This window comes from Nuphar pumila, chromosome 6, assembly GCF_984573655.1.
Source record: "Nuphar pumila chromosome 6, dmNupPumi1.hap1.1, whole genome shotgun sequence".
Classification (NCBI taxonomy): domain Eukaryota; kingdom Viridiplantae; phylum Streptophyta; class Magnoliopsida; order Nymphaeales; family Nymphaeaceae; genus Nuphar; species Nuphar pumila.
In genome coordinates this window covers 121,965,619-122,081,644 of record NC_143254.1, presented here as the reverse complement: position 1 = coordinate 122,081,644, position 116,026 = coordinate 121,965,619, and the positions used below count along the sequence as shown (strand labels likewise).

General features: G+C 37.0%; 4 protein-coding genes across 4 annotated transcripts; 2 read left to right on the top strand and 2 right to left on the bottom strand.

Moving 5' to 3' along the window:
- The first annotated feature begins 22,426 nt into the window (after positions 1-22,426).
- Positions 22,427-23,353, top strand: LOC149835990 (fasciclin-like arabinogalactan protein 7). The gene has a single exon (XM_090010743.1). The coding sequence runs from the start codon at positions 22,438-22,440 to the stop codon at positions 23,212-23,214; it is 777 nt and encodes a 258-aa protein (XP_089866869.1). The 5' UTR covers positions 22,427-22,437; the 3' UTR covers positions 23,215-23,353.
- Positions 23,354-42,050: 18,697 nt separating this feature from the next.
- On the top strand, positions 42,051-44,023 carry LOC149835989 (uncharacterized). Its single transcript, XM_090010742.1, has 3 exons — positions 42,051-42,896; positions 42,972-43,174; positions 43,520-44,023. The coding sequence occupies exons 1-3, from the start codon at positions 42,859-42,861 to the stop codon at positions 43,648-43,650; spliced, it is 372 nt and encodes a 123-aa protein (XP_089866868.1). The 5' UTR covers positions 42,051-42,858; the 3' UTR covers positions 43,651-44,023.
- Positions 44,024-48,714: 4,691 nt separating this feature from the next.
- Positions 48,715-68,812, bottom strand: LOC149835988 (protein SHI RELATED SEQUENCE 3-like). Its single transcript, XM_090009686.1, has 3 exons — positions 68,560-68,812; positions 67,783-68,049; positions 48,715-48,902 (listed from the first exon to the last, which is right to left on the bottom strand). Exons 1-3 carry the CDS (start codon positions 68,810-68,812, stop codon positions 48,715-48,717), a joined length of 708 nt encoding a protein of 235 aa, XP_089865812.1.
- A 16,726-nt stretch (positions 68,813-85,538) lies between these two features.
- Positions 85,539-109,309, bottom strand: LOC149835987 (WD repeat-containing protein DWA2-like). The gene is made up of 13 exons (XM_090010744.1): positions 109,159-109,309; positions 109,003-109,086; positions 108,705-108,837; positions 108,147-108,258; positions 107,331-107,430; positions 103,932-104,059; positions 90,010-90,079; positions 88,117-88,205; positions 87,823-87,868; positions 87,668-87,741; positions 87,364-87,437; positions 87,242-87,300; positions 85,539-86,353 (listed from the first exon to the last, which is right to left on the bottom strand). The coding sequence occupies exons 1-13, from the start codon at positions 109,201-109,203 to the stop codon at positions 86,312-86,314; spliced, it is 1,056 nt and encodes a 351-aa protein (XP_089866870.1). The 5' UTR covers positions 109,204-109,309; the 3' UTR covers positions 85,539-86,311.
- Between the last annotated feature and the right edge of the window lie 6,717 nt (positions 109,310-116,026).

The window sequence follows — 116,026 nt, the reverse complement described above, 5'->3', positions numbered from 1 at the left end:
ATTCGGTGGACACCTTCCTCGTGGGTTTTTGAAAAATGCATGAAAGCGAGGTTTTTCACTTGAAATTATGTTTTAAACTAAATTCAAATTTTGAGAGGGTGTGAGGACTGTTCTTCAAGGTAAATAGTTTTTCCTCCACTGAAGAGCAGGGATCAACCGAACCAGGAATCCTCAATCTTCGTTTTGGGGCAGCGACATTGGAAAGTTTTGTACCTTCATAGTTATGACCTAAAAGAAAATCGAGTTCAAAGGTGAGAGCCACCAAAACTTAGGAAAAATCACAAAAGATAGCAAATATAACAATGTTAGACAAATCTAAACTTTAAAAATACATAAAGAAAGTAAAAAAAAAATGAAAAGCAAGTCTCACCTCGGGATTAGGTACCCCTTTCTACGATGTTGACAAGTGTGGGAAAGCACAGACAACACCTCGACTAGGTGCGGACTTCAAAGGTAACGAGACTATGTTGATCTGGACCTTAAGCTAGGTCGGCTAGGCTTAAGAGGACTAGGTCGGCTAGGCTAGGCTTCGTAGAGGGTTCAATAGAGTATGGACGTGAATTCTTAAATTTTTAACTAAATAGGGGAGAATGCGTCCTTATTTATAGGTTTTGAGGCAAATTCAAAATTGCTTTTTGCATATCCAGGATTCATCTAGATGGACGGTTGAGATTAGGATATGTTTGAATGAACGATTGAGATTATAATAAGGTTTTGTTTTCTTTGAAGGATTTTTGGTTTAAGGCAAAAAAATTCAAAATGGATGGCTTTCCATTCTGGTTTTTAGAAGGCTTATCCATCACAAGGGCACGCAAAATGCCGGCTCACGATAAGTTGGCATTGGGGTATGTTAATGACAAGTTGCAGTGACAATAATTAGTGTTAACAACAACTTAAGCACTAACGACAAGTTACTCTAACAATAATTCATGGTAAAACAAAAAGCTAATGATACCTTACATAGATCTAACGACAACCAAAGTTGTTGTCAGTGCTCTTGGGAAAAAATGCTAACAACAACCTGACTCGTCGTCAGTGGAATCGGGTAAAATAGGCTCGAGAGGCTAACTTGTTTCAGCCATAACTTCTTATCCAGATGTCTGTTTGAAGTGATTTTTATTGCGTTTGAAAGATAACATCTTCAAATTTAATTTATCTTTTGAGTAAAAAACCAAATTTGATTGTTTTGATCATAAAAATGTGCTAAAATAGGCCCTACCTGAGAAACAATTTTTTTACAAATCACGTCACCTTATTTTGGTTATAACTTTTTATTATGATGTTCAATTGATCTGATTTTTGATTCATTGAAAAGTTGAGATCCTATAGCTTAATTTATCTTTTGAATAAAAACTTTGAGAATGCTATTTTGGAGGCCAAAAATGAAGTTTAATTCAAAAGAGCTTTAAAATAGGCCGAAAACATTGGATTTTGGTACAGGACTCGTGACATAAAATGACTCGATCAATATTTGTATGTCTACAATGTTCGAAAAAATTTAGAATCCAACAATTGGCCCTTGTCACATCCCGTAGCACCGCGCCATCGCATCCAGCATGCCTATTCATTGCTTGTGTTAATAATATATGGGGTCAGACTCCATGAGAGTGTCCAATATGATAATACTAACTATGAATCAATATTATACTAAGAATACATGAAACATGCATTTAACACAGTAATCATGCTGCAATTTAAGCATATGATTCACATAAACACATTTATGTACAAGATACCAATTTAAACATGCTCATGCTTAGCATTTAATTATTCAGGGTATGTTTACAATCCACATATAAGTACATATGAAGTCAGGTATACGCAACCAATTATGCATAAGCAGTTATTTAGTGCATGAATAATTCATCAATGCATGACCATAGCCAAACACCAAGCCATCTCTATATGCATGGGTAGCTTCTTACCTTTAATTAAGTTCTCTTTCTTTAAGTGATGCATAAAATATTTTAACTTACATGCACAACACATGTTTTGTTCCTCTTCCTGAATAGTTTGTGGGTACACACAAATGCTGGTATACTAGCAAGAGGCCCATGGTGTATATTCTACAACTTGTACTATATTAACCTGGCATTGCACATTGTTCGACCGCAGGAATGGTCAATCTGATGTTGAGAGAGAATTCTAAAACATAATACCTGATATATCAATACTCATTCAGTTGAAGTCAGTTTACGAACACTCTGCAGTACTAAGTGAGTCATTTATCCTTAACTCTAGAGTTGGGGAGAGCCACCTTCCAGGCTTAAAGTAACCCCTGGAGCACATTATACCACTTACACTTTCCTTGTAAATCCAAGAGAATTAATTCACATTCAATTATTAATTCTCTTGTTTATTTATACCTTTTTGACACATATAACCACTCACACATGAGGTTAAGAGTTTCCATGTGAGGCTCAGGCATCGCCTTCTTTTGGAGCAAAACATTGGTTATTGACAAACCACATGCTACTTTTTTAGCTTTCCAATGTGCATGAATTTTTTCAAGACTTACAACACAAATATAACATTTAAGCATTTCATGAATGCATACCACATAACATGTTGCACATAGTCATATCATGCAATACATTAACACATCATACACAAGTAATATTTATGATATGTAAATAAACTACAAACCATAGATGCATAAAAGCATACAAATCATGTACAAAAGCCAAAGTACAATTCAACGTCATACTAGGTCCATATATAGTGCATAAACAAGTCAATTTCAAACAAGGTTTACCTCCGAAACCATTACATGTACATGGGATCCACTTTTAGAACCCGAACAACCAAACAAACACAAGTTCCATATTTAGAACTATATGGACAAAATTTTACCCAACTTGTAAAATCTGCCAACAATTCATACATGCATATTTGGCTCTCAAATTATTTCAGTGTACTCTCATACTCTTACCTAAATATAGACAAAACCTATCCTTAAAAGCATTACAGATGAATTTATAAAAATTCCGCAACTAAGGTCTATTTTTTGTTGACAGAACAAACTTGCCCGTCCATGCGAGCTCAATTAAGGCCTCATAAACAATAAAATAAATTTTAGCAAATACTTTATGCAAAGCTTGACATGTGCAAAATGATTTCATGAAAAATTAGAGCCAAATATATTACAAACTTTTAGTAAAAATTCAATATAGTCTGTAATTTTTGTCCCTAGACAAAATATAATACAAACAAACACAGAAACTGGGCCATCTTACACAATTTTTTATTTTAAAAAATACAGTGAAATAGAACACAAGGTTTTTATTACAGGTTCACATATGTATCAAGAATCAACCATAAAAAGATTGGATCAAAACAATACATAATCAAAGGGTTATGATTTTTCTAATAAAAATCTATCAAAATAGGTTTATTATCCCAGACAAATTTTTTGTTTCACCTTGCAAAAGTCATAATTCTCTTATCCAGGATCAAATGAATGCAAGGTTTAGGCCAAAATCTTTGTCTACATGAGTAAAATGCTTTCATAAAATGATAAAAAAAATTATAGTTATATTTGAAGAAATCAATTTTATAATTACATTGCTTAGAACAAAAATCATAGATAACAACATGCTATTCAAGAATCCAAGATACATCAAAATCCACCCTAGAAATCCTTCAAAAATGATTTTCATCCATTAGAATATCATCTAATCATGCTTAAATACATCTAAACATGTTACACATACAAATTTATAAATCGAATCATGCTTTCATATACACAACACATCAAGAAATTATAAGGAACATGGGTTTTCCAAAACCAATCTCCTGAAAGCCTATTTTAGGTTTTAAAAATATGAAAACACTTATCATATCAAATCTCATCTCTTCCTTAGATCTAGACTATTATTCAGTTGTAGAATTCATAGGAAACTCGTCCCCATGTAACACCCCAAAATTTTAATCATAAAATTCGAGAAACTTTTTTTAAAACTTCTTTTATTGTAAGAAACAAATACATCAAAAACTTTATTTGATTAACAATATTAGGCGATTACATGTAAACAACTAAAACTAATCCATATCATGCATTTAATAAATTAAAACCATCATCCATAAGGTTATAAATCAGAGTTTATATAGATTAAACAACTTAATAAAAATGAAATGTTTAAACAAGTCCAAATAGATTTAAATGAATCCAAGACCCAAACAGTTGGTCCCCTTAGCTCTTTCTACAACATCCGGTCATCCCTCCAACTAGTCTACTCATCATTTGCATAATATTAATATAGAGTCAAACTCCAATTAAGTATCGAGTAGATAACCACTAATAATGAATGTCATATGTAACTAAACATACTTGAAAATATGCAAGTAAAGTAGTAATCATGCTATAGTTTAATCAAACACATAACATAAATACGACATCAATCTAAAAATGTCCACACTTAACATTCAACTATTCGAAGTATGGTATAAGCAATTAAACAATTACATGAACTCAATGCATGACTCTACCCAAATAACCAAAACACCCTTGTATGCATGGAAAACTTCTTATTCTATTTTATCCTTATCTAAATGATGAATGCCATGATTTACAATACATGCATAATACAATTTTTCTTTTTCTTTTTACAATAAATTTGTGGGTACAACATAGATATATGGATTCTGTGGCAATTGGCCCATGGTGTATATTCAAATAAATTGGTGGCTTTATTAATCTGGCCTTGTTGCACATCACCGACTTTGGATTAGGGGTGATCCAATGTCGAGATAGAAAGACTCAAATATTCTAGATCCCTTGTATATCAGATTAAGTTTAGCTCACGTGCATACCTACCACCCCTCGGCTGCCGTGGTAGTCAATATCTCCTATCAATACAGAGTTGGAAAAAGCCACCTTTCAGGCTGTAAAGAAGTCCCCCATAACTAATATTAGTATCACTTACCCTCTTCATATAAGCCTAATATCAATATTTAAGATCTTTATTCATTTATTGCCCTTTCCACATTTATAACCACCCACAGGGTTAAGAGCCTGCCATAGGGTCTAGGGCATTGTCTCAATTAAGTCAAAACTTTAGTCATAATAGACTTTAGGCTACTTTTTGAGCCTTCTATTGTGCATGCCTTTTTCAAATCTTACAGCACAAGCATAGCATTTTAGTATTTCATGACACATACCATATAATATGTTGCATATAATCATATCATGCAATACATTAAAACATCATGCACAAGTAATTTCCATGCTATGCAATTTAGCCACAAACCATACATGTATAATAAGTATATGAACCATGCATCAAAGCCACTATACAGTTCCACACTATGCTAGGTTCATTTATAGTGCATAAACAATTAAATTTCAGACAAGTTTCACCTTTAGAATCGTGCCTTACTGTGAAACTCACTTTTGGTACCAAACCAACAAGTATATATGAGTTTGAAAATTCGGACTGCATAGGCATCATCTTTTCTGAAATAAATAATTTGCCAAAATCTAGAACTAATGAAAGACCCACATAAATATTCTGCAGATATGCACGTGTCTTAGCTAAACACATGCATAAACCTGAGGTCAAAATCATTAGAAATGAATTTTTAAGAATTTAGATGCTAAAACCTATTTTTCTGTCCAAAATAGGTCTATCCATACCAGTCTATCTCTTGGACAGTCAACCAGAACAACTTAAATAGTGCAATAATTTTTTATAATTTTTCATAACAAATATTGACATGTCTACAAATAGTATACCAAAATTTTATTAAATATTCTATACCATAGACAATTTTTGTTCCTGGGCAGAACAAAATTTAGGATAGAACTATTTTTAGGCCAAATTGCTTGATTTTTAATTCATAAAAATATAAGAAATCAGATTATAAAATTTTTATCTTAGATTTTTTATCATGCTAACTAACAATCATAAAATTTTTAGATCTAAACATCACAACATTTTAGGGTTATGATTTTTCTAACACAGGTCTATCGAGACAAGTTCACTATCCCAAACATAATTCCTATTTCACTTTGAGGAAGTCATAACTCCCTCATTGGATGAATGCAAGGTTTAGACAAAAATCTTCATCTACGCAGTAGAAGGTCCACGCAAGATTTTAAATTTTTGTAACGGTTGGATTTGTAGAAATCAAATTTTCATTAACACGGGTCAAAATAAAATTTATAGCAAATAACATGCTATATATGAACCATATTACGAATCACAACATACTTTAAGATCTACCACAAAAATCTTCTAAAAATGAACTTGAACCATTAAAATATTATGTAAACATGCTCAAATACATCTACTCATGCTACACATGCAGATTTACAAATCTAATCATGTTTTCATATACGAAACACATCCAGAATCCATAAATAACAAAGGTTTTCCAAAACGGATCTTTCAAAAACATGTTTTGATTTTAAAAATATAAGAATATATTTAATCACAATCGAACTCAGATCTTACTCAGATCAGAACCATTCTTCCGTCATAGGATGTATAGAAAACTTATTTCAAGCATGGATCATGTACTTTAGCTGGTACACAAATCAAAATGCTAAAAAGAAAACCATGAAACGTAGGATGTTGTAAACTCCACCAACATGTCCACACTTCTCATCGAGCCATTCCATCAATGGTTGTACTACAACCCACTCGACTCACCTAGCCTAGATCATAAAAGAGAGAGAAGGAGATAAAGAGAGATAGAGAAAATTGACCAAGAGGAGAGAGTGTGGGTTTTGGAAAATATGTTGGGGTTCTCAAACTCCCCTTTTATAGAAATCCTAGACCCTAACCTCCCTCCTAACTCAATCTCCACTGTCTATCTTTGAAAGACACCCTAATCTACTACCACATAATAATTAAACCTTTATCTAATTAATTAAATTTATTTAAATTAAGAAGGTGTGCCACATGGCACCCTCACACTCGACCCTACACTAATGTGGGTCCTACATCAAAATTGTATAGAGGGGTTAGGCTCTGTCCCAACCTCCTCTAAAAAAGAATATTCCTTGGAATAAACTGGTTAATTATCTAAATTAAGTTATATAAAATATTAAATTTATGGATTTATGCCACTTGGCATTCCCATAAGCAACCAATGAGAGAGAGATGACTCCAAATTCGTGTAGGGGTTTTGGAGTCTATCTCTATCCCTCTTAAGATATAATATTCCCTAGATCCCATTAATATAGTAATTAGTTTATATAATATATACATTGTATTACCTAAACTAGGCCATTTGATATTATTATTATTTTTATAAATATGAACCTCTTTCCCAAAATCGTGTAGAGGGAAGAGAGTCCCTCCAAAAACTCTAACTACCCACTTAATTAGGTATTAGTTTATTTTTTGAACTTAGGTAATTTTATCTTCTTGACTTGGTTAATAATTAGTTTTAATTTTAGATAGTTACATAGGAATTCGTGCCACCTAGTCTATACACACACCCAAGGTAGAACCCACTTCAAAATCATGTGTGAGTGGATTAATTCCCCAACAACTCCTTATTTTTTTCTTTTTACTTTCGTAGTTAATTTAACCACACAATAATTAGTTTAAAATTCAAATTGTAACTTCACTTGAGAAATTTGTTAGGTTTTTACTTTTTACTTTACCTAAGTTTCACCTAAGAGAGAGTGAAAAATGTCCCATATTGATCTTGTTTGAATTCAAACATAAAAGTTCCAGTGCTACTTGGCAATTGGATCCAGGTGGGGTCCAGTAAAGGGGTGACTCACCCTATGGATCCATATCCAAATTGAATCTATTTAAAATATCCAATTTAGATCCAACTCCAAATTGAATATTAAATTAATAACATTGTTGGATTAAATTTCACATTAATTTAAGGTAAATTAAGAACCAAATTTGAGCCATAAATATGCATAAAAATTTGTATTTATTTTATTTAAAAATTATCAGAAAATTCATGGGTATTAAACCCCATGCATGGATCGAGTACCTTAGCCCATACACACATCCAAGGTTAGTGAAACCCTACCTCAATCAAGTTGGGTCTATGTATCCTTTATCTTCAAAGGGTATGAATCATCCTCGCTACGTCACGAATGAAATTACAACTCAAAATACGAACAAACAATGGATGATCTCCACCTAGGGCGTGTGAGGGAGAAGAGAATAGATAGAGAGAGGGCCGGCCAAGAGGAGAGTCAGTGTTCACATGAAAAAATGTGGAAGGGAGTCATTCACCTCCCTTTTATAGGTTTTTCTAAACTTAATCTCGCCTCTAAACCAATCTCAACCCTTGACTTCACTCTAAACTTTCTAATCTAATGCCACATCATAATAGCAAGTTTAAATAATTAATAAAATAATCAATTTAGGAGGGAGTGTCACTTGGCACCACCTCAACAAAAGCCATACCCAATGAGGTCTCTTCCTCAAAATCGTGTAGAGGGGTTGGGCGCTATCCTAATCTCCTCATAAGGTGGAATATATCCCAAATAAACTTTAATTTATTTAAATATATAATTAATATGTTATATTATCTAAGGATCTATGCCACTTAGCATCCCCACAAACAACCAAACTATGAGGACACCTCTCTGAAAATCGTGTAGTGGGGGAGAGAGTCCTATCTCAACCCAACACAATCCCTTAATTAGGTATTAATTTATATTAGGTTACTTATTGATTAGGTATTTTAATTTAGGAAACTACCTAGGAGGCGTGCCACCTAGGGGTCTAGATTCAATGTATTTGCCACATAGGTGTGGCAATGTCTAACCATCTCGACCAAATCTTTGGCAAACCAACCCTTAGTTACCTTGGTAACTAAGCTAGGTAATTAGGATAATATCCACCTAATTTACAAATTAAAGATTTTTTTACTATTACTTACATTATGAGAAAGAGTGGGGGACATCCCACCCTAGTTGGATTAATATGATTAATTAAATTTTAATTAATCTCATTGTCACATAAGCATTTGGATCCAACTGGGCCCCACATAGAGGGGCATCCCACATTATGGGTCAAAAACTCTAAATTCAAACTTGAATCTAATTAAATTAAAAATCCAAATCCAAATCCAAATTGAATTCAAATTAAATCTCATATCCAAATCATATTAAATTACATTAAATAAAATTCTCAATGCAAATTTAAATACAATTGAGATATAAAATTCATCTTTATTGATTTAATAATTCATCCAAAATTTGTGGGTTCTATATCCTAACCCCTTAAAAAACTTGTCTGTGAAATTCAGTATAATTATTACTCAAACAAGAAGAGGTATTTTCCTCTCATGCTCGCCTTTGGCTCCAACGTACATTCTTCTAACACATGATGTTACCACCGAACCTTGAAAAGAGGAATAATCTTCAATCTCAACATCTGTTCTGTTCGATCCAAAATCTTCACTGGCTTCTCTTCCATAATTAAGTCTTCACGAATATATACATCCTCATACTGGATCACATGCGAAGGGTCATAAATATACTTTTTCAACATGAATACATGAAAAATATTGTGAATCTGTGCGTACAAAGGAGGTAACATTACACGGTACGCTACTTTTTCAATCTTTTTGAGAATCTTTAAAGGTTTTATATATCTAGTGTTAAGTTTTTCCTTTTGACCAAAATGAAACACACTCTTCGTCAGTGAGACTTTGACAAACACACGATCTCCTACAGCAAAGTCAAGCTCCCATTGTCTCTGGTCAACATAACTCTTCTGTCGACTCTAAGTTGTCAATAATCTCTCATGAATCATATATACTTGATATGTGTAATGTTGAAGTATGATAGGTGATTCCACAACTCTCTCACCTACCATATTCCAATAAACTAGGGATATGTAAGGTCATCCATACAACACTTCGTATGATGTCATTTCAAACCTCACATGGTAATTGCTATTGTACGTAAATTCTGCTAGTTTCAAATGCTTACTTCAGTCACCTATCTAATCCAAAGTACATGGATGCAACATGTCCTAAAGCATCTAAATGATCCTTTGTAACTGTCCATTTGTCTGACGGTGAAAGGTTGTATTGAACTTGAACTTTATACCTAAAGCTTTCTAAAGCTGCCCCCAAACTTTAAAGTAAACCTCGGGTCTCTATCAAAAATAATATATAAAAGAACACTATGCAATCTCACAATCTCATCCAATACAAGTTTTCAAGACTTTTCAAATACTGGTTTGCCCTGAAGGCAGACGTGACTCACCCTCTCCCTTGCCAAGTGTAAACAAGAGAGAGAGGGAGAGTGGCACACTCTTCCTAAAATTTTGACACCTAGAGCCCATCGTTTCGAAAAACCATGTTCTCCCATGGGTTTAAGAACATGGTTTTCAGAAAACCATGTTCTATCATTTAAAATAATAATAAATTATTAAATTATATTTTAATACCTAAATTTTATATCTAAATTGCCCTTATTCAAATCCCATATAACCAAATTACCTGTTGGGTAAGAAAAATTATTATTTTACCCTTCAGTGGTTTAGAAATTTACCTAAACATGCTACTAGGGTGACAAATTATCATTTTATCCTTGATATATTAATTAATTTCCTAAAAATACCCTTGACATGAAAATTACCTTTTGATTGCTTTATGGATGAAGAATTTACCTGAATATGCCACTAGAGTAGCAAATTATCATTTTACCCTTGACAATTTAATTATTTATAAGTATATCCCTAAATTATGGACTTTGAAAAAAACTCTCTGTTTGGATCCGTCAAAAGTTTAGATATGAGTTCAGATCAATGTTTGGATCTAATAATTATTTAAATCAAGATTTTTAGACTTCGAATCATATCCAAACTGATTTAGAATTCATAAAGACTTGATTTTCATAATTTATTAAACATTAGAAAATTTTGAATGTTAAAGAAGGAGAGGAGATGTAATACCCCAATTTTTATAACCTAAAAAATGGTAAATTTTGTTTTGAAATACTTTAACAAATACAGTGGAAAAACTCATCGAGTCTAAAATTTGACATGCTACTTTACATAATCATTTGCAATCATATAATTATGAAATTTAAAGTTTAACGAATAATTTACCATGCATGAAATAAATCAAAGACCATAATATTCATAATTAATTATAATTGTCCTTGAATTAAATTTAAATAATAATAATCAGAGTCCAAAATTCCATGAAGGCGAAGGAAAGGCAGCCTCAGTCCCTGTCGCAACCTCCCACCTTTGCATACAAGCACCTACTCACTATCTGAAAAATATTGAAACACATAAGGTCAGACATAACATGTCTCAGTACGGTGAAATATACTTAACTCATAAAAAAAATATATAAAGCAGAAATTTCATCAGACTTTTCATAATTTAAACTGAAAATTAACTAAAATACTTGCACAACTGATATGTGGGTACCATTTGCAAAATTAAACAAGTATGCATCAATTGTCTTATCTAAAATAAATATAATGCATGAACTTACCAAATACATAAGTCATTGTATGCATGCACAAATTTTTATTTTTAATTACATGTTCTTTCTCAAATGATAAATGCAATCATAGGTATCACTTCTTACATGTTCTTTAATTACACATACATCTTAAGTTATCACTTCTAAGCCCCGTAGGTACAACACAGGCAGAAATCTGGTTCAGGGTTGTGGCTTAGGCAGTGTTTTATATACAGATGTGACTTTGGCCTGGTCGAGCACCTTTTACCAGTACCGGGTGCTACCGGGTGCGGGACGACAAGAGTGAGAGAGACTCCCAACACCATCAACCCGATACATTAGACTTCCACTCATGAGTTTCTTATCCTCTACACTGCAGTCTATTGTAGAGGTTTTCCCTATCTTCGTGGGTGGGGATGAGCAATCTTCTGTGCTCAAATAGAGTTCCATAAAGGTAGATGTACCGCTTGCCCTCTCTTTGCAAGCCCTTACTTTAATGTCGTATGTTTTGCTTAATTGCTTCAATGACTTAAATGCAACATTATGATTGAATTAGTTATATGGATTCGACCACTTCTTAGGCAATGGATGCATTTATAAAGCATTGGTATTGAACATTTATTCCTTCGTACCTTTACACATAAACATGTCATATGCATAAATGCAAATCTCATGCATTACTTGGCATCCATCCATGCATACATAACAATATCATCATCATCGTCATTATTATATTGATTTTTATAAAATTTCAGCAGAGATTCCATTAACATTCACAAACACATTATGCAATTTGGACTCTTCGGTCCATTGCTTGCGCATAGCCCCCTTTTGAGCAAACATACTTTTTATTGAACATACATGCATGCCCTATCATAGGCACATTATACCTTACATAAAATCAGACATTCTCAAGTATATACACTCTGTACATTGACTGAAATAAGCGAATTTATGAAACACATAAGTAATTACACAAGTTTATTGATTTTGAGAAGGCTTACGATAGAGTACTTAGGGACGTTCTCTGGTGGACAATGATGAAGAAATGTGTTTCTCTCAAGTACATTAGTATAATTAAAAATATGTATAAAGGAGTAGTAACCAATGTCCGCACTTGTGGAGGGGTGACAACCGATTTTCCTATAACGGTTGAGTTACATCAAGGATCTGCTTTAAGCCCTTTCCTATTTTCTATAGTGATGGATGAGCTTACAAGATCAATTCAAAAAAAATGTGTCGTGGTGTATGTTGTTTGCTGATGATATTGTTTTGATTGATGAGTCTAGAGTTAGGGTTAATGCTAAGTTAGAATTATGGAGACATACATTGGAAGCAAGAGGTTTTAAGTTGAATAAGAGTAAAACAAAATATATGGAATGTCAGTTTAGTAAGCAACGAAGTAGTGATGGGAGTGTAGTGAAGCTTGGTGAGCAAGAAGTAGCGGTGGATGATTGTTTCAAATATTTGGGATCTACTATTCAAAAGTATGGAGAAATTGATGGAGATGTAAATCATAGGATAAAGGTTGGGTGGATGAAATGGAAAAGTGCAACTGAAGTGTTGTGCGATCGTAGAATGTCATTGCGGTTGAAGGGAAAGTTTTATAGGACGACTATTAGGCCCGCTTTACTATATGGTACAGAATGTTGGGCTGCCAAGAGATATCATATTCAAAAAATAGTGTAGCTGAGATGTGTATGCTTAGATGGATGTGTGGAAATATAATAAAAGATAAGATTCTGAATGAGGAGATACGTAAGAAGGTAGGCGTTACACTCATTGAAAATAAGATGAGAGAGAATCGTTTACAGTGGTTTGGACATATTCGGCGAAGGCCTAATGATGCTCCAGTTAGAAGGTTGGAGAAATGGGAAAATATATTAGTTAAAAGAGGTCGGGATAGGCCTAGGAAGACTTGGATGGAGATGATAGGAAAGGATATGAATGCTTTGAACCTCACCGAGGACATGACATTGGATAGAAATGATTGGAGGTGAAGGGTTCATATGGAAGACCTAGAATGATTTTCTTTGTTGGTTCATATTGCCGACCCCAATTGTTTTGGGATAAAGGCGTAGTAGTTGTTGTTGTTTGTATAAGTAATTACACAAGTACTGGGGTTCAGTCCTTAGATCGGTTTCGATTTGTGAAGCTCTTCAATATGTCCGACAGTTATAGAATTAACAGAAAAATTTTCAGACAACAAATAAAACTAAGATTTTTACAAATTGTAAAAAAAATGTTATATTTTTATAGCCACAAACCGTTCATAAAAATTCCTTCGTATCACAAACATAACCTTTTTTATTTCGACTGTCATAGGGTCGTGCTCAATCCATCAATAGAGCCCAAAATTTCACAGTAGGTATAAAATTTTATTAGCTTTCCAACGCAATAAACCACTCAACAAAAATTCTCCAAAAAAGGGATTTATGAGTATTTTACTGGTCAGATGTCTGCCCAAAAAACTATAATACCGGGTCGATGCATTGAGGTGGGGCCAAACTGAGTCACCCGAATTTGTACACCCATAAATTTTGACATAAATTAATTTAAAAACTTAAATAAAATCACACATCTAAGGCTAACATATTCTAAGTTAGATAAATCATGTTTTTTCTTAGTCGTTCGGCCAGAAAATAGACCCGTCTTGATCGTGACTTACTTCCTCAGAATTTATTTTGGTAAAATACCCAATTAAACAAATAAATCATGGAATTTGCATAAAATTAAAAATCTAAAAAAATCTACAAAAATCACAGAATATACACATGAAAATAATCTACCAACTACAAATAAATATTGCATGGATTTAACTATAAAATTCATGATTTTCCTAAATTTACCGATTTCTTTTTTGAAAAACCCGATATGACTAAAATTGCAATATCTCAAAATTTTGACCATAAAAATCTACCAAATTTTTACAGAATGTCTACAACATCATATATTATTGACTAAAATAAAAAATTATAAAAAATATTGTCCTAATTTATATATTTTAAAATTTAATGGTTTTATTTTCTAAGAAACTGGTTTTTGGGAAAAAACGTGTTTTCAAGATGGTTTTCCTTCAAAAAACTATTTGTTTTCCATCTTTTGATAGCCCTAAGCCAAACCCATGTATATGAGGGTTGGTTTAGGGTCTATGCTTATAAAAAAAATAGCAGAATTCATGTTACAAGTTTTATTTCGCAAGTAGAGTATAGATCCTCCTACCTTTTGGCGAAAAACTCGTTCCTATGCATGTAGCTTGATCCTTTCACACATATGAACTGGTCCACACGTACCATGACCTCGAATAAACCCTTCTACCACCACCTTAAACCACGTGGAGATCCCTCTTGAAGCTCTAAGGGTGAAAACATCAAAGACTTGGTGTAGGAAAATGAAAGAAAAATGGAGGGATTTGAGAGAAGAGGAAAAGGCTTAGAAAAATTCTTACGGAGCAAATAGGGTAGGCATGAGCCCCTTCCTTGCTTAAATAGGGAGTAGGAGAGGTCAAGGGCTGAAGTAAATCCTAGCCCTTGATGTAGATTAAGGTTCGTTTCCTTTTCTCAAATGTCTTCTACCTTCCTTTTCTTCTTTTTCTTATTTACTTTCTCTTTTTTTTTGTATTTTATTTTAGCTAGCTTAGGTTATTTATTTTTATTTCATATATATGATATAGTACCTTCCTTTTTATTTCATATATATGATATAAATAGAGTTATACACATGCGCGGGTCAACCCATATGGTCCAAGCCCCTTTTTAAGTTGAAAATGTCAACTTGCTTGCTTGGCAAGTCAATTGACTAGTCAATGTTTATTATATTTTTTTTCTCTTTTTTTCCTTTTTTTCCTCTTCATTTCCTTGGTCCAGCCCTTGCTGGACCCTTCTAGAGTCCTCTAGGGTTGGTTCCCTCCTTATGGGTTCTTCTCTTTGAAAATGGTAAGTTTTGACTTTTTCTTTTGGTTTTTAGTTTTTAATAACTTTCAATTTAACCACATTTTAAAGTTTATTTTTATTTATTATATTTTAGACTTTAAATTATGATGTCAAATAGGTTGGGATGGCCTACCTATAGACTCCTACTATTTTATAAACTTTAGTTAATTTTTGAAATTCATTCCATAAAATTTAAGTTAAATTTATTTTAAACTAAATTAAAATGTTTCATAAATTAATTCATAATTCACATGAAATGTTAATACATGAAATTTAATTAAATTCATGCCTAATTAAATTTCATAAATAACTTTTCAAAGTCTTAAACTTTTAAATTATTTATTTTAATTTATTTTCTTCAGGCTAAATTTAAAATTTCCAAAAAGTAATTAGAAAAATATATTTCAAACTTTTAGAAAACCGTAGGCATGTAGGGGTCATATTTTTTTCTACATTTAAAATTTTCAAGTAAACCCTACAAACCCTTTAGTGCATTGTCTATCAAATTTAATATTTTGATTTATCATTAAGTAAAAAAAATACAAAAATTCAAGAAAAAGCTTCAACAAATTACAGGTATTACCTTAAAGTTCAATTTAAGATTTCAAATTCAATTTCAACAAAAATCCAAATTATTATTCATTTCAAACTTGAATTGACACTAAATCAAGTCTTGGTTTAGGGTTGAATCAAACTCTAATCTAATGATAATATTTGAGACATATTTATTAAATCTGAATTCAAATTCAAATCTGATCCAAATTCGAATTTCTAAATCAAAATTTGGATTGATAAAATTTTAGAAATTGACATCGAAATTCAATAAGGCCTCAAATTAAAATATACACTTAGTTCAAATTCTCACTAATATTAAAACTCAAATTAAGATCCAGTTAAGTTTAGCTTAAACTCAAATTATATTGGATAAAAATCAAAACCCTAATTCAGAATAAATTCTCAACGCAAACTTTATTTTGAATCCCAATTAATACTTGAATTATAATTAAATCTATAACTTAATTTTTAATAATAATTTAGCGTTAATTCACTATTATTTCTTATAAAGTATCGATAAATTACAAGTTTTATATGAGACGATGATGGAAACAAGAAGGAGAGGGAGAATGAGTGGGAGAGGAGACAGACACACAAGCGGTTGACTTTTGTTTTTGTTTTTGTTTTTTAAATGCATTTCATGCTGGCCATTGGATATTATTACATCCAACGGTTAACTTAATAGCTGCTAAGGATTGAGCAACTACCAAATTATATATATAAAAAAATGGGTATGTGCTAAATGAAATGTTCTAATGGGTTTTTTTGCTCTTTCTGTATTATTTTTGTAGTTTCGAACCAATAAATGTATTGGGCATGGTCGATTTATGAACAATCCACACTTGAATCATGTGAAAAATGATATTTGGAGCCTAAAGATTTTATAAAGATATTAGACTGTTGATTTTTCGAGCATTATAAAAACCCACCCATGTGTCAAAATCAAACCCTTCAAGAGTTGATCCCTATAAAATCAAGTACATAGATCACATATGTACGGTCATAATTTAAAATTAAATTGAAAAACCTGAAAAACTCATTTAGCACATTTCATTTAGCACAGACCCCTAAGTCTCTCTCTCTCTATAGTAACCTGTATCTTTAACTACATAAAGTGTTTGAAGATACATTGGACAAAGCATTGCTATTGATTGTGTGTGATCAAACAATGATGATTCATTATTTTTTTTATTTTTGCCCTCAAGAGATTTAGTGATAGTCTTGACCGTTGCTAAATCTTTGGGCAAAAAAATGACAATTATCGGTGGTTTAAAACCGCCACTAAATGTCATTTTTCAAAAAAAAAAAAACATGCGGCATAATGTCACGTGTTCAAAGAAAAACCCATTCGAAGGATACAGATTTTTATATATATAGAGAGAGTAATGGATTGGTGTGAAATGATATGTGCTAAATGAGTTTTTAGGGTTTTTTCTTTTTATTTTTAAAATTTGACCGTACATATGTGATCTATGTACTTGATTTTATAGGGATTGAAGTGTTCAATTACAACACATGGGTGGGTTTTTATAAGGTTAGAATAATCAACGGTCCAATTTTTTGTAAATTTTTTGTACTCCAAATATCATTTTTTTCATCGAAAACACAACACATGATCCAGGTATGGATTCCTCGTAAATCGACTATGCCCAACACATTTATGAGGTCGAAACTGCAAAAAAAAACCAGAAGGCCAGAAAAACCCATTTAGCAAGTATCAATTTTGCACCTACTATATATATATATATATATATATATATCTAGAGAGAGAGAGAGAGAGAGAGAGAGAGAGAGAGAGAGAGAGAGAGAGAGAGAGATGGGTAGGTGCTAAATCAAATATGCTAAATGATATGTGTTAAATGAGTTTTTTTGCTCTTTCGATGTTTTTTTTTGCAGTTTCGACCCCATAAATGTGTTGGGCATGGTCGATTTACGAGGCACCTGAATCATGTGTTTTAGATGAAAAAAATGATATTTGAAGCCTAAAAATTTTACAAAGATTTTGAACAGTTATTTTTTTGAGCCTTATAAAAACCCACCCACGTGTGAGAACCGAACACTTCAAGAGCTGATCCCTATAAAATCAAGTACATAGATCACATTTGTATGGTTAGAATTTAAAAATAAAATAAAATAAACCTGAAAAACTCATATAGCAAGTATCCTTTAACAAATTTCATTTAGCACCTACCCATTATATATATATATATATATATATATATATGAAATTGATAGTTGTGAAATGCTTAGGTAGTAAATTGGTAGTCAATCACGCTGGCCGTCCATCACGCGTGATGGATGGTCATGCACAAAAAAAGAATAGCATCAAAATAACAAGTTTTTCTGCCAAAGGGCGGTGACAAAATTGTTGCCGCTAATGATCAAACCACCATAAAAAATGCGATTTTTTGTTTTGTTTTGCTCTTGGGACGGTCAGCGCATTTGACCATGAATTTAGTACCTATGGATTTCACAGCTACCAATCTCTCTCTCTCTCTCTCGCGCTATATATATATATATATATATATATATATATATATATATATATATATATATATATATATATATATATATGTGTGTGTGTGTGACCCGACGCAAGATTTTGTTGCATCCGATTTAAGCCCTGTTTCAGCTCTTCTGAAAACTAAGCCAAAGACCTGACCTATTCCTGCGGGGCTATGGGCCGCCCGACCAGTTGTCCAGCCCTAGCTGAGACTATACCTCAGTATAAAACCCAAAAGCAAGGTTCTTTCGTCACATGTTGCCTTATATAAATTCATCGACGTTCCTAGATTTATTTATTTTTTGGAAAAGAGAGCGGACATTTTTGGGAAGAAAGAGCTTCACTTCCTTTGTGGCAGAAAAGAAAGTTTTAGCTTTGCTTGTAGAAGGAAACTTGAAGCCAATTATTGATCTATCAAGGTACGGTTTTGTTAAATAATATCGTTGGGGTCAAGCATACAAGAACAGTATAAGCTTCTGCTGAAAAAGGTAAAAATGAGGATGTGAAAAAACGAATAAAAACAGGAACCATCTCAAGGTAAAAGGTAAATATGAAACCTGCTGGTGAAAATCTCCAGCCGTTGATTTCGGAAATCAATGTTATCTATAGTTTTGAATGCTTCAGCAAGAGGGCAGTTCAGATCTAATGTGGTTACACCTTATCGGGAGTGTAACATTATTCCTTGAAAAGACAAAAGGTTTTGTAGTGTAGCATAGAATCGAATATTCTAGATTGACAGGATCAGACCCACCGATTCGGGTTCATTTGGACCTATTCACTTTCTACAGTTACGACCATCGTTCCCTAAGTGGGTGCAAGCGGATCCTTGGATGCAGTCACTTATCCAAAAACGAGGGATAAGTTGAGATATTGCTGTGTGGTGTACGTACCAACTGATCCAGCTTTGCAAATAATAAGTTGGTGTATTCAAACACATCTAAGTGGGTGGTGCTCACATGCACTCACTAATTCACAAGAAAGGTGGGATAAGTTGAGAATTGACATATTTGGTTGGATCACATGTAGGGATGGCAGTGGACCGGGGGAAAGCGCCCCCCCGCCTCGCCCCATTTGGACCAGGGATGAAGGGTATGAAACGGGGATGGAGGCGGGGATGAAGGTTAAAATCCATCCCCGTCCGGGGATGGACGTGCACTTTTCCATTATGCACTTTTTTTAGAGAGGTGGACTTAGTAGGAAATACCATTATTCCGGGTCATAATGCATTTTTTCAGATAGGTGGATGCTTACAAACGCCCCCCTTTTGTATGTGGATACATTTCCCAACCTGGCATATAGAAAGTGCAAAGCTATAGCAGTGGGTGTTTCTATAGTTTATACAACATGAAACTATCTTCTCATGAAATTCCATTTCCCTACATCAGGCCCCAAAACCGTCTATTTTGCTTTATATTATGTATCTTAGATCCTCACTTTGAAAGATTTGGATGTAGGCATGAGAACCATACCACATCAGCAACTGCCCATGCCATGTCAGACCTTCAGATCCGTGATTTAAGGCTCCCAAATGCATCCTAAAAGCTTATTTGAATCTTTAGGATCTTCGCTGAGGAGGAGAGACCCTCAGATCTATTGTCCAACCACCATCTAATGAGTGATCTAAGCATATCTCCCCCCTTTCCCTTTGTTTCAAGGATCTGTTTGAACTTTGAACTACCTCATACTTTGGCATGGGACCTGCAGTGTAGTGTGCCCACGCCAATTGAGATCTTTGGATCTTGGATTCCAATGATGCAAATGTATTGTGAAGGTGCTGAGATGAAGACACCGGATCAAACCTCACTGGCGCACGGGTGTGTCCGTAGCTTTCAGAGATGGGCCACATTTTCTTGCAAGTCCTCAAATTTCTGATATAGTTAAATATGGAGTAAATTAGCTCACCAAGCAAAGGAGTGCACACCATCATTGATATATTGAAAATGGAAACTTTTTTTTTTTTAAATCAAGCTTAACATCTCATGCTTCCAATAATTCCATATCTTTCTAGCTGGCATGAGCATGCATGGAGGTGGCGTTTATTTAACCAACCAAGAGACAGAAGGGTTGGTAAAAAAAAGGAGTAAGTTGAGGTGGGAGAGACCATTGTCATTTCTTTAATGCAGTTGGTTGGGAGGAAAGGCCAAGCTTGTTATTCCTTTGTCATTCCAAGATAACATGGGTAGAGTAGAGTGGAAGTATGGGTAACCATTAACCAAGGGGTTAAAGGAATTAGCACATTGTCGATAGGGATGGCAGTGAACCGGGAGACAACCGCCCCGCCTCGTCCTGTTTGAACCGGGGATGAAGGGCATGAAACAGGGATAGAGGCGGGGATGAAGGTTAAAATCTATCTTCATGCAGGGATGGAATTACGCTTTTCCCTGACCCGCCCTGTCCTTGTCCCAATCCCCACTTTGCCCCACCCCGTCCCGTCCCCAATCCTTCAAGGGATGACTATAGACCGAGGAGACCCCCCCCCCCCCCCTTTGGACTGGGGATGGAGGACTTGAAACAAGGATGGAGGCGGGGTAGAGGTTAAAATCCATCCCCGTGCAAGAATGAAGGTTCGGATTTTGAGACGGGGCAGAGTGTGAAGACCTTGTCCCCGGCCCCTGCCCTGGTCCACTGCCATCCCTAATTGTCCATTTTGAAAGCTTGCCTGATTTAACACCCTACCTGACTGTCCTCTATTTGTTACCAAATATGGAACACAATCACACCAATGTTTCAAGGTCTCATTAATATGAACCGAGTCGGTCTAGACTAACCGAGTCAAGTATCCATGACTCAGGCCACAAAAAATCAAGGTTTTGAGGGTACACCTAGGCTCTTAGTCATGCTCACTAGTACTATTAGAGTCGTTTAACTGACTAGGATGGACTGAGTATGGCAGTACTACTGAAGATTTCCAAACCGGCTTTGTGACTAGGAAGAATAAAGTGCATGTTTGAAGGCTCACCTAGCCTTGGTGACTAGCATTGACCAAGAGTCAAACATGATGCAGACTTTAAGCTGAACTGAGTTTGGGTAAACCAACAAACCCACCATGAGGGTAAACTTTACATATCTTTCACAATGCTTACACAAGTCTTGGCCTTGTTCCGTGTTGACTCTGTGGACTCATAGGTAAGTCATGTGAGAAGGATCGAGCAGGGCTACTCGGTTGAGTATAACCATGACTAGGTCCTATCCCGAATCCGGTTCGGTTCGGGTGTTTCAGGATTCAGACTTTGCTTTGCACAAACTCATTGAAGCAAAACTCACCCTCACACCAACCTTCACCTGCTAGGCTGATAGTGCCCCACTTTGTTTTTTTTGAACGCATACTCCCTGTCACTTATCTGTACATGCACTCACTCATTAAAACCCTCCTATGCTACCTTGACCCAACCAACCGACTGCAAAGCGCTCTCTCTCTCTCTCTCTCTCTCAGGTGGGTTTCCGTCTCTGCAGCTAGTTTTGCAACTTTTTTTTGTTTTGGATCTCTCTGATGAGTTTTTTGGGTTTACGGTTAATGCATTTATGCTGGAATGAAGTGTTTAGGGTATAATGCTATGGTTGAATATGATTTCTGAATCTTTCTTTCTTCTTTTTCCTTTGTTTTTGTTGATGTCTTTTTTATATATCACAATGGGACAAGTTTCTGATCTTGAATGTTCAAACCAAGTTTCTGATCTTGTCCCCTAACGTTTTTTTGGAGTGGGTTCACAGATCTGGCTCCGAAAATTGTTGGCCTTTTTCTTGGGGTACCTTGGTTTCATTTGCATTGTGGTTTGTTGTTGAGACATCTGAGTCCTAATGTGAATGGCTGAAAACAAGATTAGGGTTTTAAACAAGTCAGATATTATATGGTTTCATCAACACATTGGTACTGTTTTTCTATTTTGCTTGCTTTCTGCATTAGGTTTTATATGGTTACTTATTGATACGCACGAATCTTTTACTTATAAAGTCAGATTTGGGTTTAGATCTGATGAGCCTAGGCCTTTTTTCTTCTTCTTTTTCTTTATCTGGTGTTCACTCAGGGATCTGAAGATGAAGGGTGGTGTGTTTTTGAATGTTGCCATTATGATTCTATTGGCTGCTTCAGCCAATGGTGCAACTAAGGGGGCAACAAATCCTCCCTCTCCATCCCCTGCTCCTGCTCCCTTCCATGTCAACCTTACTAATCTACTCACTGTAGCCGGTCCATATCACAAGTTTCTCAGCTTGCTTCAGTCCACCCAAGTGATTGAAACACTCCAAAACCAAGCAAACAACACTGAACAAGGAGTCACAATCTTTGTCCCCACTGATGATGCATTCTCTAGTCTCAAGAAGCCTTCTCTTTCAAACCTCACCCAGAACCAGCTCAAATCCTTGCTTCTCTTCCATGCATTGCCCCAGTTCTACAGTCTCGCTGACTTCAATAAACTAAGCAAGAGCGCTGTTGCCACATTTGCTGGAGGACCATACACCCTCAATTTCACAGACGATTCAGGCACCATTCATGTCTACTCTGGCTGGACTACAACCAAGATCGGCAGCGCCGTCCTCTCGACGTTTCCGGCCTCTGTTTATCAAGTTGGTGGTGTGCTGTTGCCTGAAGCAATCTTCGGCACCGCCCCGCCTCCTGCTCCTGCCCCTGCCCCGGCTCCAAGCACCACCAATATATCAGATATCTCACCGTCTTCATCTTCATCGGGAGCCACTGCAACTGAATCTCCAAAGTCATCCCCCTCGCCGTCGGCAGCACCTTCATCTAGGCCTGTGAGTAATGGGGCTTTGCTCCTTTCTGTTTTGATGATCAGTGGTGTCTTTATGCTGTTGTAAGAGTGGAAGGGTATGGTGTTTGGCTAGTTTATACAGAGGGCTTTAGTGTGTGATTGGATTCTTTCATCCATGTACTCCAATTTGATGCAGATCTGCTTTATATGAATATTATTTTTTTTGTTAAATTTAGGTACTAGTATTATTGTTGGTTTTGTTGTTTATGGTAATTTGAGGAATTGCAGTGGCAGATTCATCACTCATCTCAAATATGTGGCTTCAAATTACATTGATGTAGTACGTTACCAAAACAGTTTTTTCACTTTTGAAAATCATGTTGGTGATAGAAAGAGAGAAATATGTCAAGGTGTAGCCTAAAGCTTTTGATCATGATGCCTATTTTCTCCCTGATGATCATGTCGCTACTTGCGGTCGATCATGGCATGAACTTTTTCAGTTTTTCATCACATGAATGAAAAGAGGTGATCCAGATCAACGTGATTTTTCTTTCTCTGCTGTCACTGTTCATCTTTCATCTGCATCATATCTGCTCGATGCTTTACTTTCTTATTTCCTCCTTCATTTTATGAAGAGAAATTCATCAAATTCCTGTTGGGATAAACCACCACGTTGGTGGTGGTTACCCACGATGTGGGTAACGCTCCCCATAAAGTGCTCCTTCTGTTAAACCCATTACCGAATAAAAGAGGAACGGTTGCTTAACCGTTCTCACTCGGTGATTATAAAAGAGAGGTTTCATGAGCAACCTCATACGGGAAAAAGTGTGATCCAGAAACGGAAAATCGTGAGAGAGGGTTTTAGATTTTTTCCTCTCCATAAGGTCGATTTCCATCAAGAGGGAAAAGGGTCGACTCACCGGTGGCATTCAGAGGTTTGCGCTTGTGGTGGCTGAAGACCGGCTGAGTTGAAGGAAACCCTTCTCCAGCAACATCCTCCGCCCTTCGGCAATGGTCGCCTCAGGTACGCATTTTGTGTGTTTGATTTTGCAGGGGCTCCGACCGTCTGGTGGCTGAGGCACCGACGACTCTGGACCGGAGGTGACATACCCTCCAACAATAGGTTATGGGCCCACACCCCACATCCGTTGCGGGGTGTGCTCTGGCCGTTTGGCATGGCAGATCGCAGTGGGGCGACTCTGCTGGTAGTTGGCGACTGTCGTCGTTGGGCGATAAACAACAAAAAAAAAATTAAAGGGGTTTCAGGTTTTTCTTTTACCTGAGGCCATTGGGCTGCTGTATCGCCGGGAAACTGGAGTCGTCGGCGGGGCTCCGGTGTACGTTGCCGTCGGGGCTCCTGCGTGAGTCGCCGTCAGGCGACGTGGGCAGGCAGGCGACATTGGTCGCCGGCTGCAAGATGGGGAAAACCCCTCTTTTGAGAAAAATCTGGGTTTTCTGCCCCTTTTTCAGTTTTTTAACGGGTGGAACCGGATCGGGTCCGGTATTCGGTTCAGACCGGATCCAGTAAACCTCGGGCAGACCTGAATCCGGTTATTACCGGGTCTGACTCGGATCCGGTTAGTACCGGATCTGGCTCGGATCCAGATCAAACTGGGTCTGACCCGGATCCAGTAGGGTCCGGCACTATTTGGCCTGAACCGGATCAGGGACTGATTCGGCCTCCTTTCGGGACCGGTTCGGAGCCGTTTTTAATCGGTTCCTTCCAGTTTCTCACCGGTTCCGAGATTCTAAGACCCTGTTTTCTTAAATATAAGATAATATAGGGATTTTGGCATACGGTTATAGGGTTTTTATGAACTTTTGTTCATACTTGACATCAGTTCATAAGGTTCAGAACCGGTTTGGGGCTATTTTAGATCGGTTCAGAGTGCTTTAAGACCGGTTCGTGATATATATGACTGGTTCATTTAGTTTTTGAACCATTTCGAAGGTCATATGACTGGTCCATTTGGTTTATGGACCATTTCAAGATATTGTTTTTTAATATTGGCATTAAGGATAGCTAGATGACTTAGTGAATTCATGTCGCTAAAGTGATTGAATACACGTATGTTGTCAAAATATTGTACTATCATATGGTTTTAGCCAATATTACTGTTGTACTTAGATTCATGAAACGATAAACGACCCAGAGGTAGTTTTATCGTGTTTGAAATTTAAGTAGGGTAGAATAAGGTAAATGTGTTGAGATACATCACACATGTGTATCCAAAGGTATCTTGTGTTGATGGTCTAACTTCACAATAACCTTAGTTTTACCGAATATGGTCGATAGGCGAAGTGGTTTCGCGTGTCGGAGCTCTTACCAAAGTAGGACTCCGATGACCCCCTTCACTCGCCTGAAAATAAGCATATCAAGGGCCTTTATTCTTTTGCCTTTTTCATTAAAGTTTTAGTCTCGTACGAATGCTTCTTGATATGTGTCTTTTGTCATGCAGTTTCTAGTTCTGTGATTTTAGATGACTCTAGCTCTATGTCTTTTGTAGATGGATCTAACTTTAGTGATTGGAAAGAAACTGTTCTTTTTATATTAGGGTATATGGATTTAGATCTGGCCCTAAGGATAGATGAACCCGCTGCCTTCACTGGTCAGATCACTGCTGATCAAAAGATTGCTTTTGAGAAGTAGGAGCGCTTGAATAGGCTTAGCTTGTTGCTTTTGCAATCTAAAGTAGATAAGAACATTCGTAGTGCTATCCCACAATGCAGAACAGTGAGGGAATTCATGAATGCCATTGAAGCACAGTTTGTGAGTTCAAACAAGACCAGTGCCAGTACCCTGATGTCAAAACTCATATCTATGAAATATACTGGAGGGAAAAACATTCGCCATCACATTTTGAAGATGAGGAACATAGCATCTCAGCTAAATGTCATGAAGCTCACCATCTCTAATTCTTTCCTAGTGCATTTGGTTCTAACGCCTTACCTTTGAAATACGGACCTTTCAAAATATCTTACAACACACATAATGATGAATGGACGTTCAATGAACTTATGTCCAAGTGTGTTGAAGAAGAAGATAGGTTGAAAGGGGAGAAGGTGCAGAGTGCACATATGGCTTCTCATACATCCAAGGTAGGACCAAAGAAGAATGCATTTAAGAGAAATGCTAGGAAGAAGCCAACTGAGGATAAGTCATCCCAAAACAAGCAATCCAAATCTGCTACCATAAAGTATTTTTTTTGCAAGAAGAAGGGACACATAAAGGCAGATTGCATAAAGTACAAGAAGTGGTTGGAAAAGAGAAGTAATTTGTTTCTCATGAATATAATTTATTACATATTTCTCAAAATAGCTGATGAATTAAATCTTACATGCTTTGGCATCGAAGGTTAGGTCATATCTCTGAAAAGAGAATAAAGAGACTTGAAAATGAAGGGATCTTGAAATCTCTAGATTTTACCGACAATGACCCATGTGTTGATTGCATAAAGGCTAAGCATACAAACACATATAAAGAGGGTGCCAAACGCAGCAGTGAGATATTGAAAATAGTCCATACAGATGTATGTGGACCGTTTTTCCCTTATTACACAGACGAAAAATATTTTGTCACCTTTATTGATGACTATTCTCGGTATATGTATCTCTACTTGATCTTTGAAAAATCTAATGTTTTTCAGATGTTTTAAGAATTTAAGAAAGAAGTAGAGAAACAAACCGATAAGGTTATTAAGATAGTCAGGTCTGATAGAGATGGTGAATATTATGGTAGATTTACTGAGATGGGGCAAAGGGAAGGACCATTAGCGCGATTTCTCAAAGAGGAAGGCATTGTGCCTCAATATACCATGTCTGATAGTGTCTATCAGAATGGTGTAGCTGAAAGGAGAAATCGTACGCTTAAAGAAATGGTCAGAGCTATATTGAATTATTCAACACTTTCCATAAAGTTGTGGGGTGAAGCCTTAAGGACTGCTGTGCATATTTTGAATAAGGTTCCTACGAAATCTGTACCTAAAACTCCTTACGAGCTGTGGACAGGTAGGAAACCATCATTGTCTTATATGCACATATGGGGATGTCCTGCAGATGCTAAATTGTATAACCCCCACATTAATGTCTTTGATCCAAGAACAACCAGTGAATATTTCATTGGTTATCCAGAAAAATCAAAAGAGTACAAGTTTTATTGCCCATCTGACTCACCACAGATTGTTGAAACGGATAAGGCAAAATTCCTATAAGATGGTTCAGTAGGATTAAGTGCACTTCAAAGCCTTGGTTTTGAGGAAATACAAGATTCAGTTTCGTCACCTGTTAAGGAAAACATCAAAAGATACCACATTGTTATTCCTAATGATGGTGTGGTTGATCATTCGATTGTTAATGCACAAATCCAAAGTGAACCTATTGTGGATAATGCGGAAGAGCATGAACATGATGATCAGGTTCAATCTGAGCCTGAAGAACGACCTGTTTGGAGATCCACAAGGATTAGGAGATCTGCCATACATCCTGATTATGTGGTGTACCTTCAGGAGCCTGGTGATTTCATATATATGGATGATGACCCGTTGACTTTTATGGAAGCTGTTGAAAACAAACAATCTTGGCACTGGATAGAAGCCATGAAAAAAGAGTTAGTCTCAATGGCTAAAAATCAAGTGTGGGATCTTGTCACGTTACCTAAAAGAGTAAAGTTCGTAGGGTGTAAATGGGTCTTTAAGACCAAGAAGGACTCCAAAGGTAACATAGAGAGACATAAAGCTAGATTGGTTGCTAAAGGATTCACCCAGATGGAGGGTATTGACTAAAATGAGACATTTTCTCCTGTCTCAACTAAGGAGTCAATGAGGATAATTTTGGCCCTCGTAGCTCATTATGATTTAGAGCTACATCAGATGGATGTGAAAACAACGTTCCTCAACGGAGATCTGAATGAAGCGGTATACATGAAACAACCTCTTGGTTTTTCTGAAAATGATCGTTTGGTTTGCAAGCTTAACAAATCAATATATGAACATAAACATGCCTTCCGAGAGTGGTATATTAAATTTTTCCAAGTCATTATGACTTTCGGGTTTACAAAAAATATTATTGATCAATGTATATACCTTAAGGAAAGTGGGAGTAAGTTCATTATATTGATGTTGTATGTGGATGACATTTTACTTGCAACCAACGATATAAAGTTGCTTTCAGAGACAAAACAGTTTCTTGCATCACATTTTGATATGAAAGATATGGGTGGGGCTGTTTATGTTCTTGACATTGAGATTCGTCGAGACAGAGCAAAAGGTGTTCTAGGCCTCTCCCTGAAATCCTATATAGATAAGGTGTTAAAGCGATATGAGATGGAGAATTGTTCTCCTAGTTTTACACCCATATCAAAAGGTGATAAGTTGATCCTAAAGGATTGTCCACAGAACGATATTGACAAAGCACAAATGAGTGCTTATCCATATGCATCAGTTGTTGGCAGCTTGTAGTACGCGCAGACACGTTCTCGATCAAATATTTCTTTTGCAGTAGGGGTGCTTGGAAGATTTCAGTCTAACCCAGGTTTACCCCATTGGAAGGCTGCCAAGAAAGTCTTGCGGTACTTGCTAGGGACAAAAGACTATATGTTGACGTATCATAAAGTTGATTACCTCGAGGTTATTGGTTACTCAGATGCGGATTTAGGAGGATGCCTTGATAGTAGAAAGTCTACTATTGGGTACGTCTTCTTACTTGCTGGGGGCGCGATCTCTTGGAGGAGTGGGAACCAGACAACCATTGCTGCCCACACTATGGAAGCAGAATTCATAGCATTGTACGATACTACTTCGCAGGCTATATGGTTAAAGAACTTCATATCACAGTTAAAGGTGGTCGATTTCATTGGGAAGCCACTGAAGGTCTACTGTGATAATGAAGTTGCGGTGTCCTTTTCGAACAACAATAAAAGTACTACGTCTGTAAGCATATGGAATTGAAGTATTTTGTTGTTAAAGAAAGGACGGAGAATCATTTAGTGCATATTGTTAATATTGGTACCAAAGAGATGATCGTTGATCTTCTTACTAAAGGGCTAGCACCGGGATTATATTCCGAACATGTAATGAGGATAGAATTGTTAAACTCTTTTTGACATATGCACATAAATAAAGTGATCACTTTCAGTCTTTTGATTCTCATTATGGTTGTTGTTAATCTCATAAAGATTAGAAATTCAACTAAGGACCTATAGAATAAAATAAAAAGATCATTCTATTCATCAAGTTATTCCCATAAGGTTTTCTGGTTAAAGGGTTTATCGTCGAAACAAGTGGGAGAATGTTGGGATAAACCACTACGTTGGTGGTGGTTACCCACGATGTGGGTAACGCTTCCCATAAAGTGCTCCTTCCGTTAAACCCATTACCGAATAAAAGGGGAACAATTGCTTAACCGTTCTCATTCGGTGATTATAAAAGGGATGTTTCATGAGCAACCTCATATGAGAAAAAGTGTGATACAGAAACGGAAAATCGTGAGAGAGGATTTTAGATTTTTTCCTCTCCATAAGGTCGATTTCCATCAAGAGGGAAAAGGGTCGACTCACCGGTGGCATTCGGAGGCCTGTGCTTGTGGTGGCTGCAGACCGGCTGAGTTGAAGGAAACCCCTCTCTAGCAACATCCTCCGCCCTCCGGCAATGGCTGCCTCAGGTATGCATTCTGTGTGTTTGATTTTGCAGGGGCTTCGACCGTCTGGTGGCTGAGGCACCGGCGACTCCGGACCGGAGGTGACACACCCTCCAACAATTCCAACTGCTGAAAACTAGCACCACTTGACCACTGCTAAAGAACTTCCCAGGATGTCACCATGATTTGAAGTTGCTCAGGTTTGAAGCTTTTGAAAAGTTGGTGCATCCCTCCTACAGCATCTATGATAAATTGATAGTATGTTCATCCGGATCTCACTGATGCTCAACCCCCAACATGGTTACCTTCAAATATCTGCCAAAGTTGGTGGCCAAGTTTCTGGCAAGAGCCATGAATTGGCTTTATTCAAGAAGGATTTGCGTGGATCTAATGGCCTTGTCTGTGGAATGAATTGGCAGTCCCGCCGATTCCTTGTGAGTGCATGTCACTCGTGATTTGGTCTGTTACCCCAATAAAGTTATATTGTTGGATATGCTACACAAACCCCAGTGATTTTTTAGTGACATGAGTCCAGAATTCGGTGGAAGTTGCTTCATTCATATGTGAAGTTTTGCTTCAAACTTAAGCTTAAATAGAGTCAATTTTCTGGTGCCTGAGAACAGAAATGGTGACTCATGTCTGCCATAGTTTCTTTTTTTTTTCCTATAACCTGGTTTTACCTCTTGCCCACCACTAAGGAGTGTGCTCAACTTTGACCTCATAGCAAGGAACAGGCACCCGTGGGTTTTGAACTCATGATGTCCCATAAACTCGGTGACATTCATAGAGTTGTTCCTACCAGATGAGCAGAGCCATTTGGCATGTCTATCATGGATCTATTCGACACCAATAAATTAATCTTAATTTGGCCAGTTTGGAGTTCAGCTTGTGTAGATTCTTCCCTGTCCCGGTTCCAGCCTTACCAGCGTAAAAAACCCACTTGTACGTGGGAAATACTTTGATAATCAGATGATCTAGATCTAAGGTCGATAATGATGATGATGATAACCCTTTTGAGAACAAAAAATTACTGATGTGGATGAACCGAAGTGAGCTAGACTTTTACATCTTATGATCTATTGGGAGTTTCAGAACATGTGCTAAAATGCTTCACATGCTAAACAAACTAATATATTATATAGCACACCAAAACGTTTTCAGCGTATGGATCTATTCTTTTTTTTTTAATATTAAGCCCATGACTCTTCACGATCATATAAATTTTGAAGATGAGACGGTCGAGTTGGGACATGAGAACCATGCTTACATATAGGGGTTAACATTGGCTAATAATTAAGGTAATAAACTAATGAGCTATAAATCATAGGTGCAATTGTATTGACTCAACCTAATCACATAGATGTGTTCAGCATGGTTTGTTTGCTAAGGATCAAGCCTTGGATCGTGCTTTTCTGATGTAAAAATGTGATTTTTTGAGTTATGAAATTTTGGCATATTGTGGGCCGTTGGTTTTTGAACTCCTTTAAAAACCTAATTATTTATCACAGTCACATGATTCAAAACAAGTTTCTTAGTAAACAAACCATGTAGATCACACATTTGATCTACAAAAATTGAATTTTTGAGAAAAAAAATGATTTCTACTCTCTCTCTCTCTCTCTCTCTCTCTCTATATATATATATATATATATATATATATATATATATATATATATATATATATATATATATATATATATATATATATATATGCTAGTGGAAAAAGTCGATATGATTTTGGTGACTTGATAAAAAGGAGCAGAGATCTCATTAGTATGAGTTGGGCTGCTCAAAGTGTGTCTAGTTTGTTTATGTTTTGCCAAATTTTGCATTGATAATTTTTATATACAGTCCGCATCATAAATAAATCAAAGTCACCCCTGAGTGAAAAAAAAGTACTCAAAACGAAGTTATCTCATTATATTAGATCTGTCAATAAAACCAGGTGAATTATACAATATGATTGCACACTGTTTTTATAGGGAATATATTTGCTACAGTCGATCTACATGGCGGAACTCTTTTTTTTCACATCTAATAAGATAGATGTGATATATATATATATATATATATATATATATATATATATATATAGAGAGAGAGAGAGAGAGAGAGAGAGAGAGAGAGAGTAATGCTAGTGGAAAAAGTCAATATGATTTTGGTGACTTGATAAAAAGTAGCAGAGATCTCATTAGTATGAGTTGGGCTGCTCAAAGTGTGTCTAGTTTGTTTATGTTTTGCCAATTTTTGCATTGATAATTTTTATATATAGCCCGCATCATAAACAAATGAAAGTCACCCCTGAGTGAAAAAAAAAAGTACTCAAAACGAAGTTATCTCATTATATTATACAATATAATTGCACACTGTTTTTATAGGGAATATATTTGCTACAGTCGATCTACATGGCGGAACTCTTTTTTTTTCACATCTAATAAGATAGATGTGATCTACATGTTTTATTTAGTGGAGACCAGATTTTGGATCAATGGAATCCTTACTTGTATAGAGGATTTTTCGGCCATCCAAATATAAATGGCTATGAATGTATCAATTTTTCTAAAACATGTTTTCATCGAAAAAACATGACCCAAGAGATGATTCTTACTAAATCGAGCATGGTTATGTCAATACAACTCACATCATGAGATTCTAACTCGATTGGAGCAAATATAAATCCTTTTTTTTTAATGAAGTATAAATCCATTTTTATACCTCTTAAAACCTACAACAAATTATTCCCCTAAGCAGTTCATGCAAATTTGCCTCTGACCAATTTTGTCAGAGACTTGGCAGACTGCGGAGGCTAGGACATGAACTCGCAAAAAATGGATTGAGTGCCATAAGACTCACTCAAGATGTCTAAAGCGCCCTTTTATGGAACCAATACAACAACAACAACTACGCCTTCATCCCAATACAATTGGGGTCGGCGATATGAACCAAAAAAGAAAATCATTCTGGGTCTTCCACATGAATCCTTTTATGGAACCAATATATGGTGAAATATCCCAATCCTATAAAGAGACATTTAGGCCACTTGAACCCATAAAAGGCCTACTCAAGTATGCGACCAACTTCTCACCTTGGGGTTTCATTCAAAAGTATGTCATAGAAAAATACTCGCATTGACAAATTGAAAGACTAACCCTAACCCACTTGAACTTGAACCCATAAGAGTTAAAATGGCTGTATTTTCTCAAGAAAAAAAAATTAAAAAAAGAGGAGTTACAATGCTGTTCACATGCAATGAGTGCACATGCTTTCTAAATGACATTCAAGACCACCGTTTAAGCTTGATGCTTTTCACGTTTCATGTGAACACAGTCGCACCCAATGTCATGAACCATATTTCCCATGATAGCAACATGCATAAAGATGAGTTATAAAAGTGTCTTCCGATTTAAAGTTGAATACGTAAATATGAACTCTCAGTGCAATGGACTGAACTCACATGACTGAACTTTTGGACTCCACAATTTCATGAATTATATATATATATATATATATATATATTGAGAAAAGGTAAAGCCAATTTTATTTAAAAGCAGAATAAGATAGAGAGCTTAGGGCGATGAGAAATTGACTCCCAGCGTTAGGCAGGACAAACCGGGGGAAGATGTGATGGATCCAACCCAAATCCATCCCCGGCTACTTGAGAGCAATCATGTGATAAACATCAGTAAGAATGGTGGTCATTACGGACAAGGCAGGACTTGCTCGGGCTTCAAAGATCCGGGTTTCGGGGGAAATTATAATTACCACCTGTATGGATTGTACTTTGAATTATAATGGTGTAAGTTGATTTTCGTCTTTGTTTTGGGAATTCAAGAAAGACTAGATAACAGCCCGTCCTGATGGATGGGACGAAGGGAGGACAATCATTAAGGCTTAAACATTTAGGGTACATTTGGTTGCATTTTTTGAAAAGTGAAAATACTGTTTAAATGAGATTTTAAATCTCATGAGACCTCAAGAAACAACGAATCTCATACAAATAAGATTCACTTTTTAAATGCTAATTCACTTTTTTACGAGTCTTGGCTTTTTGAGTTATTTATCAAAAAAGTTTTATTTTTAAATGCTTTTGAGGTACTCTTCAAATGAGATTCACTTTTTATATCTCATGTGAATGCAAATCACATGAGATGCAACCAAACGTACCCTTAGATTCAATACCCACGCGGACAAAAAGCAGCAAAAACAAAGTTGCATGCCATAATCAAATTATACAGTTATCCAATTTACATAGGGTTGACCAATGAAAGTAGAACCCATTATCATTGAAAATTACATTAACAAGTTGGCATATAAATTAATCAGATTTCACTTTGTCTCTTGTCATTTCTTACAACCATTGAAAAACGGTTATACAGGTAAACCATTTCCTATAAGTAATGAAAAACGTTCTACAACTCTATCACATTTTCTACATCAAATTTGTAAAGCACATTCAAAGGTTTTCCCTAAACTCTTAGAAGCCCCAAGGGGGGGTTGGTGTAGTAGGGTGGGGCCTTGACTGCTAGACGGGGAGTCAAGGTCTGATTCCCATAGGTGTTCCCCTTTGCAACCGGATTAAAGTATGTTTGACTCCCCTCATTATTAGAGCAGGAAGTCTCCCGTCTAAATTGATCACTTTAAAAAGGTATCTCCGCCTTAAAGTCTTACGGAGGCAACTCTACACTATTCATAAACCCACAAGAGATGTAGAACACCTAGTGTTTGCCCTCATAAATTCTATAAAAAAAAAGCATTCACAAAAGCATCAAAAACCAAAATGAGCCTAAAAGAGATGAAAGAGCGTCATATTCCTCTATTGCTATCCCTACTTAAAGCCTAATATTTTCTCTTTCTACTACAAATAAAGTATCCTTAACTGACTCGACATTGTTTGGTGAGACCCATGATGGTTTTCATATCATAGTTCTTTTCATTTTCAGACATTGGCACTGACCTCGTTCGGCAGGACCGCTAAATGGTCTTGGTAATCCAGTTGTTCCTGCACTGCCACCGACCTTGCTCGGCAATACCACTAAATGGTCTTAGCAATGCAGATGTCCTCAGACTTATCTGACCTCGCTCAGTGAGACTCATAATGGTCTCAACAGTGTAACTCTTCTCTGCGGATGCTGGCACCGACCTCGTTCGGTGAGACCCAAACGATCTCGACAACCTAGCTTTTTCTTCAAAAACACTGGCTCGACCTTATTCGGTAAGACCCAAGTAGTCACCACAACCCAGTGGTTTTTAAAGTTGGTCTGGCCTCGTTCGGTGAGACCCAAACAGTCTCGGTAACCCAGTTTTCTCTACAAAAATATTGGTCGAACCTCATTCGGCGGGACCCAAATAGTTCACACAACTCAGTGGTTTTCAAAGCTGGCCTGGCCTCATTCAATGAGACCCAAATGATCTCAGCAACTTAGTTTTCTATTCAAAAATACTATCCCGACGTCATTTGGTGAGACTCAAACGATTTCCACAATCTAGTGATTTTCAAACTGGCCTGACCTCGTTCGGCGAGACTACTCATGGTTTCCACAACCTAGTAGTTTTCAAACTGACTTGACCTCATTCGATGAGATCAAGCATGGTTTTGACAATCTAGTTGTTTCAAAATTTAGTTATTGGGTGCCATGTGTCTATTTCTTTGTCATAAATCAAATTATCTTTGATTAATGACAAAGAGGGCATATGTAGTCACCAATTTTTTTGCAATGGACAGCCCTATCGTCGTCTGACCACCTCTCCCTCGGTCTCCCATACCCAGGATCCAAACAGCAGGTACCCCAGCCGTCCGACCCTCTCTCTCTCTCTCTCTCTACATAGTGAGGTTCTGATGGTGGGTACCCCTGCCATCTGACCCTCTCTCTCCCTATCTTGAGGTCCCAGACCGTCTGGTCCTCTCTCCCTATTGTGAGATCCTGGACATTGGGTTCTCTATCATCCGACCCTCTCTCTCCCTTACTCAGATCTGGGATGATGGGTTCCCCCTCGTCATCCAGTCCTCTCTCTCCCTACAGTCAGGTCCCGCCAACCAGCTCGTCATGTTCCCTATTTGGGGCCCGATGGATGGCAGAGCTGTTCTGTTGTCCCTGTTCCCTTTTGTCTCGCCCAACTGGGATGACATTACAGTAATGTCGTTCAAGGTTAGGGACAACAAAAAGTCTTTATCGTTTGGTCTTTGGACAGTAAAACCCTTTTGTCGTCAGTTTTAATGAATGCACGGATAAGCCATTTGGCTTATCCCTAACTGTTATCCTCCCTCCTATGCATTTTTCAGGAGGGAGGAACTCTTTTGGATAGGTCTTATCCACATTTGGGGATAAATCTGGACCTATTTGAGATGGATGCAGATCTGAGAGTCTAGTGATCCGAATCCCCTAAAAAACTCTATAAATAGGGACTCACCGCTACAATCTGATCATCTAGAATTTTTTTGTCTAAGTGTTAGCCCTGCAGAATAAGCCTACTCAAGCCTAATCCGGACTCTGTCCTAAAGCCTTTGAGGAACCCTCGAACCCACAGGGAGGTACTGACGGACTAAAAGGAGCGTAAAAACTAAGCAAGCCCTTAAGTACAAAAAAGGTAATTTTTCATATCATTTGATAAAGTTTGTTCTTTCATTTTAGTTTTCAATATTCTAAAACAGATACTTACACACAATTAGTCTTTATTGCATATCTAGGTTTTTTGATGGTGCGATTCGAGCTATAGAGATCGAAAAACTTGTCTTAGCTTTATGTTTCCTTCATACAAAGGACGATCAAAACATGTAAATGGTGTTCCCACATCTTTCAAAAGGAATTAGAAAATTCGGGTAAGTCAATCTTTCCCTCTCTGTAAATTTTTATCAACACAACCCACAACAAAATGGGGTTGTTGAATGCAAACATAGGGACTTATTATATGTGGCTCGGGTGATTCATTTTCAATCCAATTTACTCATCAAATTTTGAGAAGAATATATTCTCACCATTGTTTATTTGATAAACTGACTACTTTCAAAACCATTGGTGGGTAAAACTCTATATGAAGTACTTCATAAAGAAGCACCCAAATATGATCATCTCAAAGTTTTCAAGTGTCTTTGTTATGCTTTGAATATTCTTTATACCGACGAATTTGATAATTGGGCTCGAAAGTGTGTTTTCATTGGGTATCTTTATGGTCAAGTCAGTTATAGAGTTTATGATCTTGAAATATATAAAATTTTTGTCAATAGCGATGTCAAATTTTATGAAAATGAATTTTTGTTTCAAGGTCAAAGCACTTCTAACAATACGTGAAAATCTCATACTTAAAGATAAACGATGAAAAAGTTTATATGATTATGTGAGAAATAACCCATAATATGTAGAAAAAATATCATACTTAGATATTGATATAGCTCTAGGAATTGTGCAAGTTTATTTAGTGCATATTTTATCATGAAGTGTTATAATTATATATATAATACACCAGTTGTGATATAATATGTATGTTCGCCCCGTATAGCGAAGTGAGAAATGTTGAATCTTGGCATTGAATCCAGCATGGTCATTGGGTCTCACAAATGGAACCCATAACTTATACATATGTTGGATTTAGGTATCAAATTTAAAGTATGGGTTTAGATATTTGATCCAAAGTTAGTCATTGGGTCTCACAAGAGAATCCAATGACTCAAAAGTAGAGGTCCTTTAAAATGTGAGCCACAAAAAGAGTGGCGAGCCCACTACTCCTAGGTTTTACAAAAATGGTTGGGATAACTGTCATCTAAGGCTTGGTTGGGAACGGCTACACCAAGGTTACTTATACCTAGCACCTATACATATAAGAAGATGAACATACAGAAAACAGAGATGCCCTTGTTGCAGGTTATTTCCCAATTTTCCATTCCCTTCTCTTCTGTCTTCTACTCCCTCACTGCGCATATTCACTGTCCAAAAAAACTAACAACTTCACCATCTCTCGTGTATAACCTTATTAATTATGACTTAGAAACCAAGTGAATAGCTAGTGATTGCATTTACCATCGTTACGTGCAATGTGATTGCACACTTTTAGTATGATTACCCACCATTTTTTGGAGTACAACCTATCAATTGTGGGGCCCAACAACAGATGGTGGGTGATCAGGTGCAGCAGTACACTTAAACTGTTCAATTACATTGCACCTAATCTCAATTCTTATTGAGCACAATTAGACCGCTGTGAAAGGGTGATGCATGCATATAGACATGCTGGAGAGGACACCAAGAGAACGAAGATGTGGGGTGGTTCGGGTGCACACTAAGGGCTTGTTTGATGCGGCGTTCCGCACGTCGCGCGGGATGTCGCGGCCGCACGGAATGTCGTATCAAACAAGCAAAGGATGTGGCGGAATGCGTCTGCCGCATCCTTTTTTATCATGTTATTTTCGTTCCACCCCTGTTACGAACAGGGGCATGGGGAACATTTAAAAAAAAAAAAACTCGGGCGAGCTCTCTCTCTCTCTCTTGCAACCGGGTGAGACTGGGGATGGGTTGAGGCCGGCAGCAAAGGGTGAGACCAGCGAGGTTGAGGCAGTATCCAATTCCGGTGCTTCCTGCGCCGGTGCATCCTCACCTCCCGCTCCTTCGCCATCGGCACCAATCGACTCCTCCTCCCCTCTGCTGCCACTGTCGGTGCCGAACCAAGCAACCCGCGGGCGCCGCCATCGTGTTTCCTTTCTCCGCCGCCTTTCCCCCCTTGCCGATGACCACTCTGGCGTTCCGAAGCTACTTTGCCGAGTCAAGTAAAAGCAACCTTTCTTTTCCTTTTTCTTTTTTCCCCTTTTGTCTTATTTTCGACTCTCTTGATCACTATGATTGTTAGGCTTTTCATTCTGAATATGTGTATATATTCAGTTCCGAATTAGTGTTTTTTTTATAACCAAAAGAAGTTGCAGGTGCTTCAAGCATTCAGATCATTAGTTTTGAAGAAGAGTTCAACCGATCTCTCAAGATGGTTCAGGGTATTATTGCTGCTTTTCATTTGACATTTTTAGGAGCTCGTGTGAGAATGTCAATTATATATTAATCATTGTTGTTTTTTCTCTACTTATATATGTTTTTCGTTCATCTTAGATGATGGATTGCCAGGAATTTTGTACTATGATGGATTGCCAGGAATTTTGTACTTCACTTCTTTGATTTTCATTGAATCAAATTTCTTAAATTAGGACTTTTTATAGTTTATTTGTTTAAGGAATTTCATGTATTTGATTAGGGCTGGGTTTTTTTTCTTTGATTATGGTTTGAATTAGGGCTTTTTAATTTAATTTTATGGTTTAATTTTTTTATTTTAGTGTTTTTGGTTTATTTATGCTTATTTTCTTCTATTTTAAGGTTTTATGATTTAATAGGGTTTAATAATTTGATTTTTATAGTTAATTTGATTTTAGGGTTTAATATATTTATGATAAACTTTCATAATTTTGATTAAAACATTTATATATCAAAAAAATATCAATTCTTGCTCATTATCGATGTGTGTCCATGTGCGTAAAACAAATGTTGGACATAAGGAACACAACTTTCGTGAACAAGCCACCAAACATTGGATGAAGTATAGTTGTTACATAACAGACATAACCTGTGTTCTATCTGTTTTGTTCTTTCGTTCTATCCAATCTTGAACAAGCCATCAAACATACCCTAATGGGTCTGTCACACTTCATTAATTGATGTGGCAATCTTCTGCAACTAAATTCAGTCACAAATATCAACGATGTTTTACAAATATTGTTTTAATCACAAGATTAGGATGATATTGTACTAAAAATGCAATACTTTCAAAAAATCTACACTTATTGTGTAGTTAAAAAAAATCTTAAGGGTATGTTTGATGCGCCATTCCCAGCGTGATTCAGATGAAAATCACACTGGGAACGTCGATTTCCAACAAACGTTGGACACGGTGGACGGCATTTCGCGCGTCTGCCGCATCCTTATACACATGGCTTTTTCGTTCCACCCTCCCCCTCTTACAAAATATGAATAGGAACGGAGGGGACGAAAAAAAAATGCATCGACGAGCGCAGATCTCTCTCTCTCTCTGGTCGGCCCCATTTTCTCTTCGGTGAGCAGACCAGTCACCCGTCGGCCTCATCCCCTTCTCCTTCCTCGCAGTCACGGCCTCATCCCCTTCACCTTCCTCGCAGCGCGGCCTCATCCCCTTCGCCTTCCTCGCAGTCGTGGCCTCGCCACCTTCCTTGTCTCTCCCACATCCACATTGTTGCTTCCCACTTCTCTGACTGGCAAAAGCACTCAAGCAGTAACATCGGACGCATATGTTAGTGTGTTTTGAGGGGGTTTCCATTATTCGAGTTGTATTTGTTATATAACTTAAAATTTTAACATGGAGTAAACATTTATCCATGAAGAACATATTTTGGGGGGGGGGGGTTGCGTTTTTTAGGGTTTCAATTTTTGGGGTTTTTTTGTGTTTTTTAGGCTTTCAATTTATTGGATGTCGTGTTTCTTTTGCTGACCTCTGGGATTTCTGAACTGGAGAAAATTATGAACCAATTTTTGTGGTATGACTCCCCATCCATTACATCTAAAAAATGTGTTTCGCCTGATCGTTGCATAAGTACTTCTTGGGGTGAGATTTTAATACACAGAGAGGGAGATTGCATGTTGCATAGGCATATTCATGGCATTTGCCTGCTAATGGATTAGTTGCTTACTACTCATCATTATGTGTACGCATTCCCTTTTGGTAGTTGCAAAAAAGGTTATTGTTTCTTTTTCACGGTCTTAATTATATAAGTACCTTTGGGGTCTTTTATTGAAAGTTTTAAATTCTTATTATGCTACTTCCAAAGAGTGCACTTCTGATATGGTTTGTTTCAAAAGGATTTGCCGTTTGTTCATCTTGTCTTTTTCTTTTTTTCCCTCGTTTAAAGCATCTAGTTGCTATTCATTTTTCTGTGTCTATTTCATGTATACGTGAATCCACATGTTTGTCATAATATTATGAATACAATTTAATTAGAAACTACTCTTCATCAACTGTGGTCAAGTTAAGGTTGATCTAGAGCTGCACAGAAGCAGAAAGGGAAGGAAAGAGATGCTCATGCTGTGCAGCTTATAGTAACTGAATGCAATTAGATTCATACAGTTCCGCACTATGTTGCATGTATACTCGAAGATTATGATCATACATATGACTTCAAAGACATGATGCGCAGATCTGTATGTATCTACATATCTTGTTGTTCATTGATTGTTTCAAAATAAGGATATTTTTGTGAAATATCTCATGAAATGAGATTTTCATGAAGAACCACTTTTGTTTAGTTTCCTAAATCTGTCGCAAGAAGTTCCCATGGATGGAAGAGTTTATCTTATGGTTAAACAAGGATTTTTGAGTTTTCTTTTTCACAAAGCATATTGACATTTTTTGTAAAAGACTCCTAACTGGGAGAAAATTCATATAACAAATTGTTTTTCAATTCATATATTCTTTTTGAAATAATCTCATGTTTTTTAGATGCATCTGATCCTTCCCACCAATGACCTGCCTTGCCTAATAATAGGCTTGACATCAAATTGCACATGGCATCAACTCGCAACCTTTTTGTTTTCTGCACAAGATATGTGTGCTGGGTTCAGTCTCTAATTGCTTCAGGCTATATCCATTGTTCAATATATCATCTAGTGCTAAGGTGAAAATATCCAAAGGAATTCCCTTTCCAACAAGAAGTTAAAAGTAGCTAAAAGACCATTTTGTGGCAGTTATGACTGCTGCTAAATTAAGAATTTTTTTACAGATGCAAGGCATGCAACACATTCATTTTTGTTTACCAATTTCACCATAAGCAACTGTTTCATTTTGACTTTATCAACTTCAAGTTAAGCCTATGCCTGCCTACAAGAATATGCAATCTTAGTGAAATTCATGCATCTGTAGTGCTACACAATTCATGCATCTGTCGTGCTACACAATGGCAAAAGAGATAAGTGATCTTTCATGCAGAGCCATATGGCTTGACTCGATTCGAGTTCTTTTATCTGATATGGTGGATAGTGTGGAGAATATATTGCTACTATTACTGAGATCATGGTGATGTTAAAATATATGTAATTCATATATATATATATATGTGTGTATTATCTAAAATACCCGATAGGGGTATTTTAGTCATTTCACAAGTACCCGATAGGGGTACTTTGTTTTTCTTTTCTTTATTTTTTGTAAATTCTTTTTTTCTTTTTACTTTTTATTTTTTGTATTTTTACCCACCTAAAAGGGGCCCCACCATGGAGTCGATGGGGCCCCCAACGGTCACATTTGAGACCGTTGGGGGCTCCCAACGACTCCATGGGAGCACCTAGGTGGCTCTTCTTTTAAGGCCATAAGGCCACTCCTCCTCTCCTTTTGTGTATAAATAGGGGTGAACCCCTCTTGTATTCTTCACTCTTGAGAGCTCTCTCTCTTTTCAATAAGAGACTTTTATATTTTTATGTTGTGTTGTCTCTTGTGGGTTTGGGTGTTTGCCCTTTTGTTTGTTCATTAGTGGATGTTGTAAGTGCTTAATGCACTCTTTGCTTTTCCGCATATTTCATTACAGGTGATACTTGCATGGTTGTACTTGTGTTAGTGAGGTCTTAACAGCCAAGCACTTAAGTTGGCTTTGACTATCAAACTACTGTGTTTGCTGCTTTGCTGTTTTGGAATACTGTGTACTTGCTTTATTTTGAAGTTCAAAATGGAATAAAAGTATTTGTAGTTTCAGTTTCTATAGGTGCAAGATTGCTTCATGGATTTTTGCAGAAAGTCGCTACGTAGCCTACAAATTTCTCTAAAAGATCTAGCTGTCCTTTTCTCTTTGGTTGATTTTGATTCCTTTGGTTGCTAATTTAATGATTGTGATGCAATGATGGTGTACATATGGAGGGGTTGTGATACAATGACAATGTGGACAGAGACTGAAGTTGCCATTGGTTTTTTTATGATGCTGCACTTTGGAAAAGATCATTCTTTCTTAGAATTTTGTATTCAAAGGAGCAGAAAAATGATGTTCCCTTGAATTCTCCTTTCATTTTGTATCTATGATAGCCGAAGCCTATCAGATGATATAAATGAAAATTTAGAAAACATTAAAGAATGGATGACAGCAGGTGTTCATCATGGAGGACCAGTCTTGAGGTATGCTTTTCATGGTATTATATTTTCATTTCTATGTGATGATGACTACCTATTAACAATATATGCTCTGAACAGAAAATCTGCCAATTTAGATATGCGCAAAGCTATATTATGTAGAGGGCGACAACTTGATTACTTGTTCAATAGGGGAAAGGCAGTCAATTTTGTCATATTTGTCGTGAACGGACTTTCAGTATTCCAAGCAATGAGAAGTGGTGACAAGGAATATTTTGACAAGCTTGCTGAAAACTTCAACTGCCCCTATCTGTCATTTAAAGGTATGTCTCTGCAATTTATCATACACCTCTTGCCTGCTGCAGGTGTTGTCATTAGATCTGCTGTTGCTTCTGTTGTTGTTTGGGTTTAATATTTCATTGCTTCATGATTATAATATTCAAAATTGTGGTATTTAATCATTGTGTTTATGATAGTCATATAAATTAATGGATTATCAGTGATGGTGAACCAATGGCAAAAGTGTCTATGAAATCTTAGTTGCCAGTTTTTTTCTTTTCTCCAGTGCATCCATCCCTTATTCATGTTTACATCAGCAAAGCTTTTGGATTATGCATCATTTTTCTGCTCCTTTGGATTATACATCATTTTTCTGCTCCTCAAAACAGAGAAAACAAAAGAAGAAGGCTCATCTCCACGCTCATCGCAAGGCCACTTTTGGAGCCCTTTGCTGCACTTGCAGATTGAGCATCTCATCCCTGGAAGAAACCGAGCCGGTCGACTAGAGAAGTTGATGTAGGAGATGAAGACAAAGGAGAAAGACATGCCCAACTTCGTGGTGCAGAGAGACATCAAGGCGAAGAGGATGGCTTTAGGAGTAAAGAAAGTCTCTTGATCCAAAAGAGGACCTAATGAAGTTTATGTTGGACATGATAAAGGCTAATGAAGTGGTGCACCCCAATGAGCTGAGAAGGTTGTTAGAAAAAAAAAATAACTAATATTTGTTGATGTATTCATGTCTTATGTGTGTGTACATGCATGCTTATAGAAAGGTAGTTTGGTCATTTATGAGTCATCCTTTGTAGGGTATAAAATGTTGTGTACATTTTGTTTGAAGTGTTGTACATAAACAATGCCATCTAACCAATGCTTATTGAACAAATTTATAAGTAGCCTGAGTGTCAAGCTCTTAGAAATACTAATATCACTAAAACAGTGTCAAAGTGAGTAGGTTGATCTGTGCCTCTTTAACATCATACCTATTTTAGTCAATGTGAATGGAAATCTAATATTACATTTGAGTGAACAAAATGAATCAAGGGCTATAAATGAGTGAACAAAATGAATCAAAGGCTATAAATGATAGAAAAATTGAAATGAGATATTATGTTGTTTCCTCATGGATAAAGCTCTCATGCCTTAACTCATGCAGGAGATCTTCTAGTACATAAATCATTTGTAAGTACAGGTGATCTATCATATGTTCTTGATCAAAAATGATATTTTCAAAATGCTGAATTTAAGCAAAGTTTGCAAATTTTGTTGTGTGAATTGCTTGTAAATTCTGCATTTGCACAGGCAGTTTTAACATTTTTCCTTGTTTATTTAAGTTTTTTTCATTAGTTATAATAAATAATTAATGTCTCTATGTCTGATCAAGGCAAATATCTAATTCCATATTCATATTAGAGGCAAAAAATCATATTTGGGCCAAAAATCCAATTTTAGATCCATATTCGGGGCAAAAAATCAATTTAAGATCCTTATTTGGAGCAAAAGTCCATATTCGGGGCAAAAATTCCATTCAAGATCCATATTCAGGGTAAAAATTCATACTTCGGACTATAATTTCATAATTAGATCTATATTCAGGCAAAAAAACATAATAAACTTGTTAAAACATGTAAAATAGTGGACGGATCAGGTCGTACTATCCAAAATGAAGTAATTCAACTCATTATCCATGACTGTCCAAGTTGTTCGTACATCATCATCAAACAGCGGACATTTGAAATATAGCATTTGAGTACTGTCTAAAAAAACGTTGGACTTATAACAGTTGTTACAGAATGAACAGAACCAATGTTCTGTTCTGTTCTGTTCTTTTTGTTTTTTTTGTTCATTTCGTTCAATCATGGACAAACTATCAAACATACCATAAAGAAACCAACTCGCACTCGACTCTGTTAGCTCAGCTCAGCCCGAGCTCTGTTTGAGCTTTAATGAGCCGAGCTTGAACTTTGCTTTTTTTGTTGCATATTTATGTATATTTCTTCTTTTTAACATTTACCTTGCTCTCTTACGAGATGGTAACTTGTGCTTATTCTTAGAATTTAACAGTTTCCATATATTATCATAGTAATTCGAGTAGATTAGATGCGAGAACAGTGGTTTTTTCATCATTTACAACTGGTGACTCATTGCTAAAAAACCAAACTGCTGACAACAGTGGTTTCTATTTGTGAAGCCTTGAAATTGTAACCAACAAGGACTTTATGCCTCTGGACCATAACAATATGCCAGAAATTATAAACTTTACGCCTCTGGACCATAACAATATGCCAGAAATTATAAACTTTACGCCTCTGGACCATAACAATATGTCAGGAAGATGTTGCAGCCAAACACTTAGATCGATGATGGGAAACACGAGAGTGTTGATAGATGGCCTAGGAATAGATTGCATTATGATAGGACCACCTTCGTTTCAAATACTGAAAATATGTAAGGAATCCAACATCACTGATGATGCAAAAAAGTGGCATTGATTATGATTCACCACTGTCTTCAAATTTTGTATTATTGAAAAAAAGATCTGCAGTGACCACATAATTCCTGCAAACCATTAAAAGACCATCTTCTTTTTGGCCTTTTTGCAGTCCATTGAATGATGGATAGGTAGGGATATTATTGATATTGGCTAAAAGAGGCACATAAACATAACCAGCCAAGGATGGGATGGGCATGTGCAGGTACAGGTACCTTCTGGTGAGCCTGCGTATGCTGAGCCCTGGTTTGATTTATTTCTTAGCCACAATGTTGTCAATACTGTATCGGACCTTGAATCGTTTGGAAAACATCGGACATTTCACTTTGGATTTGAATAGAACTGAATTAGTCTTTTAATCATAAAATGATAAAATGGTGTCGCAAAAATATTAAAATAGTATTAAAAATATGTTAAATCATTTAAAAAAAATGAATCAGTCTGTACCATATCGATTTCTTTCCGATATGATACACTCATCCTATTCAGGCCGATTCGCACCAATACTGCCAACTAGAAGGAAACTGAATAATCCTTGCTTTACATTCTTGAAATTACATTCACTCAAACTAAAAATGCAAGACATAGCTGCTCTCACTCTCTCTCTCTCTCTCTCTCTCTCTCTCTCTCTCTCTCTATATATATATATATATATATATATATATATATATATATATATATATATATATCCTAAAGAAGATACGCCTGTGCTAACAGTGTCGATCGATCAAGTTCCTATTCTAATAAGAAACTCAAGATCTTTTTGGGTTTTCATGATGTTTTTATTCCAAAAGCAACTGATTAAGGATGTCAACGGGTCAGATTCGAGTTGGATATAAGTATTACCGAATCAGACTTAATTGGATCTAACCTAATTGGATGAGAAAAGATAGAACCAAAATCCCGATCCCACTAGTCCAAAACCTGATATTTACACTTAATCGGATTCGGATTTTAATGGGATTGAGATTCGGATTTCAATAAAAATTTAATACCGGACTAATCGAATTCGGATTGGGGTCGTATATCGAGTTACATCAGAACTGTTAACATCCCTACAACTGATGCATCTAAATAAGAAAAAGATATGCAGCAAGGGTCCATATTTGTATGGTTGGATAGCTATCACCTACTTCCGGAGAGGTGGTAAAAAACAAGATAAAAAAGCAAAAGTTCCACAGAAAAAAGGCAAAAGTTCTTCCTGCAAGAAAATCAGTAAATAAACAGCAACGCTTTGCTTCAATCCCAAGAAATTATTATGGATCTCTCCAGCCTTTTTTAAACCCTAGAAACCTTCCTCGATCCCCAAGTCCCTTTTTCAGCCCACATACAAAACCATAAACGTTTGTTAGGCCCTTCAGCTGCAATCACATTGCACACTTTGAGTGTGCCCCTACCTGGCTGCCCTACATCTGCTGTTGAGCTCTACAACTGGCAGGCTTGTCAGTCAAAGATGGAGGCTGACAGCAGCACATTCAAAGTGTGCAATGTGATTGCAGCTAGGAGTGTCAAGGGGTCGAGAGTTTAGTTCGAACCCATGTTGAACCAGATCCAAACCTGATTTGAGATGATGATATCAGATACCCACCATAAGAGAAATCATACCCGGATCCTATAAAAATTATACGAACCATATTAGGTAAAAATAATAATTTTTATCATTTTTACATTGAAAATTGCGGATCTTAATCAAACCCGGGTCTGGTATGAAATTTCACAAACCATACCTGGCTCCATATATTAATCGGACCCTTTGGGTCCAACCAGATTTTAATCAGACATTCTTATTTGTCACCAAACCCTGACCCTATATGGTTTGGTATGGATTGAGTCTGGGTCTAACCTGACCCATTGATACTCCTAATTGCACCTGATCCGCCCTCCCCTTTCAAGGATTATCATAAGACAATTCAATGTTTGAATCAGAATCACGATATCCAACCCACGACTCTGGTTCACACATTTTATCGGAGAATGAATCACATTTGATTTGTTTCTCTCACAGTTCCATTTTCTCATGTTTGAAATAACGATCAATAAAGAGGCAAAACCTGTCCTTTGTGGCTGCACCCACTAGCCATTTGCATGCTAAACAAGATAGGTGATACATCCTTTCTTGAAGTTTTACAATAACATCGTAAAATGCTCTCAAAATTAGCAAGATATCCCTTTTTCCATTAGTTTCGCATGCCAAAATAACAACTATTTTCTTTATCTCCCACATTGGTTTGGTAGGCAGTACAGTTTCAGCAAGTTACAAGAGGAAGCCCAAAGGGGGTTTGCTTAGTGGGGGTGGGCCTTGGCTGCTAGATGGGCAGTCAAGGTTCAATTCAGTGTTGTGAGAGGCGTACGCCTCAGTACCTGAGGCGAAGCGCAGGCTCAACGCCTCGCTTCACCTCATCGCATTTACAACCTAGATTGAGAGTCTCACGTTGTGAGAGGCGTACGCCTCAGAGGCGAAGCGTAGGCTCAACGCCTCGCTTCGCCTCATCGCATTTAACAACCTTGGTTCAATTCTCATGGGTGTCACCCCTCTGCCCAAGCCAACGCTTAGCATAGGCTTGGGGGCACTACAGGTCCTAGCCTCGAAGTTTTATGCAGCTGGCACGATGACCGTAGGTATGACAGGCTGAGCCAATGTGATCAGGTCTTTGTGCCTGGTGTGGTTTCTTCGGGTTATAAATTCAAAAAAAAAGTCAAGAGAAATTAAGCTTGCCTAATGACAGGACTTCTCTATCCATGTGCCTGCGATTTCATTATTTCAAGTTGTTTTGATCAAATCAGATTTCATAGATGTGATCTGCATCATGCATTTACCTATCGAAGATTGGCATTTGAACAGCCGAAATCTAATGTGTGTGCATGAACTTTTGGTGATTCAAAAAATCAATGGCTGAAAAACCATGAACATTTTGTGATTTAAAAAAATCATATTTTTGTTGAAATAAAGCTCGATAACGAGCTTGGTGCTGACAGCAAAGCCACCAGCGTGGATGATATTGAAAATAGAAGTTGTATCAATCGTAAGCTCACCTAATTAAATCAATCCCAACAAAGATGGTAACCTCATTTACAATAACAGCAAGTGTGGTAAAATCACCCGTGAAGATGGTAAAGATCATTCACCATAACGGCAAGTGTGATAAGATCGCGCATGAGAATGGTAAGGCTACTCACGACGACAGAAAAAAATGGTAAGACCGTAAGACTGTTCTTGTTAACAGCAAGTCCACCTTGCTGAATAATAATCCTGGTGAACTTATCCATGACAATGGAAAGCTTACCTATATTGCAACTGATTACGATAATAACAGGAAGCAGAACAGGCAAGATGAAGAGGACAGCCAGACCCAGCACGTCAGCCACGTCAGGAAATATTAGAAAGGATTTATTCCATCTCCCCACTTCTATAGCAAAGAAAAAGGTGGGTTGGGAATTTGAGAAGTGGGAAGATGGAACAAATTCTTGCTAATGAAATGATTATGTCTGTTCATCACACAAGATAAGCTATGGTTTTGAGGCAAAAATATGTTGGATGTAAGAAGAGATGAGTTAAAACAATTTGGGGACCACCCCTTTATAGGGTACTTTTGGACTTTGATGATGTGGAATAGTCTTATATTGAAGAATCTCAAAAAGATTGTGGGGTTTATAACCTACATGGAGATTTTATCACTTGTTTCAAAGAACAAGGGGATGGGATGTCTATCATGCATACGTGTCTGCCTGCTGCGCTGTGTCAGGTTCGGGTAATTGGCCCTTTAAAGTCATATCCATTGTAAGTCCAATGTTCTTTTTGTTGCACATTTATTATTTTTATTTGGATTAAATAATGAGAAAATAGATAACGAATCATTCCGTTAACGGGTCACGTTACTTCGTAAATGATAAAGGATTTTTTCCACATTTTAGTACCTGTTCAGGTGTTATAAAACGTGGCTAGAGGGTTGCGGTTACAAATACACATACAGACGCAAGTGATTCTTGGTTTTCTTTCTCCTTACTCTCTTTTGCTTCTCTGTGGGTGTTTCTCGAAAAGAAAAGTTCTGCAGCAGTCGTTCGCTGAGGTTGTCTTCGAAGGACGATCTATCATCGGAGTGTACCGACTCAGATCATCGAGGCTATTGTATCATGGGGAAAGGACGCCAGACCCTTTTTGCACCGTACGTGGGAGCGAATCTTCTCTAAGGAAAGTATTTTTATACGTTGTAGCCTGTTACAGAATACTAACATGATTGTGTTATTGTTCTTATTCTGTTTCGTGCATATGTTTGATTTGTTGACTTCGTCTGGATTTTGGTTTAAAACCGAATATGACATACTTGAACCATGTTACGATTTGAATCAAATGTTTTATTTGCATATCATGTTATATGAAAATCTGATTTATATCATGATATTGATTATGATTCCAACAAAATATAGATTGCATGGCTGGCCTTGGGGATGGATTGTTGGCACCAAATGGGTTGGGGGTTCGGGTATACTGGAGGGTTGTGAAAGTGTTAACCTTATTCATTGATGCAATACATATCAAAATTGGAGCCGGCTCAAGCATGAGGTTTTGAAAAGATGCTTGGTTGAGGAGGGGTGCCTCAAAGACATGTGCCTAACCTTATATTGGGCTACAAGAAGAAAAGAAAATTTCATTTAACTCTATATGGAACCACGCCTTTGAGTGAAAAAATAGCAACCCATCACGACTTGTGTTCGAGCAATGGATGAACCTAATTAAGGACCTATCTCCAACAAACCCCACGGACGCACCCGATGACCCTTGTTGGAACCATTCCTTGGATGGTAACTTTATCATCAGCTCTTGTTATCACATGCTCAGGCCAGCAACACTACAATGGTTACCAACCAAGGCACTTTGGGACCACGCATATCCCATTCGTGAATCCACCACAACCTGGTTAATATTACACGATAAATTATGGACAGACGAAGTGCATAAAAGGCGCGGGTTTAACCCACCTAGTAGGTGCATATTGTGTCTATGTGAAGGATTATTTCATATTCATTTGTCACACTCTAGACCCATCATTGGAATAGGGTATATGATAGGGCAGTCCTAACTGCATCGTACATCCATCATCGGGGGCAAAATACACCTTTGCTTGGCGTTGTTCAGTTCTCATACTATGCCTATGCCAGCCGCTCCATCGAAATGGGCGCATTCACGAGAATGCATATCTAAATACTCAGCTATATTCGCCAAAGTTGTCAGGCGTGAACTTATTACCAGGCTACGGATCACTCGAGAACAGAAACTTGATGTTTTAATTCTTCCAACTATAAATGATACGAAATATTTTTCTTTAAAAAAAATAACAATATCGACCATGCATGGCAAAAATAGAAACTTGATCCAGCACGATGAGCAGGACAATGATAAGAGAAACAAACAAGAAAATAGTAAAAGGGCAGACAAAAGCAACGACAATATATCGATGGGAGCTGTGAATGGCAAGATCAGTCATGATGGAGCTAATGTGATCTTCAATCACGCTAAAAACAGAAAACAACAATTTGAAAAATGGAAGGCAGCTCAAAGACGACTTCTCGTTCAACAGTGGTCTCACGTTTACCTATATCACACATCTGTTAACATGTCAAATTTCGTTACCCTGAAACTGAAGCCCACGAATTTCCTGCTTTGGAAAAACGCAGGTCATAGCCTTAGTCGAGAGCCAGAACCTTCAAGGGTTCCTTACTAGATAAATGCCTACGCATGAGCCAACGATTTTTAACTAAGAACAGGCAATATTGCAAAAGAAATTTCAAATCCTGCATGCCTGGCTTGGCAAAAATCTGACAGATTGCACTAACACAGTGTCCGAGAATGTGCTCAAAATCATGGTTGGTTTAGAGACATCGATGTCCCTCATTGACGCTTTTATGCAGGACTTGTAGGAATGCGAATTTCATTTAACACAAAAAATGACCTCTATGAAGAAGGGATCTGACACTCTTGCGGAATACATCAGAAAGTTTTAAGTTGTGTGATGATCTGACTGCCATTAATTAGTAAGCTAGTTGATGATAAAGCAAAAGTTTTTGTAATTTTGCAGGGATTGATACTTAGATATGACTCATTTGTCACCACCACTATGTTGAAGCCGCCAATTCTTCTATACTAAAAAATTATCCCCCTCCTTCAAAACCATGAAGCAAGGACGAATATGTACTATAGAGATTCCCAACCTCAAATAGCTTTCTATGGTCAAGGAGATCATGGAAGGTGCAGAGGCATGGGACATTTCAATTCAAGAGGAAGAGGTATTTCCCAAAGTGCCAACAACAATAGAAGGTCCAAAATGACGATCAAAACACCAAGGAGGCTTCTAATAAGTCTTCTCATGTACAAAAAGAAGCTGGCAAACAAAAGAAAAAATATCTTGTTTGCTAGATTTGTAATAATCGCAACTACATTGATATTAATTGCTTTGATCGCTTTAACCATTCTTTTCAGGCAGATGATATTCATCAGACTCTCATTGCTATGACAGTTGCTAATAATCAAGGCTCTGAATGGTTTCCAAACACGGGCTCCACATCCCACATGACGAAAAATTCAGCTTAGCTATCCAATATGAAATCTTATCAAGCTAAGGATTTTGTTATAGTTGGAAATGGTAAACGCTTGACTATTACCCACATGGGCGAAGCTGAAATTAATTCCACGCCATCTTCAATAATCCTAAAAAATGTTTTATATGTACCAAAAATCAAGAAAGATCTTTAGTCAGATGACATTGAATTATCCTTATCTTCTGAGTTTTCTTCTTTTGGATGTATTATAAAGGACATGATAACAAACTCTGTAATAGCCAACGGGGGCACGAAGAATAACTTATATGTTCTTGACACCGGTCATGCTCCCTTCTTCTCTTCTAGATTCAGAAGTGGTCAACCTAATATCGAAGCAACCCGATATTTATCTAGAAAGCATCTTATTGACATTGATGAACTTTATTCTAAAAACAAACATTTTATTTGTAGTAGTTGTCAAATGGGGAAGTTCTGCAAACCTTTTTTTATTTCTTCTAATCATGTCTCTAATAGTGCTTTTGAGAAGATTCATTAGGACTTATGGAGTCTAGCTCCAATTAAATCTAGGGAGAACTATCAATATTATGTGATTTTTTGTTAATAATCATATTAGATTTACTTGGTTTTATCCTTTAAGAAAATCAAAATTTTTTAACTGCTTCATTCATTTTAGAAATTTTGTCGAATGTCAATTTGATAGAAAAAAAATCAATGTGATAGAGGAAGAGAATTTAATGTGATTTTTTTTTAAAATACCTTGACAATCTTGAGATTAAAAGTCAAGTTTCATGTTCAAAAACCCCAAAGCAATATAGAGTTTCAAAATGGAAACATAAAATACATTACTGAACTTGGACTTATCATGTTTTCTCATGTTAGAATGCCAAAATAATTTTTGGGTTGATGGTTTCTCCACTGTGGGCTTTTTGATAAATCACTTACCGTCCTCTTAGAAAATGAGTTCTCCATACTTTAAACTTTTCAAGAAACATCTTAAATATTCTAAACTATATATATTTGGTTGTAGATCTTTTTCTTATGTCCATGGATATGCTAAAAATAAATTTGATCCAAAATTGTTAGCTTTGTTTTCTTAGGGTATAACATAAAATATAAGGCATACAAGTGTTATCATTCAAGATTTGAATAACTATATATGTCCATGCATGTTGTCTCCAATGACAATAATATGCCATACGCCAACCCAAGAACAGGTCCATTGAAAGAAATTGTGAGACAAACTCTTGATTATGATTCAAGTCAAGATTCTTAAAATGTCGTGCAACAACTAACTAACTTGCAAGAGGAAATATTTGAAGAGTTACAAGTAATGACAAGTAAAAATGATAAGTGCAAAACTACTGAACATGTAAAACCCATAATTTTTAAGGATTATTAATAAATAAAGAACTCATTTTTTTATCTCCAAATTAGAAATGTGTTTCTAGCCTTTGAATTTCATTTATTTATTTATTACATATTCATTTGTTCATTGAAGCCAATTAGGGTATAATTTGCATTTATAAAACTATTTTGGGGTATAAATCATTATTTATATATATAATATATTTAAATATATTTTTGATGCAGTTTGTAAATTATTGGAGTGTATTTGTGTGTTGCTTGGCTCTTGGTAATGATTTATAGGATAATTTGTTATTTTTAGCTAATCTTGTTATAATTGACATTTTTTAAGTTTTTGGCATTTGCGATTGCACAAGAAGGGTGTGTTGTATTGCTTGGGTAACGGTCTTTGAAGGCTTTGAAACTCCTTGGTCTTTTGAGTTTTGATTCATTGTTCTTCACATTATTAAGGTAAAATACCTTAACTGAACTTATAGAGAGCATGTTTAGGCACTAATTGTGTAAGCATGATGTTGCACTGAATATCTAAATAAATTGTAAATACAAGTTATGCTCACACACTTCACTTAGTTGTGGATATCTAAAACTCTTGTGATTGTAGTTCGGAGATCATGTTTGTCATGATTATACTTAGCGGAATATGGAATGTGTTTGTTGTAGGTACACCTGTGTGTGAGTTTGAATGTTTGTGCACTTATGAATGTATAATATGTACGCAATGTATGTCATCATACTTTTGTTTGCGCATACTATGTTGCTTTGTGTGTTTGTATGAATTTGATACATGGTGCCCATATAACTACTATGAACATGTATAAGTCGCGTTTGATGCATACTGTGAATGTTATATATATTATTTTGTCATATGATGGACTCATTTACTCTTGTATAGAAGAAAGCATGCGAATGTTATAAATTATTTTGAACTTGTATGTCTTGTTTGCTTGAGAAATATATGCGTATGTTTTACGGTAGGATGGTCAATGAGATTTTGACCAACACTTACACTATTATATCTAAGGTGATATATTGATTCATGCGGTGAAAAATGCATATGACTTTTAGCGTGTGTGTAAATCGCGAACTACATAGGAGTTATGTATGTTGAGGTTTAGTTACTTCGTATCATGAAATGTGATATTCATGTATGCATGCATAGAACTCATGTTTTGTTTACGCATGCTTCAAGGTTCAATTTACGGAGTGCAATGTTCATTGGGGTGATGATATGATGTGTAGGATAATATGCTTATGTATTATATGATTTAAATGTCACGTGAAATGAAATTATGAATACATGCGATAAATGTTTAAGTTCAATAGTGAACTTTGGTTCAAGCAGCCTTACTGGTTAAATGTGTAATTTTAGAATTTTAATGCCATATGAAGTGATGTATGGTATGATGCTTTGATTATATACATGCTTATGCTCGTGTTGATGGCTATCGATCTTGAGAGTAGTCAATTGTATTGATGCATGTATAATAATAGTTTTCACTGGATATGGTACCCGTTGAGGAATTGTTCCCAAAAGATTCTCTGTGAGGGTGTGCATGACCAGATCAGGTAATTCGGCTAGAGCGGTAAGTCTCTGTGAGGAAGTGCATTGTCCAAGAGCGAGTAGCTCACGAAGACGGTATATTTCTGTGAGAAAGTGCATTGTCCAAGACCAGGTAGACCATCCATCTAGAAAAGTAACTCCTTGTGAAGGTGTACATTTCTCAGACCAGGTGATCCAGCGTAGATTTTGTAAATCTTTATTATGAATAAATGAAATATTATGATGAATTGTGATGATCTTCTAAGTTGATTGAGATAGCCAATTATGAATCTATAGATTTGGCTTTTTTATTATAGCATGATTATATATTAAACTCAGATATGATAATCAGATCATTATTGATTTTATATCTTGATATGAGGTTATGATTGTGATGCTTATATTACTGTATAGGTGAATGGCACATCACGCCTACAAATGACTAGTTTTGACTTATTAGGTGAATGATACATCACACATATATAGTTTTATTGCAAATGATTGCATTATGATTATCTGAGTAAATATATCACACTTATGTATCATGATTGATGTATATCATGAATATCTAACTAAATTACTTATAAGGTATGTGCATGTGTTTCACGTTAGAATGGTCAAATGTGATTTGACTTATTGTTTATAAGAATTATGAATACATATAAAAATGATGCAATGATCTGAATGTGTTAGTATATATATATGCGATAACTTGTATGACTTGAATGCATATAGATTGTGCTTTATTACGTGAGTTAAGGTTGAATAGAATATTAAGTGATGAAATACTTTTAAATGTTTTATGTTTGAATGCTTGAAATGCATGATTCATAGGATGTTGTCCCTTGTCTATCACTTGGCGATGGATGAATAATATATCTTTATATTTAAATGCTTGATATGTTTTATGAAGGATAGGTAATGCAGGTAAAATATGATGAGTAGTTGAAGCGAAGGGTTGGTCGAGCTGCATCATCGAGGGTCCACTCTTACCTTGCGATCTTGGTATTCATGATCTTTTCGTTTTAAGTACTTGATCTTGTAGAGACTGAAGTATTTTTTCATACTCTGATTTGAAATAAAATTAAAACTCTTCATATTTTAGTCTTATATTGTACGTGGTTTGAAAGGTGTATGTCCCGTATATTTTGATTTGATTATTATCTTTAGTGTAACCGCGCCCAAAGTCTTAACCATTTTTAAAAATCATTTTTGCATTATAAAATCCGATTTACTTATACTTATAAAAAAAATGGTTTCGAAATTTCAATATTTGAACTATAATAAGGTTAAAACTTTTGAGGCATTACAGAACATCACGAAGGAGATGCAAGACATGAAACCTCAAGTCATCTAGAAATCACTCATACTGCTCAATACACAATGAGAAAATTGAAACAACCCATCAATACAATGTTTATAATATTCTTTAACCCCATAATGAATCTGATCATATCGACCAAACAAATAGGTCATTAAGCACTAGATCTATGCATGGAATTTATAAGCCAAACCCCAAGTGTTCTCTTGTTTATGAAACCAATATTTTAAAGGAACCAAAGTTGATCCAAGAAGCTCTTTCTCACCTTGGTTGGAAGGTGGTTGTAGATGAGAAAATGGATGCCTTCAAAAGGATGACACTTGAGAACTTGTTCCAAGAAATAAGCATATAAATGTTGTTAAGTCAAAATGGATTTTCAAAGTTAAGCTAAAATCATATGGTAGGCTAGAAAGACTTAAAGCTGATCTCGTTGCTCGCAGATTTACACAAGTAGAAGGAATAAATTTTTATGAAACAATTTTTTTGGTTATTAGACCAACGAGTATTTGCATTGTTCTTATGATTGTCGGTGTAAAAAAAATATAAAATATGACGACTTGATGTTAAGAATGTCTTCTTGTATGTATCTTTAAATGCCAGTTGATGGTCTAAACTTATAATATTATAATATGCACTCATTGGAAAATAATTTGTAATAGTGTCCCCTTTTTCAAATTCTGTAGATGGGACTTGAGCTGCTGAACATGAGCCCTGGAATGTGCAACATATGTTTTTCTGAGTGTGTTCCATACGCTATATGATGTGGTCAAGCCCACATCTTGACAGTGTATTATGTTTGTCAACGATGATAGGATCCAACTTAGCAAAAGTTGATCTATCCTTTCTCATTCCTCAAATGTCAAATTCTTTCTAGCCTCTTTATTAGGCTCCATGATAAACATGTTTGGATGAGGTTTAAACCCATTCACAAACCCCATTAAATTGTAAATCTTCGATAGTGGGATAAATTGAGGCTCCTTGGTAAACATGTCTGAACACGAGCCCTGGAATGTGCAGCATATAATTTTCTCAGTGTGTTCCATACACTGTATGATGTGGCCAAGCCCACAACTTGACATTGTAGTGTGCCTGTCAATGACAATAGGATCCTACTTAGCAAAAGTTGATTCAACCTTTCTCATTCCTCAAATGTCAATTTTTTTTTACTCTTTATTAGGTTTCATGATAAACATGTCTGCACGAGGTTTAGACCATCCACGAACACCATTAAATTGTAACCTTTTAATAGTGGGATAAATTGAATAACCACAATACAAAATTATGTGTAGACAATTTTACTAACAAAAAGTGTTGTAGACTTGTTGGAGCATAATTAAAAGGGAAAAAATTTATTGGAAGTTGACGTAGAGCTGTTGTTTTCAGCCATCGTAAGCAATGCAACAAAAGAGAGGTAGGCGATCTGCTGAGACCCACAGTGATGATGATAGATGCTCGCATGCCTCCACATAGGAACCATCAGCTCTGATACATGAAAGAGAACACTCAGCAATCACACATGACAAGATTTTAAGGTGGTTTGATCCAAGAAGGATCTACGTCCATGGTAGAACAAGATTTTCTCTCTATCCTTTTTACATAACAACTGAGATGACAGATTTCATTACACTAATATTTATAACAGGGTTACACGCCCTTTAGGAAGAGTCTCACACGCCCTCTGGTTCTCTTGATTTACATTAACAAACTCCCTCTCAATTACAAATACATCTTGATTAATTACAGAACATTGAATCCTCTCCAGCTTGATTGAGCTTAATTGATATGTAGGACTCTCATCTTCTTGAAGTGTAGTCCCAATTAGGGGTGGAAATTTCTGACCCGACCCGCCAACCCGCCTCTTAGGCGGGTTCGGGTTGGGCTTAAGCCAACCCGTTTAATAAACGGGTCGACCCGCGTAACCCGTTTATTAAACAGGTCGGGTTCGGGTTGGGGGTATGCCAACCCGCCAACCCGGCTGACCCGTTTAATAAACGGGTTAGGCGGGTGGGTCAACCCGCCAACCCGACCCGCCAACCCGTCTGCCAACCCGACCCGCCAACCCGCCAACCCGACCCTTCAACCCGCCAACCTGACTACCGGCCAACCCGATCCGTCAACCCGCCAACCCGACCCGCCAACCTGAAAACCCGTTTACCCGACCCAACCCATTTATTAAATGGGTTGGCGGGTCGTGTCGGGTTACCCGTTTATTAAACGGGTCGGGTTCGTGTTTGCCACAGCCGACCCGTTTAATAAACGGGTCGGGTTCGGGTTGAGGTATACTGACACGCCAACCCGCCAACCCGACCCGATTGCCACCCCTAGTCCCAATAGGACTCTCGAGGAGGCTTACGTGTTTACCATATGGAGTTGAACTCTCCTTGTTTATCCTTGAAGGGCTCTTATCTACATAAGTCCTGGATGGCCTGAGTGGCACACTTGGGTTTGGATCTGTGTCTCTGGTGGGTCCGGTTAAACATAATCAACTAGTTCCTTAACATAAGCAATACAAATTCACCCTCTTTCTTTCATGTAGATGTAGGCAACACTGGCCAAGCCACGCATATCATTTTGTTGAATTATTGTTTTCTCATATATCCCCCCTTTGAGTCCTCTCTTTCTATAAGTTTTTTTATCAAGAAACCATACTTATTCCATCTACATGATCTTAGTGCATGACATGGGGGGTGGGCATTGCAAGTCTTTGGCCCTTTTGAGGAGGGGGGGTGTATGATGGAGACACTTAAGGGGGGACACGGGTCACGAAAATGTCCACGATCGCCCATATTTGCAACAAGCGAACATAACACTAAACTAAGCCTAAAACTGACGATTCAAACATAAGCAAGGGTGATTTGGAAAACCTGATTTTGGTGCCCAAACGATTCCAAATTATTTAATCGACAAACACATGCACATATGATATTAAAGTAATCTAAGAACTCCATTGAGAAATCAAATTTAAATAAGATACTTGTACTTGAGGCGTTTCACCAAACAGTCAGCACCTCAAAAACAGAATTTAAACAACATATTCTCTTAAAAGTTCAACACGAAAATTTGTGAAAAGTAAATCTCTGCCCAATATAATTTCAATGCATAACCAGATTCAACCGCATCAAATTAAAATGCAATAACAGAATTAATCAAACTCAGTTTTGACGCAAACACATTCAACTGATTTTTCTTTACGCAGTTTCAAATGAGTACGAAACAAGGGCAATCACCTGTCTTATACAGATTTTAAATAAGCATTCACGAACAAATATATTTTAGATTCACAGTCATGTATAAACAAATTCAAAATAAATTTTAATCTAAAAAACTAAATCAGATTTTAAAAAAAAAACATTCACGTATACCTAGTTGCCATGTTGACAACATTTTAGTCAATCGCTCGTTCAATAAATCAAGAAGTGGAAGAAGAGTTAGCTTAGCTCCGGTGATGCAATCACTGGCCGAGGAGCATTTCCTTCGTTCCTTGCCTCACAACACACGAACCGACGAAAATAGAGGTCATTGTTCGACCATAAATATCCCAGCATCACATGTTCCAACAGCCACCCAGGATGGACGAGGGGGAGGGCGATGCTTCACCTCACATGCACGCTCAATAGTTTTCTTTTTCATAAAAGCAACAAGATACACCACAGAACACTGCTACAGTCAGTCGTCTTCCCACGAGAGGGCTCCCACGTAGGGCAGCTTCCACACGAGGCAGAAATCGGTGGGGAAGAGAGGGTCGACCACCTCTTTGCTCACGTCTTTTCTCAATGGGGCTTCAAATCAGCAAAACAAAAACTACCCTTATTCTTCACGCATCCTTCTTTTAAGCAGCAAAAAGAGAGAAGAGAGAGACGTTGGAATGTCTCTTGGATTTCACTTGGTTGCCCAAGACACAAACTAGCTAGTGGGTCTTGGGTCCAACAGGTGGGATGGGTTAAGGAGAACCCAGTTGGATCCAATCTGCAGCAGCTAGGTCCAGACCTGCCTAATGTAGGATCCAGTTTGGCTGGGTTTACGCTCTGAAATAAAAAATATAAAACTACCCAAAATACCCGCAAGACCCGCCAATGGCCTAATTAAACACATCCTAACAACCATCGAAACTAAACCTAATTAAAAATAAAAATTATAATTGCTTAAAAATAAAATAAAATAAACCCAATTACTCAAACTTGAGTTTCGAACTCCTCACGCTTGGCGTGAGCTGGGTTCGGGCGATCGGACACAAGCTCGCTCAGATGTGTGCCCCACCCCCCTTTAAAGGAGAGGGCAGTAACATGTTCAGCCCGAACCACGGGACCTGCTCACAAAAAATGATAACAAATGTATCCACCACACACAATGGGTTCATTTAATCTACACTACAACATGTTTACTGCATTTTCTAGAGTACCAAAAACAAAAAGCAACTTCAGATTATTTTGTTTTTTTTTTGTGGCCCTAGCTAGCATAGAAAAATGTGTGAAAGAGGAGCATTAATTTTCATAAGCTTGGTTAAGGGAGTTGGGCATTAACAATCCCAAGGCTCCCTAGCATGTCTATGGTAGACTTACTTTTGCCCGTAACTCCATAAGGTGGTACTGGTGCCTATTGATGAGGCTTGCTCGGTGACCTTCAAATGGTCGTCACTAAGAAATTCAGGATAGGAGATTCCATATGGCTGCAAACTCTTCAGTGGCTTGGAATATTCTCATAGGAACACCGGTTGGAGGAATGCCATCCAAATCCTCTCAAGATAGGTTGAATTGGGGATGTGGGAGTCCTGGAATTCACAGTTTTCTAGATAAGTGTGGTGCATGCAAAGGCCCCTATATATATCATTTTAGAGTATGTTTGGATACACATTTATTAGGAAAACTTGGATAAGTTGGGAAATTGTGTGGGGGAGTATATAGTGCGAGTTCTCTTTAAAAAAAAGAAGACGATAAAAATTTGGTGGAAATGGCACGTCTCTGCAGGTTGATAACTAACTTTTGTTACCAAGGTTTCGTAATACAGCATCAGAAATTCTTGAACCAAAGAGAAGTGGATTCCTGCAAATCGTAATGCCATGCAGAATGTGGAAATCTTATGTTTCTAATAAAGGAAGCTGTTCCATTTTTTAATAATATGATCTTCTTTAATCTTCCAAAAAATATTAATAATGGAAGTTGACAAGCAACTTGAGTAAATGCAATCGACGTGTGCACATATATACGATTGCAGATCTGGTCATATATTAACATCGGTTATATTAAACCCCACCACACATCTCACTTCATTGAGATGTGTGTGGGACCACTCTCGCGGTTCCAAACTGACATGTGAAGTGGGAATTGAATACATCTAAATCTCTGGTTATTCAAGATAAAGTTCTCTCTCTCTCTCTCTCTCTCTCTCTCTCTCTCTATATATATATATATATATATATATATATATATATATATATATATATATATATATATATATGAAAACCTACAAAATACAAAACCTACTAAAACACGATAGTAGAGTTTTATGAATTTTTGTCTTTTTTCAAAATTCTGACCATACAGATGTGATCTATATGCTTATTTTATAAGAATCACTTTTTTTGGAACATTTGATTCCGAAGAATGGATAGGTTTTTATAAGTTTTTAAAAATCAACAGCCTATAATTTTCATAAATATTCGAGGCTTCAAATACCATTTTTCGCTCCAAAATGCATGATCCAAATGTCAATTTCTAGTAAATCAATCGTGTTGAACACGTCTATAGGGTAAGAATTTTGAAAAAAAAAAAAACAGAAAATCTATCATGTTTCATTTAAGAGGCTTTGTATTTTGTAGGTTTTCATCTCTCTCTCTTTCCCTCTTTTATATATATATATATATATATATACAAAAACTGATGGCTTTATAATGTGTTTTGTGCCTAACTCAAAACACATGGATTGAGTGTCCATCATGTGTGTGTGATGGATGCTCCAACATGCACCCTATAGAAGCTTTAGCAATTTAAAGGTCCCAACGGAACTTATGCCTTTAATGGTGCTTCAGAAGCACCGCTAAAGCCCCTTTTACAGAGGGTGCATGCCGAAGCATCCATCATGCGTGTGCGATGGACACTCCAATGCACATCTGGGTAAAAGTTGCCTTAAGCGGTGCTTTTGAAGCGCTGCTAAAGATCTCAGCGGAAATTTTACAGGACCATTTTACAGAGGGCACACATTGAGCATCTATCATGTGTGCACATGTGTTTGTGTTAGGCACAAAACGCATTAGGCAGCTACCACTTGCTATATCCGTGCTAAATGAAGCATGAGAAATAGGTTTTTCAGTTTTTTCAGTATTTTTCGTTGTTCTGACCCCATAAATGTGTTGGTCATGGACAATTTATTAAGAATTCACACATGGATCATGTGTTTTCAATGAAAAAAAATGATATTTGGAGCATCAAAAAATTATAAAGATTTTGGACCGTTTGATTTTTCAAAGCTTATAAAAACTTACCCATGTGTCATAATCGAACACTTCAAGAGCGCAGATCCCTATAAAATCAAGTACATAGCTCACATCTATACAGTCATAATTTAAAAATAAAATGATATGTATACATCCATGCTAAATGAAACATGTGAAATGGGTTTTTCAGTTTTTTTGGTATTTTTTTGTGGTTCCGACCCCATAAATGTGTTGCTCATGGAAGATTTATTAGGATTCCACACATAGATCATGTGTTTTCAATGAAAAAATTGATATTAGGAGTATCAAAAAATTATAAAGATTTTGGACCATTTAATTTTTTAAAACTTATAAAAACTCACCCATGTATCAAGTACATAGCTCACATCTGTATATTCATAATTTAAAAAAAAAATGAAAAAATCCAAAAAACCTATTTAACATGTTTCATTTAGCAAAGCTATATATATATATATCTAGCCATTTGAAAATGACAGCAACAGATCTCAATTCCAGACCCGCTAGCACAAGAATGGTACCTCAGACGGATCGATCAGCTATTGGATTGAAATCCTTCAGCTCTCTCAATTGTCAGATGTTCAATCTCGGCAGGTTTAGGGCAGACAACAGGGAGTAGACCTTGCCCACTTGAGAGAGAGAGATCAGATCAGTTGTATGCCCCGTTTTTCAGGTCTACTTAGCACTTGGGGTTGGAAGGGATCTGTCGTATGTCCACATAGGTAACCATGAGCAAGCAATCATGTTTAAAACGCAACCCTTACACCTCAATTCTTCGTTCCACATCAAAATTTACCAGCACAAATAGGCATGCACGATCGTTAGTAATTCTTTCTAAGGCGGTTGGAGATGAGGAGGGCGCAATGCAAGCATGCATGTCCAAATTAAGTTGATATACGATTTACCACACAAGGATATATGGTTTGATATGCGTGCGCCACAACCACTTACTGGTTTCTATCATAGAGTAGTGCATGTCATGTGATTAATGAGACCAGCCTCGCGTGCTTCTCGAAAATGACACGACTATGAGTACATATGAATAAACGGTTATTCTAGATAAACTATAAAGTGGCAATCACAGGCAAAATTCATAGATGAGTATAAAGACTGAAAGCAACTGGTCATGATCCATTCCGTTCATGAAGTGTTATAAAGAACTGGTGCCAATGTCTATGCTCTAACAGTTCCATGTAAACAAAACCACACTTACCTCCAACCGGGCGATCATCTATTGCTTGATTCTCTTGCCAACCTCATATATTAATCACACCAACTTCACCTGGTTTTTCACCACGCATTATTTTGCTAGTTTCATTCTTCGTGTACATATAGCTCTAGTGGCTAATTCATGCACCATATGTCCGACCCGATTCGAGCGATATTAGATTTGAATTCGACATACACGCTAATGACAAAAATTTATTCACTTTGCATGTACTACATAAAACATCATTCCTCACATCGTATTTGCGGTATCGCATAAAGCCCACCACTTTGGATTCAAGAGCTGCCTGCCACCATACAACCATATCTAGTTGATGTGAAGTACGTAAGGTTCTATCAAAATAAATTAGTTCCTGCACAACTCTGTTGAAACAGAAACTGTTGCCTGTTTCCCTAGAAACAGAAACAGAAACTTCAACCTTTCTTTTCCTCTAGAATATGTGCTTGGGGACATCCTAAACCCATAATTTCCTGAATTTTCAGTATTTCAAGCGATTTAGAGTCCATAAAAGCCTAAGCGTGTCCGAGTGAACCGATTTATGCAGGCTAAAAGGATAAGTTGGAATATTACATTGTGGAGCACAATGCAATATCTAAGCTTATCTTGAGTAATGTGATGCAATATTATTTGGACAACCACTTTAGCTCCGCATCCATTAGGATCTCTTATTCAGATAATAAATTTCTTAGAATGACCAAGTATCAGCTACAAATCCCAATATAGCATCCTGTGGTGAATCCTCACTGTCCCCCTGAAAACAGACTACCACCAACCATCATATATACCATCAAGGGGAGGGGCAACATTTCAAAAAGAAACAGCAGCAGAAAGCATTTTATTCTACCCTTCTGTTCAAGTTTTAACCACATATGCCAACAACATGATACGTTGGAACTGGAAGCTCGGCTGCGGGCATGCATCTCAAAATCTTGTGGAAAATGTAAACTATGTCAGAGTGAAGATTTTCTATCATTCAACTATCCTTAATATATGATTATCGACAGCAGAGCGCGAATGAAAAGGAAACAATTTCTACGTGACTGACCTCAGAAGCTGTCAGTGTTAAGGAACCTCTTATTCTGTTATAGAAGGATTGTTTCTAGAGCCTGCCGCTTTTTTTTCTTTTTTTTCTTTCTTTTTCCTTTTGAAACAAATAGAAGGATCTAGAGCTTGAAACGAAGCAGCTCTAACACGATGGAGGTGCATAAACAAGAAAAGGGAGGAGCTATAGCAAGTCACAGGCGTTTCCATTATTAACGTGTACCAGGTTAACTGAGTGGAAGCCAAATCAATTCAACTCATCCCCTTTGTCGTCCCTATCTTCATTTCCCTCTTTGGATTTCATTGAAGCAAGTTGTTTTGATCAAATCGGACTCCACAGATGTGATCTATACCATTCGTTTAGTGAAGATTGTCATTTAAATCCGAAATTAATCTGACTTGTATGCAGGATTTTTTCGCAACTAAAAAATCAACGGTTGACGGAACACAAATTATTGATTTAAAAAATCATATTTTTTCATTGAAAAAATACGATCCAAAGGTGTATTCTTAATAAATAAACCGTGATGAATCCATCTATAGGTTCAGATTTGGTCAAAAAAACTTGCATCATAAGATTTAAAGGATTATGAAGATGGAGGATGACATAGGGGATGAGTGTAACCGAAGTGGGGTGGAAGCAGTAACTAAATGATGTTTCTAATTCTTCATGCTCGGCTTGAAGGAAGAAAGAAACAAATACAGTACAAAAGGCAAAAAAGGAAACACATTCTGTTTTTTTTGTTTTTTTTGTTTTTTTTTTGAAGAAAGAAACACATTGTGTCTTTTATCCTGTTTCTTGAAAACTCTTTCAATATGGTTTTTGCCTTTTCTTTGAACGAATGGACAATGCTTATTGAAGTCTAATGAAGCCTTCCTGGTGGTTGCTTAGAGGATTGTATATGGCATCTCATCATGTTCATAAAGAGATTCTTCTTGATTAACCAGAACATGTGCATGCAACCATGAGTACCAGTTATTATTATTATTATTTTCTTTTCAAACAATATTTGAAAACGCTGAAACTTGGAGTGATATCAAAAATGTAGATGTTGGTTTCATTCAAAAAAAGAATATGTAAATGTCGGTATAAGTTAATTGTTTTTTTTTAAGAAAGATGTTAGTATAAGTTGTTGAGTTGTGATTCCTAACAGGAAGCATGCGTGTAATATGTTAGTTTTGCATGAGAAGAAAATTAAAAACTTTGATGGTAAAAAAAAGGGCCCTTTCTTTGAATGGAGATATTATAAAAAATTGTGCATCTTGTGAAAGTTTGTTAGCGTTTTTTTCCTTATTTATACATAAACATCCCTAGAAAATGTCTTACACAAACAAAAGTACAACTAAACGAAGGAAATTGGAATGATGCAAAGGCAATGGGAGATGGTTTGGCGCTCAAGAACAACCATTGAAGAGACCAGAAAATGTTTTCGAAAAAACAACTGAAGCTCTTTTTGATGTCGTGCCGTTGATGTACGGTCATGAAAAAAAATCTGAAAGTACAAACCTAGCATGGCAAGGACCAAATTCAGCATCATCTTCCTTGACAAATGTTTGGCTTCGCAAGCTGCATAATTTCCCAGCATGAATATCTCTCTTTTCCGTCATCTATAGATATTTTATGCAAGAATTTCGAACTATGGAGAATCTGATCTAACTCTAAGATACTAGGGTAGCATGCATGTGATTGTGAATAGTGAACATATTATATTTGTTAGATTATTGTCTATCACGAAGGACCACCACGTCAACTAAGATGATAAAAATAATGTATAGCCATCTGGTTACAGATCACTATTACTATTCCTTCATTTGTTGTTACAAAACCCTGTTGATCAAGTTCATGCAATGCATGTGTTTTTTTGCAATCTTAGAGATCATGAGTGTGCACATTTATGAATACATACAAAGACACATCCACATTGGATTTTTCTGTAAATGGACAAAGACATGCACACGCTCACAGGGCAAATAGATAAAATCTACCTAACACACACACACACACACACACACACACACACACACACACACACACACACACACACCTATTGATTCACATTCCAACTACTATTAGTGGCTTAGGAATCGAGAACCATTTTAAAGTCATCATTTTGAGTTAATTTCTTTATTTTGCATGTTTAGCAGCTTATAAGAACGCAGGTGCTTAGTATGGTTAATTTATGATCAATTTCATGTCAAAAATAGGAAGCAGAGCCATCGGTTAGTTGCATCCACATCATCTACTGCCGATGTAATTAATTCATTTAATTGCAGCAAAAGGAAAAAAGGAAAACCACGCAAAATTCTACAGATAACAAAATCGCAGAGGCTTCGAATATGGGAGTTATGTTCAATAAATAACGTAAGAGAAAGACGATATTGACAACAGTTAACTTGTAGAGTTGAATGAGATTGACTGTTGCGCTACTCATCATCAGTTCTACAAAGTAAACATTCCCCCTACCTCATTTCTAAACCAATCTTCTATTTGCAACAAACATATGTCCTACATTCTCCATTGACGAAACATTAGGCCTAAAAGAGAGAGAGAGGAGTTGTGGGGCATGAGATTTGAGGGTCTAGAAGAGAAATGTAAGGAAAAAGGAAGCACAACAAAGTGATTTTCCAGGCAGGTTATCAAAATCTGTGGTGAGGGTCTTGCGTACCTGCCATGAAAGCATTAAGAGGAGGTGGGTAAAGAGTTGAAGGATCAATAATGGCGGTAGTAGTGGTATTGATAATGTTATCGATAGAGCCCATCTGGTGGAAGTGAATGTCGGTATCCGGACCTTTATCATAGAGGATACCCTTGAAAACATGACCACCGATGCTCACTGCCGTCTGGTAGGCATACTGGTCCTCTCCTTCCTCCACTTCACTCACTCTCACGCACCTAAACACCGCAGGACCGCTCACTTCTGCCGGCAAACTCCCTTCATAGAAACACGAAAAAGAAGAAGTCACCACCCACCAACCAAACAATCTATATGATAGAAAACTCAAACATGCATGGTCAGATCAAATACTCGGAGGAGCTCAACATAAATTGGCAATCCCAAGCCAAAATTTAAAAGAAGATATATAGTGAAGACCATGGTAACAAAGCTCGATGGAAACGAAACCCCAGGTCAATAAAAAATAAGAAGAAAAAAAAGAGGACCATGTTGAAATACGCATTTTTATGGAGCCTTAGGAGAAACGGGAAACCCCGTATCCCGGAAAACCTCAAAAAGAATGAAGACCCATGCCAGATGGCTCAAGAAAAATGAGATCATATTAGGAAAAGAAATGAAACTCGGGAAAACATGAGAAACCCATGTTAGAGAAGAGAACTAGACACAAAAATGGAGAAGGCCACGTTGGAGAGTCTCCTCTCTGATGAATTCGTAAGGATCACGCAAGAGATCCAGGATGGTACCCCAAGATTTTGGCGGTTTTGGTACCTGGCCTGAGCCTTTTGGGCTTGTCAATGAGCTGTTGCTGGTGATGGTGTTGGTGGTGCTGTTGCTGTTGTTGAGCGGCTGCTGCCGCTGCTGCCAACTGTTGCTGTCTCTCCCTGCGCTTGGCCGCAGGCACCCATGTACTTTTGACGTGCGTTTGGCAATGAAACCCCCGGCTCTTGCAGCATGTCCTGCACCTCATGTGCACACAGTCCTTCTTGGCTTGGTTCCCGCAATCTTGACATGTAGTCACCATCATGCCCACCTGTTTTCTTCCCTCTCTTGAGCTCTCTCCCATGGAACAAACACCGATCAAAGAAGAGAGTTGTTAAGATGCTTGCCAATTCCCTCCCATCTTTCTCTCTTATACGCCCTCCTCATACAGCAGTCCTTCCTTCTCATTCTCTCTCTCTCTCTCTCTCTCTCACCAAAAACCCTTCTTCCCCAACCTCCCCCCAACCAAAACCCTCATTCCCCGTGACAATTGAGCACTATGGGAGTTTGGAAAGAACCCTAAATTCTATGCTCTCTCTCTCTCTCTCTCTACTGTGGTGTTTTTGAAGCATTAACTCACGGAATTTTTCGCAGTCCTGCCAGCGCCGCCCATCGAAAGTGTAATTCCCTGCACTCCCAATTTAAGACTCTCTGAACTCCAAAAAGAAAACAGTCCCCTCTCTCTCTCTCTCTCTCTCTCTCTCTCTCTCTCTCTCTCTCCCCCCTACAATAAAAATACACGCACTTTTCTCTCTCTCTCTATAGTTGAGAGGGAGTGATGATGACGATGGCTGTGTCGAGAGATCGTATCTCTTTCATCAACCGAGATTCGATATCGTTTCTTGGTTGTTGTCGCATTGAGATCCGAGGGCCCTCGTCCCTCCACGTGTCATGACACCAGCTTTTGCTTATTCGTCCTTTTGGCCGGAAAACCCGTTGTTTTTTTCTTTATTTTTTCCATCTCTCTCTCTCTCTCTCTCGAACCAACCCGTAAAAATGAAACGCTTTCTCAGAATGCACTCACAAAACAAAATACGCGTTTTCTTCGTAATATTTATTGGTCGTTTCCTTTCACAAATTACAAAGCCCCACACCCTTTGTTTCGAGCTCAATTTCGTAAAACAAACGGGATCTTTAATGATACTTCATGCCCTGATGACATTCTCGTAAGTTTTGCTTTTTTCGCGAGGTGGTTTTAGTCTTTTTCAGTTTATTGAGATCGGCGAAGAATTACCGTACTGCTGTTGATATCCCACTACTAATTTTTACCACTCAAAAGCGTGTTACCCTTGGGAGAGTAAAATTACCAAAAGAACCTTTTGCGTGAACCAGGTAATAGGGTTTTTCTTTGCTAGGAATTTCAGGGTTTTCTTAGGGCCAATCTTGTGATGATGTGCCTCAAGTGGTTAACGTCCTTTTGACCGAAGGTACTGAAAGTTTCCATGGTTTTGCCCCAGATTTACGGTATATGGTGAACCCGTTTGCTTTTGGTTGAAAAGACAGAAAACCAAACTTTCTTTTCTGTTCCCCTCATTTCCCTCGGTGAAATGTCATTTCATAGTAGCGTATTCTGCTTAATGAAATTTAAAAGCAAACCTCTTGACAAAAATTTTTCGTAATAAACATCATGAATTGAGTTTTTTTTTTATTATTATTACCTTGAGAAATCGGTTCACATAGTCGCCGTCCAGCCCTGCACAAAATTCTAAGGCTAAGACCCTTGCCGTAAGGCCAGTACCGGGCAGAGAGGAGCGGTTAAGTGCTATAGCTATGTGACACTAGCAAATCACATGAAGGCATTGCATGGGACCCACAGTTACAAAGTGCAAAACCTCACATGAAATGCAAATAGCCATGGCACTTAGCCTCTCTCTACATCTCCTCTCCGAACTTCAGCTTACTCAAGAGGATATGATGATGCCCGTAAGATTCGAACCTCAACCACAAGTCTAACAGCCTTAGCCGAACCCAACCAAGCCAACCCCCTCGAGGCCATGAATTGAGTGGTTTTAGTTTGCTGATTCTTAGGTTGGCTTTGAACCATAAAAGATCTAACCATCAAGTCCTCTCAGGTGATCATTTGTCTGACCTTTTATTTTGCTTCCACAAATCTTGGAATTTTACTTGGAAGACCATCATTATGTTCATTATACTTGTGTTGGCTTTCCAAGTTTATTTGGATCTTAAGTGTGTGTGAGTTTGAATGTCTTGGATCTAATTAAGCTGATGTGGTGCGGGCCTCAATGCGAAACAGTGTGTTCAAACACTGGATCTAATACCAGGAGATCATATATCCCTGAATTCAGGATCTCTTCCTCGAATTGCTTGAAGATCCAAGGGATTCAAATGAGCCCTAAAGATGTCTATATATTGTTCATGCCTTTGGTCCCGTATAACCCACTAGAGCAGGCGAAGCCTTACATGGTAAAAGTTAATATATAATTGAAATACATAATTGCTATGGTGACTTTTATTTTTTGCTTCCACAAAATAAACCACAAAAAAGGTAAAGGCCCACTAGTTATTGAATAGACTTGAAAGACTAGGCAAACTATTTGTTTCGGCCTCGCTAGAGATCAACGTAAAGTCATGTCTAGCTTCAAGTGGATCTTTAGAGTTTGTCTTGATCTATATATTGTGTGTCCATAGGGTTTCTTAGCCTTTGATATCATTGAAATAGTTTTGCTTTTCACAAGAATTTCCTCCGTAGACTTCAAAGGCTTAAGTTTGTCACTTTAAGGACTACATATGTGAATTGTTTGAACGAAATTCTCGGGGTGTCATTTCCTAGGGTGGGCGTTTTTTAGTCAATCTTGGTCTTTATTGAGTTTTTGTGGATCTAAGGTCCTTGATTCAAATAGTTGGACAAGTCTTCAATAAGACCTTGATGGCTTAAAGAGTTTCAATAAACAAAGAGGTAGGTTCTCTAGGTTTTTTTCTCAGTTGAATGACTTGTGAATCTGCTGGTTATTCACCTGGAATTACTCATGTCAAACTCATGTCATCTCTATGGCTTTCAAGTAGAGTTGGTAGCTCAAGCAAGTCAACTTAAGACTCCTTCAAGAAGAAACAAGAATCACCACCAACATATGTAGGAGACAAATCGAGCAAGATCTTGGACTGGTTCTTACCTTCAAACCGTCCTGTCAATTGTCTCCTGAAGCTTTAGCTATGGCTTGCTCATAATATCAGTGACTGTCAAAAGGTTAGGGTTTTTATCTCAGGGACATGATAATAATGGAGATTATCACATATTCTGATTTTTTGTTTTTGTAAATGAATTTTGAATATACTCTCTCTCTCTCTCTCTCTCTCTCTCTCTCTCTCTCTCTCTCTCTCTCTCTCTCTCTCTCTCTAGGCTTCAAGGAGGCGATCACATTAACCCCATAAATGATTTTTGCTTAAATTAAGCTTAGCTAGAAACATGACTATAGAGGCAGCATCTAGGTGGCTGTTTTTCAAGTTTTATAAATATTGTTAGGTTTAGTAATTTGCTTCTATCCTCCTCCTGCCTGTGTTGCAAATCTCTGTCACAAGTAACTGAAGTTTTGGAAATATGGTGACTATTACAATGTTTTTTGGTCAGCAATACAATCCCGAAAACATCACAATGTTTTCAAAACCACGCCTATTTTGAAAGTATCATGATATTAACGTGATGTTTACCTCATAAAAACTACTTTTCAAACTGCTTTAAATTTTTTATATTTTGATATCTTTTTGTTTGCCCATATTTTCCCGATATTTTTCTTAAGAAAACAGAAATAATTCATCACGGGAGTTTTCCTTCGATGAGAAAGTATCGAGATTTGTGACGTTGTTGGAACTCAAAATACGAAATGGCTTGTCTCCTCTATTTGCAAGGCATTTCTTTTGGCATATACTCCACCAACCAAAATTATTGAGAAGCTGATTTTCTTACCATTTGGAGATTAATAATTACCCAATAGTCACAGCTTTAAATGCACGTTTTTAACAAACATTTTAGTAGTGATTACTATAACACAAAAATAACAACAAACAATTGCTATTATTATAACATAATAAAAATAGTAAACAAACTTTTTTTTGTCATTTAATTGAGGGGATTAAAGAGAAGAATTAAGTCACCTCGAACTCTTAAGTTCTTTAGAACGCCAGCCCATACCGTTCTCTTGGGACGCGTGTCCGCACCAAAGTGCTTCTGTAAAAAAATAATTGGCAGAAAAAAACAATGTATAAAGTATAAAAAGAAAAGGTAAATTCAATCATTTTTACTTTTTTTACTGCTTTTTTACGGCACCATTTTGTATTGTGAATTTTTATTATTTTCTGTTTGGAATGACTAACAAAGCAAAATTGACAGAAGGGAGGGTCAGGTCAGAGGTAGTAATAAATAATTTTTGGTGCACGGCCATTGGCTGAGGTGGATGATGTGGCCGAGCCTCCCATAATGGTGTCTCTTTCTGTCATTCTCGAGCCCTGTGCAGCCACAGGTTGACTCTCTCTCATCTTTCTCATTCTACCCTTCCCCCCTCTCTCTGTACATGTGTATATATATATATATATATCCCACACTTGCTCTCTCTTAGTTAGTCTCCACAAATCCCGACGTTAACTAACTCCTCACAGGCTCACATAAGCATAACGTTAATGGACCTTGTTAGTAGTTTGGCATCCATTTAGGTTGTGCTAACTTGCATGTGAAGTCAATATGCACCAAGTTTCCTTGCCCTTTTGAGGGAGAATGATTTGAGGGTGCCATTTTTTTATTTATATATATAACCACCATATATTTTCTCACACACATATATATAGATAAAATATTTGCTATATTTGTGTGTTTTAAATTTACAAATGAAATTGTTTTATTTTTTTATTTACGCATCTGACCCTTTACATATGATCTGCATGTTTAGTTTAGTTGTGTCATGTTTTTCAATAAAAAACATGAATTTTTAGTCAAAAAACTTTGCTGCATATACTATCATTAATTTTTGTATTATTAGAAAAACCTAAACGTGGGTCATGTTAAACTATCATCATCATCGCCAACTGTGAGCTAAATAAAATCTTTTGATTGATTTTAGATGGTCAATCTACGAACATACTAAACAAATCATGTTAAATACATCTTTATGACCAGATCCAGTATCTGGGGATTAGATCAACGCAAACAAGAGTATTACCACCATATGGTATCTTTTTTCGTGTGTGTGCGTGCAGAGAGAGAGAGAGAGTGAGTGGAAACCAATATGTCAAGCCAACGTTGCTGTAGTGCCACTTCAAAACTTTTAAATTTTCAAGCGATTGCAGACAGCTGTTGGACTTGTTTTTCAATCTTAATAGCTCGCTGAGAGTATCAATTTTTCTTCATCTTTTGTTCGTCTGTTTTCTTCTTTTGTTAGTGATGCAGGTTACGTGCATTGAGACAAGGGGAAATCTAGGTGGGACCCATGGACAATACGTCGAGGCCTGGTGTAAGATGCAAGTGAAAACAGTATTAGCACAGTATGTTGATGAGAGAGAGAGAGAGAGAGGGTCTCGATGTGTTAATTTAATAGTTTAAATTATCTAAATGTATGTAAGCCAGACTATAAAAGTGTTGAAGAATCGTACTGTTGTAATTAATATTATAATAATTGTGATGAGAATGATGATAATAACAATATATAGTCAGGTCTGTGCCTATGCTTCTTTCAAGGTGACCAACGGGTCCTCGGTTATTTCTAAATGACCAACATGTCTATGCATGAGAGAGCCAACGGACCCATCAGGATTAGGGGCACAGCTGTTTACTGTGAAACTTTTCTTTTGAAATGACAACCCCCGTCCTTGATTATGTTTGAAGGAATGGATTTCCTCATATTAAATTGCACAAGCACATGGCAGCCAAATTCAAATATGAGCAATCATGCCATAATAAAACTCGATGAGGGAAAGGTGAGATACCTCCCTACTGGTTTCCAAAGTTACCTACATCATTATTTATATCTTAACAAAGATTGTTTCATTTACAATTTTACATTTATAAGGACCAATTTAGACCACAACACACCGTCCCTCTCTATATATTATATATATGGTTAATATTTGGTGCCATGGTTAATATTTGGTGCCTTTGAAGGCAACAAATTATATGAAACTATTGAGCTAAAAATCATATGTTCATGTTCTATCAACTCAATCTGACTACATAGACGTGTTCAGATTTTTTGAGTCATGAACCGTTAATTTTTGAATCCCTTAAAAAATCTGCTTGTTTCACAATCATATGATTCAAAACTTATTTCCCACAAAACAAACATTGTAGATCCATAAGATTTAATTTGCAAAAAAAAAAAAATATATGATTTTCAGCTTAAGTCTATAAGATGGTTCATGGTATAATGAGGCAAGACGTTAGCTTTGAAAACCGCGTTAGAAGGGCTATACTGATTTGTGTCTTGGTTTATCCCATCCAAATGGAAAGCAGATTTAACGTAAACGTGCCCTAAAGAGATGATATAATTAACTTTAGAGAAATTTTGAAATTGACACCTAAGTTTTCAACATAATTCAAAATGCTATATGTTTTAAAAAATTTCAAAGATGTGACTGAACTTTGTTATAGTTAATAAAAAAAGAGCTAAAGACATTTTGGCATTAAATTTATACTGAAAATCTCAATTATGACCTTTAACGTACATTTTTGCAATCACTTTCGTTTTTATCTTCTCTTTCAATCTTCGGATGCCCTTTTCTATAAGTTGAGCCATTGTGAATTGTGCTGTGGAGACGATAATGATCCAAATGTCAATACCTTTTGAAGAAAATTAAAAAATAATAAAATGAAGAACTGATGGAGGAAGAATAAATCAAATTAAAATCCACCAGGATTCCAAACCCAAGTTAACATATAAGATAGGGAGCATATTCTAATTGTTGAAGGATAAAATGGTAATATCTTTTGTACTAAACCTAGGACAGGTTAGTTGGTAACTGCAGTTAGTTTTAAAAAAGTTTGTTTTTTATAAAAGAAAAAACTTTGGTGCCTTATTGAAATTTTTCAAACATTAGGTGTTTTTCTTAATGATTCCAAAATTAGGTGCCATTTTGAAAATTTCTTTTAAATCCAAGATGTTGATTCTCTTATTTTAAAGGACAAAATATATCGACCAAGAGGTTTCTAGAACATGGGTGCAGAGTGGGATAAACTAGTCCATTCAAAAATAAAAATCACATGCAAGGAGCATTCAAGATATGCAAGTAGACGCACAAGTCTTGTTATAATAATAACTACCACTAATAGTTATTGTGCTTGGTTGGCTTTTAGTGTGGGCCACATCATGCATGCATATAATGAACCATATTCATATTTTCTTCGACTTTTTATGACATAGTCTTTGCTTTTTTTGAAGAAGCAGGTGAGCAATGGTGTTTGGAAATTATTGCAATGAGGGTTATTCTAAAACATACCCAGTGCTAGAGGCGTGGCCACCTTCACAGTCTAGGGGGCAAGCTCCCCTCTTTTAGGGTTTCCTTCGATGGACGTTAAAACCCTATTGCTGTTTCTTTCTTTCTCCCAAAGTAAATCTATGTCCTCCCCTTTCCCCTAAGGTGTAGAGCACACATCATGTGATGGTGAGCCCCACTTCCATGCCCTCAGCAACGTTCATCTTTCAGATGTGAGGTGCTTTGCATGTCCACTTTTCTTTTTTGGCAAGCACACCCTTTTTCTTTAATTGTGCATGGATAAGCTAGTTGGGCGAACCCAAATATATCAAATGAAGGGGTTTCTTTTCTTATACTTGAAGGAAAAACATATTGGGGCATTTGAAAATATGAACACACACACACACACACACACACACACACACACACACATATATATATATATATATATATATATATATATATATATATATATATATATATATATATATATATATATAATGTATTTTGTTTAGAACCATTTTATTGATTATAGTATTTTGATGAATTTCAATGATTTTTTCATAATGCCATAAATAACAAGTATATATATAGGGATTGACAAGGCCTAGGTATTAAAGTGTGTGTCCAATATTTCTTTTGGCTTTTCATTAGTCCTTGCTGGTTCTGGTGGTTTTTTCAAGTAATATATTCTTTGAAGCTGTTGAAATCTAGAACTATTTTGGGCTTTTAAAATTCATACCATTAGGATGGCCAACAATTTAGGTTGGTGATGTGGAAGTGTAGACTTGGGACCCTTGAAAATCCAAAATTTGGTAGATATTTTTTTCACACTTTATACTGTCTTAATTTCCAAAAATATAGGGATTTTTTGGGTGTTAAGGGATGGTAAAGTTTTTGAACTTAGTCCTATAACAAATTGCTCAAGCACATATCAACTCGAAAGCTAGTGAAGGTTTTCTGCAGTCATGGCCCTTTTGAGCAAAATGATTGGACTTTGGTAACTATATATCAAACCCATTTCACACTCATTGGCTAAAGAACTACCAAGCCTACAAAACTAACCCATCTTAAGTAGTGTCCAATCATGGCAATCATGTGAAACTGGCAAAGTCCCATGAGTCTTTTTACTGTGTCATTAGCATTAACCTTTCCAACCATAAAATCATCACCTTCTTCTCATTATGGCTTTCATCCTTTACCTACAAGTAGACTCTAAGCAAACATAGTCCTCTTGTGTTGCAACAAACGCATTTATTATAATAATTAAGTTAAAAGGACTGAGGTTATGAAATAAAACAATCAAATCAGCCTCCTAAACTACGTATCCTTCCAAGTTAATTAAGGAGGGTTTGTTTCTTTTGGAAAGTAGGTCCGTGTAATACTTGGGTCCTGTCCAAGTGAGTCCACCTTCTGTTGGAACATGAGGGGGCTATCCCTGATCTATGCCCTGGTCTAAACTGAACCAGTGTTACTGGGTCTGGATTCGGTTCCAGATCAGACTGGATATGCCCCAGGCTGACCTTATACATGTTTTTTTTTTGTGACTATCCAAAGTTATTAATAATGCTGGACAAAAGGCTCGGATGGGAGAGGGTGGTGTATGTTCCCCATGGAACACCGGGCCGCGTGTTCGGGGGTCCGAATGAGTGCCACGTTGGCACTCATTCGTCAGTTTGGGTGTGTACGAAGGAATATTGCGGATCCCAAGATATTCCTCCATACATAACTCCCGAATGAATGCCAACGTGGCACTCATTCGGACCCCCCGAACATGCGGCCCTGTGTTCGCAGGGGGAACATACAACCTGCTCGCCTCGGATGGGCTGGTCTCGGCTCAAGTTGGACCTGACTCAATTTTTGGTGCCCAACGTCACAAAAAACAAGAGGGTGCATCCGGGGTTCATACCAGATCCAAGGGTTGGCCTAGGACCAGCCAAACTGGCTCAAGCGCAAGCCGTGTGCAATTTGGATCCGAAGGCCCTAGGATTACCTTGCCCGATGTGCGGCCTAAGTTACATGTACAATGATTCGAACCTGGATCGGATCCATGGACATGGTAAACAAGCCAAATCTAGTGGAGGTTTTGTCTGGAATTGGCTGTGCTACTGACACGACCTGATTAGCCTACCGGACCCACTCGGTGGGTGAAGGTTCAGTCTTGTCAAATAGTGGCTGAGGTCAGGATTCGACCCATTGATAGACCTAGAGTGGGATGGATGGGATGTCTCATAATGTTGTAATCATTGACCACTAAACCCCCAACACCCCCCCAACTCTCTCTCTCTCTCTCCTGCTACACAATTTAAGAAAACTGCAACTCAGTGTCTTAATTCCCCAGAACTTGTCCAATTTCAGTAAACCTGTAATAAGGCTTCAGATGGGATGCCAGTTTGGTGTCAGTAAAACAAAATGGGTCCTAAGTTTTTGCAGTCTCATCATCATGAGGGGACCTTGAGAAGGTAGGTGTGATCATCTAATGCATCAAAATTGTTCGTTCAGTTTGACATCCTTGGTGGGTTGTTTCTCCATCCGAACCGTGTCAGACAAACAAGGCCCATTTCTTGGTCCTTGAGCAAAATTTCAGCCTATACTTTTCATGTAGGCATGCACCAATGTGTCAGTTGCAGTGAGGTTGTGAAAAGAAAACTGATAAGGATGGCCTCATAAGATAGCAGACCCACAAATTCTAGGAAGGATATACATGGATGTGTGTGTGTGATGTCTCCGGATTTTTTGTTGATATCTATGAGATAAAGGAATTACTTTTTCACAGATGAAAAAAATGGAAAAAGAAAGACAGAGATGCAAGCAGTGCTTTTTGGTTTGAGTGAATTCTAAAAAAAAGGGGAAGATTGTTGAATCTCCTAAAGTCACTTTTATCCTTTCTAAAAAGTAAATAAATAAATGCCCTACCAAGTATGTTATATTCTCAGGTGCTTGGCATCCTCACCGTCCACAATGTATACATGGACCATGAGGTCCTTGTGAGATGAAGCAATGGACGGTGAAGATGTCAAATCACTTTCTCAAATTGATTTGACAGATCATCTGATCTGCTCTCATTAGGAAGAGGTGGACTAGAGCCAGTTCTAACTTTCTGTCTTGTATATGAAGTGGCCGCTCTTAGGATTCGAACATACATTTTCTTGTTGACAGCCACAGCCGTCTACCATTGCACCAAGCAATAGTGTTCGCAGACAAGATTGGCGTGAGCTATAAACATGTTTAACTTGAAAATACGACTGCATGGCAACATGGAAGCGAGAGCACTTTGGTTAGCTAAACGAACAAACAACATGGAGCCAGCTGAGAAGGGATGGTGGTGCAAAGCTTGTCCTACTTTCAACTCCCTGACCTCTGAGCGTTGTTCATGGGGCGGTTTCAAACAACAGAAGTGCAATCCTCACCTCTTTGCTGCTCCTAACAGTCGTAGGCACATTCCAAGAATCATTGACCCTCAAGAAGGAGAGGGATGGGTTAAGTTCAAATCGAAGCGAGGAAAAAAGCGGGAGAAGAAAACCAGTGCAAACAATCGATCCTCTTCTTCTCAATTTCATGGTGATTGGAAATGTGAATCTTGTTCTTATGTCAACTTTACGAGACGATCAGAGTGTCGGATCTGCGTTTCACTAAGGCCTCAAGGGTCAAGACGATACCCCATGATTCCATGAACAACGGTGGATCAAGCAAGAACTCATCAACGAAACCTTCATCCTCTTCAAGTATGAACAAAGTATCGATTGAAACTAATCCGAGGGCTTCGATGGTGGATTCTGTTTGGGTCTTTCCGTTGCGATCTCAATGACTGGTTCGAAGAAGATGAATCGATCTGGACTCAAGCATCCGTATCCGCTCGTATTAGCTGAGCGTTCTCGAAGCTTGCATGCTATTGCCGCCGGAGTGGCTGGGTTGGGTCTCACCTGCCGAAACTCCAAAAAAATTTTCCGGCAAGTCAGCAACCATTGCTGGGAAGGTGACAAGGAAGGTAAGTTGGAAGTGGTGCAGTTACGAAGAATGAAGGACCAACGAGTGAACTCGGTAGGGATGGATAATTATGATCCTACCAAGATATCATCTTTCATGGAGCCTCAGGTTTCGAACCTCTGTATCTTGCCAATGAGGGGGTCGCACAATCCCTTGATAATGGGAATTAAAGTAAGTGGTGTTACTTTAACAGTTTGCATGCTTAATTATTCCTCATTTTGGAATCTGGAATGGCTGACATGTGGCATGCACCAGCTTTTTGAATTCACGATTATGGAAGATTTCAAGCCCTTATCTCACACCGTTTTCAAGTGGGTTACCAGTTGCGGATCCAGATGAGGATTTGGATCTGTTAGCTATAGTGGCTGTATCGGATCTATGGCTAGATTTGGGTCCTATTGAAGTGTATCTGGACTAGGGAAATGGGATCCAGGGGCTGACGTCTCCAACGGCTGCTAAAGAAGATGGCGTTTTTCAGGAATTCTATGAAGGTCCGAGCCGATTGAACACAGAGGATCAGCCATTCGAGGATGATTGCACCCTCCAAACGGTATTGAATGCAATCTGACTTTGCCTTCGTCACGTCGGAAAATCAATCGGGAATTGCAGGATAAGCGGGGCAAGTTAAAAAAGGCAAATAAGGCTCAAGTTTGAAGGGTCGTATATGGTGCTTCAATTGTAAGGGGTTACGGTTTGAAACAGTTAGTGATGAAGTTTATGACGTGGAATGTATGTGGCCTAGGAGGCCAAGACAAACAGAATTTTTTTGTTAAGTTTGATCAAGCAGGAAAAATCGGATGTCATCGGTATTCAAAAGTCCAAAATAGGTTCACTGGATAAGGCTCTCATGGACGAAATGTGGAGGAACTGCAATTACGTGGTGCGTCCAGCAATAGGTAGGGCACAGACGGAATTATAATGGCCTGGCGCGAGGATTTGGTTGGTCTGTGGTGAATTTGGGAGATTTCTCAATTTTCATTCTTTTCCCGAATGGTGATCCCTTACCGTTCATCTTTAACGGCAGTCTATGAACAGTGCATAAGTGCTCGTAAAGAACTTTTTTGGAGGGAGATTGAAGAGGTTGCTCAAGTATTCACCCCCACAAACTTTGAACTGTTGGTGTGGAGGGTGACTTCAACTCACTCTTGATAGTTGACGATTCCAATGGTGTGCAGCAATACACAAGGAATATGCGGAGGTTTGCTAAATTTTTTAGATTTAGAAAGTCTATCAGATTTACCAATGCCAGGCTCCAAATTCACATGGTCTAATAAGCGTTCTCCTGGGCTTTTACCCAAATTGGACCATTATCTTGTGTCTTCCTCAATGTTACATGTTCATGATATGCATGCTCATGCTGATTCTATTTCCTTTTAGGATCACCCGCCAATTTGGTTGGACTGGGCTGATCATGGTAGTGTAAGAAGCAAGGGGTTCCATTTGAAATTGTGGTGGTTGAGAGTTCCAGGATGGGTAGAACTTACTCAAAATTTGTGGGAAGAGGCCATTCTCCGAAAGATGGGCCATGCAAAATCTAAGCATATGTGCAGAACCTTATAGAATGGAACAAATCTAAGCATGAAGCAAAATTCAAAGATTTGCTTGGGTGGAAAGAGCAACTAATTAAAAGACCTTCAAAGGTTAGAGGAAAGGGGTGGTGGTGCGGTTGATGCCGTTGAAGTGAAGGTCAGGTAGAAAGCATTGGTGAAGAATATTGGGGAATGGCAAATGATAGAAAATATTAGATGGAAGCAATGAGCCAAAGCACATTGATTTTAATCCGAAGAATTAAACACAAAGTTTTTCCATATGCATGCATCTTTTAGGAGGAGGAGGAACACATTGTCAGTTCTTAATGTCTGTATTTTCACATGACTTTTTCAAAGAGCCAATCATTTAGTCTTTTGCAAAACTGGTGCATCTATTTTCTTTGTTATCGACCAAGCTTTACATACATGACAATAAATAGGGGTATTTGTAGACACCCCAATTTTGATTGAATTATTTCACATAAGGACTCATATCTCAAAACCTAGTATTTTTGGCTCACCTTGGATTATGATAAGTTCAACTTAATTTTTGGCCTTCAAAACAACATCCTTAAGGTTCTTTTTTCAAAGATAAATTAAACTAAAAGACCTTAGTTTTGAAATAAGTCAAAAATTAGGTCAATCGAACATCAAAGTCAAAAATTATAACCAAAACAAGTTAACCTAGACGGTCAGTCATGTCTCAAGTACTAATAACACATGGCTTGTCGTTAGCAAAGCTTGAAGTGCCTTTAGCAATGATGGATTGTCATTAGCAATTGACATAGACTTAGATGTGTTATCAACGTTTTCCTAACGACACATGGATTGTCATCAGTAACTCTGAATTATTGTTAGCAATTGGCCCAAACTCGGATATGTCATCGGTATTTCTCTAACAACACATGAATTATTGTTAGAAGATTGAGATTATTGTTAGCACTATGTGTCGCTAGTGATTCATTTGGTCTAAAAACATACGTCATTTAAAGATAAGAGAAACTTCCATCCTCATCTCTCCTACCCATGAGAAACGGTTCATTGAACCTAGCCTAATCTCTAGAGTCCTAGATGACTCTTTAGCTTATCTCTTTCTTAACTCCCAAGTCAAAAAACCTCTAGCCAATTAAAGGAAGTCTATTCAATCATCAACCAATAGGATGTCGCCACCTCATCCATGGATGGATCTAGATTTTCAAATCTCGGATACATAGGAATAGTATTTGTATCTACTAGAAAATCTATAAATAGAGATCTGGTCTCCCTAAACTAGCATCTGGTATTTGAGTTCTAGAAGTGTCCTTACTCTACAAAAATCTGTACTCACCTTAGCCTTCTAAGGGCTAGCACCCTAACTCTGTATAGGTAGGTCTAGCTTAGTTAAGCCAATCTAACCTAGCCTAGGACCTAGATTTCTTGTCTCACCTAGCCTTCTAGAGCTTGTACCTAACCAAAGTGTTATCCCAGTTTTATTGTACTCGTTATCGTCATAGGAAAGGGCTACCAAGCTTGAGATGAGATTTGGCTCTCTTTTTATGTATTTATTTTATTTATTTTATTATTATAAGTGTAGATTTTCCCAACATTTTGCATACTTGTTTGTGCTTTTCGAGCCTTGGTGGTGTATCACACCATCATGCTTATTTCTTGAAATGCCCTATAATTTTTTATATTTTTTTCATGTCTAAAATCATAAATATCTAAATTTAAAAAGACCTTTTTACCCTTTGCATATGTAAACTTTTTATATATGAAAATTTCCTCCCAAATATGTGATTATTTTTTACAAAATAGACTTTCTTCTTAAATTTATATTTCTTCAATCCAATGTCAAAAATTGGTATTTTTATAATTGTTGGAAAGATGAGACATATGACTATAACTTTCATGTTTTGAGTCATAACTGAAAACTCATCTAGGGTTTATATTTCTGAGTTCTAAAACCAGAATAGAAACAAACTCTATAGATTGGAACAATCGAACAATGTGTCTTTAAAGGATGTTTTGACCCATAAAATGAAGGATCCTAGAAAAACACAAAAAAGAAAAAAGAAACTAGAAAAAAATATCATTTAAACCACACTTAATTCACTAAAAAAATGATGAACGGGTGATGAGATACAGTCCCGATAGTGTTTCTAAAACAAGAGATGAAGCAGTTGTTCCTTTTTGTCTATTCTATGATATTTTCCAACCACCTGTATCATCAATCTAAAAAAACAGGAAAAAAATAGATTAAAACGTTATCTTTCCAACGCCACCAAGATCACCTTGATCTGATGAGCGATTGGGAAGAAACATTCTCTGAAAGATATATTATTAAATATAGGCAAGGATGAAGAAGTTTCAATAAAATGAAGAAGTATGCATAAAATATATGCAAGGATGAAGAAGTCCGCATAAAATATACATGAGGATGAGGAAGTCTACATAAAATGAGAAAGTTTGCACAAAATATACGCATAAAATGAGGAACTCTACATAAAAATAAGTGAGAACATCTTGTTAAAATCAAACCTTTAAACTTTGCAAATATCTAATTAAGTTCATATATACCTCAGAATTTTGTATAAAAATAGGTGCAAACATTTTATTAAACTTAAAAAATCGCATGTTTAAGAGTAAAATTACATGTATAGGAAGAACTCCGTATATATTTAGGAGAAAATCGCATGTATAGGAGGAACTCTGCATATATTTAACAGAAAATCACATATTTAAGAGAATCATAAGTTTAGAAGGAACTCTACATATATAGGTGAAACTTTGCATATATAGGAGGAAAATCACATATATTTAAGAGAAAAATTGCATATATATTTTATGTAGAACATTTTATGTTCTCAAATTTATATCTCTCAGATCCCACATCGAAAACCTATGTTTTTACAATCATTGAAAAGCTGAGACACACTATATTTTTTTTGTTTTTAGTCAGAGCCAAAGACTCTTCTAAGGTTTCCGTTTTTCAGTTTCAAAACTAAAATATAAGCATATTCTACAAAGTGGAACAATCGAACAATGTATCTTCTAGAGAATGTGTCTCTCCCAACTGTTCATCAAATCAATGTGATCTTAATGGCATTAAAAAGATAACGTCTCGATCTAGCTCTTTTCTTTTTTCTGTTTTTCTTGATTCTCAACACAGATGGCCAAAAAATAGCATAAAACGGACATAAAAGACACAATTGTGTCTGTTTTAGTCTGCAGAGCATGTTTTTATTCCAGTTTTGAAACTCCAAAACAGACTTAAAATAAGAAAGTTACAGGTTTGTTTCTCAACTTTTCAAGACTCTAAAAATGCAAATTTTCAATGTAGGATCAAAGAGGTATATATCTAAAAATATAGACTGCTTTTAACAGTCACGTATTTAAGAAGTTCGCATGTGTGATGGGTAAAAAAAACTTTTTAAAACCAGATATTTATGATTTTGGACAAAAGAGAATAGCAAAAATTATAGAGCATTTCTGAAAACATGTCAAATTAGTCGTTCAGTACAATCATTTTCTGTTCTTTCAAGAAGGGCTGGGCAACAGTGGAACAGTGACCTACGAACTCTGCATGGATCTCTGAACTGAAACTGTCTGGATGGCCATTTGGCCTCTAAATCTATAAGTCTTTTCTTTGATGAAATGTGATTACAAGAACACGTTGATGCACATCCTACCGGCCGACGACAACACCCTGGAGTAGGTCCGGCAACCATGTCCAAACAAGAGGTTTCTGACAAACCATACCTGTTAATCACCGGGGGCTCCCCATGGATGGTAGGAGCTGTCAGTGCATGTCTCCCTGCAGTGGGAGGTTCAAAACCCGTGTTACATTGAATGATAACTGGTGGGTCTGTCTAAGCCCAGCTTGCCTTTTTCCAAAAAACTTAGGAGTCTTTTCAAAAAAAAAAAAACTTAGAAGAGGAACAAGTAACGCACACCATAGACTCATATAGTTCTTTTGACTAAAGCTGCTTCCTTATTGAAGATCTGAATGGGGCTGACAAGGACAATGTTCCTTCATAATACCCAACAGCGCCAGTAAGTCTGTGACATGGACCAGTTCATGGCAAACAGCCTGATCACGAGACCAGTATCAGTGTTGACTGGGACAATGGCAAACTTAAAAGCTACTACTGTGCAAGTAGGCTAGGCCTGCTTTGGCCTGGAACCAACTCAAGTCTATCAACTTCAGGCATAATTTCTGAACAGTCAAGGTCTGAGCTTATGCTTAAGGCTTTGTCCAGTTCAATTTGGTTGGACAAGCGTAACACGCAATTCCAGACTAGGTTCGAGCCTGGCAAAGGTACAAAGCCAAGGGCATTTTATTATTCAGATGAGCCAGCAAATTACTCCTAATTGTCAGTAGCACCAACATTCACAGCATCTCGGATGAATTACCAAAACTACTGACTGGTCCTTTTCTCAAACCGCTCTCTTCAGAAAGAAATGTTCATCAATAGGTGTTCTACATCTGATACATCACAAGCAATTCATCTCTAAGAATCAAAAAGAGTTTTAAGCACAAAAAAGAAAAATTGTGCCATGGAACCTACCCAATATGGCACCCAGCTTTGCAAATTTTACAATTGCACGCATATGAGAAGCCTTTTTGCAGGATAGAATAAAGCAGATTTTTCGGTTAGCTCAATCTTCAGCAGAAACCTCAGAGCAAGAACTGGGTAATCACACGTCACAATAACATTAATGTGTTGGGTATCTATGCTAGACACCATCAAACGTACTCCAGCTTGTGTACTCAAATGCAAATTGCCACTTATCAATTTCTGGAAACATCCAAAACAAGGTGATCTGAAAGTGGGGCTTCCAGGCATTCTCTTTCATCGCTTTGGAAGGTATGGCTTCACAGACTCTGCCACCACCTGCAGCAGTAACAAGGAACACCTTGATTGAGCACAACAAAGGCATTATTCAATTGGTCATAAAATTGGAGAGCAGAAGACTGGTATTTTCCATTATGTCACCCTACTGCATGAGTGTACTTGCCAACCAAGAAATTATATGAAATGGTGACACTCAACATGCATTTGCGCCCTGAATGCTAATGTTTTTGAGAAGCACTATGAGATATATCTGGCCTGAAGAAAAAGACAACTTGCCACAGAGTTTAGGCAGTAGTTGTAGCGTTCAATTATTATGCTTCTTTGCATGCATTTCAGAAATATCATCTGAGTTGTAATACACCAATATTTTGAGTCTAACCATGTAAGCACCAAATATATATCATTGAAAAGGAACTTAATATGAAGGCAGAACAAAAAAAATAAAAATAAAAGGAACATCCGTAAGATACTGAATGGATTTCACAATCACGTGAAAATAGCACATGTTTATCTATGGTTAAGCCAAAAGCATTGGTAAATCTACAGTTAATAGCAGTTCAAATGCGAATAATTTTCAAGAATATTCAAACCTATTGATTCATTTCAGGGAGGAAAAGAAACTAGCCTATATGGTAGTCCAATATATCCTAAATTTGTGGCAGTACTAAATATAAAGGGAAAAAATCAGTGAATGAGACATAGTACCACATCACCTTAAAAGTAAATGAGACAGGAAAGCAAAGTATACACAACCACCACAGAAGGCTGAAAATTATGCCAGAATTTGAAAATGGCATGCTCTTCAATTTGATGAGGAATAAACAAAATATTCTGAAAATAAATAATGTCTGAAAATAAAATATGTCTGTCTGTAACATGCCACAGCAACTTAAAAAAGACTGAAAATAAAGTCGATCATCTACTTACCCTCCCATCATATGATAAAGACGCAAATATCCATGGTTCCTGACAACTCCATGCAAGACCTGAAGTTTTTGGTGGTTATGAAAAAGCTCAATCCATGAAAATTATAAAAAAAGGAAGCTTACCATATACACAATCCTCATAATCACCATATGAGTGAACCAGTGGATCTATTTTTCTGGAAGGTGACTCAGACATACTGTGAAACAATAGAGATAGTTTACAAGGAAGCCACAAAGAACAAAAAGTGGACAAAAAATGCCAAAAGAATAGAGACCATTCACCCCTAGTAAAGCATAATAATCTACTTTTCTGGAAGGTGAATTGGAAATGCTGTGAAACAATAGAGATAGTTTACAAGGAAGCCTCAAAGAACAAAAAGTGGACAAAAAATGCCGAAAGAATAGAGACCCTTCACCCCAATAATACCTTTCAGATGTAGCAACATCACCGCTATGCACAGAAGCAAACCACAAGTTAACAGCAGAATCTGTTCCAGAGCTCTGCGAGGAAGAATGACACAAAGAGTTTACTATACCACAAGCAATGGAATCAAGAAATAATCATTGTTGTAATTGAATTACCAAAATCAGTTCATCATATTCTGGGTTGTGCTGGACGGACCATGTCCTGCAATTCAGTCAAAATATGCTCAAACATAGGATATTCTAGAAGAAAAGCATAGCCAAAGCAACAAAAAGAAAAGAAAAGAAAAGCATTCAGATGCCTAGTGCAAGTTGGGCTGAAAACCACCAGTCCTAGCAAGACCAGTAACAATTATAGGCCTGCAAGCATGTACATCCATTGGGATGCAATAAATGAAGAGATGTTCGCAAGCATCAACTACAGGAACTCCAAGGTAGTCTAAAGAAAGATACCAATGTGCATGACCAGGAAGCTCTCTGATAGGAGAATTTGGCATTCTAAAATCCCATATGTGAATGCCAGATTCATACTCTGCAGTCACCTGGGGTAAGTAGAACCACTTTCATCAGTCAGACAAGAATGCAAAAGCCATGTGGAGTCTTGAAAGAAGAGATACTCAAGACAGCCTTCTTCATGCTAATGCATTTCTAAGAAACCACCAAAAAGGCAAAGAAAATCAACAAATATTAAAAGTTATTTCTTGCAAAAGTAAAATCTATACATTTTATGCCACCACACTTTTTTTGCATAAATGCATGCTAAATGAATGCATGGCATCAAGGAAAAATAGTCCTTAACTCCTTATGGTTGTTTATGTTCTAATGCAGAGTAATCCTCACAATTGTTTATGATTCAGACACCAAAATACAGCATTGCTACCATCAGCAACTATAGGAAATAAAACAAGGCTATCGCACAGGTGCTGAAAGATGCAGTAGAAAAGTGCATATTTGTGTTCCGCACAGTAAAAACAAGTCAAAACATCGAGGGGAATTTTCCTAATTATTTGGACCATCATTTTGGTAACTTTGCCATGGGATTCTGGGATAATACTGTGCAGCTCCTGGAAGGTCTTTTAATCAAGAATTGGTTCTGCATGTAATTTTTCAGTTTTACACATGTTTGTACATTGTATACTAGATTAGGGGCATATTTGTAATTGAATATATATGTGTGTGTGTGTGAGAGAGAGAGAGAGAGGTGTCCAGAACTTTTTGTTTTTTTGAAAGGCAAGCTGGGGTTAGGCGAGGTGTCCAGAACTCCTATCCCCTTTGACTGCAGGAAAAGTTTTTCCTTCATCTATTTCTCACGCCCATTGAAGTCCTTGTATGGCATTAAAGCAGGTTTCCAATCAAGACTGAATCGATCTCCTTGATCCCAACCTACTGTTCACTTCTTTTCTTAATCTCTGTTCACTCCTTTTCCTTGATTTTTCTTCACAAATCTGTTTCCTTTCATCTTTTTCATGTTCCTCTATTCCATCTCTACCATCCTTCTTGAACAAAGTGGTTTCCAAAAAACTTGATTCCACAAACTTTACAAAACTTGATTCTGCTACAGGTACCCGGGTTTAAAACATCTGAGAATAATACACCCCCGGAATGCCTCGACTGTCAGCGATTGTCTTCCCCCACGTAACAGGGTAAATGATTAATTATAGAAACAAAGACCTTTTGAATCACAATCTGAAATGAAAATATATGCAAACAATTTTGTTATGTATTCTATATTACTTTTCAGTGAAAATGTTCTATCTGAATTGTTTGAATATGTTTAATATTCTGAATTACCGGAATTGGTATAAACTTAACAAACTGTCAGAAGTCTGACCCTTTAATAGGTTTTTGTTCAGGTTCAGGTCAGTGAATGCAGTGGGGCAGGAGCGGCATCGAGGACTAGCACTCTCTGGAAGATCCAAGCCCCACTTTGGGACTTTTGTTCATAATACTTTGTTTTCCCAAGTTTTAAATCTTTTATACATTTTGTCAAGAATGATGTAAATAATATTTTGGTTGTACATAAAAGCTTTGTGTTACTTCACCCATGTGGCTCGCTTGAAATTATCAAAACTAGATTCAACGTTAAATCGTTTTCCGCTTTCAATATTCAAAAACAAAAAATTTCAAAATCTTTGATAAAATTTTGGGTTTTAAATTTCGGGACATCACATCAGAAACATGACTCATATAAACAATCTGCAAAAAGTATTTGGCTTTTAAGTTCCAAGAGATTGCAAGAATAAATGTTGAATGAAAATTGAACTTTTACCAAGAACAATCATAGTCTTGCAGGAGACAAGCAAACACTAACATGATAATTGCATAATGATGGTAGCATGCACTTACAAGAATGTGTTGTTTCTTAGGGTTATAATCTACACTACGAGCATGAGCATGATCAAGAATGAGTGTCTTCCTGAAACAATTTTGAGATACATGTTAGTGAACTACAATAATGAATTAAAATTTAAAGAAAAAATGCATAGTTTAGATAATCATATTGAAACTCAAAACTAGCTAGAGATGACTAATGATTACTTTTGCAGTTAAATGGCCTGTGGTAGCACCATAGTGCAGCTATGAGTGTCATGGAAAGATGATAGTCTACATCCAGGTAGCAAGTACATTGAAAATTCTGGACAAATACATATAATTGACATTTTCATCAATGTATCAAAGATGGATTAGAATTAAAACCTACCTATTTATCATTATCGTTAATACAAACCAAGTAGGATATATAAAGCAGAATAATAATGCAGATCAGTTTAACAAACACTAAAATATGAAAACAAAGCACAGGGAAAAATCCATCAGCGAAAGAAAATAGAAAGGAAAGGATTGAAATAAGCCACCAGATCCTAGAAGGATCAGTAGCGGATCCACAGATTAAGCTTTGATACAACCACAATAACAGAAAGGCCTCAAAATTAGGAAGGGAAAACAACTATTAAGACAATCATTCAGTTAGTTGCACTCTTTCAGTTGATTGGAATGGCTAGATTGCATTGGTCAAATGTGTCGGACACAGCTGCTAGGATCAATACTGCTCCATTCTTAAAATGATAATAGTGTAAAGTTAAGACTCCATAATAGTGAGCTATTATTAACAACCTTGAAACTCAAGCCTCAGATGAACTGAGCTTTGGATTTTGCAGCAGGAGAGTCAGACTGAGCTATAATTTCGTAGAACCTGTTTCATTTATTCAACCAGTTAATCTATGACATTTGGTCATACAGCTCACTTGCCTGCTACATGATTATTATCTTTACTTCCCTAAGAATATTCTTCTTAGGAAATAAATCATAGAAAGGCTTCAGTTGTATATTTGAAATGTCATATTAGCATTTGAATATAAATAGACATCTCCATGAAAAGATGGAGATAAGTTCAAAGAGATGATATGCAGCGGCATGACGGGAAAAAGTCAACACAACAGAAAGAAACAGTGAAAGAAGGGACTTTGTCAAGTGAAATTATGAAAGAGGATTAAATATCAAATATGCTGGGCTTTTAAAAAAAAAGGCAAAGTCTAAATTAAAATCAAACTAACAAAGAACGAAAATCGCAAATTACAAAGGCCAGAACTTTTTTTAGGCCAAAGGAATTTTTTTTTTGGCCACTGGGGATCGTAAACTAAACATGTCCAAGTGCTATAGACCAGTGTTGTCAGTATCATATCATATTGTACGATACGATATATCATAGTATCGGCAAGGGGACCCATATGACTTAGGTCTTATATTGTATTTGGTATGATTATCATACTGATACGGTATGTATCATACCATATGTGGGTGTATCATAATGTATCGTACCATACACCCCATATCGTATGAGTAAACACCCCCTCCCCTTTTTTTTACTTTTTTGGCATCGGAAAAGTGGCAACCGACCACTTATGGGGGCCACTTTTTAGCCTTCAAGCAGTAATGAAATGGATTCAATCCAATAAACATGCAAGAACACACTTCAATCAAGTAGAATACTTGATTGAATAACCAAACCACCCACACAAGGATCAAATAATCTTTGTTATTGCATAGAAGCACTCTTAGAAGAGTGAGAAATACACGGACCACAATGGCCTATTTATAATACAAGAAGGAGCTGTTGGGGGCAGCTCCATATGACTGTTGGGCCGCTCCCAACGGTCATGTTTGTGACAGTTGGGGGCAACTCCAACAGCCATATGGAGTTGTCCCATCAAGTCTTTTCAGACTTATTACAAATGAAAAATAAAATAATAAAAGACAAAAGACAAAAAATAAAATATGGTCAGCCCTTAATGGGCTGAAGCCTATTATAGTAAAAAGACCAAAATACCCTTGATGGGTATTTTGGTTTATATATATATATATATATATATATATATATATATATATATATATATATATATATATATATTAACACCCCCCCTCAAACTCATGGTGAAACAACCGAGAGTTTGCCAAATAGAAAATGAAATCGAGGTGACGAGAGCGCTTTAGTGAAGAAGTCGGCTAGTTGGTACTCTGATGGAACGTAAGGCAATGTGATGGTCTTTCTCAGAAATTTTTCACGAACATAGTGGCAATCCATTTCAATATGTTTTGTTCTCTCATGAAATGTATGATTGCTTACAATGTAGACCGCGCTCTTGTTGCCACAACATAGTCTGAGGGTTTTGCGATGTGAATTCTCAAGTCCTCTAGTAGTTTTCGCAAATATACTAACTCAGATGTGGTCATTGTCATAACACGATATTCAGCTTCAGTGGAAAAAAGCGACACCTTATGTTGCTTCTTGCATCTCCATGAAATTAAGAAATCACCTATAAACACACATAAACCAATGGTTGGGCATCTATCATTTACATCCCCTCCCCAGTCAGAATCAGAATATGCAATGACTTCTAACGATGAAGAGAATGATAAAAATAATCCATGATTAATGAAAATATATCTAATAATTCTCATTACAGCACGCATATGTACTGCAGTGGGAGCATGCTGAAACTGACTAACAGAATGAATAGCATGAGAAATATTAGGACGAGTAATAGAGAAATAAAACAAAGCTCTAATCATTTGTCTGTATGGAGCTGGATCTTGCAAAGGTTCTCCATCATCTTTCTTTATTTTTGCATTTATGACCTCTGAAGTATCAACTCATTTTTCATCTGAGAGTCCTGATTATTCAATGATCTCTGTTGCATACTTAGTCTGTGACAAAAAATAACCACGAGGTGAGTAAGTCACTTCTATTCTAAGAAAATATCGTAAAAAATCAAGGTATGTCATATCAAAGTTGTCTTTAAACACATCATTGATATGATTAACTCCCTGCTTGTCACCTCCTGTGATTATCATATCATCTCCGTAAAGTAGTAATATCATCATTCCTGCATTGAAAGACTTAATAAATAACACAGTGTCAGTAAAATAAGATTTAAAATAAAGTTGTGTAATCACACTACTGAACCTATCATACCAAGATTTGGAAGCTCGTTTTAAGCCATACAAGGCTTTTCGTAACCGAAGGGTTTTCCCATGTACTAAATGTTAAAATACATGCATTCCTACATATATATATATATATACATGTATAATACCCAATAGGGGTATTTTTATCTTTTTACATAGTTGTTTTAGAAACAACTATTTATTTTTAGGATAGTTTATTTTTAGTTTAATCTTTTATTTTCTTTTTTTGTTTAGTTTTTTTATTTCACACAAAAGGAGCCCCACATAGAGCCGTTGGGGGCTCCCAATGACTATGGGGAGCCGCCAATGGTGCTCCCCTTTTTCCTTTTTCATTTTGTATAAGTAGGGGCTTCCCCCTCTTGTATTTGTAAGCTTTAGAGCTCCTCTCTAATAAAGCTCATTTTTTTATGTGTTTCCTTTAAGGCTTGTTGTATTGTCCCAAGGTAGACTTTTTTCTTGTTCTCTCTCTTGTATTTGTCCATTGTAGGACATTGTGAATGCTTTAAGCAATCTTTATATTTTTGCATATTTCATTACATGGTATCAGAGCCATACGGTTCTTGAAAGTTGAAAGCTCTTCATTCTTCCTCTCATACTTTGTTGATACAATGGAATCCAAAACCGACCTATCCTTCAAGCTCAATGGCAAGAACTACATGATATGGGCATCCACAATGGAGAATAATCTTAAAGGAAAGAAACTTTGGTGTTATGTAATAGGTTCTATTTCGGAACCCTGATTGAAGCTCACCAAGATCGAAGGAGATCAAGAAAAAGCTCTTGAGAGAGATGCTCGCCTCAAAGCAATTGAAGAACACCAAAGAAAGGTGGAGGATTGGGAAAGTAATCACGCAAACATCTTACCATGGTTTATGAATAATGTTGAACTCAAGGTATGTGCAAACATAGCTAAATTCCATCGAGCCAATGAGGCTTGGCTCTTTATGAAGGGTATGTATACCCAAAAAGATCTTGCAAGAGCTTACTTCTTGCAAGAAAAGGTAAGAACTACTAAGCAAGGGGATTTGAGCATTCAGATTACTATAGTGTTCTAAATCCACTATGGGATGAATTGGCTCTCTTAGAGTCTAAGTGGGTGGCTATGGAGGATGTTGAACTTAGACAAAAGCAAGTGGAACAAGAAAAATTGTTTCAATTTTTATTTGGGTTTCGTCCGGAATTTGAACAAGTAAGATCATCACTCCTCCATAGATCCACTCTTCCTTTTTTGGAAGATGCCATTGCCGAAATCACTCAAGAAAAAACACGGTTTGGCATGAGTAAAAGTATAGATGAATTCCTTATCGTATCTAAACCCGGCAACAATGTCAAAACATATAAACCACCATATTTTGAAAAACAAGGAAACTACAATGAAGGTAGAAAGATGATCGTGTGTCATCATTGCTATAAGTCGGGTCATATTAAACCCGCTTGCCCAAAATTAAATAGAACTTTCAAGCCTAAGGTGGCTTCCGTTGAAGAATCCATCACCAAAAAGGAAGATGAAGGCAAGAACGGGGATCTTAAAGAAACTCTTGGTCAAATATCTGTGGCTCTTCATCAATTACTTAAGTCTACCTCCTCTACATCGGCTGTTGTCATTGCCTTTACATCTCCACCCGGTACGTATTCTTGAATTCTAGATTCTGGAGCATCTTTTCATATGACTCATGAAACTGCTTTAACAGATGTTTGCACCAATTCAAAAATATTTTGTGTCTTTACGGCCGATGGAACTTTTTTAAAAATAAAAAGTATAGGAACAATAGATTCTAATAACTCTCAAAACTTTTTTGTTCCAAAAGTAAGAGTGGTTCCAAAATTTAACCTAAACCTTTTTTCAGTTTCCCAAATTGCCGACCATGGATGTGAAATATATTTCTTATCTAAGGGTTGCTTTGTGCAGGATCTTCAGCCCAAGAAACGGATTGGGCAAGGCCATAGAAAGGAAGACTTCTGCTATATGGATCATCAGACTCTTCCTACAAACTCGTTTTGTACTTATATGCAAGATAAAAGTATTGAAACTTAGCATAAAAGACTTGGACGTCCAAGTTACTCAAAAATGTATCTTTTTCCTTTTAAAAACAAATTTTATAAAGAAAGAAAAAGCTATACATTGCAAAGATTGCATTTTTGGGAAAATGAAATCTATTCCATTTTCAACTAGAACTTTTGATTCAACAAAACATTTTGAATTGGTGCACTCGGATGTTTAGGGTTCATCTCCGGTTATATCTAAAGGTGGTTATTCATATTATGTGACATTCATTGATGACTTTACTAGATATGTGTGGATTTATTTTTTTAATCTTAAATCGCAAATTTCCTCTTTCTTTAAAGAATTTTGCATAAAAGTTCAAAACTAATTTCAAAGTAGCATATTCATTCTTAGATCTGATTCGAGTGGAGAATAATTATCTAATGATTTTCAAGATTATTTAAAGTATAATGGAATTTGTCATCGAAGATCATGTCCTAGAACTCCATAACAAAACGGGCTAGCGGAAAGAAAACATAGGCATATTGTAGAAACCGCTAGAACATTGCTTATCTCCAAAAATGTTCCTAAGAATTTTTTGGCCGAAGTCGTTTTAACTTTCACATATTTAATAAATCGTATGCCATCAACAAACTTGAAAAATATCTCTCCTTATAAAAAACTTTTTAAATTTACACCCGATTTCAATCGCCTTCGTATTTTTTGTTGCAAATGCTTTGTCCTATTGCATAAAAGAGACAAGTTGTCTTCTAAAGCGATTGAATGTGTTTTTCTTGGATATGGTGAAAATCAAAAAGGACATAGATGCTTTGATTACAAAAATAATAAACTTTATGTTTCAAAAGATTTGACCCTCTTAGAAGATGAAAATGGTTTTGAAATACTTGATAAGAAAGATGAAATTGACTACATGTTCTTGTATGATCTTTCCCCAACCAAAGATATGTATGATGATTCTTTGAATCATTTTGAAATTATGGATGATACACATCATGAAGTATCTAATATTGAAACATCACCAAGTAGTGATGACATCATTGATAAAAATCTACATGTTTATACCTAGCATGAACAAGATAAACCTATAAGTGCCCTAGAAAAATATTCTCAAAATAATGAATCTATAGAAGAAACCTCCCTTAGACGATCTTCTAGAGAATCCATTCCACCAAATAGGTTTGTGTCATATGAATCACTTACACCGAATTATAGGGCTTGTCTAATAACTTTGCATTCATGTCATGAGCTCACACATTATCATCAAGCAAAAAATATAACTCGTTGGATCGAAGCCATGAAAATTGAACTAGATGCTCTCAAAAGAGCTAACACTTGGGAAATAGTTAATCTTCCTCCAAACAAAAAAACTATTGGATGTCGGTGGGTTTTTAAAGTTAAAACTAAAAGTGATGGATCCTTAGAACGATACAAAGCAAGATTAGTTGCTAAAGGATATTTACAAGAATATGATATTGATTATGAGGAAAGCTTTGCAGCTGAAGCAAGAATGATTAGTGTTAGAACCTTAATAGTTATAGCATCAACTAAAAAATGACATATATATCAATTAGATGTAAAAAATGTCTTTCTTAATAGAAAATTAAACGAAGAAGTATATATGGATCCTCCACCGATGTTTAACATAGGACAAGGTCAAACTCTTGAACTTTTAAAAGAATTATATGGTCTTAAGCAAGCTCAAGGCTTGGTATGATAGATTTAGTTATGTCATGATTAAATTGAGTTTTCGTTTATGTTATACTGACATTGCTCTTTTTGTAAAAAGTGCAAGAGTTAATATTGTTGTTCTTTTACTCTATGTTGATAATATGATTATCACAGGATATGATCCAGTTGGTATTGGTAATGTTAAAAATATGTTAAAAGATAATTTTGATATGTCTGATTTAGGATTCCTAAGATACTTCCTAGGAATTGAAGTAGCATATTCTCCTCGAAGATATATACTTTCACAAATGAAGCTTGATGCAGATATATGTTCTAAATCTGGAATTTCCGATGACAAGAAGGTGGAGACTCCTGAAGTAATCAATGCAAAATTAAGACTGGAGGATGGGGTTTTTCTAAAATATCCTACACCCTACAGACAACTTATTGGTTCTCTCACTTATCTGTCTATTACCAGACCAGATATTGCGTATATTGTTCACTCTGCTAACCAGTTTCAGCATTATCTTACAACTGTGTATATGAGTGTTGTGCTACGGATCGTTAGATACATCAAAAATATCATCTCTAAAAGGCTATTTTTATCCTCATCTTCCTCATTAAATTTACTTGATTATACTGATGCAGATTAGGGAGGTAACCCTAATGATAGAATCTCAACTACTGATTTTTGTGTCTTTTTAGGAGATTTCTTAATTGCATAGAGATGCAAGAAACAACAGAAAGTCTCGCTATCCTCTACTAAAGCTGAATACAAAGCTATGGCAACTACTACAATGAAACTTGTGTGGATTCGAAGCCTTCACAAAGATATGGGTGTTGACATCTCTGGTGCTTCGAAGCTATGTTGCGACAACAAAAGTGCAATTTATATCACCAACAATCACACCTTCCATGAGCGCACCAAACATATAGAGATGGACTGGCGCTATGTTCGTGATGAATATCTAAGAGGAACTGTTGTCTTACCATATGTCACATCAAAATATCAATTGGCGAACTTTTTCACAAAAGCACTTCTTGCTCTCCATTTCATTTTTCTTCTTAGCAAACTTTCAGTCTATCTCCTCGTAAAGTTTGATGGGGGGTGTTAAAATACATGTATTCCTATATATATGTATATATATAATACCCAATAGGGGTATTTTCATATTTTTACATAGTTGTCTTAGAAACAACTATTTATTTTTAGGATAGTTTATTTTTAGTTTAATTTTTTATTTTTATTTAGTTTTTTTTATTCCACGCAAAAGGGGCCCCACGTAGAGCCGTTGGGGGCTCCTAACGACTCTATGGGGAGCCCCCAATGGTGCTCCCCTTTTTCCCTTTTCACTTTGTATAAATAGGGGCTTCCCCCTCTTGTATTTATAAGCTTTAGAGTTCATCTCTAATAAAGCTCATATTCTTTTTTATGTGTTGCCTTTAAGGCATGTTGTATTGTCCCATAGTGAACTTCTCTCTTGTTTTCTCTCGTGTATTTGTCCATTGTAGGACATTGTAAATGCTTTAAGTATTCTTTATATTTTCGCATACTTCATTACACTAAATTCAAACATGGTGGAAGATTCATGTAAACCACCTCGTTCAGATTACCATTCAAAAAAGCATTTTTTACGTCCATTTGAAAGATAGATCATTTTTTAATTGATGTTATAGAAATGAGAGTTCTAACATTGGTCATTCAAGCAACTGAAGCAAACATCTCGTCGTAGTCTATTCCATATTTTTGACTGTATCTCTTGGCTACAAACCTAGCTTTGTATTTTTCTAATGTTTCATCCCATTTAGTTTTTGTCTTGTAGACCCATCTACATCCTTTAGTCTTCCTTCCTTTAGGTAATGTTTGAATTTCCCAAGTTTTTGCCTTTTCCAAAGCTTCTAATTCATCATTCATTTCCTTAATTCATTCTTGATGATTTTTAGCCTCATGGTAAAATGACGGCTCTGAATACGAGTATATGGTCATTAGGCATAATCTATACCTTGATTTAAAGGAATCATAGGATAAAAATCTACTAGGAGCTTTTGAAATTCTTATAGATTTTCTAAGATTAGAAGAATTTACACCTTGATTTTGAGAATATCTTTCTAAAGCACATTGTGGATTATCTTGGGTACGTCGAGCATAAGTTTGTATATTATTTTGAGATAGATCTATATTATTAAGATCCTCATTTATATTCTCATTTGCATCATGAGTGTCTTCATTTTCACTCTCATGCATATCATGAATGTTTTCACATCTTTCATGTTCATTGACAAGGTAAAAAAGAAACGAATAGTCACAACTCTCTTGGATTTTTTCTTTGTTAAAAGCAATTTCATTTTCAAGAAAAGTGACATTTCGAGAAACATACAATTTGTTTTTTTCAATGTCATAACATCTATATCATTTTTTGTTTTCGGCATAGCCTAAAAAAACACAAGGAATTGCTTTTGGAGAAAGTTTGTCATTCTTATTAGTAAAGACAAAACATTTACATCCAAAGACTCTTAACCTTTTACAATCAAGAGATGTTTTAAATAGTTTTTTAATAGGAGAGATATTTTCAATATTTTTTAAGGCATTCTATTTATCAAATAAACTGTCGTAAGGACGGCTTCGACCCAAAAACCTTTTGAAACATTTCTATACACAAGAAGTGTTCTAGTGTTCTTAATAATGTGTTTATGCTTCCTCTCGGCTAGTCAATGTTGTTGAGGAGTGTATGGACAAGATTTTTGATGAACAATCTCATGTAGACCAAGATAATTTTTAAATTCTTTTGACACAAATTCTCCCCCAGAATCGGTTCTAAAGATTTGAATATTAGTTTTAAATTGATTTTGTATATAGTAATGAAATTTTTTAAAACAATCAAATACTTCTGAATTTTGTTTAAGAAAAAATGTCCAAGAATATCTAATATAGTCATCTACAAACACAACGTAATAGGATACACCTCTTTTAGATACAACTGGAGTCGATCCCCATACATCCGAATGCACTAATTCAAATGGGTTTTTAGACATAAAATGTCTTGGTCCAAAGGGCAAAGACTTCATTTTACCAAGAATGCAATCTTTACAAACAAAATCTCTTTTTTTATAACTTGTAAGAAATGAAAACAAGTGTAATTTGGATACACTAGGATGTCCTAGTCTTTTGTGCCAATTTTATATATATTTCTTTTCTATAAAAGTACAAAAAATTTGTTTTAATAACTCAAGATTGTCCATTACATAAAGATCTCTTCTACGGCCTCTCCCAATCGGCTTCTTGGACGGAAAATCCTGTATTAAACAGTCATTAGATGAAAATAGTACTTTGCAACCATGATCCGCAATTTAAGAAACCGATAAAAGATTTAAATTTAATTTTGGTACTACTCTAATATTTGGTATGTGAAAGATTTGTTGTTTTTTAAAAAACCCAAAACTTTTGATTTTTAAAGATGTTCCATCGGCGGTTGAAACATAAGAGTCATTTGGGTTAGAATTACATTCGGATAATATACACTCATTTAGAGTAATATAAAAAGAAGCACTGGAATCTAAGTAACAGGGACTCGGCAAAGCAGGTGTCGCACCCGCGTCGATGCGACGTTATGCGACGCAGGTGCACGTGCGAGTGAGGCACTGGGTGCGGTCAACACAACCTTGGGTGTGGTCAACGCACCCAGGGTCATTTTTTGTCCACATTTTGGACGTTAAAAAAAACCATATGAAAAGGAGTGATTAGGGCAAAAAAAATTGCTCAAATCACTCCTCTCCTCTCCTCTCCCACGCAGCTCAACTCGAGCTCTCTCCTCTCGACGCCACCTCCTAAGCTCCTCCTCTCCCTCATCGCAGGTACGTCCCTCTCGCTCTTTGCTTGTGTCGGCAGGGGAGGGGTCGACCCCCCCCCCCCCTGCGCTCTCTCTTTCTCTTGTTGGGTCAGCAGGGGAGGGGCCGAGCCCCCCCCCCCCCTGCTCCCTCTGATTTCGACAGGGGAGGTGTCGAGCCTCCTTGCTCCCTCTGATTTCGGCAGGGGAGGGGTCGAGCCCCCCCCCCCCCCCCCCTCGCTCTCTTGTTGGGTCGACAGGGGAGGGGCCGAGCCCCCCCTCTCGCTCTCTTGTTGGGTCTGCAAGGGAGGGGTTGAGCCCCCCCTGCTCCCTTTGTTTTCGGCAGGGGAGGGGTTGAGCCCCCCACCTTACTCCTTTTGATTTCAGGAGAGAGGCTGAGCCCCCCCCCCCCCTCTCGCTTTCTTGTTGGGTCGGCAAGGGAGGGGCTGAGCCCCCCCCTGCTCCCTCTGTTTTCGGCAGGGGAGGGGGTCGAGCCCCCATCCCTGCTCCCTATTTTTGGCAGAGGAGGGGCTGAGTCCCTCCCTGTTTTTGGCAGCGGAAGGGCAGATCCCCCCTCCTTGGTAATTTTATATCAAGATAATGTCAGTCTGTATAATTGATTTAAAATTTTGAATGTATTTTTGGGGATCTATCATTCAAAAGTATGGAGAAATTGATGGAGATGTAAATCATAGGATAAAGGTTGGGTGGATGAAATGGAAAAGTGCAACTGGAGTGTTGTGCGATCGTAGAATGCCATTGCGGTTGAAGGGAAAGTTTTATAGAACGACTATTAAGCCCCCTTTACTATATGGTACGGAATGTTGGGCTACCAAGAGACATCATATTCAAAAAATGAGTGTAGCTGAGATGCGTATGCTTAGATGGATGTGTGGAAATACAATAAAATATAAGATTCAGAACGAGGAGATACGTAAGAAGGTAGGTGTTGCACCCATTGAAAATAAGATGAGAGAGAATCGTTTACGGTGGTTTGGACATATTAAGCGAAGGCCTAATGATGCTCCAGTTAGAAGGATGGAGAAATGGGAAAATATATTAGTTAAAAGAGGTTGGGGTAGGCCTAGAAAGACATGGATGGAGATGATAGGAAAGGATATGAATGCTTTGAACCTCACCGAGGACATGGCATTGGATAGAAATGATCGGAGGAGAAGGATTCATGTGGAAGACCCAGAATGATTTTCTTTTTTGGTTCATATCACCGACCCCAATTGTTTTGGGATGAAGGCGCAGTTGTTGTTGTTGTTGCATAAACAAAATACACAATCTGGCATAATGGTGGGTCATTTGTGCACCATTTAGAGAGGTTTGGGATCGAATCCCACCTTTTCAGAACCTTTTAATGGTAAAAACCTTTTTGAAACAACAGTCAAGCTCGACTTGGCTCGAGCTCAAAATCGAGCCGAGTCTGGACTCTGGACAATATCGTTCAAGCTCGGCTCTGAGCTCGAGCTGGGGGAATTTTGAAGCGAGCCGAGTTCGAACAGTCCATACTCGGTTCATGTGCACCTCTACTCCTTCATTATCTAGGTTTGCATAACGTATATTGAGTCAAGGATACAGCACGAGTGGATGCGAGAGAAATTGAAGTTTTTTTAGTGTATTCATACAAAGAAAAGGATTAGATTGGAGCACTCTCGATTAAATAATCTTGTATTTGTGGCCTACAACATGAGATTGAAGCAAAGATAACATTAAGATATATGTTAGTGGATCTACTTTAATACAACTTGTATTATAATTAATATCTCAATATTGTACACAAATACAAAGAGAAACGAGAAGACGGCACAGGAGCAACTACGATCCAATCAGTAGTGACAACCTTGATATATTGGATGAGTGGGGAGAAGACTAGCCTGGTGTCTTGGATGATGATGAGAATTGGAGGCAACTGGAGGCTGAGATGGAGGCTCATGTGGATGATGGCAATGATTATGCCAGCTCAGAGATGAATGTGGATGAAGGAGAAAAAGAAAACAACTCAGAATAAGAAGAAGATTCATCATTTGAATATAATTTTCATTATGATTGATAGATTAGGATGCTTCTTCTTTTGTTTTGTTATGTAATATACAACTTTGATATCAAACATTCATGCTTGTGATTTATGACTTTTGTTAAATATTTGTTAGAGTGTTATCAGTATCGTATCCAATGTTTTACTAATGCATGTTTAGTTACTCATAATGTATATATTCATGTTCTTTTTTTTCTATTGAATTCTATATTTTTTCTGATTTTTTTATTTTTTGGAGATTTTTATCTATTTTTTTGTAATTTTCAGAGTTTTATGTGATTTTTAATTCAAGTTTTTCCCGTATCTTATGATATGATACGGTATGATACTCCCGTATCGCAGGCTCATGTGATACAGGTTCTAATAGGATAATTACATTGCTATAGACCTTCAAAGTTAGAAGACATTATATGAGGTTCTGAAAAAATGCATGGAACAATAAAGTTACAGGAAGAACTTGATCAGGACAAAAAAGACCAGCGAAATTTTAAGTGATTCATACATTCTCCTGTGACTATGCAACCTGAATGGCATCAACACTAATATTATTTGTGATGAAATGAACTATGCAACTCTTGCTCATATCCAACAAGTTCACTGTCCAAATGACATTTCTGAACACACGTAGTCACAAAACTATTTCAAGAGAGAACATAAATTCCAATGATGATCTGAAGAATCAAATCAGATATCTAAACAGACAATTAACTACTAACTCCTATGGAAGAAGAAACTTAGAATAGATAAAGCAACAAGAGCTATAAGCCTAATGAGGCTTTTTATGAAAACTGAAAAACCAAATCATAGCTAATTTTGATGCTTAAGTTAGTAGCCATATCAAAGTCAAATTATTTGAATTTCAAACATGCATACATGGGTGGATATATATATATATATATATATATATAGATAGATAGATAGGGAGAGAGAGAGAAAGAGAGAGAGAGAGAGACTAATGTCTCTGATACTCTGGCAACTGTTTTCTACAAGTTGAGAACCTGGACCAACAAGAAAGGACTGATATTTTGACAGTCTTGTGGATATTATCATGAGATGTTTCTAGAACATTAAGAAGTATTTGGTCATAATATTTTTTAAATTGGCAAATGGAAATTTCAGCATAGGATGCTATCACAAAAGTTTCCAATAAAAATAAAATATGTTTTCTAAGTTCATGTTTCTCTTGATATTGGTGATCAAGTATGCATGTGTGCATGCCTGTGAACCCCTTGAACAAAGAAAATCAGATTACTAAACATACTTCATTGTTCTAAAGTCCCAGCATTGAACCGATGATTCACATGTTACTGCAACAGCATTCTGGTCATGCGGATCCCAAGCTCCCCCAGATAAATGGTGCAACATACCAACAGATTCCTGTGATTGCACCTAAGTACACCAACAAGTCCTGAATAAGAAATTTATGCATCAGAACTAAATATATTTGCCACTTTTTCCCTAGAAACAGAAAATGAAATGAACTTGCTGATCATGGAGTTAGACAAGTTAAAATGTCATAAACCAATGCTCTCAGATCATAGACATTGACTCCAGGAAAAAACAGGTTTATGCATAATCAATGCAAAAGAAACATTGAATAGTTACATAGAATGCAAAAAGAATGATTGCTAAGAACCCTTATGTTAGCGAAAATTAATGAAATTTAAACCAAAGTGAAGGATATTTATGCAATATTGCAGTACAAAGCCCATAATTATAAGAACGGCACTTTAGAAAGTCCTACTAAATGAAGCACCATATCCTCAAGAGAAATGAGAAAACGTTGTTTTATGAAAAGAATCAGGGTTTTGATAGGCTAAACATTTATAAGACCTAGAATTCCCACTTTAGGCAAGGTACAAGAAGAACGATTAGGGTTTCTCTACAGGCATGGAGGTATGAGGAATCACCTTAAAGTGAAACCCTTCTCCTTACTCTCTATGAAGGGGCACTGAGTACAGATTTGGGCTACTAGGTACAATGCATAAAGAGACGTCAATACAGGTGTTGATGCCAGAAACATGGAGGCTTAAACAACTAGATAAGCAGATATGATCACACACACAATGTTTAATTGTTCATGAGAAAGGTGTCAAAATAGCAAAATAATGCATAAAGCACTAAAAGTCAATAAAAATAAGATTCAAACTATCATGAAAATGTCTGCAGATTTAGACAAAATTCATAACAAAAGGTACGCTCCAGTTGCATGTTCCAACATTACAGAGTATGCATAATTGTCTACAATGTCAGATACCTGTATGGTGCCCATAAGAGTGCAACATATCATGAACTAAAAAATGGAGTATCCAGAAGATGCCAAGAAGTGATGGTGTTGGCATCCACATAACCAAGTCTCAGACATAAGGTTATAAACAAGGCTAGTGGATCAAGTTAACATGGATTGCATTCCCGGAAAATATATAACAAACTATATTTTTGACTTTCCTTCATTAAAAGAGTGCCTTCTGTACATTTGGGAGACATATTAAGCAATTCAAATCCATATGGTTACATATCAAAAAGAGTTCTCGATCAGGGTTCCTTTCCTCCATGTTGAAAGCCAATATTCTATGTAGGCATCAAGTCAATCTTGGTTGCAGATCTAGGAAACAGCAAGCAACCTTTAACAATTTCTTAATTCCCAATGGAGCTTCAGACACCATAAGTTCCACAATAGCCCTCATGTTCGTAATCAAATCAGAGATTGTTTATTTATTTCCTACCATGAAACCTCACTTTGCGCCACCTACCAAGACAGACTGTTTTTCAACTAAGGGTGTAATTGTTCTCCTGTAGAGTTGTTAGATTTCATGTCATAGAAAATAGAATCTGGTCTAGTACATAAAATGGAACAGAGCCAAGTACATGAAAGACACAGCCAATGGAATGACTTATGCCAAGATAGAGTTTGGTAAAGCACAATCAATAACTGAAATCTCCCTCAAAATTAGGATGGCCATTGAGGTTAATTGGGCAAACAGGAATTATTCCATTACAATTTATGAAATTCAATAAGTGCTATGCATAGGTGCCAACCAAAATGACTAAATATATGTTCAGCAGGAGGGTGTGACCCCCATTTCTACAGCTTCCTAGAACTATCAAGCAAAACCATGCAAATTGCAACTTTCCAATTGTTTTAAGTGTATATGTCACCTCAAATCTCCATTTCTTTATTAGGAATAATGGAAAGCAAAAAGGATATAAAGTCCTTTGTGTTTTCAGATACCAAATCATTTAGTGTTTAGGGCTACTTAGAGCTGAAGTTCATTGTACTGAGCTATTTGAAAAATGATCACTGCCACCAAAGGATCTTGTATTTGAACAAATTTCAGGGACTATGGAAGGTAAAAGGGAAGGAGTAAGAGGAATAGCAAGTTTGCAGGCACAAAAGAAAAAAAAGAGACAAAGCAGGTTGAAGAAGCTGCGAGAGTTGCCGAAGTAGGCAGCGACTGGTAACATGCAACAAATCAAGTAACCTGCACAAATCATTACACTAATACCAGAATAATTTGCAGCAGTATCTCAGTCATTACTAATTGTCATCAAGAAGTTTTACACAAGTGTTGAAGACTATGTCACCTGGGTACGGGTAAACGTACGGGTACGGAGTGTACGACATGGCAATTCCAAAAAATGTGGGTACGGGAACACGGCTATATATATATATATATATATATATATATATATATATATATATATATATAATCGAAATATATATGCTATATCTAAAATATATATTATATACTGAAAATATAATTATAAATTATAAAATTGATTACAAACTTGTATGTACAAAGGGTAAAATGGCATGTCCAAGTGTCAGTGTGTGTCAACACGGGTACGGAGGGAAAAATGGAGTGTCCAGGTATCATAGGTTGAAGATGAACCTAGTTAAAATCAAAGTTGTCAGTCGAGGAAGCAGGAGTGGGAAGTGAGGCACTTTCAAAATTTTAGGAAGCGGGAAGCGTGGGACGTCTTAGAAGCGAACCAGGAATCGTCTCAGAAGCGACCTAGGAAGAGAGGGAGAAGTGAAAAAAGAGAAAAATAAAAATACAAAAAAATGAAAAAAAAAATGAAAAAGCACGCTTCTCAATTTTTTTTTTGTGCTTCTCGGCATGTTTCGAAAGTGCGACATTTCACGCTTCCAAAGCGTGCTTTCCCATTCCCTATGGCACTTTCGGTAACTCTGTTTAAAATCAAACTACCAAAGCGGCTCCGCCGCTCCGCGTGGTTGGTATGAGCTATCAGTGCACGTCTCCTTGTGGTGAAACGTTGCAGGTTCAAAACCCAATGGTACAGTTGAATATCTGGTGGGGGTCTGCCTAACCCCAGCTTGCCTTGCAAAATAAAAAATCAAACCTCGACAACTAAGAGAAAGATGAATTGCACGAATAACAGTCACTTGGTCAATTTGCAGGACACATGTTCATCCAAGTCACTATCAAACTCAACTCAATCTCAGGCGCACCAAATTCTATATCTGTTCATTTTTTTATTGGTGCTGCTCAAGGCCAAAAGATATAAAGCATAAGAGCACAGAGTTTAGATGTGTACATGAGTGTGAAAACCAAAAGGTTAGACATATCATTACTTAGGTCTCAGAAAGCAGAACATTGTGCATAAGTCAGTAAAAGCTTCTGAGCCCTGATATTACCTTGGCAGATTTATTAGAAGAATCTAAACCCCACAAGAATAAATTCTCCTCATCGATACTGATCAATTTGTCATGCTTCCCTGAGGGCCACCAAAGGACACTGTTTAGATGCATCAGAGAAAAGTCAGCACAATTGTTAATATATCCTTGTCTTTGGAAAAGAGCCATGCCTGTTAATAAAGAGCAAAAATTTTCCTATATTGAAATGATAGAATTGGAACCGTATTTTTTCATCTCATATGGATGCATCTACAATGAAATGTCTAGGGATAAGAGCAGATTTCAGTCACTAAACACACGATGCTTTGCTGCATAAATGGATTTGTGGCCTTATGATCATGAAGTAACAGCTTCTGCTGCAAAAAATTGCTACAGAAAGAAGAGCAACCTCATTCAGATCTTGGCAGAAGCAAAAAAGTTGAAAATCAAGATATCCCATTCAGTTTACACTCTACTGGCAGGAGTATCTTTTCCATATAAAGCACTCGCCTGTATAGCTAGATTGTAGAAACATGACTCTACAGATATTTGACATAGGATGCTGTGAATCCAATGGCGGCTTCAGCAATTTAAATAGGATGGTGACACAAAAACGAGGGTATACCCGTGCACGCACACACACAAATCCCACATACATATGCAGGCACAAGTGCATACACACACAGCGAGGAAAAGATGGTGAATGTAGAGCAGGACATGTTGAACGGTGTGACTATAGAGCATGGTTAGTAAAACATCAGTATTAGCCCGTACTGTAACCAATCAAGTATGCATACAACCACTTAATTGCGGAAAAAAAAAGTTAAATCAGTTCACCTTCTGACTTTGCTCGAATGAGCATCAAGCGACACAACCTGCTCCAGCTGTGGGGAACTGAAATTGGCATAATTATCAGGGATCTCCCATACAGCAGCTCCATATACGCCTCCTACATGTCAAACCACAATTGCAAGATCAAGGACATCCGCATTTTCATAAATTAATCAGAACAAACAAAACTAACAAATAAAGATATGTTAATGGCAGAGTAGTTAATTTACCCAAGATGAAAAAAGATCTTAGCATTCATACAAGGAAGTGAAATCTGCAAAACCACTCCTCATACAAAACAAAATTGAAAGTTCGTACAACACATGAATTCATATAATCACTCTCAGCCTCGTGACCCCATGATTTGGTGATACAATTAGAGAATAGCCTTGCAACCATATTTTAACCATTAAGTTTAGCGCTGTGACCTATTTCAAGACTTGTAGAAACCCATTAATCCTGACGACATAGTAGTTGAAAGCTTTCATCCCACCAAATTCTTCACAAACGCCAAACAAAAAAAAAACAGAAGCGGAAAACTATGAAACTGGGTGTGGATCCTACCAGAATCGAAGATGGTCGAGAATATGCGCGAATTGAACGGGCAGGAAGCGAGATCCCAGATTTCATTGGGGTGGGAGAAGAGGCCAGCACACGTGAGCTCGGTGCCGGAAGGCGAGATCTGGATCAGATGGATCTGGGGACGTTGCAATCGACCAAATGGAGGAAGCCGGATCAGATCGAACGCAGCGATTATGCACCGAAGCACGAGAAGGAACCACAAAGAAGAAAAAATAGGGACTATGAGCGAAAATCAATATCCAGATCAGGGGAGATGATGCTGGTTCAATTGTAAGCATACCTCGTTTTCTTCCTTGAGGCTGAGGGTGCCTGCAAGAAAGCTGGTGCGGTTCGTATCTGCCTTGACGTCCGAAATGCACCGCGCCTTCACGACCAAGATCGCCACAAATTAAGAAGAAGAAGAAGAAGAAGAAGAAGAAAGAAAGTGACGCAGTACCTGGTACTTAAGGTCGTAGGCGATGCCGCTGGAGGCGCCCTGCATTTCCCGGCTGTGCGTTTTTCTGACAATGGCACAACGAGCGCGATATGGCGGGACCTTTCTTGACTGGGTTTGTAGTTATGGTATGGAGCCCGTCAGGAGGGAGTCGCACAGTAGAGGGAGCCAGGCGTGCTGCCTGCGGCTTTAGCCTTTCTTGATTGTAAAAACGGATCGGATATTTTTGGATCATAGTTTATCCGAATCTCCATTCAATGTAGCAAGTCGCCTGAGCCAATGTGTAGTATAGGCCCCAGGGGCAGGGGTCGTAGCCTCTGAGTTTTAGGCTGCTGGCACGATGACCATAGTTATGGCAGGCTGAGCTAGCACGATCAGGTCTTCATGCTCGTGCAGTTTCTTCGGGTTATAAATCCAAAAAAAAAGTTCAGTTATTTCCCGTTACTCATTTCACATGAGCCTTAAAAACCTCCTTTCTCGTTTGGATTTCCCAAGACGTTTTTCATTTCCACTACCTTTTTGGCAATCTTGGGGTTGGCTTTATGAATCTAGAGTCCGTTTCATGAACCCAAAACAAAAACATTATTTTCTTACATAGATATCAAAGTAAAATCTAAGCGTGCTTTCGGACCGATTTCGAACATGCTGCTTTCATCATTTTCTCATATTTGTATTCTGATTTGGACAAAATCCATCCAATCCGTCTGTGCTTATTAGTTGCCAAAGCACGTGATTTGGATTTTTTTCCCTCATCGGATACAGCATTATCATACAAAATTAGGATTCATATTCAATTATACTGCATTGAATCTAGTGAGATTATAAAGCCCACAACATTCTTGAAACTCTTCAATACGGGACTATTCTATATCATCAAGTCCAAACATACTCCAAAAAGAAGTGGTCCTTATTGTTTTTCATTATTTGAATTTTTTCTTCTCCTCTTCTTACACCTAACATTCCCCCACAAATTCAAAGAATGAAAACAGGAGGAAACCAAGATGCAAGGTAGAATAATCTGCAGCATAACATATCATGCTTTCAGTAATAGTACCTTCTGGTTTGAACCACTACCTTAGTTGACTAACTTTACCCACACGGAAACGAAGTGAACTAAAATCTTGAACCCAAATCCTGTTTCATGAGTGACTTCAGGAATAACTCAATTCCTTAAATTGCGGCCACACAGTCACACTCACATAGGTGGGCTTCTCCAGATATGCATTGCTCGCATCTCGCCTAGAAGGTTTTGAACTCATTCAGAGTTTTAACTCTTCATTAACTTGCAGCTACAACACCTTTCCAGAGTAATCAAGGGAACAGACACAGATACATAGTATCACATTAATAAGGTACTATTCAGTTCACCCTACAGCTTGTTATTACCACATTAAACCTACTTTGTGGGATCTCCACTCAGATAAGTTGGGTTGCTATTGTAGATGAATTACTGATGGGTTTCAGTCTCATCCCCTCTATGGATTTTAGGACTAATGACTTATTTAGTCCTTTCGTTAATGGATCAGTTGTGTTCTCTTTGGATCCAACATAGTCCACAACAGTGGTGTAGCTAGGATTCATGTGAGAAAGGGGGGGGACAGGGGTGTAGCAAAAAAAAATTGTGTGATAGTCAGGGGTTCGGGGGCAGCGTCCCCGAAAAAATTGTTTTTGAGATAAAATAAAAAATGGCTAAAATTATTAATAAAAATCTATTTCATATGGACAAATCAAACTATTTGTTGCAGTCAGAGCTGGGCTAGGACTGGTCTGGGCTAAAAAAATGGATAAAAATCTATTTCATATGGAATCAGGGTTAGGTTAGGACTGGGCTTTAAAAAAAAATTTGTCTGTTTCGGGAGGCAGAACTGAGCTACAGCCCAGTCCTACCTCCCCCCCCCCCCCCAACTCCACCTCTGGTCCACAACAACCACTAACTGAGACACCAGTTCCCTTATAGATTTTATTCTGACTTGGATGTGTCTTCTCTGCTTTTGATTATATTTTGTGTTTTTTATCTTTGCAATTATAGTCATATTGTCATAATGCACAAATATAGCAGGAATTGGTTTGCTCATTAAACGAAGTTTCTTAAGAAGTCTCTTTAACCACTCAGCTTTCATTCATGTGATATCTAAAGCATAGATCTCATACTCAAAAGTAGATTGTGACAAGATGGTCTGCTTTACTGATCTCCAGGCGACTGCGCCACCACCCAAGGTAAATACATACTTTGTTACGCCATAACTCCCAAAGTTCATAGTTATCCAGCTCGCATCATTATATCCCTCAAGAACGTCAGGGAATCTCTTGTAATGCAAACTCAAGGAAATAGCTCCTTTCAAGTACCTAAGCACTCTGTCCAATTCCTTTCAATGAGTGTGATTTGGATAACTTGTGTATCTACTTAATATTGTGACCGAGAACGAAATATTTGATCTCGTGCAATTTGCAAGATACATCAAACTTTCAATAATTTGGGAATACCTTAATTGAGACACAGGGACACCAGTCATATTCTTATAAAGAGGAATAAAAGGGTCATATGGAGTTGTTACATATCTCCCTTGGTTATAACCAAATTTCTCAAGTACTTTCTCAACATAATGAGATTGAGAAATAGTTGTACCATCAACTGAACGAGTCAATTTTAAGCATAAGATCACATTTGCAACACCCATATCCTTCATATCAAATTTACTATCAAGAAAGGACTTTGTCTTATTCACAATTCACATATTGGAACCAAACAATAGAATATCATCTACATACAGGAATAAAATGATATATGCATCACTTTTAACTTTGCAATAAACACATTTATCAGATTCATTGACAACAAAGCCAAATGATAAAATAACATTATCAAACTTCTCATGTCATTGTTTAGGGGCTTGTTTTAGTCTATATAATGACTTAACAAGTCTATAAACTTTATTTGCATTATCAGGAGACACATAACCCTCAGGTTGATCCATATAGATATCTTCTTCAAGATCGTCATGTAAAAAGATAGTCTTTACGTCTATTTGATGGACCGAGAGATCATAAATGAAAGCTAGTGTAATAAGCACCCTAATTGTGGTTATCCGAGTAACAGGAGAATAGGTGTCAAAATAATCTATTTTTTCATTTTGTTTGAACCCCTTGGTAACCAGTCTCGACTTGTATTTATCAATGGATTCATCTAGTTTTAACTTTTTCTTAAAGATTGATTTGCACCTAATAGTAGAACTACCACGAGGGAGATCAACCAGTTTCCAAGTACCATTAGAGATAATGGAGTCAATTTCACTCTTTATGACTTCTTTCCAATGCCTTGCTTCGGGTGAAGCCATTGTATCTCGAAAAGTGGGAGGATCATCCTCGATAAGGTAAGTGATATAATCACTTCCCAAATCCTTGGTAATCCGTGGTCTCTTGCTCCTTCTTGGTTCAACCACTTCCTCAGACTCAGTTGGTCTAGGATGTGAACAAGATGGCTCAACCCCCATATTTGTCATCATTTTCACATGTTCGAGAATGGAACCAGAAGTTGAAGGTATATTTAAAGAAGAAAGATCCTGAGGTACACCAACTTTCATGAGAAATACATCCTTAAAAAATATAGCTTCTCGGAGCTCAACAGTAGAGTTTATATCTATGCCAGATATCTCAGACTTAATTACTAAGAACTTATAGGCATAGTTGTTCTCTACATAACCCAAAAAGACAGCATTTACGGTTTTAGGACTCAACTTCTTCCTGTTGTGCTCTGAGACAAGTACCTTTGCAAGGCACCCCCCACACTTTAAGGTATTTCAAGTTAGATTTCCTATTTCTCCAGAGTTCAAAAAGGTTATTGTCCTTATGCTTCTAAGAAACTCTATTCAGAATATGACAAGCCATATTCAGAGCATCCCCCCACATATAGTTAGGTAATTCAGAACTCCCTAATAGAGCATTTATCATGTTCGTTAGGGTTCTATTCTTCCTTTCTCCAATCTCATTAGATTGAGGAGAATATGGAGCGGTAAACTCATGAATTATGCCAATAGATCTGCAATATTCATCAAGTTTGTTGGAGGTATATTCTCCCCCCCCTATCAGACTTCGATCTTTTAAGTTTTCTACCAGTTTGTATTTCTGCTTCATTCTTAAAAATAAGAAACTTATCAAAAGCTTTATCTTTTGATTTTAACAGATACACATAACAATATTTAGTGTCATCATCTATAAAAGTGATAAAGTACTTTTTCTGATTTCTGGTTAACACTCCATTAAACTCACAAATATCTTTGTGCACCAGATCAAATATTTTAGAATTACTAACAATTGTATAGAATGGTTTCCTATATTATTTTGCTTGCACATAAATTTCACATTTTTTAATTTTATCTATGGAATGTTCAGGAATCATTTTCAAGTTCATCTAGAGTTTTACAGAGTTAAAATTCACATGACCTAATCTATTATGCCACAAATCAGATAATTTTATGTTATAAGCAACATTAGACAATGAATCAAAAGAAACATCATTCTCTAATTTATTACTGCAAACATGTTCAACTCGAAGTTTAAACAAACCATCATCTAAATACCCCTTGCCAATAAAGGTTCCAGAATGTAAAATAACAACTTTATTATATTTAAAGTTAAATTCATAACCATGTCTAACAAGACATGAACTACTTAAAATGTTTCTTCTAACTACATACACATAGTGTACTCTGTCTAGAGATAGAAATCATCATGAAGGAAACTTCAGATCCACGTGTCCAATCTCTAACACCTTTGTAGTCGTTGAGTTGCCCATAGTCACGGATCTGCCTACAGTAGCCTGGTATGAAACAAAGACAGACTTATCAGCATAAACATGCACATTAGCCCCAGTGTCAACCAACTACTCAGTCGGCTCATAAACATGATAGATTTGTGGGTTGACAGAAACATACCCAATACTGGTCCCAATGACCTCAGTCACCATATTGACTTGAGGCATTCCATCTGTGGTCCCATGAGCCTTGGCTTTCTTAGAAAGACATTTCTTAGCCCAGTGCCCAACCTGTCCACAATTCCAACATGGTTTGTTCTTTGCCTTCTTCTGGATTTTGGCCTTAGGTTTATATTGGTTTTTCATTGCAGGTTTCGGTTTTTGTCCCTTGCCTTTAAATGTTGTGGTTATCATATTGACTTTAGATTGTTCAGTTGGCATCACAACATGTTTCTGACTCCTATGTTCTTCCTCAATGGCTATGGTTACCATAAGATCATCCAAGAAAATCTTTCCTCTACGGTGCTTGAGAGACATATCAAAGTTTACCCCAGACTTAGAAATTTTTTTTACGATGGTCATAACTTGAAACTTCTCATAAAGTTTCATATCAACCTCAACCAAACTGTAGAGTAACAATAAAAACTCGTGTGCCTGTTCAGTGACTGACTTGCCCTCTACCATCTTATATTTCAAAAACTTGGCAACCGAGTACTTCTTAAGACCTTGATCTTCGGTATTATATTTTTTGTCAAGTTGATCCCATAAGGCTTTAGCAGTGGTAGACGAGGAACAATATACATCGAACAAGGTATTGGACAGAGCCAACAGAATGCAATCACAACATATATTGTCCTTCTATTTCCACTCTACAGTCGCATTAACCGCAGTAGGATCAGGATCAGTCTCATAAACCGAAGGGCATTCGAGTTCTAGAACAAATAATAGACCTATAGTCGCGAACTAGATTTTCATGCGTTGTTGCCAACGCTTGAAATTCTGACCGGCAAAATTTTTAGGCATACCGGACATGTCCACTTTTGGTACAAAATTAGATGAAGTCGATATGCTTAGAATCTTCTTTAAAACTGTTAGATTATATTTCAGATCACATTGTTTCACAATCAACATCATGACATAAATCAACACGGTAATCAATATTAACAGTTGATTGAAACATAAATAGGGAGCAAACATGTTGATTTCCACATAATACCAAAATCCAGACAAAAGCAAATGACCAAACAAATGCATAGAACATAATAGAAACAACAGAAACATGTTAATATTATGTAAAAGGCTAAGGCGTACAAAAGTACTCCCCTTACAGGACATTAGCCCCCATATACAGTGCAAATAGGGTCTGACATCCTTCCCCCAGGATACAATAGCCTACCCGAACCCGAACCTAAACTAGCACGGCGCGACGAGCGGGCGCGCGCGTGTGTGTGTGGTAGTCATCCCACTCCGTTGTTCTTTGGAACAAGTGTAAGAGCTTTCATGTAGGTTATAAAGCCCACAACATTCTTGAAACTCTTCAATATGGAACTATTCCACATTATCAAGACCAAACATACGCCAAAAAAGAGTGGTCCCCATTGTTTTCCATTTTTTGAATTCCATCTTCTTCTCTTCTTACACCCAACAATGGGTTCTATATAAACCTGTATAAGCATCCAATTTCTGAATTCTAAATCAAATGAGGTTTCTCAATTTGCCGTGCTAGCTTTTGGTTAGGATTGAGTCTTTCCTAAGAAAAGAGATTGGCTCATTTAGATTATTTCCAAAGGAGATCTCCATTCTCCCTTCCCTTTCCAAAAATAAGTGAAACCCTCTCTCTCTCTTCAACATTTCTTTTTTACAAACTTTGGGCTGCTATCATTTGGTATCAAAACCGACCATCTTGCTGCTGGAGCGAAAATAGAAGCACGATCCAACATTCTGACTATTGGATCCAACGTTCTCACTATTGCATCTACCCAAAGTAGTCCTAAAAGTAGAGATCTATCATGTTCAGGAGCACAACACCAACTGACCTGTCATCTGATCTTCTTCAAGGTCAGGTTCATTCCTTGCAGCCGTTTTGGATTAGAGGAAGCAGTGATCTACACAAAAGGTGTA

Coding starts and splice junctions, on each gene's coding strand:
- LOC149835987 (XM_090010744.1), bottom strand. CDS start 109,203: ATGCAGGGCGCCTCCAGCGGCATCGCCTACGACCTTAAGTACCAG. Junction 109,087..109,158: donor CCTACGACCTTAAGTACCAG/GTACTGCGTCAC, acceptor TTGGTCGTGAAG/GCGCGGTGCATTTCGGACGT. Junction 87,742..87,822: donor AATATGATGAACTGATTTTG/GTAATTCAATTA, acceptor TCTTCCTCGCAG/AGCTCTGGAACAGATTCTGC.
- LOC149835990 (XM_090010743.1), top strand. CDS start 22,438: ATGAAGGGTGGTGTGTTTTTGAATGTTGCCATTATGATTCTATTGGCT.
- LOC149835989 (XM_090010742.1), top strand. CDS start 42,859: ATGACAGCAGGTGTTCATCATGGAGGACCAGTCTTGAG. Junction 42,897..42,971: donor CATGGAGGACCAGTCTTGAG/GTATGCTTTTCA, acceptor TGCTCTGAACAG/AAAATCTGCCAATTTAGATA. Junction 43,175..43,519: donor CCCCTATCTGTCATTTAAAG/GTATGTCTCTGC, acceptor TCCTCAAAACAG/AGAAAACAAAAGAAGAAGGC.
- LOC149835988 (XM_090009686.1), bottom strand. CDS start 68,812: ATGGTGACTACATGTCAAGATTGCGGGAACCAAGCCAAGAAGGACTGT. Junction 68,050..68,559: donor GCCCAAAAGGCTCAGGCCAG/GTACCAAAACCG, acceptor GTTTCTATGAAG/GGAGTTTGCCGGCAGAAGTG. Junction 48,903..67,782: donor TCTTAATGCTTTCATGGCAG/GTACGCAAGACC, acceptor GTTGCAATATAG/GTAAGCTTTCCATTGTCATG.